Genomic DNA, 144,179 nt, shown 5'->3' with positions numbered 1-144,179 from the left:
AGAGAGAGAGAGAGAGAGAGAGAGAGAGAGAGAGAGAGAGAGAGAGAGAGAGAGAAACTCCCAGGGTTGTGAGGAGTTACGAATGTCATCTTTGGTGTCAGACATAGTGAGTTCAAACCCTGCCTCTGCCTCCTACCAGCTGTGTGCCTTTGGATAATTTACCTCTCCTCTCTGTGCCTCAGCTTCCTCATCTGTGAAATGGAAAGAGTAACACTACCTACCTCCTAGTGTTGTGAGAATTAAATGGCTTAAAACATGCAAAGTGCTTAGAATGGAACCTGGCATGTGGTAAGTGCTGAATCATTGTTTTTGACTGTTGTTTGTTATTGTTCATATTGTTAGTATTACTTTAGAGGTACGTGCAGAGGGCGGACACCCACAGAACTCAATAAAATGTTCTTAATGTCATCTCAGCAATCCCCGACAGGCCCTGGGCAGCAAGGGTTGACCCCTATTGGGGAATGAAGGAACTGTGGTCTTAGTAGGGAAGGTGGATGACTTGTAAAAAGATCACTCAGCCTGGCAGTGATAGACACAGGACAGATATACAGATTCCTAGCTCTCATTGTTGAATCACACCCCCTCACCAAGAATTGAATTATAGACCATTAGAATCAGAGGGAAACATAAGTATGACCTAGTCTAGATTTTTCCAGTCACTCAGACTTTCACTCATCCATTTCATAAATATTATTTTTTAAACACCTACTCCGTGCCAGCCTCTATTCTGGGATATAGAAGCAGACAAGATGGGCAATGTCGCTGAATGCGTAGAACTTTATCCTGTTGGAAAGAGGCAACCAACAGACACATAAAAACATAACATGCTTGTGATATGGACTTTAGAGAAAAAATAAAGCAGGAAAGGGGGTTAAGCTGTGTGAGGCTGGAACTTGAGAAGAGAATGGGGGTGGTCAGGGATGGCCTCATGGGTAAGTTGACAGTTGGGCAGAGGCTTGAAGGAAGGGAGAGGGTGAGTTCATACACATTATCAGGGAAAAGAGCATGGGGGCAGAGGGAACAGAAGTTGCAAAGCCTTGGAGTGGCCAGGTGGAGATTGTGTGTATTAAAGATTAGCAAGAAAGCCTGTGGGCTCAGAAGGATGGACGGAAGATCAGCGTAGGACATGAAGTTAGAAAGACGTGCAGCAGGAGCATAGGGACCCTCATGGCTGTTACACGAATTTGACTTTTACTCCGAGTGTGATGGGAGCCATAGCAGGGTTTTGAGCAGAGGACGGATGTGAAGGGGTTTCTTATTGGGGTGGTGAAAGTATTCTAAAATTGATTGTGATGATAGATGTACAGCTCTGTGAATACACTAAAAGCCATGAATTGTACACCTTATATGGGTGACTTATATGCTATGTGAATTGTATCTCAATAAAGCCATTAAAAATGGCAACCACTAATCTATTTTTTTGTCTCTATAGATTTGCCCATGCTGGACATTTCACATAAATAATAGAATATGTGGCCTTTTTTTCTTGGTCTATCTTCTTTCACTTAGCATAATATTCAAGGTTCATCCATGTTGAAGCCTGTATCATTCCTTTTAGGGCCAAACAATATTCCATTGTATGGATATGCCACATTTTGTTTAGTCAGTCATCAGTTGATGACATGTAGGTTTTCACTTTTTCACTATTATGAATAATCCTGCTATGGACATTGATGTAAAAGTTTGTGTGGATGTATGTTTTCATTTCTCTTGGGGTATACACTAGAAGTGGAATTGCTGGGTCATGATCTTTTGAGAAATTGCCAGATTGTTTTCTATAGTTGATATAACATTTTACATTCTCACCAGTAGTGTATGAAGCTCCGACTTCTCCACATTCCCCCTAATACTTTTTATTTTTTATTTTTTATTTTTTTATTTTTTATTTATTTTTTTAAAAATACTTTTTGTTATCTGTCTTTTCTATCATTGCCCTCCTAGTGGGTGTGAAGTGTTATCTCCCTGTGGTTTTGATTTGCATTTCCCTTATGACTAATAACGTTGAGCATCTTTTCACGTGATTATTGGCTATTTGTATATCTTCTTTGGAAAGACGTCTATTCAGATTCATTGCCTGTTTTTAAATTGGATTATTTGTCTCTTTAGTCTTGAGTTGTAAGAGTTCTATATATTCTAAATACAGTACAAGTTCCTTATTACATATGTGACTTACAATTTTTTTCTCCCATTCTGAGGGTTGCCTTTTTACTTTTTGATTCATTGCATTTATTTTTAGAATTATTCTTTTGTTTTGAGCAAGTGACATTGGTTTTCTGGTTAGAGCAAATGATGTAAATTTCACCTTTTGAATCAATTTACTTAGGTAAAAAAAAGGTGCAGCAGGGACTGATCCCTTTCATTTTACAGATGGGAAGACCGAGGGCCCTGAGAAGCCCAAGACATTGGGACTACCAAACAGATGTCCTGACCACCAACCTCTGCCTCTTTTCAGTCCATCCTAGCCACTTTGCTTGGACAGGACGCAGGTACATTCCAGCCTATCCATCCTTTGTGCTTGTTGAATGCACATGGTAGGAAGCATCTCGTCTGTACCTGACCGCAGGTGTCTGCAAACAGAGCAGCTGTTCACAGTACAGGGCAGTGGGCGTACGATGTATGTCTATGAGCGTTGTCTACAGGTGTGTGACAGAGCTCAGGTTTCCGTGGTGTGTGGGGGTGCGTGCTGGGGGCCCCTGCACTGAGATGTAAATGTGGGCACATGTGCTCACATACATTACATGTGAGCACTCAGCCAGGGAAGGCTGGAATTAAGAACATGTTCTGTGTGGGCCTGGGCCTGAATACAAACATAGGGTATGACCCCATACTTATTTTATGGTTACCTTGCTGTTATCTTTAGCTTCTCTGGGCTCAGTCTTCTCATCTGTAATGCAAAAGAGAACTGAGCTAGAACAACTCTCTCCCTCCACCGCCCCTCCCATTTTTCAAAGTTTATTACAAATGGAAATTATTGCAGTACTGCCTGTGTGTGCACTGAGCCAAGCCAGTTGAGATGTATGTGTGTGCTGGTTGCAATCTGAACAACTGTGGGAGTCAAGACTGGAGCACAAAGAGTCTGTGGGTGTGGGAAAGTCTGTATAGGGACAGGAAGTTGAGCAAAAGGAGGGAGAGAGGTCAGGCCTTGAGCATTAAGGAATGAAGAAAAGACAGAGAAAAAGCCTGGATTTTGCATAATTAAAATACAGGGCAGAGGAGATAAGTCTGACCAAGACTTAATGGGAAGATGGGAGCCAGGAGGAGCCTGGGGCCTCTGCAGGCTCTGGTTGGGGCAGGTCTAGAAGTTTCCCAGCCCGGGCTGGACCAGAGGCTGAGACATCCGTGGCTCCTTCCCAGGGAGAAGGAGGTGCCAGTTCAGGCTGTCCTTTCTCTGGTTAATCCGAGCTTTGAGATCAGATCCCACAGTTTGAGAATGGAGAGGCTCTGAGCAGAAAATATAATGGGAAATGATTAGGGGGAGTTCATGTGTCCCCAGGGTCCACCCAACATTTGAGAAGGTCTAGTGCACAGGCTCCAGCCACAGAGACTTGTATTCCTCACTGGCTGCCTGTTTGACTTCAGACACCATTTACTTAGTCTCTCTAACCCTCAGTAGCCCCATCTCTAAATTGAAAGCAGTAACCATTTAAAAAAAACTAACAGCTACTGTTTTCTTACGAAGTATCTCACAATGTATCAGCTCTGTGTATCATCTGTGTGAACCCATTTAATCCACACAAGAGCCCTGGGAGGTTGATGCTTCTATTATCCTCATTTGACAGCAGAAGAAACTGAGGCACAGAGTGGTTAAGTTGGGATGCTAACTCAGGCAGAGGGACACCAGAGACCCAAATCTTCACTACTTGATCCTTAACAAATATCCGTACCAGTAACTAACTTTCAGCAACTGGGATGCATTCTAAGAAAGAAATGTGTACAGCCATCCAGTCTTTAGGGTTGGGGGCAGGGGCAGGCAGGGAGTCCTTTTACTCTGAGACACTGACAGGCACTAATGCCTGTGTGTTTCTGGTTGCAAAACTCCATTTCTCATGTGGAACGATTGAGGCCTGGTGGTAGGCTGGGAGTGATTCGTTCGCTGTGTGATTTATCTGGCCATGAGTTTTGGCAGGCTGCTCTCTGATAAATGCCCAGAAGGGACCAATCATGGCCTCTTTGAGGTAGACACCTGACTGGCATGGAGAAGCTTTCTTGAGCCAAGGTTTAATCAATTTTAGCAGCACAGCCAGATGAAAGGAAGGTTGTGTCTGTTCCAGGAAATCATGCAGAGGTGATCACAACCTCCCTTCACGAGGAAGCCCCCCAGTCTGTTGTAGCTGGGAGACAGGACTGGCCCTTCCTTCCACCGTCTTCTTGCTCTTTGAATTTCTGTGAATGTTCAAACATGCTGGCATCTGCAGGGGCCTGAGCAGGTGCAATGGCCAGAAGTAAGCACCTTGCAGACCTGCCACCGCAGGATACCTGAGCTGCTGCTTTGAAATCCATGGGCATGTTCACATGAAGGCCACGTTTCCCACTGCTGCTCCCAGACACAGAAAATCTAAGACAAGCCTGTTTCTGGGAGACATGGATGGCTCTGATGGCCGACTCTGGCTGGAGAACTCTATGACAATCTCAAGGAAACTTCCTTAGACCACACGTGGGTCCAGCAGTTCCCACTGAGCCTCACTTCCTCTCTCCTTCACTTAAGGTCAGACCTGATTATAGCCTGACAGCTATCCTAACATTTCCTGCTCCCTCCCAAATTTCTCTCACAGATATTTCCCTTAAAAAGATCCTTGTAGGTTTCATCTCTTTCTGGTGCCTGCATCTTGGAGGACTGTATGCAGCTGACACAGCCAGTGAAGATGAACAAGGTACTGGATGGAGGCTGGTTTCTCTCTGCTCCCAATTCACTGAAAAGCAAATGGAAATCTTGGAGGAGTTTCCCAAAAGGCCACAAGTATACCTGCAAAAAAAGCAGATGATAAATGGTGACATTTGTGAGGATGAAGACTGTGTATTTGGATCATGAGCAGTTTATACAAAAGGACTTTCAAAAACTCCAAAATTTTGCAGTATTCATATGTCAGGCTTAGGTTGGTACATTGGCTGCATCCCTTGCTAGCTGAGCAAGTAAGTTGGGCAAATCACTTACCATGCTAAATCTCAGTTTCTTCATCTATAAAATGGGGCTGGTACAAATTCCTAACTCAATGACATAGCTAATGGGAAGGAATCAGTGACAGTTCATGGGAAGAGTAGCAGTGTGCTTGGTGTATAGTAGGTGCTTAATAAATGTTAGCTCTTCTTATTGTTGCAATGACTGTGAATACTTGCATTTATCATCTTATTTCATTCTCTCATCTAAATGAAGGTAGAGATTCTCTTCTCCATTTTTCAGATGAGAGACTGAGGCTTTAGAGAGTTAAAAACTTGCCTATGGGCCCCAGGAGGGAATACAATAATTTCTAGGTATGAAGATGAGTGGAACTGGACATCCCATTCTTGTAGACCATTTAACCTCCCTATTACTTTCTCTGCCCTTGGCCCACAAAAGATACCCTGACACTGTGGAGGTTCTATTGGCAAATTCTAGCTGAGTCAATTTTCAGTTCATGACTTTCACCATTTCTTTTGGTGAAGGCCATGAATTAATAACTGTCTTTCCCATTGAGCTTCCTAAGAACAGGTATACTCCTGTTGACCTCTGACTCTCCAGCTGAGTAAAGTACCTGCCGAGGGAGTTCAAGGAACGAGTTGGCAAATAATGGAATCCCTTCAAAACTAAGCCCAAGTCCTCTCTCTGGGAGGTCACTGCTGGTGTCCCTTGCCCACCCATTGCACAGACTTTTCTAGGTGGGAATTTCCATGCCAGCAGAAACCTTGCATCTCTCCACCACTGGGTATCTCTGGTGCTTGGCACAGAGCAGGGCATGCTGAATGACTCAGTGGCTGTCTTTTGCATTGAACCAACAATGGGTAGCTCCCAGAAGCTGATTCTAAGCTCATGTGTTAGTCACATATTCCCCAGCCAGACTGTGTGCTCTCCAAGGGCAAGGGCTATGTTGCTTGTATTCACTCATCCCTTCACCTGGCCAGCTGCACTCAGGGTGTTTGGCATAGGCCCAATTGCTATTGAGGCTGGAGGCCAGTGGCAAGGTTATGGGGAGGAGGTTGGAGGTGGCCAGGGGAGGGCCGCTTTTTCAGCAGACGCCTGCCCCAGATCTGCCAGCTCCTTCAGATTCCAGCTTCAACTTGACAAGGGCTTTCTCATAGGCCTCTGGCCTCCACCTGGGATTAGCTTCTAAGTGATCAGAAAGCACTTAAAGATATAAAACACTGTGTAAAGACATAAATAATCTCCAGTAATTTCACAGAGAATTAACTCTTTCCTGAGGCTGTTGGACCTTCCCTGCCCAGATTGCCTGGCTCAGAACTGAGCAATCATGATGTCAGCAAATGTTAGATCAAGAAGGAACTTGGGAAAGGCCCCTATTATGAAGCTGCATTGAAAAGACAGAGGAGATTGATGCACAGAGAAGGGGAGGGACTTGTTGAAACATACACCCCTGAGCCAATATTAAATTTAAAACCAAACCTGAAACATGGGCCTGGGAAGGTTTCTACTTTCTGTTTTAAAGTTTTTTGCTTCAAATAAGATTTCCAAAGCAGTGTGGGTTGTGTCATACTGCAGAGACCAGGCTGCTGAGTGGGAAAGACCTATCTCGGCAATTTACCAATGGGTGATCTTGGATGGATACTTCACTCCTTTAAGACTCAGTTTCCACATCTGTGAAATGGGGTGAGATAAAAATGAAGTCAAACTTACCAAATATGTTTATGTAAGGATTAAGTGAGATGATGTTCATAAAGAGCAGGGCACATGTTAGATGGCCAATTAAATAAGCAATAAATAACTATTGTGATTATTATCATCTTTTCCACTCCTCCCCCAAACCGGTATCTCCCACTGCCTTCTCCATCCAAGTCGATCTCAAATCTATCCTTCTTATTGCTCAGACCCCAAACCTTGGCTCTATCTTTGGCTTCTCTCTTTCTTTCTCTCATACCCCACTGTTGACCTGCTAGGAAGCCCTCTTGGCTGTACCATAAAATATATTCAGAATCTCCTCCCCTCTCAAGTCATGTTCCCATCCTGGTCTCCCCTGGATAACTTCATAGAGCAGGGCTTGGTAAACTACAGCCCCCAGGCCAGATCTAGCTTGCTGTTTTTGGGGTTTTTTTGTTTGTTTGTTTTGTTTTTTGCACAGCCACAAACTAAGAATGGGTTTTATATTTTTCAACAGTTGGGAATGAAAGCAAAAGAAAAATAATATTTCATGACATAAGACAATGATATGAAATACAAATTTCAGTGCCCATAAACTTCTATGAGAACACAGCCGTGCCCATTTATTTATGTTTCAAATGGCTGATTTTGTGCTATAGCAGTAGAGTTGAGCAGGTATCACAGAGACCATATGTCCCATGAGTCCTAAAATATTTAATATTTGGTCTTCTCCAGAATATGTTTGCCAACTCCTGCTGGAGATTCTCCACGGGTATCCCTGCATCCCTGTTTGCCTGTTTACTCTCTGGCCTCAACACAGTTTTCTGAGTGGTCCTTTAACTGTTGTTTGCTCCTCTGTTCACAGCCATTCAGTGGCTCCCCAAATCACTCAGAATAAAAGCCAGCGTCTTCACAATAGCCAAAAAGGCCCTACGTGGTCTATCCTCACTGTCCCCCTTACTTCTGGGGGCCTCCATTCCTTTCTAATCTCTCTCTTGCTTACAGTGCTTCAGCCACACTGGCCTCTTTGCCCCTCTCTGAACATGGCAAATGGATCTCTGCCACAGGGCCTTTGCACTGGCTGTCTCCTTACATGGAAGGCTCTTCTCCTAGAAGAAGAGGACTTACTCCCTCACCTCCTTCAAATCTCTGCTTTTATCTCACCATTTCAATGAGACCTATCCCAATTGCCCAATATGATCCTGTCCCCTACCCACTCCCCTTGGACCTCCTGACCCCTCTTATTCTGCTCTATTTTTTTTTCTTATAACACTTTTTGCCTTTTTACAAACTTTATCATTTATTGACTATCTCCTTCTATTAAAATATGAAGTTCCCTAAAGGCAGACATTTTTGTCCAGGTTTGTTCATTCTCATATCCCAGTGCCCTTGATAGGTCCAGCTTCACAAATGCATGACCTGAGCAGTTGCACGGGGCCCCCATGCTCCGAAGGGTCCCTGCTCAGGAGGATTCTGCCCTTGGCTTAGTGCTCTGTTGTCATCACCTCAGACCCCTGAATAACTTTTGAGCAATAGTATCATGTTTTCATTTTGCACTGAGCCCTATCCATCACGGAGCTGGTGCTGGCTACAGAAGCAAGCCCAGTACATGTGGAGGCCCTGTGAATATTTGTTGAATGAATGAATGAATGATCCATATCACAGTTTAGCTTCATGACTTTCTTCCTGCTTTTCTGGACTCTGCAGCCTCCCCCCCATTCCCCCACCCCCCCAATCCTTCTCTTTTGAAGGAGTGTATATTGATGTAAGTGGACAAGCAGAGGAGTCAGTCCGGGGATCAGGGAGCCAGGGAGAAGATCGCCTGCAGCAACCGAGAAGACACAATTACTCCAGCAACTGTCCACCCGACCGCAGCTCGGAGCCTCCACTTAATGTAATTGAGTGTGAAGGCCGGCTGGAGACACAGGCGCCCCCGCTGCCCCCTCTCCATAATATAGACACTATTGGTTGCTAATTGGCGCCAGTGGGCTGGTGCTAATTGTCCTAATGCACTCGGCTTGATGGAGGACTAGGCTGCTCAGGATGGGGGGTGGGAGGCTCCTTGGGAAATGGTGGGGGTGGTGGGCACCCAGCACCAGCAGACACTGCTACACTGCTCATAAAAGTTGGAACAGGCTTTAATTTTGCATCAAATACTTAAGTGGGTTTGGGGTGGGTATTGAGGGGGAGGTGGGTCATCCAGCTTTGCTTGTGGTAACCCACAAGGGGCCTGGGGAATAGGCCCCCTGCCATCCTTATCAATGGGTTATCCAGACGGCTGTGTCCCCAGCATTGTTTAATTAATTGTGAGAATTTCTAATGGCCCTTTTAGCCCCCTAGGTGCCCCCCCTTCTCCCTCATTCGGGCTGCTCCCTCTTGTTCTAGCTGTTTCTGAACACCGTTTTTCAGAGATGTGACTGTCATCCACAGAGGGAGGGCAATGCAGAGAAGCTGGAAAGGCCTTGAACTCCAAACATAGTCTCAGTAACTTCACTCACCTCCTCTGGGCCTCAGTTTCCCTAACCAATAACTGTTGGGCTATTGAGTGTTAAAATACTGCAGATTCTCCACCTGTGGCACCTAGGATCTTTTTAGAAAGGGTAGGAATATAAATATTTTTAAATTTGTAGCTAAGTTTGTTTTAGTGTGTATCAGGGGAAATATATTTACATTGCATATTATTCTATATGTGTAATATGTATTTAATAATGACACAAGATGTGGTGTGCTGGTAAATGTTTAACAACTAGCTCTCCAAAGGAAGGAAACCCTGATATGTATGTAGCATTTGCCAATTTCCATGGTGTAAATACTCCCACCATGGTTCGTTTCAAGCTGCCAATGTGACATCATCGAATGCAGAGTTGGGAGGGAATGTGTAGTAGCATGCTCTGATACAGTATCTCTGCCACATGGATACAATAGATGAAAATAATGTCGAAAGCAGAGATAATGGTAAAAAGCAGTAAAATAACTAAGAAACACTGGGTTTGAGGACTTATCACCTTTTCTTTAAAATAATTTGATTGTAAGATTATGTAATTTAATTTTTAACAATGGCTGTGTTTAACAACTGGCTAACAAAATTCCTAAAAAATTAACAATGGCCCCAATGGATTTGGGCCAGCCCAGCACACCATTGGGTTTGTGCACATTTGTGTGTGCACGTGCATATGTATATGTAGTACATTACCCATGAGCCCTGTGATTTCTCAGAGGGTATTGCATAGAACAAAACTGGATTAAAAAAGGATTCAACTTAAAATTAACTTAAAGAAAAATATGAAATAAATAACGGCCTAAGTGATTTGCAAAAATCATGAAGTTAGTACTGAAATGGCTGTAATTTGTAACGAGGCTGCCAGGCTCCTTGCAGCTGTCGGCAGCACAGTTTTGCTAGTGACTGAGCGAGGGAGGCAGGAATGGTTAGAGCGGCCAGGGCTCCCTGACCTCTGCCTTGTTTGCTAGAAGGCATGAAATGGCCATTTCACACTCTTTCCTTTTATTGGTGCCTCTGTTCTTTTTCTTCCTTTTTCTAAACCCAAGGCACCTATTCTCATGCGGTGTCTCCACTGCTCTTTCTCCCATTTCCTGCCCTTCCTTCAGCCTCTTCTACCTACTTTTTTCTCTGGACTTGTTTGCATTGTTGGTGACATTCAACTCAGTAGCCCCGTAATCCACCATATCTTCCCTACAATGTGCCTTGGAGAGAAAGAGTGAGATGGGAAAGATACCCTGGGGTACTGAGGGAGCCACCACTCAAACCAGGACCAGCTTACATAATGGGTAAGGAAATCAAGAGTGTTTTACATCCTGGGCACCATTCTCCCCAGTGACAAATCATCCCAATGGGCTTAAATTGGCTTTATAAAGCTGTCATTGTTGCTTTTCCATTATAAATATGGATGGGGGGTTGCAAACTCAAATGTCCATGGGGGCAGGCAGGGATCATCAGTACAGGAAGGCAGGCCAACTGGGTACCAGGGAAAGGTGGCGAGTCTGCACCCCTCAAAAGGGGTTCCATCATCAGTATGCCACCAGCCAATTGGGGTTGTGGGTGGCTACAATTCTTCATAGAAACTGGACTCGAATGTGAACTTTCTTAAGCTTAGACTCGCTGTGGGAGCCAAACACAGTGTTTCTATAGGCTAGACATGGCCGGTGAAAATCTTAGAAAACACAGAAAATGTAGAGATGAAAACAAAACATTGCACTCATCTTCACTGCAACCAAAGAGTATTTTGGTGTTTGAATCAAGCTATGAAATTTTTTGTCCTAGTTTTTTTTTTTTTTCTTAACATCAATCTAGCATAAACATTCTACCCTGTCTTTAAAAGTCTTTTCATTAACATTGCTTTTAATGATGTCATAACATCACATTTAAAGTCTACAGCAAAACTGACTTGGGGTGGTTAAGGTGATTTCTTTTTCTTTCTTTTTTTTTTTTTGTCTTTTTCGTGACCAGCACTCAGCCAGTGAGTGCACTGGCCATTCCCATATAGGATCCGAACCCACGGCGGGAGCGTCACCGCGCTCCCAGCGCCGCACTCTCCCGAGTGTGCCACGGGCTCGGCCCTTGATTTGGGGTGGTTAAAATGGCCACAGATTCTTAGCTACATCTCCCCTCAAGAGGTGGGGTCTATGGCCCCACGCTCTAAATCTAAGCATGTTGTTCTGTGACTTTGATCAATAGAAGAGGGCAGAATTAATGCTGTGCCTATTTCCTGGCCCTTAAGAAACTGACAGATTTGACTTCCTGTCCTTTGGAACACTAGCTCATGGAGTTCTGAGCCACCACTGAAGAAGTCAATCAATTCTACATCTACCACATTGGAAATATCATGTTAAGAGGCCACAGCTCCATGCTGTTACAACCTTTGATTTTGTGAGTCAACCTAATTGAGGACCAAGTCATTGTGAGCCAGAAGGAGATGTTACCATCAAAACCTGTACACATGGCAGATTTATAAATAAAATACAGAACTGTGGTTGTTTTAAATCACTAAGTTGTGGGATTTTATTTTTACACCACAAGAGATAACCATAAGATTGACTTAGCAAGACCCTGATGTTAGCAATTCAATTGTTTCTAATTCTTAACTCTTAAACTTAATACTATAATGTACTTTGTGTAGAATCATCTTTGCCTCCATTTCAGATTTTTTGCTTAGATGAGATTTCTGCAGGCAAAATTGTTGGAGCTAGGAGTCAGAACATTGTTAAGGCTCATGATAACTACTCCACCAAATTATTTTCCCAGAAAATTGGGCCAATCTATTTGTGATAATTACTCTGCCAACTTAATCTCCTCTCAGATTGAACCAATGTACCCTCCGACCAGTAATGAATGAGCACTTTGGACAGTAATATGTATATATTTTAGTTATGAGGGTGTGGCTCATTCTGAGTTATGGAAGGAAGAAGAGGAATTAGAGGAGGGAGCCGTAAGTTCCCTGGTCCTCTGACCAAGAAAACATCAAGTGGTCAGCAGTAAAAAGAGCTTGCTGAGTTAATTTCTTGTGTAAATGTAAGTTTAGTGCCAGACTCTGGTGGATGTCTCTTGCCTTACTTCATAAATTCAGGTATATTCTCATTATGTCTTTTTGTTGTTGTAGTAGTAATTATACAAAAATAACATAAAGCACTGCCAATAGCTTCTTCAGGGCATTTGATGCAAATGTGGGCTGGGTTTTATAAGCCCGGATTTGACTGGTGCAGCCTGAGACTGAAGTGGCCAGACTAGCTGGGGCCAGGAACATATACTGTCCAGAAGAACAAGTAACTTAGAGAATAATACTAAGAACAAAAAAGGTATGAAAGAAAAATAAGAAAGGGCTTGCATCCCTCACAAGCAGAAAAAACAGTTTCCATGTTGAGCCTGGAGAGGAAACGATTGTGATCTGGCCGTAGGATCTGTCTATACAGTTAGTGACATCAGATCTCCTCCCCCTCCTCTTTCTTCCCCTTCTCCCTCTCCTTCTTCCTCTGCTTCCTCCTCCTCCTTCTTATGAGGTAAAGAATAGAAATACCACTTACTGAGTACTTTATACCAGGAACAGCATTAAGCCAAGCACTATCTCACTTAATCCTTTGAGGAGCCTGTGAGGGAGACCTTATCATTATACCCACTATGCAGATGAGAAAACTGAGCCTGAGAGAGGTAAAAGGACTTGCCCAAATGTATATGCAGCGGGACGATGTGGGTGGCAGGATGAGATTTCCTTCCTTCCTCATCACTTTCTCTTATTTTTCTTTTTCTTCCCTACCTTACTCCTGCATGGAAGGGAGAATTTGTCAACACATAGAGGAGAGAGAGAAATTCCATTAGCAAAATCACATGTCAAAGTTACTCTGTACGAGGGGAATGCCGGACCAGCTACATAATTTCCAGGACTCAGTGCAACAAGAAAATACAGGGCTCCTGTTCAAAAAGGAGGGAAGGCAGTGCCACTCAAGGAACCAAAATATGAAGCTGTTTACTCTCTTCCATTGGTTCTCTCTCGATTCATCACAGTGTTCTAAATAAACTCATTCTAAGTAAAGAAAATAGAATGTTACTAGAAAGATTTTCACATTTCATCTATAGGTTGTGCAATGCCAGTTTTAAATGCAGGTATCAGATAGAGCATGTAACTCTTATGCAGTACCACCAAAATCATACAATTTGTGCTTTGTGGCTTCTTCCTGGAGGGTGACCTTGAGCTGACTACAAGAGACAAACATAAGCTACACTTGGGAAAGTAGGAAGGAGAGAGAGAGAGTTCCCAGGCACAGAGCCAGGCCACAGGCATGCATCTCAGGCATAGGTATACTCATGGGGTGGGTGCAGACCCTCACAGGCACCCAGAGACTCTGCCTGCCATGCAGGTATGCAGCACTCATTCAGGTCTGATGGCTGCCCATTTCCCCTCCTGTCATCTGCCTCCACCACCATGGGCTCATTGCCCCAACTCCTGATAGATGGGCAGCCCCCCACAGGTACTGCAGCTTCTGCACCAGGATGTGCTAGATACTGGATGAGCTGTGCATGCGAGGCTTGTCCCTACTGAGTTGCAACCTCTGACACCTCCCGCTGGGCACACCGTGAAACTGCCAGCATAGGGTGGTGATGGTGGTCACCATGATCTGTTCAGACATGCTGCAGGGTGCTCACTCCAACCCTGACTCTTTCCATGCTCAGGCCCCATTGTGGGTGGAGGGTGGCCCTGGCTGCTGGACAGGGTAGGGAGGGGAAGGTGGGGGCAGGGGTCAGAGGAGAGAAAAGGAGGGAGGTGGGAGAGCTCATCAGACAAGGATCCAAGCCCCCCTGCATGCTCCCTTTCCCTGTCGGACTTCATTTACACAGACCATTCAATTCAACATAGACCATAGCACATGAACTTCAAGCTGAACATGCCATCTCGATGCAAGGCCCTGTGCAGCTGCACTGGGAACATGCCCTTGAAGCTGGTGCTGGGTGGGGCGGAGGCATTAGCAAGAGAAAGTTGAGCTGATACGATCCCATCTTCTTATAAGATTTTTTCCTTAGATGATCTTTACTTTCATCATGGCCCAGAAATAAGGATATAATGAAAGAGTTGCCTATGTAAAGTTTAAGATATACTAATATTTGCATTAATATTCATAATACTGTTAATAATGATGTCTCATTTATTGAGCACTTACTATTTGTCAGCCATTGTTCCGAGGCTTTTACGCAACAACGCTTTGCGATGTGTATTATTATGAGTCTGTTTTCAGATGTGGACACAGGTACAGAGAGGCTAATGAACCTGAAAGCAGGTCAGGCAGCTGGTAAGTAGTGGAACTGCCGTGGGGACCCTGAGCAGTCTGGCTCGGGAGCGTACGCTCACCCGCTGGCCTCCCTAAGCACTTGTGGCGTGACTGAATGATGCCCTTCGTCAGGGCTGAGATCAGAAACAGCACGGGAGGCGGAGAAACGCAGAATTCATTGTCAGCACTGGCCTAGTGAACGGAGTGCTGAGGCTGGGCAGGGCTCTCCCAACCGGGACTCTGGGAGATGGTGAGACAATCAGGGAGTTAGATGGGCTGAATATCCTGATTCTCATTGTTTGGGAAGGAACTATTGACGGAAAAGAACGGCATTGCCTCCCAGTCCCCAGAACACCTCGAGGGCCACAAATAGCTGTGGGAAGTGGGAGGAAGCCAGAGGAGCGTTCCTTGGGCTCTGGAGGCTAATGCTGATGCTGAAGCCTCTGAGACAGGATTGAGGGGGTGACACAGATGCCCCCCACCCCCCGCCTGGGCAGCTGGGCAGCCCCACCAGGATATCTGGACACCTGGTACAAGAGATGACAGCAGCTGGGGTGACCTGAAGGTGACACAGGCTCCCCTTCCCCTTGCCTGAGCAGATGCTCAGATTAATCCTTTCTCAAAACACCTTCCTGTCCATTCATTTCCCACAGCACTCCCTCCAGAGTAACCTATTGTTATCTCACTTACAGCAGTGTGGGTGAGCACACAATCTCACCACTACTGGGCATTTGCCCTGTATCCAGCCCTCGCTGAGAACCTTTGAGACAACAAAATGAAGTAGGTTCTTCTTTTCCCATTTTGCAGATAAGAAAAACTAACCTTTAGAGACCTTGTAACTGATACAAAGCAAAGGCTGCACTTGAACCGGAGTCTTGTCCTGGCTTCAGAGCTCACACCCATAATGCTACACCGTGCCGCTTCCCAGAGCAGGTTCAGGAGCTGGTTAAGGGCCCGTCCTTTGGTGCCACACTGGTCAGGGTCTTTCCTGGCTAGGGTGACCAACTGTCCTTGTTTGCCTGGGACTGAGGGATTTTAGTTTTCAGCACTAATACTGGGATGGTTCTGAGCAAGTTGGGACAGTTGGTCACCTAGCTCCTGGCTCTGCCGTTACCTAACTGACTTGGATGAGCTAATTAACATCTTTGTGCCTCAGTTTCCTCATTTGTAAAATGCAGATGGCACTATGTAAAGCATTTTGGACAGTGCCTGGTTTACGGGTTAGCTACTTTTATGGATTTTGTTATTGTTGTGTAGTTACCAAGTCAAATAGAGGCAGTTTGAATGCTGTTGTGAAAAGCTCAGTGTTTGCAGACAGGCAGATCGAGTGAACTCCCTGCTCCTCATTGGACCTGCTATGGCCTTGGGCAGTGCTGCCCAATGGCTTGGCTCTGCCATCAGATGTGGGTGGCTAACAGTCCTGGTGGGAAGATGCAGGTAAAGCCCTGGGCACGGTGCCTGGCACAGACGAGCCCTCTGCAAATCATGGTCGCTTTGACAGTTACTAGCTGCCTTCCTAGGAAAGATCTCCCTGGTCCCCATCCCCTTCCAGCCTATTGCTTTGCCCGATAATCCTCTGAGACCTCAATGCAAAGTCACTAAGGGAAGCAGAAAGTTCGGTCTAAGTCGTGAGTTGCATTGTTTCTCCCAAGGAAGAAGGATTTCAAGAATTCTACCCCAACCCTCTGTCCGTGCCCAGCATTGTGTGCTTTACTGGGGGCAAGGTTGGGTCCAACTTGGTCTGTCCTGCTGTGCAGGAGTTGAGGTCCAAGCTCTCTGTGGCCGAGGGGTCCAGCTGGCTTTCTCCTGGCTGTTTGAGAAAGGGATTAGGATGCTAAATTCTGGGAGAGGCAAGACCCAAAGGCAGAGATTATTTTCCCAAATCTGGCCAAATGGATGTGGATCTCCTTTACGGTTTTGGTTTAAATCTCTTTGACGGGGTGTGTCTTACAGGGAGTGGTCAAACTTTTCTTCATTCATTCATTCACTCACTCATGCACTCATGCACTCATTCATTTTATCCATTACTATCCCACCACGTGCCCGGCCCTGAATAGACTGGAAACAAGGCAGACGAGGCCAGTTACACTCCACCATAATGTGTCCTGCTATTGTCCCAATGAGAAATTACAATTTCTTAAACAACTCAAATGTCTCAGCTTTTAAGGATGTGGAGATGAAATAATCAAATGTCTCATTGTCATATTTGATGTATTAATTATAGAAACAATGTTTTAAATTGCTTACTATGTAAAATTATGCATTAATTTAGAAATATTGCTTCCTCACTGCTCCCCCTGCCATTTCAAAACTGTTTTTTTCAAATTCTTTCCATACATCTTCACCAACTGTGTTATTTTTATCACTGGGGAAAACTTTTTCAGGTATCACACAGTAGGCCCAGAAAGGATCACTTTTATTTCCATCTATGTTGTTTGTGACACAGCCCTTTTTCCGTTCCTGTATTACCCATCACTGGAAATTTTATTCTAAGCTGCAAGTATCCACCCATTCATTTTTTTCATGTGTCCTGTAGATTTATGTTTTCTATGTCTGATCTATAAAGGCTTATCAACAACAATTTCTAATGCTTGCAATTGGTAGATTATATTTTTGTGACTATCTACTCAATCTATGTTAATATTTTTGTCTCCCTCTCTCTTTTCAAATGATTCCATCAAGCGACTTACAACTTTCCACAACTAACATTGATTTAGGTGATTGGGACTAATATGCTGTCCAAAATAAGGTAATCGGGAGTGTATCATCTTTTACATACCCTATGTGTAATAAGAGCAATTTTAAAGGCCTAGAGGTGCAAATTACAGGAACAAATGCTTTATTCTAAGGCTCAGCAGACTGGCTTCAATATCATCATCGCCACCATCATCATTATTATTAGCGGTAGTAATAGCAACGGTCAACTCACCAATGCAAGATCAATAATGAACACAGGGCTGTTTTGGTCATGTCACCAGGAGGTGACACTTTAGGAAGAAGAGAAGGGGCAGGTACAATCTCTTCCCAAAGTCAAAGTTTGCCCTGAGAAGGCCACTTGGGAAGTTTCTAAACTCCAAAGGCCTCCTCCAGGGGTTGCAAACAATTGGAATTCTTTTGTTTTCCCCAGGTGTACAGCACAGACTAGAATGTTCCACAATGTTCTGAGGGCTAAGGAATCTGGGGGGTTGTGTCCAGGATCAGCCAATCTGGAGCAACTTGTCCCTTCTTATAGGCTACTGCAAACAGGCCTTGTGCCACACCCATTGCATAGGAAATCTCATTTCCTGCCCCAGCGATTCAGGGACATGTGATGTGTCCCCTCATTTAAATTGCAGGGAACAGGCTCAGAGAGGTGAAGACTTAGCTCAAGGCCATACAGCTTCCTAAGTCCTCCTTCAATTCCTTGGGCATCACCAAGACTTTCTATCTCTCTCCCTCATTAGTCTCAAGTAGAACACTCTGGTTGTTCTCTTTGTGTCAGGAATCACAGTCCATCATTATGGACTTAAAAACCAAACAAAACCAAACACAAACTTTCTCTAGTTTCTCTCTCCCCCACCAGACTCCACCAGGAAAGGTCTTTTGTCTGTTATGCTCACTATGTGCCCAACATCTTGCACAATGCCCTGCATATAGAAGATGTTCAGTGAATAACTCCTGAAGATATAGAGTAAACATCAGATGCAGATTTCTACTGCAGATTCCAATCCAATGGTGATGTCTCAGAGGGAATGGTGCTCCTCTGAGTTTTGTGACTGGGTCCCTGATGACCTTATCTAGATGAGAGAGTGAGAATGGTTCCCTGATGCCATCACCATTATTAAAATAATAATGATGGGCCGAGCCCGTGGCGCACTTGGTAGAGTGCTGCGCTGGGAGCGCGGCAACGCTCCCGCCGCGGGTTCGGATCCTATATAGGACTGACCAGTGCACTCACTGGCTGAGTGCCGGTCACGAAAAAACGACAAAAAAAAAAAAAAAATAAAAAAAAATAATAATGATGATGATGATAATTCAGTTCTCAGAAAAGAGCCCTCAGGTGCCCCAACAGCAATGCTGAGGCTAAACAGACTAATGTCCCGTCCCCTTTGTCTCTTATTCTCAGTGAGCTGGCCTTCTCCTGAGCTGTTGAATCTCAAGTGGAAGGGTTCAATTTGAGAGGGTTTTGAATGCACCTGGAGGCTTCCACTTGGAAGGCAGGGCTAGCACCTCACATTTCTCTTCACAGGTTCCCGGTTCAGTGTTCTTGGTCAAATGTCAAAGGAAGGGGCAGGGAGGCTTGGGGGGAGGAATGTGTCATTCTCAAGTAAACATAAGAGGCCAGAGATAAAATAGTAGCCTGGTGTCAGGCACTGCAAAGTCCTTGAAAAAAAATTTTTTTTTGAGAACCTATCATTATATTTCCAAACTCCCAAGTCCCACTTGCATACAAAAAAAAATGTAGAAAAGTTTATTTGTGTGTCACTGCTTGGATCTTGGAATATAATTCCACACTGATGTCACTGATTTAAATGATAGTTGTAAATCTATACTAGCCCAGCAAAATCTAATTTGACAGCATTAGCAAAAATGAATCATTTACACATAACACTTTAACTACCTTCTCCAGTTTAGTTTAGCTTCTGATTTCAACCATCCAATGTGGAACTTGTTTAAATACCCTTATTGGTTAAATGTATGCTGCCTGACTCAGAGACCCATAGAGGTGGCCTGCAGGATTGGTGGTCTTTAGTTGGTGTCACAACAAAGGCTTCAGTTTAGTACATGAACCTCAGTTCATGGTGATCTCTCTATCCAGGCAGAGTAACTAAGGACAGCTATGGCATCTCAAAGGAAACAAGAAGGGACATGCAGGACAAAGAGGCAGCGTGACTTACCACTGGGCTGGTTTGCAGCCCTGCATTTTAGCAAGGGTAGGCCAGACCAAATTGCAGATTGCTTGCTTATTTATTTGAGCCAGTGGTATGCTTTTCTTCTGAAAAGTCTTGCCCATGGTGGCATTTCATTGTGCCTAATAAAATTTGAAGAATTTAAAGAAAAAATTTAATTAAAAGAATCCCCCCAATTATCACATTTTTCAGAAGAAACATTGTACTTGATACATTCTGAGACACTGAATTTTTCCTCATCTTTTTTTCCCTCTGAACATGTAGGTGTTTGAATCACTCCTTTCATACCAGTCCTTGGAAGTCTGTGCCTACACCTTGTGTCCTCCTCTGAGAGGGCCCCAACATCTTCATCTGATTTTCCAAAGATCCATCTCTAAGTTTTTACCCAAAAAGATTATAAAATGTGTCCTAAAAGTCCCCAGGCCCAACAGTATTTCTTTATGATGCTAGGCATGTTTGCCTATGTGATTTTTCTCATCCTCTTCCCTCCACTAAAAATGCCTCACCTATTTTCTCTATCCTAGAAAATTTCCATTCACCCTTTGAGGCCCTCATTCAGTTTGAGTCAACTAATTCATTCCAAGCTCTGGCCAGAGGTGGAGAACGTGATAGTGCAAATAACAGACATGGTCATGACCATCCTATTAAGTAGGTTTAATTGCCATCATCTGTTTCAGAGGTGAGGTTCAGACAGGTTAAGTCACTTGGCCCAGACACACAGCCAGAAAGTGGCAGAGCAAAAGTAGGACCTGATATGTTGGTCCCACATAAATGTTGAACTACTTTGACTTTTTTTTTTTTTTCCCATATGACACCCAGCTCTGGGTTATGAACTTTCTAAATACTCCATAAATATTTTCTGAGGGTCTAACACTCCTAGTTAGATGAAGGGATCTGGAAGGAGAGAAAGTGATATATTTGTTGTACATCAAATGAAGCCATGTGAGTGGCTTACATTTCTCACTCTATCCTCTCAACAAACCAAGGAGGTATTATTGTCTCTGTTGAACTAATGGAGAAAGTGAGGTTCAGAGAGGTGAGGTAATATGCCCAAAGAGACACAGCACAAACATGGCATAGCTGGGATGGAAGCCACGTCTTTTGTGCTTAGCCACTTGGCACGTCTGCCTCTCAGACGGCTAGAATCTCCTTGTTTCTGCAGGATGAATTGAAGCCTGGGAAACATACTCAGCTCTTGGCTATCTCAGAGTTGGGAGGAGCCAGAGAAAACAGAGAGCCCCTTTGTTCTATCTCAAAGGCAAATAACATGGAGTTCCCAATTTTGGGCCAATAAAGGCAAATTTGTTATGGCCACTTCAGAGGAGGCACGGTGGTTTGTCTGGGTGGGGGATGCAGGGGCGTGAACCCCCAGAATGGCTAAGAAGAGGCACAATTGCTGTTCTACCATGGGTTCACACTGTTTTGAAAGGCCAACAGGCACTGAGAGGAAACAAGCAAAGGAGCATTACAAATTCATTACAGAAACTAACTGCTTCCATTTGCACATGTGGCCGAGGGCTCTGTCGCCAAGTGAAATGCATAATTTCTTTGTACATAACTCTGCCCTCTGGAAGCCAGGTCCTGGTCAAGCCATACCTCATGGGAGCAGAGAGGCAAGTTGCTTAAGACTAAGGATCTTGTTTGGGGAGGTGGTGGCTACATCGGTGCAGGGGTGGGGGTGGGGTGGGGTTGGTCATGGCCTGCCTGTTCCTAAAGGAAGTGTCTCATACTTTTTATTCCTAGTGCCCTGGGTGGACATATTTTGTGCCATATAATCCCCACCTTGTTATTAGGGCAGGGCCCTGGCTACCTTGATTCACAGAGTGATGAGCAACTGCAACCAGCAATTGGTGGGCTTGATCTGAACAGATGACTATCCCAATCCAATTCCTGTTTGGGTACGTGGGATTTGGGAAAATGAGACACTGGGTCACGGGAGCTGTGAGAGCTGAACTGAAAGACTGGAAAATAGATGCTAGATCAAAGTGGTCATTTTAGGTCACATACAACTGATGTTATGAAAAAATTAACCTCGTAAGAGGAGAGAAAATGGCAGAGGGACACAGACAGAAGTAGAGATGCCGTGACTGAGAGGCCAGGGGAAGAACAAAAGAAGAAAAGGCAGCCAGTGGGTTCCTGGTACCACTTTCTTGCAAAAGAACTTATGTTTCCTGTTTTAAGAAAATGGTGGCCATCTTTTTTTAGCATAGAAATCTCAGCCCCATCGCACAGGGGCCAGCAAATACTGTAAATGTCTGAAACAGGTTGGGCATAGAAGAAATAGGGAGTAAAAACTGCAAATATGGAGATAATGTACCCTGGATAAAGTGGAAGCCCTAATGAGCTCTGGTCAACATTTGCCATGTGAGAGAATGTGGGTCCAGATGTTGGGAATATGGATCTTATGTGACTCCCCTTATATTTAAATATTGATAACTAATTAAAATATATGATGAGGGCTTAACAAGCTTGTTTATGTGTTTGCTGCACACTGTGGCTCACTCTTTGCAATCTTTGGTATACGTTCTAGAATCTTCTCTGCAACTGAGTGGCATTCAGCATAAGGCAGATGTATCTGTGAGCAAGTCACAGGTGTTTAATTATTAAAGAAGCAAAAGTCATTGGTTATAAAGCATTTTCCTCACTGTACAGACTCTGAAATTGGTGTTATTGTGATTTTTCCATTGAATTTTATTTGATTCAGAACTTTGTGGTTTTGAAATGTTACTCACACATGGTGAATAGGATTCTTATGGAGTTAAGAAATAAAAAATAAAAATACAAACTATTGTTTCAAAACTACTCAGAAACGTAAAGCCCAGCCTGGAATCTCATATTTGACATATTGGTCTGGAAAGTAGCCTGTGGTGAATGGTTCTTTTAAAAATTAACCTATTTTGTTTATTAATACTTAATTTTTCCCTCACAATTTACAAACTTGCCAGTATGTATCAAAACTAATTTCTTTCCAAATGCTTTACTTTTTACTGATTTTTTCATGACTTCCCTTTTTCCGGATCTGATTTAATTAAGTTTCATTTTATTTCCTTGATTCTGTTGTCATTCCCCCTTAGAGACTAAAAATTTCATATTGTAGTTTATTTGCTTACCAAGATGCCTGGGTGATGAAGTATGGCCATCAGTCATATATGAAGAAGCAATCTGTTTTTTGTTTTTTTGGGTTTTTTTTTTAGAAAGATTATTTAGTAATTATGGTGTATGTTCATCTGGCATCCTCTTCCTGAGAGCAATTCCAGGCTGAGAGTTTGGAGATTCTCAGGTTTTATACTCAGTTGTCAATGAAACTTACTCAAGTCTTTGCATCTCATTTTTCCCATGCATGAAATGAGGATAATAATGCCCCCAAAGGTTATTGTAAAAGTGAAAAAAGAGAATGAATGAGAAAAGGAGATGTTAAAGCTCAGAGGAAATATCAGATTTGAGTTCAATAACATAACTGCATAAATTAAAAGCATGGCTTCTAGAAATCCAGGGCATAGTCAATGTCCACGTGATATTGAGTCAAGTGCGTGGTGCAAGAAACAAATCCAGGTCAGCAGGGAGAGGGGAAAGCTTTCTATGACATGCGTTCATTCAGGAAATACTTATAACCCATCTTCTGTGACCAGTCCTTTGGTGGAGACAGAATCCAAGGTGAGTCATGGCAGATGGTCTCTGCCCTCACAGAGTCTGATGTGATCAATGCTGTGATGAGGGAAATCAGAGAAGGCTTCCTGCAGGAGGTGTCATCTGACCTGACGTCTGAGAATGGGTTGGAGTTAGATGAAATGGGTCAGCCTTGGAGGAGGGGGAAGAACAATCCAGGAGGTGGGAACAGCATGTTCAGTAGCTCAGAAATAAGAGAATCTATTAAAGTTAATTAGTCATCCACTGCTGCCTAACAAAATGTTGCACTCCAAAATGTAATGGCTCAAAACAACAAACATTTATTGTACCTATACTTATGGGTTAGGGATCAGGTGTGGATTTGCCTGAAGTCTTCACTGACTGTTGGTTGGAAGCATCAATTTCTTGCCACTTGGTCCTCTCCTTATAGCTACTAGCAACATGTCAGCTTGTTTTCACTGAGGTTGAGAGAGAGAGAGAGAGAGAGAGAGAGAGAGAGAGAGAGAGAATACTGTAAATTTCAGAGTCTTTTTGGAACCTAATCTTGGAAATGACATCCCATCACTTTTGCCATATTCTGTTCATTAGAAGTGAGTCTCTAGGTCTAGTCCACACTCAAGGGGAGGGAATTACATACATATGTGAATGCTGGAGGCAGCATCAATCATTGGGGCCTTTTCAGAGGCTGCCTCCCAGAGGCATGTCCAAGAACTGAGAGTTCAGTCTACACGGACTGTACTGCATGAAAGGAAGGGTAGTGTGATGGAAGACTGGAGAGGTGAGTGGGCACCAGATTGTGTAGGCTCATGGGCCATTCTAAGGATTTCGAATTTGATCCAAGAGTAGCAGGAAAACTTTGAAGAAATATAAGGCAAGTTGAGACATGATGAAATTTGCACTTTAGAATAATCACTCTAGTTGCAGCCCGGGAAGCTGATTAAAGGGATGCCAGAGTTGTTGCTAGAAGGTTTTGCAGTTGTCTAAGCATGCAAGATGGTGGCCTGAAGTGGGGAAGAGGTGGAGAGGATGAAGAGAAATGGAAGGATTCCAGGGATATTCAGGGGGTCAAATAAGCAAGACTTAAGAAATAGATGTGAGGATGGTAAATGAGAACAAAGAAGAACATTGAAGGATGATGCCTGCCATTCCGACTTGGGTGGTTGGATACACAATGGCACTGTTCCCTGAGGTGGGGACCAGTAGGGAAGGGGTGAGTTTAGTAAAGGAAATAATGGGGCTGATGTTGAACACGCTGCATTTGAAAGGCCTGTGGAGACAGCCAGTGGGCAGTTGGCTCCTTGATCTTCAGAGCAGGAGGGAGATCTGGGTTAGATAAAGATTTGAGAGTCACCAACATCTGGTAACTAATTGAAGCCATGGGACTGGAGGAGATCTCCCAAGAAGAAGGCTGGTTTGCCTCAAAAAGGACAGGCCTAAGATGCCCAGAGTAGACACAGGGCCCTGGAACAGAAACATGTGGGACGTGGTGCCAAGATGCTGTGTGGATCAGCTGCCTTGTCACCTGTTGGAAGATTGAACTCCATGGCTCTTGGGCATTTTCTTGCCTTTGTAGTTTGCTGTCATGCTTTGTTTTCTGAATTATACTGTTACTGATTATTTGCAGATGCTGAGTGGAGTAAGAATTCTATATCTCTTGGTCACACTTTTGTTTCTGTTCTTTGAACCCATGGCTAGAAGTCAGGCTAATGAGAAGAGATGGGGTGGGATGGGAAGACCAGTTCAGTTACCACTGTAGGCTTGTAGTTTACTTCAGGATCAACACACAACTTTTTAGGGTTGTGAGTGTCCCTTCACCTCGAGTTTTAAAAGTGATTGAGGAGCTGGTAGATAGAGATGATTGTCTCCCTCTACTTAAACTAGAGAGATAATAGAACATAGCAGTTTAAAGCACGAATCCTGGAGTCATACTGCGTGGGTGCAAATCCCAACTTTGCCATTTACCGACTGTGTGACCTTGGTAAAATTACTCTATATCTTTGTGCCCAAGTTTCCTCATCTATAAAAAGGGCTAATAAATAGAGTTTCTGAAGGAAAGACTTAGAATGGCATTTGACACATAAAAGTGCTGTATAAGAGTTTGTTAAATAAAAATAGACCAAATGCAGTAACGGACGACTTTTGGAGTGACTGCACAGCCCATAAACTTTCATTTCTGCCAAGATACCTCTCATCCACCTGTATGGCCATTAGCAGCCATGTTGGTGTCATGTGACCGTCCCTGGCTGCTGCTGATTGGATCAGGCATAAGCTCTACAACCAAGTGGGGCCAATCAGATTCTTAAAGGGCAGAAAGACATTAGCCAGTCTCCGCTGGTGGTTGGACTGAATGGGATGCTAACTTCTGTTATTACACGGGGAGATAGGGAAGCCTAGTGGCTGTGGAGAGAGAAAAGGAAGCAGAGTCTGATGGTTGCAGAGAGAGAAGATTGGGGAGAGGTTGTCTGGGCTCATGATGCTTTTCTAGCTCTTCCTAGGCCATGCTGTTCTTCCTGCCACCGGCTTCTGCGAGACAGCTCTCCTCTCTAACTCCCCCTTAGAGTTTAAGCTAGTTTGGGAGGTTTTGGCTACCAGTTTACAAAATAATTTTCACTAAGGTACTTAAAATCACCAGATCCCAAATTTTAACCAGGAAAGGGCCCTGTTTGGAATCTCTTCCTTTTGGCCTTTCTAGTCTCCTGTCTACCTTTCCCCCCGCTCTGTGTCCCAGGGGCTGCCATTTGTTGACTATATGCAGTCAAGAAAGCCTTCTGGCTTTGGAGTGGCTTCAGCCAATGGCAACAGGGAAAGAGGAGAGGGAGGGTGGGGTATTTAGTCCCCTGGCTTCCTTTCTGAGAAGTATCTCAGGCTGGTCACTGTCTTCAAAAAGAGAAATGCTGCTCCACAACTTTCTCCTTTTGTGTTCGGGTAAGCTCCCTTCTGTTGTCCCTTTGGATCTAGGGATGGAAACAGTTCACCTGGCACTAGCCCCAACTTTCTATACCATGCCTTGGGCTTTCCTTACACCCATACCTTTGTGCTTTTTTTTTTTTTTTTTTTTGTCTTTTTTCGTGACCGGCACTCAGCCAGTGAGTGCACCGGCCATTCCTATATAGGATCCGAACCCGCGGCAGGAGCATCGCCGTGCTCCCAGCGCGGCACTCTCCCGAGTGCACCACGGGCTCGGCCCCCTTTGTGCTTTTAAATGTAGTACTTTCAAAAATAAACCCTTCGTGAATGATCCTACTTTGAGCAAGCCTCTGCTTTCCTATTGAGACTGACGAATTCTGTCTTAAAACAGAAACTGAGGCCCAAACAGTTTCAGTAAAAGGTGTTTTCTCTTGGCATGGAAGTACAGAACCATAAGAATGACCATACAAGCTGAAATCTTGCAAGGCAATCTTAATCAATGGGGAAAATTACAATTATTCTGTGATCTTTAAAGTTTTTTTTGTCAAAACATTAAAAACTCTTTTACTGTTGAACATAAATTGATAGGGAAATGCAAAAAAAAATACTGAAACTGTTATTTTGTACACTGTACTCTAAAACATTAGCAATATTGGAAATTATCATGTTTTATTCCTTTGTTAAAATCTTATCAGGACTGGTTTAAACAATACTTGCCTTCGCATGATCCATAATGAGACCGAATGTCTTTTCAATGCCGTGATCAGTCATGCTCCTTTCTAAGTTTGAATCAGCTTCCAAAACTTTATTCTTTGCATTTTTAATGTTGTGAAACATCTCCAAGAGTTTCTTTAATGGAAAATTTTTTATTGGCATCACTTTTTCCAGGACATCATCTTTTTTTTTTTTTGCCACTTTCCTCATTTATGTGGATAAGTTTGCCTTCACTAAGTCCCTCTAGCTGTCTATCTGGAGTTTATCACATCGTGGCAATGTCCATATTTTCATAGTCACCTGTTTCTTCTGTAACTTTATTTACGTTTGATGCAAATCTAACTTCCAGTGTTATCAGCTTTCTTTGTACCACTTTCATCTTTGTTGGCCAATTCCTCTTTTTGATTATCCAGTTGTATAAAATGTCATGTGGGTTTATCCCTGAGAGACAAGGAGGTAACACGCCAACCTGTTTTGCTGTCCATGTGTGAACTACATAACAGATCCACAGTGACCAGCCACTTACAGACTTTGAGTGGAGTGATATGACTGGTAACTGCTGTGATGCACATCTGTTATTTCCATGGTGACTGAAGAGTTAGCAGCAAAATTTGTACTTTACACTATTACTTGCAATTAATATACTCTGGCAACTGAAATTTGAGCTGTGTCATTGGGTACTGGTGTTATGTAAAATTCACAGTAAGTGAAATTTGTGTGTATCGGGACTGTGCATATGAAACTGTGCATATTGTACTTAAGCAGGGACTTCCTGTGCTGTAACTGACTACTTACCTACATTGTTCCAGTAAATTATAATCTCCTTGAAGGAAGGGACTATGCTCTTTTTTGGTTTTGTATTTCCAGCATTCAGCCCAAATGGTGGCATAGTATTGGTGCCTAAGAAAAATTCATTGGGTGAGATATGTGGAAATATTGATCCTAGACCAGGAATCAGGAGACATGGACTTCCACTAACCAGTGTGTTGTTTAGGGCTAATCCCTTTGCTCCTAGGCTTAGTTTTCTCATCTGTCAAGTGAATAAAAAGAGTTAGATTGAATTTGCATTTCTCACCTAAAATGTTTCTCAGGACAGTCGTCTCGAAAGATGCATCTCAGAAAAAGATCCTGTGCTCAAGTCAGCTTGGAAAACATTGTCTACTCTGTCTCCCTTTTGAAATTCACAATGCACTCTAGACAGTTAAGGCTCTGAAATGTCCTGCAAGAAAGATACATGTTTCACTAAATATGAGGGTACTTCAAAAAGTTTGTGGAAAAACAGAATTAAAAGATAATATGAATCTTTCCATGACCTTTTAGAAGACCCTAAGGAAAAATTTGTCATCTCCCCCACTTTTATACCATTTTACAGGCAATACAACTGGTATTTCCTAAAACACATTTTGGGGCACTCTGATGCTTTCCAATTTTAGCATTTCTAAATCTATTTCTAAGTTTGCAAATCTATGGAGTTACTACTATGTCCTAGCCTCACCACTGGGAAGAAAAACACATCTCAATGCAATTTGGCCAGAGGAGCATCTTCTATATGTTTCTTTGAAGGAGTGCATGCAGACGTGCACACAGTAGCTGGCCAAACAGTCTCCTCCAGCATTTCCCTGCCTTCCTGGACCTGGAACTCTGCTGACAGCACAGCGGGCTGGCACAGGTGTCATGCACATGTATGTGCTGCTTTACTTCTTCTGGTCTGAGACATTTCTTTTCAATTTAAAGCATGTACTCATGAGCCTCTGTGCTTCCATCATGGACTGCAGATGACACCTGCCCCTATCTCTGATATAGCTGGATATTTTGGAGGCAGACATTAAGAAGAAGAACCTAGGATCTTTTACTTCTATTGATGTTTCCCAGGTGGGTTGAGGTTTCTGTGATATATCCTTATTTTTTTCATGTGTCATGTTTCTGTTCTCTATAGATAGATCTATCTGTCCTTGAAGGTGACTTTACTTGAAAGTGTAAATGTTCTCATGCCATTCCTGAGACTCTCTTGATAAACATCTCCCACTCTTGAGGAGCATTAAGGATGGCTGGGGAGGTGGGGAGTGAAGTGGGGAGGTGGTCAAGAATAGGGTGGTTAAAGATGGAATTTACAGTAAAAGGTCAGGGATAGGCTGATGGGTCAAAACTGAGTGTGAGTAAGGAATGGGGGTTCAGGTGAATTATCCTGCTTACCATCCCTAAGAATGGGAGCTAGATGCATTTGTGAGAGTTGTAGCCATCCAGAGAAATGTAGGTCAATGCATGTACTGACTTTTCCGTGATGCTATCTCATGCGTGCACAGAATGTTTCACATTTTGGTTGTATTTTCTCTGTGTGTTTGTGCAGATTCACACATTTGATCCACGGTCCTTTGATCCTTAAACTTAGATTTTAGCTCTTATGATGGTCATGCTTCCATGATAAATTCTTACCAGATTTTTCCAACATGCCCAGTTGTCAGTGGACACAAGTGGCCCAAGTTGCAAGACCTTTTACTTTACATAGCCAGCAGTAAAAGTTAGCGTGGAAATAATGTTGCCCACTGAAACTCACTTTCACCCAGATGGTGGCTTTGAAGGGCAAGTGGATTGGAGAAGAAGGATTTCTTAAGAGGAGACTGGGCCCTTGGACCCAGCGAGAAGCAGAAGCTATGAAGGAAAGTGTCAACATCAAGACCTAGAAGGGCAAAGTCAATGGGAACAGCCTGAGAAGTTGATGAGTCATCAGGAGATCAAGTCAGACATCTACATAAACAAATCATCAGCCACAAGAGCCTCCGCACCTGTCTGTACCTCTAACCTGTAAAATACAGATTCCCAGGGCCCACTCTGGACTTTCTGATTACAGTCTACAGGGCCGGAGCCTGGAATCTGTACTTTAACCACCTACTTCCCCAGGGGCTTTGCAAAGCCAGCCTGGGATCATTATAAAATGAGTCTTTAGGTATCTCCACGTCGTCCAGAGTCCATGTGTAGTTTGAGGTTCTGGTCCATGTCTGAGCTCTTAATTAGAACCAAGAACAAGAAACCCAACCCCCATGACCAGGAATAATTTGGATGTGATTACTGATCTTTGAGGGCTCTGACTGGGTTTCATTTTCTACAGCTGGAGCTTTCAGGGAAAAGCATAAAGGTCTGTCTGTCTTTGTTTTTTCTCCTCTCTTTTATGTCTTTCTGGCTAGGTGACCCAGAGCCACAACCTCAGCTCTTAGAAACTACTCCCCACCTCTAAATGCCCAGTGTCAGTTTGCAGCTGAAGCAATACAGGTGAAAGAGAGTTGGATTCAAGGTTGACTTTGGCCTGAGGCTATTTAGACTGCAAGCCTTAGAAAAGAAGCCTCCATGTTGTGTGACCCAGCCCAGGCGACTCTCAAGCTTTGCTGTAGGATTTGGCACGAAAGCCTCCATTAATAACACAATGCTATTTTGCTTTCCATTTGTCTTGCATTGTTATTTGGTGACACCTCCTCGGGAAAGGATAACTGTCAGGATTTGGTATTTCTGGATCCCTGTCCCAAATAGTTTCTAAATTTGCCCCTAGTTTTTTCAAAATTTCTAATGCAAATATCCTGTAATTACAGGGAAGAAGGAAAAGACATTTGTTTGAAGCCCAGTTATATACCAGACGCGTTATAACCATCACCTCCTCAGACGCTCACAATAACCTTGTAAGGTTAGCATTTTACCACCTTTTTATAGAGATGGAATCTAAAAGATTAGTGACTTTCCTTTCTTGGGGGTTTGGTAAATGGTGGAGGAGGGATTCAAGCCCAGGTCTGGGTCTCCTAAGTACCTATTTTTTCCTGGAAACAACCCATCTTCTTGAGGGCAGCTTAGTCTTGGCGGCCTCAAGTTGGCACACAGCTGAGTGTGAACGGAGAGGAATAAAAGAAAAGACTCGTGTGCTATCTTTAATATCACCGCAGCTGTTACAATGCCTGTGGCAAAGAATCGTTCTCAGTCCCCTAACTCACCAGTGTCTGAAAGTTGGATTAACCAGACCACAAACTGACTCACAGGCTCTGGCCCTTGAGGAATTTTTGCGAGGGTGGAACAATGAGAGTATTTTTGGGTTTTCATCGGGTGTTGTACTTCATACCACAATGTCACCTGGTATTGACAAAATGTCTTCTTGTCATGAATTGGGAAACAAATTTTCTGTGGATAGGCAGTTTGGGTGAGAACTAGGAGGAGTTTGGCACTGCGGGCCTGGCAGGGGTTTTGCTGGATTGGCGTGTGGGGGAACCGGCTAACCACAGTACAGTTTTGAGTGTCTCCAAGTTCAAAGGATACTACTGTATTGTTGCTTTTCTAATTCTTTCGTCTCCAAGTCACTCCCCGGGTTTGAGAAATGCCTTTCAGTTTCTCCCTATTAGGTGGGCTGTTCAGAGGTTTCTCAGGAAAGAGTTAACAGCCTCATACTGTGATAGAGCCTTTTCCTTGGAAGTGGGGTAGAAAGAGGTGGGAATCTTTTTTGCCTTGAAGGTATCGTTTTGGGAACCTCCACAAAGACCACCAGTTCATGGGACGTAAGTCACGTGGAGCCATTTTAGTGGACTGGTTAAGAACTTGGATTCCAGAAAGGAGCTGTTCAATGAAACATTCTGTGATGATGAGACTGTTCTGTATCTGCACTCCCCAGTATGGAAGCTACCAGCCTACATGCTGCTTGCTACTGAGCACTCGAAACGTGGCTAGTGCAACTGGGGAACTGGATTTTTCATCATAAGCACTTTAAAATAAGAGTCACATGTGACTAGGGGCTGCTGTATTGGATGGCACAGCCCTAGAGTCTGCTAATTTCAAGAGTCCAGACTCTACCACTTGTAACTCTGTTGCTTTAGGAAAGTTGCTTCACCATCCTGAGCCACAGTTTCCTCATTGGTAGTTGAGGATAAAAGTGTTGTTTATCTCATATGGTTGATATGAAGATTAAACAAGGTAATGTATTGAAATGCCATGGTTCCTGGCACCAAAGCTTTCAATTTTAGGGAACAAACTATGAGAAGGGAGGAGACCATGAAGGTGGAGATACAAGACACCCTTGGCTGTCTGCTCAACAGCTGCTCCATCCATTCTGCCTTGAAAGTAGAGCTACCATGTTATCCATAAACCACTTATCAGTCATGTGCTTCAGAAGAAGCTGGGTCCTTCCCCAGCTCCCATCTCACAACAAGGTGGGTCCCTGAATCGTGTCTGGTTTAAACCAACCACAGATGCTCCTTCCTGCTTTGCAGCTCAGAACTCATGCAAAAACCACTTTTCTGTGCTGTCTCAAAGTCCTCCCTCCTCTTTGGAAGTCTCCAGAATAGTGTGTTAACTATTCTTCCCATTACCCACACTTGAAAGCCAAGACAGTGACGATGTACAGAGGCCATAGAACAAAGTTTCTATCTGTCTATCTCTGCTTTCTCTCTTTGCCTGAATTCTGGTTCCGTTCCTCCAGATCCTTCATCTTTCTCCTTCTAACTTTTCCTTTTACTTTCCACCAAATGATAATATTGGAAGTCATTGTGCTAAGATGGCTGGTTACCCTGGGATTCCTTGGGTGCCAGGCTATTAGTCTTGGTGGCTAGAAGCAATTACGTGTCACTAGATTATTAGAAGCAGCCAATGGCCCTCTGCCTTCTGCCTGGAGAAGGTGCAGGCTTTGAGGAGAGGAAAGCCTTTTAAATGGCCAAAGGATGGCTGAGTATGTAATTATTAAAGCATCACACACTCATTGCCGAGTAAGTTCCTGATGAGACTAGAAAGACAGGACCCAAGACAGACAATCTGTTATGAGTTTCCTTCTCTTGTTATGAATGTGGGTGGAAAAGGTAAGTATAAGAAGTGAAAATTCTTGAGAAAAGCTTATTGCTTATGAGAGCTGTTTCATGTGCAATTATTTATCTCAAGTTTGTTTATATCTCAGAACCACTTTTCTTCTCTCTACTCCCAAAGGTTTATAAACATTCAGGAGTTCACACTCATTTTGGCATATGTCATTAGTCTGTAGACCTAGAGAGGATTGTCAATGGTACCCTTCTCCAAAGTCTTCACATGAATAGACACTTACCCAATGTCACGTGGTGGGTATGGAAATTAATCCACAACTCCAGACACCTAGGTTCGTACTCTTTTAAGTGAAATTCTTTGACCTGCTCCAGAAAACTTCTAACTTTCATCCTTCCTCCCTAGGAAGCCTTCCCTGACCTCTCCCTGCCTGAGTCAGGGACCCGCCTCCCTGCTCCCATGTTCCTCTGCTTTTTGGTATCTCACAATATTGGCCACTCTCTGCTGTATTTAGCAGTTTACTTCCCCATGACTCTGACTGTTCCTTGAGTATAGAAGCTACTTTGGTTTATCATTGCTGGTGGCATATTGATAAATGTTTAGCAACTAGCTCTCCCCCAAGAAGGATAAGAAAAAAAAAAAGCACCCCAAACTTTGACTTATACTGTTTACCAATTTCTGTGGTGTAAATACTCCCACCATGACCAATTTCAAGCCATGAATGTGACAGCACTGAACACAGAGTTGAGAAGAGATGCATAGTACAATGTTATATCCTACTTCTACTAAACAGATATAATAGATGAAAATAACCTGAAGAGCATAGATAATAGGAAAATGTATAAAATGACAAGGAAGTGATGAGTTTTGAGTATTTTAACTTTGTCTTTAATACAATTTATTTCAACATAAGTATATACAATTTAATTTTTATAATTTTAATTTTTTAATGGTCATGATTAACAACTGTCTTGCAAATTTTCTGCACATGTAACAATGACTCTTGTGAGCCTTTTCAAGCTGGTTCCAGCATATCCCCGGACATTTCCAATTCAGGGCATCTGTTATACACTAGGCACTCACAACATACTTCTTTTTTCCCTCTTCTCTGTCTTCTCCTCTGCCCATCTCCCTATACCCGTTCCCCACCCTTTCATTTACTTCCAGGCAAAAGTCAGATTTGGTACAGAAATTTTACATATGAAATTTTGGCTGTCACAGTTTTGACATACTATTGTACCACCTAGCAGACAGTTACTTCCTTCATCTCCCTGAGTGTCCTTCTCTGTCCAGTGGCTGTGTCAGCACCTCCCTTAGACTTCCAGACCTCACAATGATCTGTCGACTCATGGGGAATCCCTGACACTTCAGGTACCTTTGGGTGCTTATGTCTGATTTGACTCCCTGGAGTCAGAGCCATGTTGATTGTTTTATTAGTTATCTTTTTCTACATAACAAATTCCCTCCATAACTTAGTGGCTTAAAACAACACACATTGTTATCTCACAGTTCCTGTGGGTCAGGAATCTGGACAGGATTTAGCTGGGCTGTCTGTCTCAGGGTCTTTCACAAGACTTTAATTAAGGTGTCATCCAAGGCCATGGTGTCACCCGAAGGCTCACCTGGGGAAAGATCTGCATTCCAGCTCACATGATTGTGGGCAGATTCAGTTTCTTGTGGGCTTTGGGGCCGAGGGTCTCAGTTCTTCTCTGGCTGTTGGATGGAGGCTGTTTTCAGTTCCTGGTCACATGGACCTCTCCCACTTGTCATCTTTCTGCATCAAAAAATACAAATTGAGAAGGTGTGCACACTGAGACAGAGTCTACTAGCATGACAGAAGCCACAACCTACTTTAACCTAATTACAGTACTGACATCTCTTCAACAATGCGGTATTCTATTAGTTAGAATCATTTTACTCAAGGGAAGGGGATTACATGGCATTATGAATCCTCAGAAGCTGGGGATACCTAGGGCCATCTCAGAAGGCTGTCAACTTCAGTTGTTAAATGTCTTGAGCACCACCCCACGTCTTGCCTGCCAGACTCCATCAGGGCAGACATTAGGTTTTTTTTAAGACCGTGTTTCTAACATTTGGTATATGGCACATAGTAGGTACTCCACAACATTGCTGCCATCCCATTGCTTCCATTTTCTGTCTTGTTTCATCCTCCCATTCCACTTTACATGGCAAATTTAGTGTAGAATCAAATATCTTCTATGAATTGTACTTTCCCGAGTCAACCAGAATCTACTTTAGGGTCACCTTGGGTTCTACAGGATCCTCCCTGCTGCTACTATTTGATTAACATAGGAAAGCAAAAGCCAATTATGGAAAGTATTTACCCCCCCCCCCCCAGGTCCTTGGGACAGTCAGCAAACTTTCCCAAACACCTAACTCAAGCCCACAGAGTAATTTACTCACCTGGCACCTGGTTCCCAAAAGACCCCTATAACTGAAATGTAATTTTCCTTAAAGAGTTAGGTGGAAGGGACCCCACTGCTGAAAACCATGATGATCCAGGCACATGTATTTCCCATCACACCTTTCCCTAAATCTCTCTATTTGTGTATTACAATAAAACAGCCTTGAATATCTATTAAATGGTACGAGAGATCATAACCTAGTACTGCAACACAATTTCTCCTGGTACCTTGGGGGGAAATAATTTATTATTATTTTTCTATATAACTCATAAAATGGGGAAATGATTTAACACACAGAGTAGAACTAAATTGTTTCCAAAGTGGCCAATTTTCACAATGTTTAAAACGATGCTGCTCTCCCTAGCATGGTTCCAATATCCTTTTACACTCTGAAAAGATTCTGGGGAATGTCACCGAGTGTGGCTTGGGCTCTGGCTTCTCTGTGTTTCCCTGTCAGGTTTCCGATGCATCTGGGCCCACAAGAGAATTGTCAAGCCGCCACTTGGAGTCATGCCGCGAATACGTACTCTGGTGGTTTTGTGACCTGTGCTGTCTGTCCAAGAAATCGTCTTGCCTTCATTCAGGTGCCAAATTTCACTGAAACCCTTTCATAGTCACAAACATTAAATTTGGTATTGTTTAGCTTTTTGAGCCAATTTGTAAGAGCTATTGGGGAATAAGTGTAACATATAAAATGCCTAGCATGTGGGAGTAGGCAGCACTTACTATTTTCTAAGTGCCTGTTTCCAGCGTTTTTACACATAACAGTTCATTTTCTTCTTACAATAACCTTATGAGATGGGACTATTGCCATCCCTATTTTACAGAAGAGCAAACTGAAGCAACTGGGCTTGTTCTCTCAGTCTGTGCTCTAAACCATGATCCAATACTGCTTCTCTAGAAGGCTCTCAAAGATTAGCAGTGGTTCCTATTTGGATATTCTTTAAGAGTACAGCAAGCTTGTGAAAGAGACCAGCAGGATAATTTCCACAGACTCACTGCAGATCTGTAATTTCTACATTGGATTTTCCACTGTGTTAGATCCATGAGCTACTGAAAAAAAAAATAAATAAATAAATAAAAGCTCTAAGTCTCTATGGTAAGTTTGAGAAATTCTCTGAATTTTGGACCAAAGGCTCTGAGAAGAATTGCAGAAAGGGAACTTGTTTCATTTTATTTCAAGAAACGTTATTCAAACTGAGTCGAGCATGAAATAACTTTGCTTAGTATCTTATCTGCTGCCATACCTTGCTGTGGATGGTGGTTCGCAGACACATTCTGGGAAACATTGCTCCATTTGGCTGGCAAGAGGATTGAGCCTCTGCAGGAAAAGACATAGACTCTCATGCCGCTATGATCTTGCAGAACGAAGATGGATCTTATCAACATTAGGACACTCCAAGGCTAGATTAAGATTCCTAAAACAACAATAGTACAAACAACCAACTTTCTAAGTGACACAAACTATGCCTAGGGCTTTATGCATTTTATTCCCTGGTCCTAAGCAGAATAGGGTGACACCAGCAGGTATTTGCTATATATCCTGTTGATGATTTCTGATGATGCGTAGAAGCAGTGACCCTTGGAGAGAAGGTAATGGTGGAAATGACCCCTAGGAGATCCTCATTGACTGAAAGCTTCAGTAGCCACCTTTTTTGATCCTTCACTGCATTTAGGCTGAGCCCATGTTCCCCTGGGCTGCCTCTAGCCAGTGACTGTGTGGGGGTAGGGGGTGGCAGGGTGGGGCCATTCCTGCAGGCCGTGGGGCTTCTCTGGAAGATGACGTTAGCTTGAGCCTTCCCTATTAGCCTGGTCAAGTTTTGGAACTGCACTGTGATCTAAGGCTCTTCCCTCCCAGTTCTCTTTCTTTTCTCCTCTCCTTTTAGAGGTGTCAAACCTGCATTGTGGTGTGAAGGGTCTCCCTGTCCACTCCTGCTTTTTTCCCTTAATCCTTCAGAGGAGTTTCCCTCAATACATCTCTTGCACATCTAACACTGTCTTGGGGTGTACTTCTTAGAGGATCCTAAAACAAAAGCCAAACATCCTTGGCTTCTGCTGCCTTCTCAGAGCTCGATGGTTGTGTTCCAGGCTGGGATCCTGCTTGTATGGCCTAGAGCAGATGTCGGTCAACTACAGCCCATGGGCCGAGTCCAGCCTTGCTGCCTGTTTTTGCAAATATGATTTTATTGGAGCACAGCCAGGTCCTTTCATGTACGTACTGCCTGTAGCTAGCTGCTCTTGTGCTACAAGAACAGAGTCGAATAGTCACCACAGAGAACATATGGCCCGCAAAGCCTAAAATATCTACTATCTGGCCATCAACAGACTAAGTTTACCACCTTTCAATCTAGAACAACATATATGGTTCTCTCAATAGCATTTGGATAAATAGTCTGACCCCTACCCTTAGTGTCCATCAATTTCTTCAGCAAATAGGGAATCTGAGAATTAAGATGACAGTGGTCATTTGACAAATTCTTACTGAGTGCCCTCAGTGCTCTTCAAGGTACTGGGACAGACATATTCATTTATTCAACAAATGTTTACAGGGCACCTACTAAGTACTAGGTGTTATGGTAGGTGCCACTCCAACAACCCTGGAGCTGCCTCTGATAGGATTCTTGCTACATGAGAAAAATAAACTCTCATTTGTTTAAGCCACCATCAGTCGGGTATTCTCTCCCTTGCGTCCCGAAACAGTGATGTGCTCTCCCAGAGGAGAACACATTTTATTCGAATCCCAGCAGCCAACCACATCTATCTCAACCTTGCCTGAGATAAACTTTCTGAGATGTTCCTTCCTCTCTCTATGTGCTCATTTTAGTCTTGAAGAGTATTCTTTTATTGGCCAAAGCTTGACCCAATAATTCAGAATATAAAAGGCAGACCATCCCAGTAATCTGCATCCTCGGGAAGCTTCAAAAGGAGAGAAATCTGGTTCCCATTTGCACCTCGGCACCTCCCTTGCCGCCAGCAGGCAGCTCACGGGCCGGGCAACCGCTACAAGGAAATATACACACAGCAATCCCTTCACTGCACAATGGAGGCTTTCAGAGATGAGACAGGATGGAATGTGAGGGGTGATTCCAGATCTCTGGGACCACTGGCTGTGGTGGGCATGGGGCGATGGTGAGGGTGGGGACTGGATGAGAGAAATGATGAGTTCTGGGGCTGGTTGGGAACAGAGAAACACACCTGATTCATTCACCCTTTTAGCAAATCACATCACTCAAAGTCACAGGAAAACAACTGATGTGTAGAGAAGTTTTAATTTCATTCTGTTTTGCCATCTCTACAACAATCTAGTGAGGACGATACTGTGATCACCATTTTGTAGATGAGGAAACTGAGGCTCAGGAAGGGGAAATGCCTGGTGCAGAGCTGAGGCTCGGGTTGCCAGTGTTCATGATACGAAAGCCCACACTTACTCCACCTTTTCACACATCTCCTCATATGATTTCAAGGCTTCCAGAGTTTTTCCAGTCTTTTTCTACTTGTCACTTGAATCTTGAACATTGAAACTACCTCTAAACAAGCGAGCTTAATGCTAAAATAACAATAACCAAATAACAGTGATGGTAATAACATGGCTATTATTTATTGAGTGCTTAGCATGTACCAAACACTGTGCTAAGCTCTTTCATTGCATTCTCTGATTTAATTCTCATAACAACCCAACGAAGTGGCAATTAATATTATTATTTTGCATGAGGAACCGAGGTTCGAAGAGAGAAAGGGACTTACCCAAGGTCCCAAGACTTGTAAATGGCAGAGCTGGGACTGTTTCAGGTGTGTCTGATGCTAGATCCAGAGCATGTCAACTCCCCTGGGTGACACTGAGAGAGTCTAAAGAATAGCTGTCCTTTGCCTCCATCTCTCATTATAGTGTTTGGCCACCTTCCGGTGATCCTTTATTTCTTCTACCCCAAATCCCTCCTGCTGCTGCTCATGCTCACGTTTACTTCCTTTGCCCTCAGCATAGATGCCAAATAGGTGTGTGTTCTTGGGGGCATCTGCCCATTCTGTTTTCTGGGTGTTCTGTGCCTGATATGCCTTGGGGATTTTGGAAACAGGAGTGGAGGAAGCAGAGGGTCCTTGGGGATTGGAGAAGGGGATGTTATTAACTACGGGCTTTTCTAGAGGAGTCCGTGTTAACTATTATGAGCCAGCAGGTCAAGTGTCTACGACTGCCACATCTGGTCAGCAGCTCAGCTCTCTGCTTGCAATCTGTGGCGGGGGCTTTTTCCCCTCTTACATGGGAAAGCGATATGATGGCTGAATAGAGTTTGAAAGGGAAAAGTACAGAACAACACACCAGCTGTGACAAACAGGCATGACGTTCGTGGACACCCTGGAAAGTGTACAGGGAGGAAAATATTTAGCTGGTTCCCAAGATCTGCCTGTCCTGTCATCTGGGGGAAGATGGGTCCAGGTCAGGCATGAAACCTTCTAGGTGAGGCATGAAACCTTCTAGGTGAGGCAGGGATTCGTGGTTACAAACTGGGTACTGGGGTCAGACAAATCAATTCAAGGATTCTAATGCTTTTACTGTGCATTTTTGAAAAAGTAGCTTTATGTCCTTAAGCCTCCATTTAGCCCATTGTGAGAGAGAGATAAAAAATGGCAATTCTCTTAGAGTGTAGCTGTGAAGTCTGAATGACATCCAAGAGGTAAAAGATGTTTGCACAATTTTGGCGCATAGAATGCACTCAATTATTGGTAGCAGTCCTATGCTTGTAAATTTATTTATTTTATTTATTGAAACATAGTTGATTGTACATATATGGAGGTATAGCATTGAATATCAATCCCTGTGTGCAATATGTGATATGCAAATCGCGGTAATTAGTATATTCACCATTACACAATGTAATCATTTTTTGTGGCCCTTTACCAATTTCTCACTAACCCTCTCTCCCCCTCTGGTTTTTTCGCCCCTGGTGGCCTCAGTTCTGTTCTCTCCTTTTGAAAGTTCAATGAATTATTGTGATTGTTGTATCTTTCTTTCTTTCTTTATTTGTTTATTTTTTCAGCTCCCACTTATGAGTGAAGACATGCAGTGTTTCTCTTTCTGTGCCTGGCTGTGGTTGTAAATTTTGGAGGAAGAGGATTTTATTGGTATACTTTAGAAATCTGTAACCCCAGAAGAGTGTTTCTACAAATCAGGGGTTTACTATTTGCAGGATTTTCAGTAAGTGGACATGTTTTGATTAGCATCAAGTCATGTAATAGTCATTATTAGGAAAGATAGAAATGACAAGAAATTTTTAGGAATAAAATAAAAAGCCTGTACAATGCAACCATTCCGACAATAAATTCTTTGTTATGTTTCCTTTCTAGTTGACCTTTAGTGCACGGGTTGGCAAACTGTTTCAGTAAAGGCTTAGATAGAAATACAGCCATTTTCTCTCTGTCGTAATGACACAACTTAGCTATTGTAGTTTGAAAGCAGACATTGATAATGCATAAAGGAATGAATGTGGCTGTGTTCCAATAAAACTAGATTTTTGAACACTGAAATTACAATTTCATATAATTTTCGTGTGTCATGAAACATTATTCTCCTTTTGTTTTTTCTTCCCTATTTAAAAATGCAAAAAAGCATTCTTAGCTCATAAGCTATTCAAAAAGGGACAGTGAGCTGGATAATGCCAAGAGGTCACAGTTTTTCAACTATAGGAGTCTGTGCCTAAATATTTACATGCATTGGCATATATATTACAAATTCAGACTCTAACTATATGTACAGTTCTGAGCTCTGCTTATCCTTGTTTATATGAGCATTTTCCCCTGCCACCAAATCTAGAGAACCTTGTTTTTAATGGCTGCCCAGTATGCCTGTATATAAATATTCATGCTATATTTTAATCCCTTTGGTTTACAATGTAGGTTGTTCCCATTTCTTTGGCTATTAAGGACAATGCTGTGATAAAATTGAATCTGTGCCTTCTACATGAAAAAAAGATTCAGTTACAAATTCCAAAGAATTCTACAACATTTTCTCCATCCAAAACCCAGGACCATCCTCACCCATGGACAGTGGGGGAAATGCTGCTCAGGCCATATCCGTCTCTTCAGAGGATTAAGTTAATTTCAGGATAATTCTGGGATGTGTATATACAAGTTTGGATAACTCAGGTCTCCTCCAACAAATATTTTGGTTCCTTAATCCCATCTTCCTTTCTTCTACTCCATTTGGCCTACATAAGCGAAGTCACGACAAGATGCCCTTGTGGGAAACTGAGGCCCATAGAGGTTAAGAAATTTGGCTAAGGTCACTCAGTAAGCCCGTGGTGACATCAGATTTAGAACTCACAGCACCTTAGTTTCTAGGGTGTGTCGATCTAGTATCTTGAACAGAGAAATTTTACTAATAGAAGAATATGAGGAATGGAACAGAGATGATGCCCTCACACACACACACACACACACACACACACACACACACACACACACACACACACACACACACACGAAAGAAGGAAAGAAAGAACATACTCTGGCCATCCAGTCTGTGCTGATTTCCCCTGTTGGGATTTAGCTTAATTCAACCTTTTGGCTTCTTCATGGTGTGCACCAATTTCCTTCTTCCTCAGAAACAAATCGAGGTGTCTCTTAAACTCATGTATACTCTTACTTCCCTCGCCTCCCTGTTTAACATTTTCCATATGTGTATTAACCTAGCAGGACGCCAGCTCCCTTGTTTCCCGAGATATCCGATGCCTGGGTAATGTTCTCGAGTGTTTAAACCTCAGCAGTATGAAAAGTCTCCCTCTTTTCCTTCTGCCCTTTCATAAATGGGGGCATTTCTTGGGAATCTCATTTCCTTTGTGTGTGAGTCCAATTCTTTTATTATTAGTGTACATATGCAGCCAACAACTTGTTTCTGGGCCTCTGAAATCACTTCATTTCTACCATTAAGACTGAGAAAGACCCATGCAATACCGTGATATTCCATTAATTGATTTCAGTTCCATGCAGTACTGTGAGATTCCATTAATTGATTTCAGTCAGGGGCTGAGGATTCCACTTATTCAAGTGCTTGTTTATGGTTCAGAGGAACATTTGAGATGGTTAACAGTTTACAGATTGAGAAACTGAGGCCCTGAGAGGCCACATGGCTTGCCCAAGGTCACACAGCTTATTAGGGGCACATAACAGGGATTCTGAGTCACCCAGATAAATCTAAGTGGGCCACCTGTTAGTAGGAGAACCAGTGAGAAGAGAATGAAAACTCACCCCCAGATTCCTGGGATTAACATGAGCAGCATTGATGATTCATCATCTCCTTAGCTGTCACTTATCATTGTGGTGCCTCTTGTCATGAGTAGCTTATGAAAAAAAAACACACATATATATATTATCATTTGACATATATTTATTTTAAAAATCAAGAGTGAGTCAAAATCTATGAGCATCATTTTTTAACATCTGAAGTTAAAAATAAATTAGTTTTACATTATTAAGTGAACTGGGCCATAGCAAACTAAATATTTACATTATTAGAATTCTCCCTTTTATAGTCTTTGACAGGCATTAAGAGTTTATTTGAAAAATAATAATATTGATAATCAAGATGCGAACTCAAGTTTGCTAAATCCTTATGATGAGTCATCTACACAGGGCTCCATTGTTTCCTCTAACCCTATTCAAGATTTTCTCTGCACATGGCACCCTGTTATGACATGAGTGGGCTGGAGACTCTCTAGGTGGATCCATTCCCACACATGGATTTGTCCATTCCTTTATCTGTTTATTCTTTAACAAATATTTATTGGCCTCCTATTACATGCTAGTCACCGGGCAAGATGGACCATAAGCTGTGGGACCCAGCTTCCCAACCTTTCTGATCAGCTCTTGATTTGAAGCAGTACATCCTCTCCTTAGTCCAGACAGTGACTGTGCCTAAGGTTTAGAACACATAGTTAATGTAGCTGGGCATCTATGTGACAATAGTAATGGAGAGCTCTGGAGTGCAATGCTTAAGACAATCACAAAATTTATAATTCCTTGTTCTTCTTCAACCATCCTTGGGTTATCCCCAGAGTAACCCCTTGATGGGCCTTGGGACTCGGGAGTGACTTTCCTTATGCCCACATTCCAAGGTGAAGGTCTTTGTCCTTCTGTTGTGTGTTCCACTCGCTATGCTGTAGCACTGGGAGAAGAGCAGTGACTGAGTCCAGTGGAGTTTGCAGGCTGGGTGGGCATCAACCATAGTGCCAGGTACTATGGTCTCGGCTCCAGACCCACCGTCTAGACCCTGCCATGTGATGCTGAGACGGGGACTCTGCAAATCTCATTTCTACTTTGCCAGAGGCTCTCTCTTGGGCTTTGCATTTGCCAATGGGGAGCAATAGAGGGAGACTGGGCAGCTGGAGGAGGGGAGGAGTTTGCTCCCTTCCCTTCCCTTCCCTCCTGTCCGTGTGCAGTTCCTGTGATCATCAACCAGCACCATGTCATTGTCCTCTTGCTGAGGCATTGCTTTCTCATATCAACAACTGGATCCTATTTGCATGTCTTCAATGGTTGCAGAACCAGCTTCACCATGTCCCCCTTGAAGACACTAGTACTAGCTAACAGTACCCCTTCCTCAGAAATCAGGGATCCAGCCCCATGGGGAGCCTTTTCTGAGCTCAGAGTCATCAGCCAAGTTCAGTCCCATGGGGTTCATTCTCTAAGTATCTAAGTTTTAATAATTTCAACATTTTCCCTTTAGTCTCCAATCTTAGGGCTGGTGGCAGCTCTCTGCAGTTGCTACTTTGGAGATAACTTAGTGTCATCTTCCCAATTTCCTAGTTGGCAGTTCTTCACATTAAATTCTCTCTGTTAATTGGTGTGATTTCTGTCTCCTGATGGAACTCTGACTGATACATCCTGTAATCATCACATCCCACATATATGTAATTACAAATGAAGATTGGTAGATTAGGGAAAGTCTTAGGGTGCCTTGGGGGTCAGGAAAGGCATTCCTAGAGAAGTAGAATGTGTGGGAATTAATAGAGGAAGGCAGAGAACAGTGTTCTAAGTCAAGGAACAGCATGGACAAGAGCAGCAGAGAAAGGGAGGCATGTTGGCTTTGCAGGTCTGGGGCTCAGGGCAGTGAGCATGAGGTGGTGAGACGGGGTGTGCAGTGAGGGAGCAGCAGTTGGTGCAGATGGGGAGGAAGGCAGCCGCCAGAGCATGGGATGGTTGAAAGACCAGGCTAGTCTTTTGTGGAAGAGAAATGGGTGGGCTCCAGGCATGATCAGTTCTGCATTGAGAGAGTGTGGTACGAGGGTTGAGACTCTAGCCCAGTCCTACAGCCTGGTAGAAATACAGTGAGTCAGGCAGGTAATTTTAAATTTTCTAATAGCCACATTAAAAAAATAGGAAGAAACAGGATGAATTAATTTTAATAATATATTTTGTAAAACCTAATATGTCCAAAGTATTCTCATTTTAACATGTAATCAATATAAAAAAACATAAATGACAAATTTACATCCTCTTTTTCATACTAAGCCTTCAAATCCAGTGTGTGTTTTATGTTCACAGCAAATCTCAATGAGGACTCACCACATTTCAAGAGCTTAATATGACTAGTAGCTATTGTATTGTACAACACAACTCTCGAGTGGCAGCCTAGGTTCAAATTCCAGCTCTGCCACTAATAACAGTCTCTATTTCTTTATCTGCAAAATGGAAATAAAAATAGAGCCCACTTTATAGGGCTCTTGAGAGAATTGAACGATTTAATACATTTAAAGAGCTCAAAGCATACAATAACAATCATAACTATTTTAAAAAACAACTATCAACCTGGTAAAAGTATAGAATCATCTGGAAGGGCCAGGAGTAGGTAGACCATTTAGGCATTTGTTGCTGCCATCCCCACAGCAAGAGACATTTGAGAACAGGAGGAGAGGTTATTTTCCAAAATGTGGCTTGGAACCCAGTATATGAATTCACTCCAGACCTCATAATGTTCATAGGGTCTTAGAATAGTTCTAACATCAGGGATCCACTTCTGTCTCTGTCTTTTTCTCCTCTGGCGTTTCAGGGGACTCTGAAGCTCATAAAATGGGAAAATTCTAATCAAAACATGAGTATATCTTATTCTGGAGCTGGGACTTGGAAGGAAGCATTCTTGACTCTCATAAAAGTGTTGGAGGACCATTCCAGTCCAATGAAATAAAAATTTATTGTTAAATTATAAGGATGCTGCCAATACACCCAGCCTAATCCTAACCCAAGCCGATTTGCTCCTGCGGGTGCCAAAGATTGGCTCCTCCGTTTGAAAGACCAGGCGGTAATGGCAACAAACTCCCTTCCTTCTAATCCAGGGATCTACATACACACCCGAGCCCAGGCCTTTGGGCCTTAATGAAAACACGGAATTCACTGGGATTCAGAGGAAAAATAAACTCACTCCACTCTTGACCCCATCTGGACTCCCTCCTCCCTGCCAAGAGGTGATAATTACTGAAGGCTTAACACCTCTTCAATATCTTTATACACCCAGTCCTGGGTGGGAGAATTCCCAGCACTGCAGAGAACGTTTGCCCTGGGGAGCAGGAAAGGGGACCCACAGGACAGAGGAAATTTCTGAGTTCTGACTTTAGGGGGGCAGACTGAAAGGAGACGGACAAGCACAGGTCACCTGGGTCAGAGGATGGGGTCAAGGCTTCTTCCTGGCCCCGAATCCCTACTGTTGGGGGTGGGGAAGCTGTAGCTTCAGTCTGAGTGGGGCTTCTTAGAGAAGGGGAAGTGGGGCTTTTCTATCCAACCACCCCAAAGGCAAGCCTGTCAGTGGCTCCCATTGCTCTTAGGATGAAGGTGGAACTTTTCACCAGAGCTAATGATGCCCAACACGATCAGTTTGGCTGCCCTGTTCGGATATCATCTGTCACCTTGCTTTGCTCTGGGCAACTGCCACAAACACCTGCCGTGAACACCTTCTTTCCGTTTCATGGACCTCAGGCTCTTGCGCATGCTATTTCCTACATCTTGACTCTATTTTCTTTCCCTTCTCTCTGACCTTCACTTCTCTACCTTATGTGAAGTCTCAGTTCAATTGTCACCTCTTTAAGAATGGAAATAACCTTAGTATCTACCGATATGTACTAGTGAAATAAACTGTTGTACCAGAAGACAGTAAAACACAATGTATTTTATAAAAGAATGAAGAAATTCCATTTGAATAAAAAATGGTGTCCAAGAAAAACTATTTAAAACAAAAGAAAGGCTTAGAATATTATGTATAGAGGCTACCGTTTATGTAAAAACAGAAAAAAATTGTATAACTTGAGTGTCTTTGTGTTTATGTGTATATTTCATAGTATATGCATAGAATATTTTACTGGTTGTCTCCAAGGAAGAAACTGAGGACAAGGAATCCCTGAATATCCTTTTATATTTCCAGTCTATTAAGTGACAAAGCAGGTTACAAAAATGTATTTCAAGTATAATTCCACATTTATGTAAAATCAGACACATGCTCACACAGAATAGGGATGGACAAATATACAATAAAATATTTGAGAGTGGTGCAATTTTGGATGATTTTCTTCTTTTTAAATGTTTTATTTGGGAAAAGTGCTTCGTATGAAAGGGCAGCTGCAAAATACAGAGACCTCTGCAACAATTACTTGATTTTTCTTAAAGTGAAAGAACAGAAATCCAAGGAATCAAAGCCATAGATGGATGTCGGGAGCACCCCCAAGTTATTTTCAGGAAACAAGAGCGACAAAATCCAAATGCAAAAGTTCCCATTAAGCAATTCTCCTAACAATTGAACTCTAGCTTGTCTCATGCATCGCCACCCTCCACCCCTTTAGCAGAAAAGTGTAGCTTATTACTGCAAACCAATTACCCCACCGCAATAAACATTGAATGATATCTTTTTTTTCCAATGTACTTTCTGGTTTTTTTCCCCCAATGAAAATATTTTTTCATAATCTGAAAAGTAAAACAAGATGCAGAGGCAGTGAGAGGTAGTCAGCATAGAGGTTAAACGCACAGATTCCGAGGCATATTCCTTCGGTTTGAATCCTAGTTTGCTGCTCACTGGCTGTGTGTCTTTGGGCTAGTGACTTAACCTCTCTGTGCCTCCATTCTTTCATCAGTGAAATAGATGTGATAATAATAGTATGAGGGTATGTCCAAAAGGTTGGTGTAAAATAGAATTAAAAGATAATACAAATCATTCCATGAACTTTTTGAAGTACTGTCGCATGTAGCCCATAGGGTTGTTTTGAGAACTAAATGAATTTGTGTGTGTGTGTAAAAATACTTAGTACTATGGCAGTTTTTGCTATTACCTTTGTTATTTTTAAAACATTGAAATATGCAAGTATGTTATCTATTTAAAATATGTAAAATAACAGTAAACTACATTTAAAATATTTAAAAATGTACATTATAAAATACATAATTAAAATATAAAATATACATTATATATAAAAAATGCACATTATAACAGTTAAAAATAAATTGCTATATATACTTATATAACATTGTCACCACCTGGTCTCTTCTCACCTGACCTAGTCCCTCAGTGGGATTTTCCACTCCCCAAAGCATGTAATCTTGACCACCCTGGCATGGTGCTGGAGAAACCCTGGGGATAGATGTCAGCCTGCCACTGGACACCTCAGACACCCTGGAGCTGTGAAATGTCAGGTGCCAGGAGCAAGTGCTTTAAATTCACCAGCACGGCTGATGATTTTCGATCGGTTTCTGTGGTGAAAGAGAAGGGAAGGCTCGGGAGAAGTCTGCACTGGCATCCTCCCTTGGAGCCCCAGCCCCTGCCCGGGCAGGCGCATACTGACTCGGTGTGACAACTGGCTGAGCAGCTTTGATTAATTAAATATTTCACCCTGAATTTGCAAAACATCGTCTCCAGCAAGTCCACGTAACGCCTGTAACGCTCGACTAATTAGCTTAGCAGGTCAGCCGGCTGGTGTGCTGATGTCTGCTTAACTCTTAGGCAGGCTGAAAAATGCTGGTTTTAAAAAGGAGGGGAAGGGTTTAGGATCCTACTAGCATGTTACTTTGCCTGGCACTAAATGAAAGATTTCTTTCCAGTCACCTTGAAAATACCAGTAACTCCACGAGTGCAAAGTATGGTAGGACCCTTACTCTTTCATTTAATCATGGAAGTAAGAGGAGCAGTTAGGATTTCAGTCGCAAGGGTTAGAAAACCTAACTCGTGATGGATTGTGCCAAAAAAGGCATAATTAAAAATTATGTAATGGTCAATTATTATTGACCTCTGGATTTGAAAAGTCCTGGGGTAAACTAGCTTCAGGAATGACTGGATCCAGGATTCAGCTGTTGTCCTCAGGGCCTGACTGATTCCATCTCTCCTGTGTTGGCCCTTTCTCACACAGCATCTCTCTTTAAGGACACAGGATGGTTGCAAGGACTCCAATCCTTATTTCCTCTCATCTTTGAACTCCAGAAAGGAAAGCAACAGTCTCTTTCCCAGGAGCATTAGAAAAGTCTTGTATCTCATTGGCTCTCAGAGGATCATCTCCAAGCCAATCACAGTGACCATGGGGATGCATTGCGCTGATTGGTTTAAGCTGATCAGTTCAGTGGGCGAGGCGTGGAGAAGGGTCCCCCTGTTTCTCCAAACACATGAGGGAGAATCGGGAAAGGGATTTTTCCCTAAGAAATTCCGAGTATTGCTTTTTAGAAAGGTGAATGGATATAAAAAAAACTACAGATATATACAAGAGAATTATGATTAAAATTTTCACTCCATAGCTGAGATAACTAAGATATAGAAAGATTACATTACTTGTACAAAATTATATTATGAGTGCATGCTTTGAATTCTGGTTGGCCTTACTTCTAAGCCTGTGCCTTAACTGTGACCCTGCACTGCCTTCTCATCTTACTCTGCAATGCCTATCTGTTTGGTCACCAAATTCTCATCCTTTTGTTTCATCACATTGTCATCCACAGACCTTGATCTTTTGCTTTATACAAAGTTAATTGCTAAGCAGAGGAGAACGCCATTAGGGAGTATTTACATCAGGAATCACTTCCTTACCAGGTGAACTACGTAGATGGTCACTTGTAAATGCTACAAGTTTTTGTATTCATTTTATTGATATGATAAAGCATATAGTAAACACATAATGATTATGCTGACAACACTACAACTACTATTACTATCACTACTGCTACTACCACTAGCTAAGAGTTATCTTGTGCCAGGCACTGTATTATGTATGTCTACACTCAATTCTCAAAACAGTTTTGTAATTTAGCTACTACCATTTTGCCCATTTTACAGTTAAGGAAATAGAGGTATAGAGAGGTTAATCAAGGGAAGTAGCAGAGCTGGATCCAGTCTGCCTCTAGCTCTCTGCATAATCCTGCCTCTCATTACATTAAGCTTGCAATTTTATTGTCATTGTTGCTCAGGATAAGGCTAAGTTTAGAAGGAAAAAAAAGATTTACAGAAAAACAAAAATAAATCTTAGTGCTGGTGCTTGTGCTGTGAGAAATGTTGAGGAGACACATCAAGGAGTGGCAGGTAGATTCAGATTCAAAGATGCTCGCAGTGAGGATGATAACTCCGAGTTCTCCATGCTAGTACATGAGTCCCTTTTGTAGAGTAGCAGAATTCTTTTGGGATATTTTTCCAAGCCACCATAATCGTCTTAGCCCCAGCTAAGCGGCCTGACAGCCATTACAAGTCTGGTAAGTCTCAACTCTTTGGCTATCCTGTTTAGACCACAGTGGTTATCTTACTCAAGATATTTCCTCCCTGATTATTTACAATTGAGAGAGAAGAAATAAAAGACACACACACACACACACACACACACACACGCACACTCATTCACATGCATATTCATTCTCTTTTAGTGATTGAGCCAATAACATGTAAACCTGGGCATTGTGGGGTAGCCCACTATACAGGTTTGAGAAACAACTGGAGTCTGTTTCCACCTAAAGAGAGAGGAATAAAGCCAGTCTGTAACCAAAGACATAGGCAAGGGGTAAAAAAAAAGCATCCTCTTTGGGTCCTGAGAGCCTTTTTTCCTGTTCTAGTCCTTCTACAAGTTCAGCTGCATTTCAACCTTAAGGTTCCTCAAGACTTCCCTAGCCCTTTATAATATATTCTGCCTAAGAAACCCTTGATCAGATTTCTGTCACTTACAACCACATGAGTCTAACCTATCCACCTGGCTTGGCCTCAAATGCCCAACTTCTCTACCCAGAGTTGGGCCATCCTAATGTGGCAAAAGGATGTTCAGGAAGAATTCCATCAGAGCAAGCCTTCCCTCCAAACCTCAGGCTCAGCTGGAACTGTGGTTTCAGACAATAGCCAGCAGCGACCCTTACCATCAGGGCCAGGTAAACCAATGTGGATTTCTTCCCCTAAAGGTCAGCAAAACCTGGCACCGTGATTTTCCTCCGCCAGCAGCCAAATTGATCATTTTCTCAGGCTGCCTGAGTAATGACGATTCCCGAGCTTCAGATGTTCACAGCGGAGACTCTTCTCTTCTCCTGGATGCCCTGGGGCTTTGTTAAACCTCTCTCTTTAGCTCAAGGAGTCAATGTCCACTCTCAGAAATGGCCCCATCTCACAATCCATGCAGGGGGCGGGCAATATTAAAATCCCCGGTGTTACTGCTGGAGTCTCACTGTCTCTCTTTAGGGTGGATGGTTAAAAATTAATGGTTATTTTCAAAGGAGAAAAAATGCTTAAACTGCTTTCCTATTTGCAAATGTTCCCTTTTTGATTTTAAATCAAACTTTTGTCTAGACAGGCAAGGGTTTTTTGCTGACATATCTTGCCAGCTCAGAAAGCTTGAGGTTTTCCAAATGCAACACCCCCACCCTTTCCCGGTGGTGGGGCTCCAGCACCATGTTCCTTCTAAACACATTTTCTGAGCAGCTCAGGGCAGAGCTAACTGGATGGGGAGGCCCTAGATAGACATTGGCAGGTTCTTCCTTTGGCTCCGTCATCTTGCTTAACAAGTTATCTACACTGGCAGCTGCTCTGACTCTCTGGCACAGTTTAGCTTTATTTCAGTGCTTGAAGCAGCTGATAAAAGGCCCCCCATCACCCAACTGCAGCTACTATTTCTTCTTCTCCTCCTTACTTTTTTTTCCTTGCCTTCTCTTCTATTCCAAGTAATATGTGTCCACCAAAAAGGAAAAAAGAAAGAAAGAAAGAAATTGGATAAGCATGAAAAAGAAAATAAATGCCTCCTCCTACAATCTTATCCTTCTAAAAATTTTCCCTGAATATATATATGTATATCCCACAGATGCCTATGTAGGTAACTTAAATATTATTCAAAAACTTTGTTGCTTAAAAAATAAAGTTTATTATCTCATAGTTTTCATGGTTCAGAAATTCAAGAGCAGCTTGTTTGAGCAGTTGTGGCTCAGGATCTTTGATGAAATTGCAGTTAGCTGTTGTTGGGGCTGCAGTCTCACCTGAAGGCTTGATTGGAGGAGGAAGGTCTACCTCTAAGATGGCACACACTAGCATGGCTTCATACTGGTGCAGGCTGTTGATAGGAGACCTCAGTTTCTCTCCAAGTCAAACTTTTCTGCCATAGGCTGCTTGAGTGTCCTCATACTCAAGCTGGCTTTCTCCTAAGTGAGTCACCTAAGAGAAACAAAAGCAGAAACAGCCATGAAATTTTTGATTTAGCCTCAAAGTTATACTCTAGCATTTCTAATATATTGTATTGGTCATACAGATCAGCTCCAATGCAGGGCAAAAATGTGGGAGAAGACTACTTATGGCTTAGGAGGCAAGGATCATCAGGGGCCATGTTGGTGGCTGGCTACCATCTAATAAACATGTAGTCATCATACTTTTTTTTAAACAAAAAAATGACACTGCACATGTGCCAACTTGCCACTCATGTAAAAGACACTAATGTGAAAGACAAAAACCATATGATCACCTCTATAGATGCTGAAAAAGCATTTGACAAAATTCAACATTCATTCATGATAAAGACTCTTTACAAGTTAGGTATAGATGGAAAGTATCTCAACACAATTAAAGTGAAATATGATAAGCCCACTGCCAATATCATTCTGAACAGGAACCAGACAAGGATGCCCACTCTCACCACTCCTATTCAACATAGTGTTGGAAGTACTAGCCAGAGCAATCAGAGAAGAGAAGGATATAAAGGGCATCCAGATTGGAAAAGATGAAGTCAAACCGTCCCTGTTTGTGGATGATATGATCCTATATATTGAATAGCCTAAAGCCTCTCCAAAAATCTCCTAGAGTTGATAAACGATTTCAGCACAGTAGCAGGATACAAAATAAACACACAAAAATTAGTAGCATTTCTATACTCCATCAGTGAACTTGCAGAAAAAGAAATCAAGAAAGTTAGCCCATTTACAATAGCCACCAAAAAAATAAAATGGTTAGGAATAAAGTTAACCAAGGATGTGAAAAATCTCTATGAAGAGAACTACAAACAACTGTTGAGAAAAATTAGAGAGGACACAAGAAGGTGAAAAGATATCCCATGCTCTTGGATTGGAAGAATTAACACTGTGAAAATATCCATATTACCCAAAGTGATCTATAGATTCAATGCAATCCCCATCAAAATTCCAATGACATTTTTCTCAGAAATGGAAAAAACTATCCAGACATTTATATGGAATAACAAAAGACCACACATAGCCAAAGCAATCCTGAGTGAGTAAAAAAAAAGAAAAAAAAAAAAGCTGGTGGCATAACCCTGCAAAGCTATAATAACCAAAACAGCATGGTACTGTCATAAAAACAGATACACAGATCAATGGAATAGAATAGAGAACCCAGAAATCAACCCATACATCTACAACCATCTGATCTTTTACAAAGGCACCAAGTCCACACACCGGGGAAGAGACTGCCTCTTCAACAAATGGTGCTGGGAAAACTGGATATTCATATGTAGGAGAATGAAACTAGACCCGTACCTCTCACCATATACCCAAATCAATTCAAAATGGATGAAAGAATTAAATATACATCCTGAAACAATAAAAATCCTTTAAAAGAAACATAGGGGAAACACTCCAGGAAGTAGGAGTGGGTACAGACTTCATGAATAGGACCCCTAAAGCACAGGCAACTAAAGGTGAAATAAACAAATGGGATTATATCAAACTAAAAAGCTTCTACACAGCAAAAGAAACAATCAACAGAGTGAAAAGACAACCAACAGAGTGGGAGAAAATATTTGCCAAATATACATCAGACAAAGGATTAATATCCAGAATATACAAGGAACTCGAACAACTTTACAGCAAAAAAACAAATAACCCAATTAAAAAATGGGCAAAGGAGCTGAATAGGCTTTTCTCAAAGGAAGATATACAAATGGCCAACAGACACATGAAAAAATGCTCAACATCACTCAGCATCCAGGAAATGCAAATCAAGACCACTTTAAGAAACCATCTTACTCCACGCAGTATGCCTAATATCCTAAAACCAGAGAAGGATAAGTGCTGGAGAGGTTGGGGAGAAAAAGAAACCCTCACACACTGTTGGTGGAACTGCAAAATGGTGCAGCCTTTATGGAAAATGCTATGGAGGTTCCTTAAACAATTACAGATAGAGCTACCATATGACCCAGCTATTCCACTGCTGGGAATATACCTGGAGGAATGGAAATCATGATGCCAAAGGAACACCTGTACTCCAATGTTTATTGCAGCACTATTTACAATAAACAAGAATTGGAACCAGCTCAAATGTCCATCATCAGATGAGTGGATAAGGAAACTGTGGTATATCTACACAATGGAATACTACTCTGCTATAAAGAAAAATGAAATACTACCATTTGCAACAACATGGATGGACTTTGAGAAAACTATATTAAGTGAAACAAGTCAGGCACAGAAAGAGAAATAACACATGTTCTCACTTATTTGTGGGAGCTAAAAATAAATAAATAAATAAACACAAACAAAGGGTGGGGTGGGGGGAAGAAGACACAACAATCACAACAATTCCTTGATCTTTTTAAGACAAGTGAACAGATATGATATAGTGGGGGAAGGGAGTGAGGGTGAGGAGAAGAGGAATGGGTAAGGGGTCATGAAAATCGACTATAATGTATATTGGGAAGTTAAAAAAAAAATGACACTGCATATATGCCAACTTGCCACTCATATGAATGAATCACCTTGGAGAAGATCCTTCAGCCCCAGTCAAACCTTCAGATGACTGCAGCCCCAACAACATCTAAATGCAACTTTATGAGAAATTCTGAGCCAAATCTGCCCTACAAAGCCACTCCTTGACCCACAGAGACTGTGAGATGATAAATTTATTGTTTTAAGCTCTATTTGAGCTGTACTATTTTCAGAATTGGTGTATAGTGATCATTTATTCCTGTAAATGACTAAAGTTTTATAGCATCATTCTTCATGGGTCCCCAGGGGGGCACTGAAAATATGTGTTGTGTGTATGGGGTGTTTTAGGTTTTTACAATAACTGGCAGATATATGGAACCAGGTAAGGGAACTGTGGTAGAAATAATTGTTGCTCACCTATATTTTCAGTTCTTTTCTTTTTAGAACCTATAAGGGGATTACATTTTCCCTCTCACTTGAAATTGGTTATAACCATGAGACTTGCTTGGCCAGTGAAATGAGAAAGGAAGTGATAGATGTCACTTTCAAGTGGAAGCATTTCATCGCCAAGGCTCAGCTCTTCAGCTCTCTCTTCTTTTGCTGGGACATTTGTGGAAACACACATGTCAGCAGTGCCTTTGTCAGCACGGAGCACTGAACAATGACAAACAGAACCCCGTTGACCCACTTCTTACATGTAACATGGACAACTAAGAAACTTTGGTTGTTTCAGGCCACTGAGTTTAGGGATGTCTTTGTTACTGCAGCATACCTTGCTCACACTGACTGATGCAGACTCCCAGGGCAGAAGGACAGCCAGGTCTCCTTAAGAGTTGGTCTAGACCTTTCTGCTGTCAGATCTATTCCTCACCTTTCACTTGCTCTGTCCTGTATCTAAAGGGCTGGATCCTAGTCCCTGCAAGCTGCAGGCCCCAGCCTTTCTATCCCTTTGTTTCCATTGGTGGTGCTCATGACATATTGGTGGGCAGGAGACAGGAAAAGGCCAGGTGTTTCTTCCCCTCCCTTTTTGTCTTAAGAAGCATCTCCAGCAGAAACTGCATCTTCTCTTTGTATTCAGCCATGTCCACAAGGCCCACTGTGATGCCACCTTTCATCATGGGACCCCAGCCTCAGGCTTCAGTCCTGTCACCTCTTTTTGTCCTCCAGCCTCAGAGTGGCAGCAGCCCCCTGCTGTCGCTAATCTCTGCTTTGCTTACCATCCCCTTTGGCTTCTTGGATTTTCCATCCCATGGGGAACCAACTCCCTGTATTCATGTCCCTCAGTTTCAAATACCCAGAATGGTTTCGGTTTTCATGATTGGACCCAGACTGATACCAAGGGCAACTCTGTGTTGGGGCCTTTGGAAGTATGGGGAATATAGCAAAGAATGAGCCAGATCCAGGTCTTCTCCCATGAGAATTTATAGTCCAACGGAGCAGCCAGACTTACAAGGTGATTGGTCCAAGGGGGGCATTACAGAGCTCTGTATACCTGGGAGCTCCAGTGCAGTCTTGAGGGCAGGAAGTTTGCCTTGAGTTAAGTAGCATTTTGAAGCTGAGATACACAGGGGTTAGGCATGGGGAAGTTTCTGGTATTCCCCAGCTGGGAGGCAGGGGTCGGCCCAGGTGAGCTCTTTGGAACCCTTTGCTGATTGACATCGGTGGTGCTGGGTGGGATGGCTCCCTTCCTCCCTGTTTCCTGACACTTGTGCTCAGTTTGTCCCTAGCACTCAACCACCACTTGCACTCAGTCTGGGTGATTTAGATGCAGCCATAGACATTTCTGAGCACCAGTTGGCTCTGTGGCTAACACAACTATGAGTCCAAGGGAAGCATCGCATAACCACATTGGGTTCTTGACTCCTTCAAGAAAATGTCCAGAGAACATGTGGAGTCTGGCCAGAGCATCCACCCATCCACCGTCTATTTCCTCACGTTTTCTGTACACCTGCTCAGAGCCTGGCACTCTGCTAGGCACTGGGGTGCTAGGTGGCTACAAGATCAAGCAAAACGTTCTCTCTTTTCTTGAACCCGTATTCTCATGAGGGACAAAAAGCCATGGAAAAAATAATTACAATGTATTTTGCAAAGCACAGAGGGAATGAAGAGGAGGGAGTGAATGACTTTGCCTGGATCGTCAAAAAAGCTTTCTCACAGGAAGTGACACTAAATAGGATTTTGAGGGATGAGTAGCAGGTGCCAGGTGGAGAAAGATGAAGCATTCTAGGCAATGGAAATAGCATATGCAAAGGTATAGAGTTAGAATTCAAAAAAATAGTTCATATTATATGCAGAGACTAGTGAGCTGAAGTGCAGGATACTCAAAGGACAGGGTGCATGGTGGCAGTGTATGAGAAGAAGGTGGGAGGTTAGGATAGTATCAGATGGTGAATGGCTTTGAATGGCAGGCAAAGAAAATTGGATCTAAATATTTTAGAAGACTAGAACAGGGAAGTGCAATAGCTTGACCTGTATTTTGGAAAGACCTGTGTAGCTGTTTTGTACAGGAAGCGTTTGTTCATTTATTTAACAAACATTTACTGAGTGTCTATATGTGTCAAGCATTCTACTAGGTGCTGGTAATAGCAGTGAACAAAACAAACAACCGCTCCACTTTTTCTGAGTTTTCAGTCTAGTTTTCTATCTATTGTTTAAACAGATAGTAAAGAAGAAAACCAACACACACACACACACACACACACACACACACACACACACACACACACACACACACACACAAATGCTGTGAAGAAAAATAAACAGGGTAATGTGACAGTGACTGCTAAGTGCTACTTAGATAGTCCAGAGCTGGCCCTGGGTGATCTGGGGGCTGGAGGGTGTTCCACAAAATTGTTCCTTTGAGATAAAGTTATTGTCCATTGAAGGAGAGAGATTTGGATTTGAATAAAGGACAGACTAGAATTCATGGGAACAGAGGTGAGTCATGCAGGCAGAAGGGAAGTTTGGGAGACTAGGGAAGGTAATGTACTCGGCAATGGACACGCTGAGTTCAGGTCATCTATAGCAGGACCAACTATGCCTTCACCTGATCCTGGTTTATTTTTCTCCTGGCCATACTACATTTCCCCACCTCCCTTGCAGCTTGGTGGGATCATGTGCCTGAGTTCTGCCCAGTGGAATATAGGCAAAAGTGGCATGTGTCTGTTCTAGGCCTGGCCTCTAAAACTTCCCACACAACTTTCTATGCCTTCTCTTTGTTCACCTGCTAGCCATATGTAAAAGGTCCAGTAGAAGACTCTGATGCCCTGTAACTCAACTACTGATATTGTGGACCAGATACTTCTTTGTTATGGGGGACTGTCCTGTGTTTTATAGGGTATTTAGCAGCATCCCTGACTTTTACTAACTAGACACCAGTTGTCCCTGACTCCAGATAACCAAAAGTATCTCCAGACATTGCCAAATGTTCCTGTTTGAGAACCATTGACCTAGAAGATGGCAGAGCTGTAAGACAGAAGCTTCCTTGATCCCTAAATAATGGTATGGAGAAGAGCACACCTTGCTGATCCTCACTGGACCATGAGAAATAAACCTTTACTGTGTTATGCCACAGAGACATTGGGGTTATTTGTTATGGCAGCTTAATCTACCCTAACACACCATTCACATCTGGAGCTCATCTAAGTCTGGGCTGGAGTTCCAGACTTTGGGATTATCAACCAAAGCTGTGAGAGAGCCTGGAATGGCCAAGAAAGAATGATATGAGAAAGGAGGGGCTGAGGCCTGAATGCTCAGAAATAGGACATGTTAAGATATGTACAAAGGAGGAGGAGGAATCCCCAGAGGAAGCTTGATGGCAAGAGGTCAGAGTTCAGCCAGGAGAAAATGGTGCCATGGGTGCTGATGGGGGAAGTATGGGAGCCCAACTGGGAAAGAGGGTATAACAATTTACTTGAGTTGCTAGCTCTTAAGTGAATGCTAAATCAAAAGATTTAAGAATCTGGAAAATCAGTAACAATCAGCATGGAACAAAGACATTGAAGCTCAGGCAGCTGGTTTCCAGTCTCGGCACATTCCTTGGCTCTGGAGGCAAATCACTCTTCACTCTAAGCTTTGCATCTTTGTCCTTTAAAGACTAGCATTCCCAGATTTGCAGGATAAATGAAGCAAAATCTGTAGAAGGCTTTAATCTGGCTTCCACCTCCTTTCAACCCTGCACTGGCGCCCCAAAGAAAGGTGTTATATAAATAAAAAATACTGTCATTACAATGTGCTGGACAAGTGTTAGATAAAGATCAGAGGAAGGCTGAGACCCTTAATGACCAGTGCAGTTGGGGGGAGGCATGATTCCATCCTTGTGTTTCAAGAAGTTTGTAAAGGAAGCCATGTGGCAGAGACTCACTAGGATGGTTTAAAAAATGAAGGAAATTCCCCATTTCCTGGTTGTAAGAAAATACGGGTGGAACAAGCCTTATATGAGCTGATCATGACTCCGACTTTGATGTCAGATGAATGACAATGATCTCCAAGGCAGGAACACAATGTAATGAACTCACCCTGGCTTTTCCATGAAAAACAAAATCACTGAAGGGGCCTTGTGTTGGAAAACAAAGGCGCTCTGACTTGCAAGGTCTGGAAGAGGAAGGCTTGGGGGATGTTCCTGAGCTGTGGCTAATGGGAAATGAAGGCATGAGGGCTGCTGGGCCAAAGACGTGGGTCCAAGCTGGGTTTTGTGGTGGCATCTACACTGCTGCATTAATGTAGCAAACATTTATGAAAGGCCTACTATGCGTGTGGACTTGTACTTGGGTCTATTAGTATAGAAATCAATAAGAAGGTTCACAATCTAATGGAAAAGTCAGAATCCTTGATTCCTTTTCCCCTTCCTTTCTTCTTTCTTTTCTTCCTTTCTTCCTTTTTTTCCAACAATATTTATTGAGTGCCTACTATGTGCCAGTCATTGTGCTGGACAATGGGGATATGGGGATGAATTTGGTGGATATGGTTCTGTCTTCAGGGAGGCTAAAGTCTAGCTGGGAAGACAAAGCATTATATGAGCCACGTGATAAAGTGCGTTAAGGGCTAGGAAGTACAGAGGACACTGGATGCTCACAGTAGAAGCATGGAAACGGGGAACTGGCCAATAACGAAATAGTCAGAAGAAGCTGGGATGGACCCCAAGGGGAAGGTCAGGTTTCAAAGGTAGAGGAGATGATGTTTCTTAAGCTGGGTTTTGAAGGATGAAGAGGAGCTTCCAGGTGGAAGGAATGGGGAAGGGCATTCCAGGTGGAGGAAATGTCAAGACAGAGAGCCATGGAGGCTTGAAAGAGTGCACTGAGTTTGTGGCAATTACAAATAAATATAGGAGTGCTGGTGCAGAAAGTTCAGGAAAAAATGAGAGGGGAGTCCAGAACAATAAACAGGACTCAGATCATGGAGGATCTTTTATACCAAACTGTGAAGTTGACTCTGAAAACAATAGGGAGCCATTAAAGGATTGTGAGCAGGGAAACAACGTGATCAAGTTTGTGCTTTGGCAAAAGCACTCTGGCTACCAAATAGGTTATGGCCTTGAAGGATGAGACCAGAGAGATGAGTCAGGAGACGACATCCTAGATGGTGTGCACGGTCAACCTTGGCTGCAGCGGAGGATTCTGTGGTCGGAAATAAGGAGTGAGGATCTGAGCCTTTGCTACAAAGCTGCTGACGTCTTGCCTTGACATGGGCTGGTGGCAGAGGCTTGGGATAACTGCCTTTCAATTATCACTATTATTCAGTAAAATATGCAACCATGAGTCAAGTCAGATGGTCAAAGGTACTGCTGGGTGGTTTATTGGAGGATTGGGATTAGAGTGCAGTGAAGAATTAGGAACACTACCCAATTTCTCCAGCATGTGATATGGCTTTGCATGTACATGTAGGTGTGAGGCTGGGTATTGCTGCCTAGAGGCACACTGAGGAGAAAATGACTTCAAAGGTGAAAGTTAGCCTTTATGGTGGGGGGTGGGAAGGAAGGAAGGCGGGGTATCATACAATCTGCACCTTCAAAAAAATGTGAAAGCAAAGTTTATTTATTAGAAATGTAATAACTTTTGTCTTTTAATAGTTGTGCAAATTGTGGAACCCATGTGCTCTTCCTGAACCTCAGTTTCCTTAATCTGTAAAATGGGCACACATGTGGCACCCAATAACTAAGTGCTTATTCAATATTTCCTACTACTATTAGGTATGTGCAGTCCTTTAAAACAAGATGTCATCTGGGATTTTCTTTGCAGTGCTCCGTTGTCTATGTCACCACAAATTTTTCTTTTCTTTTCTTTTTTAATACCAAATCTCTCTGTCAATGAAGTTGTCAGTGATAGCTGGGTACATTTCTCTGTTAACAGAACGAGGTGTTGAGCTGGGCTGGAGACTTTCCAGTCCGTATCATTCAGGGTTCTCCAGACAAAACCAATAGGGAGTGTGCATGTGTGTGTGTATGTGTGTATGTATGAACAAATTTAAGATTTTAAAGAACTGGCTCACGCAGTTGTGTGGGCTGGCAAGCCAATAATCTGTAGGGCAGGATGGAAGGCTGAACTCAGGCAGAAGTGACTGCTTGGGGCAGAATTTCGTAGAATGTACTAGAAAGGAATTTGGAATTTTAAAAAAGAACTGGGAGTCTATACCCAACACCATACCCCATCAAACAGAATTATGTCCATATGTGCAATGAAAGATGCACATAGGATTTTCTTAGCATCATAAACTTGAAACAACCGAAATACCCACCAACAGCACAATGGATACATTAATGACTGTGTATGCTCATGGTGGAATACTATACAGCAGTTAAAAATAAAATGTTGCTACATAAAACAACATAAATCCCACAGACATAATATGGAGAAAAAGAATCTATACACAGAAGAAGAAAGCTATGATTCTATTTCTTTAAAGTGAGAAAGGTAAAAACCAAACTATGGGGAAGTAGCAGTACACCCACCCCTTCTTCTGTTATCCTTGATTTTCCCTCGTGGTACCATCTTTCTCCCCACATTTGGTCTTTGGCCTTTCAGAGGAACAGACCTACTTACTGTTTCCAATTTGGTTGATCAGCACATTCCATTCCTTGGGCCTCAGTGATAGGTTCAGGGTCATGTGACCCGAGGCAGTCTAGTGGGAACCAACAATCCTAGAACTCTGGCTGGAAATAATGGGAAAGAAGAGCTCTCTTCTTCATAGGGTTGCTGTTCTGGTAGGACATCTGCTGGGAACTGCGGGAGGGCATATTGCCACCATGAGCGATGAGCCTGTCTACAAAGGAAGCCAATACAAGCTGGGCTGAGAAATGGAGAGGGATCGGCTCCAGCCAGCCTGAGTTGGTTTCTCTGTCTGGGCTAGGAAGCGTCTGTCTGTTCTAACACCTGCATCAGCACCTGGCTGGGGAAGGGTAAGGAATAAGGATGCTGGAGAAAGGGAGTGATGAGCTTCACTCCACATTTTTTACCACTGCCATTTTTCCTGACTGGTAAGGACCCTGGTAAAAATGACCTGAACTCACCAGGTGCCACAGGACTTAGAAAGTGCACCTCTCTCCTTCACCCTCCATTTCATCTCCCAGACCTCTGTTTCTCCTTCCAGAAAATGGGTATGCCTGTGCAGGGCAGCCATTTTGGTTGGTCAGCATGTTAATTCCCATTATTTACTTGTCTATGCCCGCTCCTAACCTTAATGAAAACTTGACTCTTAAAAGTAAAATAATAGCTAACATGTTGAGCACTCGATGTGCTCTAAGCATCTACCAGCATTGCTACCTCCTTGAATTCTCAGGGCACTCACCCTGTGAAGAAGATGTTGTTGCTATCTTTGTTTTGTACATGGGGACACTAACCTGGGAAGGAAGGGCAAGGGCAAGGTCACACGGGCTGCCATATAGAGGAGCATAGAGTTTTAATGAGATTTTGCTTCCAAATGGGCACCGTTTCACAATTTCCAAATGGCTTTGCTCCTCACCTGATTTCTGGAACTGATTGCTTGTTTCCATCTGACAGATACAGAAACAAAGGTTCAGCAGTAGTAGGAAACTTGCCCAAAGCCACACAGAGCTGGGCTGCTGCTGTTGCTGTTGCTGTTGCTGCTGCTGCTGGTGATGATTGATACCCTGTAGGGAGCCCTTAATTAGGTCGTAGTAACATACAGTGTTATTATCTCCATTTTACAGATGAAGATCCCGAGGCTTACAGAGTTAAGTCACTTAATCCAAATTATATAGCTAATTATGATGGAGTCCGGATTTGAACCCAGGCACTGTCTTATGCTCTGTTTCCAGAAATAGAATCTGAAGCCAGTCCCTGAGCCTCCTGGACCATACACTGTCCCATTATTTGGAAAGAAACTCAGTAAGGGGGGGGGCACGAGGGCAGAGGGAGAATATGTCCAGCATTTCAACTTCATTGTTCCCCACTTGGCAGCCCCCTCTGGTTCAGGTAAATAGAAGGGATTCCGTCATTGTTTGTCCCTGGTCCTAATGACTTTCGTCTTTGTGTCTTCGGAGCCAGACCTCACCCCTGGGAAGCTGGCCTGGGGCCTGGGAGGCACCAGCCGCCTCCACGAACAATGGCTTTTGTTCTTCACACTTTCCCTATCAAAGCCTCGCAGCAGGGATGGCCTTCAGAGGCGCTGGGCGCCTGGAATATTCCTGTGCCAAAGCTTGAGCGGGGGCAGGAAAGGAGGGGTCAGGTGCAACTTTGACCCAGTTAAGTTCCTCTGGGGTCCACTGTCCTGTGTGGGTGAGAATAAACCCTAGCAGAGGCTATGAATAGCTGTTCTCTGGTTATCTTCTGGGAGTCGCAGATCTGGAAATTATATTGGCCAGGGAATATCAATAACTACAATAATGATGATGATGATGATGATAATGATGATGCCTTAGCTATATTTATTGTGCGCTTACTATGTTCTGGGCACTCTGCTAAGTATTACGTATATGGTAACATATAATTCTAACAACACCCAAAGGCAAGAACTGCTAGTGTTATCCATGTTTTTCGGATGAGAAAAATGAGGATGGGGAAGTAAATAACCTGCCCAAGGTCACAGAGCAGGATCTTGAACTCAGGTCTATTTCACTCCAAAGCCAATGATCTTGATCACTGGGTTCAGGTTTGTCTTCATAACAATGAGCAGCCTGAGAGGTGGACAGAGCAGGTGTGTTGGGGGCAGGCACACCTGGGTTCTGCTGCTTCACCAAACCATGCGACCTTGGGCTGGTGCCTCTGATCTCAGCCTGTTTTTCCTCATCTGTGAAATGGATGGGGTGTCTTAATGCTTGCAGACTAGATTCCCTGCAGGAAATAGAGTCCACCCTCGATGGTTCAAACTATGAGAGTTTAATCAAGGGGCTACTTATAGAGGGGAGGGCAGGGTTAAACGAATAAAGAGGGGGTGCTGAGACACCTGGAGTCTAGCAACAGAGAAAGGGAGCTGTTATTGTGTACAGGCTAAAGTGGTAAAGACGGTTTCAGGGGCTCCATTAGGGCTAGGCTCATGATGGATGAGCCACCTGGCAGGAGTCTGGGAGAGACACACCCCTGCCAGAACGTGATTCCGAATCAGGGAGGAAATAGGGAAGAAATACTCCAGCCTCTCTCTCCTTGTCCTGCCAGTGATTCCCACTGAATGATCCCAACTGGACGCCAGAGCACAAGGGGCCCTGGGGGATATTATTCACAGGGGTCAGCTTCTGGGGCACAGGCAGGACAGAGAAGGGGGAGAAGTAGATGGAGAATAACCGGGGCCCTGCCTTCTAGGCAGCCCCTTGTGAAAAGTGAATAGGGTTATTTATGGAAAGTGCCTCATGCATAGGAAATCAGTTTTGTTCTATTAAGTGACTACTCAGTGCCAGACACAGGTTGAGGCCTTGGGGATACTTGTTAGTCATCTCTTCACAAGAGGCAAAACAACATCCTGGTAAAGGGGGCAAATTCTGGAGAAGATTGGCCTAGATCCAAATCCTGCTCTTCTGCCTCCTAACTGTATGACCCCAGAAAATTAATTTAACCTTCTTGTGCCTCAGTTTCCTCATCTGTCATAACACTAGTACCTACACCTCACAGTGGTTTGAGAAGAACTGAATGAATTACAACATGTGAAACTCTCAGAGAATGCCTGGCTCGTGGCCAGTCCTTAGTAAATGCTGGCTATGTTATATTTCAAGATGCTTCCATTTAAGAAGGGCTGCCAGACAACTCAGCTAAGTACAAAGTGTGATATGCTTTCTCAGTCTAAGGAGTAGATATTGATTGGAGAGCAGAGACAGGAAGCCTGCTTTGATCAAGTGGCTCAAGGAAGCCCTCTCTGAGGAGGTGACTTTGAGCTGAGATATGAAGGATGAGTGAGAAGACTCCAGGCCCAGAGAAGAGCAGTCCAGGCAGCAGGAAGAGCAGGTGCAAAGGCCCTGAGGCAGAAGCAACTTGGGATGTTCAAGGAACAGTAAGACCATGAAGCCAGGGGACAAGATTAGTAGTTGCAGACAGAGAGGTGTCATGGGCCTTGGAGGCCAGTGTAAGGAACTTGGATTTTCTTCTGGTAAGACAAGAAGCTCCTAAAAGATTGTTACACTGAAAAGGGACATGACCCAATGTACTAGTCTAGGTCTTCCAAGAAGCAGATGCCAAGATGGGATTCAATGTGTAAGGATTTTATTAGGGGAAACACCTGTTGGATAGAAAATGGAGAGAGAGAGAGCTGGAAAAGGCTGCAGAGCTGTGGGACTGGCATACGGGTCTGATTTCTAGTGAAGGAGAGATGGAGGGAAGGTTGGGTGATCCAAGCCTTCCAGAATATGGTTCTGAATGAAATCTAAGCAAGATTCAGTCTAAGGAAGATTCAGCAAAATCATGGCGAGCCATTGAGCTGTCAAAGGAACTCTGTGTCTCCCAGAAACAAGTCTGTCTTATTATCCTGCCATTTTCAGACATTGGCTGGGGATGGCCCAAAGGAAACACGACCTCCTGTAAATGTGGGAGGCTTTCAGAACCCAACAGCTGGGACCCTCAATCCATTGTGCTCCCCGTAGTTGTTGGTCCGCAAGGTGCATTTTCACGTTGCCCCACCTGACTTGAATTTTAGACATACACTTGGGCTATTCCAAGAAGATTGGCTGGGAAGGAGGGCAAGAGACACACTGATGAATATTGAAGGGTCTAGTTCCAAATGCCCACACAAAAGGCCATTGTGGGAAGCCCCAGATAAAACTCGGCATGGAGGCTAGACAGAGGTGTGAGTCTCCCAGTGAGTCAGGCCCTGCCTGGCTCCATCCCTGCCTGCGCAGCCTCCGACACCCCGCAAATCCCCTGTCTCCCTGGAGGAAGTCAGGCCTGTAGCCGGGCTTCCTGCTATTATGCCATTTTTACAGCCTGGACTTGATTTAGGTGTTACGCTCTTGCTAAGAATATGCCCTGACACTTGAAAGGAACCTTTATTATTGTCCTAATTTGTGAAGAATTAGTTGTTGCTTTTTTTTCTCTCCCTTCTCCCCTTTCTTCTCTGCAGGGTCAGGCTGGAGCCGAGTTATTGTTGTTAAATTTAGATCTGAAACTATATTGGGCCTGGGCTGGTGTCCCTGTGCTTTCACTTCTCAGAACAGGAAGGAAGGCCCCAGCTGGGGAGTTTCAGAAAGCCAAGAAGCTGCTCTGAAGGCCTCGGGGAAATGTGTTTCGGTGGAAACCACTAGATGTGCTTAGGAGGGACCAGATTCAGAGAGTGTCTTTCTGTGGTTTAATCAAATGATTTTTTTCCCAGCCTTCTGGTATACCTGTGGGCCAGGTCTGCCACCATGGTAGGTTAGAGTGTGGGAGGTGGGAGCCATATTGTGTAGCTTCAGATCCTAGCACTGCCCCTTTCTAGCTGTGGGGCTTTAGACAGGGCACTCCTGCTCAGCTTCCTCATTGGCTCAGTTTCTCCATCTATAAAGTGGAGATAATGATACCATCTCTCTGCTTAGGCTGGTGGTGGATCATGCAAGGGGGCACATACAAAGCATTTAGTGAAGTGCCTGGTGCATGCATACTTAATATGTGTTAGCTGTTATTATGTGCTCTAGGTTTCTTGGCCAGTGGGGCTTAAATTTAGAACATATCAAGGGAGGTCTTAGAGATAAAAGGGATCCCATGGTAAAGCATTAAATGACCAACTGAATGAACTTACTAGTTAATTAAGAATTAAGTAAGAGTTATTAAGAAATATCAAAAGTCATTTAATGATACTAGCTAATGTCGACTGAACACTTCCCACATGTCGAGCATTGAGATAAATCCTTTCTATAAAGGATCTAGACAGCATAGTAGTTGAGAGTGGGGGCTCTACACCAGATCACCTGGTGTACAATCCCAGCACTGCTACTTAGCAGCCGTGTGGCCTCGGTGAGCTACCTTACTTCTCTGAGCCTTAGTTTTCTCATCTTTAAAGTTCGGGTAATTTATTAATGCTTCAAAGAATTAATTTACTGAAGGTGCTAGTACTTAGAAAGTAGTGCTTACATGTTTGCTGTTATTTACAAAATTATTTTGTTTAAACACCTCAATATTATTCCCATGTTACAGATGATCAATCTGAGGCTCAAAGAGGTAAAGCAAGTCGTATAAGGTCACAGTATTAGTGTATTAGTTACTATTGCTATATAACAAGTTATTCCAAAAGTTAGCAGCTTAAAAAAGAAAACGTTTATTATCTTATCATTTTGAGTAGCTTACTTGGGTGGCTCTGTCTGAGGGTCTCTCATGAGGTATCAGTCAAGATGTTGGCAGAGCTTGTAGCCAACTGAAGGCCTGACTTGGGGTGGAGGATCTGCTTTCAAGATGGAGCACTCACACAGCTGTTTGGCAGGAGGCCTCAATTTGTTGCCATGTAGGCTGCTCCACAGAGCTGTCTGAGCACCCTTACAATATGGTGGCCAGTTTCCCCTAGAGCAAGTGATCCAAGAAATAGCAGGGCAGAGCTCTTGAGAATACTCGAGAGAGAATACTCATAAAAGAGAATACTCTCTCTTACGTCCTAACCTCTGAAGTGATAAGCTAACACGTCTACCATAGTCTATTGGTCACACTGGTCAACCCTGATACAATGGGAGAAGGAATTAAACAAAAATGAGAAGATGGATGGGATCATTTGGGATCATCTTGGTGACTGCCATCACAGTCACCCTGCTGGTAAATAGTGGAGAAAGAATTTGAGTTCAGACCCTGCATTCTGCCTTGATGGATGTGCCCTGTACCTACCATTTGCCAGGGTCCCAAAGCCCTCAAGGAGCTCACAGGCCAGTAGAAATCTGACAAAAAATGTGGCAATTGCCTTGGGGGCAATTAGGATCAGAACATAAACTGTGGAAGCTCAACAGAGAGTCTTCTTGTTTAGGCAGGGAGATAAAGAGAGTTGGTCTGGCTGAGAAGCTGGAGGAAAACAATTGGGGAACAGGAAACTGCATGTGCAAAGGCCCAGGGGTGAGATAGAGGAGTTCTCTGTGGCTGGGGTGTGGAGTTCCTTCTTTGTAGTTGTGAGAGATGAGAGTTGAGAGTCATCCAAAGGGTCAGTTCTCATAAGGGCATTGTAGGCTATGTTACAGAGATTGCACTTCATCCTCAGGGTGATGGGAGCCATTGAAGGTTTATGATCAAGGAAGAAAAATGATCAAATCTATACCAGCCATAAGAGCACAGGACCTGGATGGAAAATAGTGGATCCTGGCTGAAAGATCTTAGCAAAATCCCTGTCCCTCTCATAGCTCCAGGGTCCTCACCTCTATAAAACAGAGATAGCCACAATATTGATCTCATGGGCTTATTGTGGGGCCAAGGAGATGAGAGGTATGAGGATAGATGGGAAAATGTAAAGGGCCCCATGGATGTGTCCTCCTCTGCAATCATTGTACAGGTGGTGCTGCCGCCAAGTGTAGGCTGAGAGGCTGAAGGAATGAAGAGTGGGAGGATGGGAGATGCACTGGCTTTTCTGCCCAGCTCCCTCTTCAGCTGGACTCTTTTCTCAAGATATTATTTCTATTTGCCCATCAATGGAGTGTGTAAGAGAGAGAAAGGCTCAGAACAGGTCTGAGAACAAGTCCCTGACTCTTAGACTACACTTGTTTGATGAAAAGAGCTCATAGAAGTACAAAACCTGGCACTGACAGAATCCTGGCTTCTCCCCTTGCTAGCTGCATGACCTGGAGCTGCCAGTTAAATTCACCAGCCTGGGGCCACCAGTTAAACTCACTGAGCCTCACTTTGATCCTCTGTAAGATGGGGATGCCCATGACAGTACCATGAAAACAGGGGCCTTTTCTGTCTTATTCACTGTACTAGAGCAATATTGACACATAGTAGGTCCTCATTAAATGTATGCTGAATGAGGACAGGAATTCTCACTGCCTGAGGATCTAGAAATCTAGGTTCTATGGTACCTCTGTCCCTCCCTGTCACTGTTTGTGCTGTTCTCTTGTCCTAGAATGCTCCTCCTCATTTCTCCATTCATCCAAGCAAGCCAAGTCTTCGAGCCCACTATGTTGAAATGACCCCTGCTTCTAAGTCCTCCATGAATACGTGAAAAAGGACCTCAGGGTCCACCACCGACTACATCTGTGACCTCAGGCAAGATCCATGATCTCTTTGTGACTCAGTGTCCTTATCTGCTGAAATGAGGGTAATATTTATACCTATAACCCATAAGGTTATTTGAGGGTAGTGCACAGCACATAGGAAGAGCTCAAAAGTATTAACTCTGGATTTTATTAATTCCCAGTAGAAGCCCAAATCCTTAGTGCTGCTCTCACCCCTCTACCCATCACCCCCACAACCCCCACCACATTGGCTTCCTTGACATTTCTGCAACACACCAACATATCCCTGCCCGTGCAGTTCTCTTCGACAGAAACACTCGTCCCCCAGTTATTCACAAGACTTACTTCCTCACTTCCTCCACATCTTTCCTCAATCCTTCAGTTCAGTGATAATGAACCTCATATGATTTCCACTTCAAATTGCATCACTCCCCCAACTGAAATAGACTCTGTTCCCCAACCTTATTTTCCCATGCAGCATTTGTCTCCATTTGAATACATCTGGTCTACCATGTTGTTCATGTATTCATCTTACTTATTTTGCTTTCCAGCATTAGAATGGGAGCTCCTGAGGACTGAGATTTTGACTCTCATGTACACACTGTGTCCCCAGTACCTGGTAGACAGCAAGCTTTCAGTTAATCCTTTTTCAATGATTTAATGAAAGAATGAAGGATTGAAAAAACCTTTGTGAGAAGGTGAGGTTTGCTTCTCCCACTGTCTTTGCTATATGTAGCTCCCAGAAAGTTAGATCTAGTGGTCTTTTTCAGAGGAGAAATCAAAAGGCTCGGAGAGGTGGAGACACTTCTGAAGGCCACACAGCTAGTAACAGTGAATATTTAAACAGCACCCGCTACATGCCAAGGAGTGTTTATAGGAGATGTATATTAGTTCCCTATGGCTGCTGTAACAGAGTGCCACAAACGAGTTGGCTTAAGCAACAAAAATTTATCATCTCACAGTTCTGGGGGTTACAAGTCCAAGATCAATGTGTTGGCAGGGCCATGCTTCTTTGAAGGCATTTTGAAGGAACTGTTCCAGACCTCTCTCCTAGCTTCTAAAAGTTCCTTGGCTTGTGGCAGCATAACTTCATTCTTCACATGGGGTTCTCCCTGTGTATATGCCTGTGTCCAAATTTCCCCTTTTTATATTGGATTAGGTACCCACCTTATTCCAGTATGACCTTGTCTTAACTAGTTATACATACCTCAAAGATCATATTTCCAAATCAGGTTATATTCTGAGGTACTGGGGCTTTAAACTTCAACATATGAGATTTTGGGGGACACAATTCAGCCTATAACATGGGGAAACTGAGGCACATTGTCATTAAGTGTTTTTCCCCAAATGAGCACAGCTAGTAAGTGGTAGCGCCACTGTTTGAACCCTGGACAGTCTGACTCCATAGTCCATACCCTGCACCATGACACTGAATGCAACAGTGAACTTGAGCATGCAGAACTGGGTCAGAGTACTGTGTTTTTGCTTTAAGGGAATGGGTGATCAAGGAGATTGAAAGAGGGGACTACTATTAAGGCAGGTGGCTAATATACAAAAGCTTGGCTATCTTTCAATATACAAATGAGAAAAGGGCTTCCCCAGAGGAGGCAGCAACAGGAGTGTGCAGAGTTGATGGAGATTGGCAGGTGGCGCTCCCCTCCCCCATTCCATTACCCTCTCTCCTTCTCTGCCCCTGACCTCCAGCCCTCCACCTGGACAGACAGCAGGAGCCAGCTGTCTGCAGAGGGGGAGCTGGATGAGGCTGCTGAGAAGGGCAGGAAAATGGTTCCTTGGAGGACTGTATAGATTTCCCTGCATAGAAAGAACTTCCCACTCCTCTGAAGAGTGGGGGCAAGGCCCAAGCAGAGATAAAAATATCTCTTATCCTTTTTTATAATTCAGGAGGTTGTCAGTCATTGAATGAGACCAAGCCAGGAAGGTCTGGTGATGGATGGGAGAGATGCGGGTGAAGAGTGAAACATAGTGGAAGGGCCTCCTGCAGTACAAACTCCCTGGCCACCCAGCTGACGTCACAAGAAGCTTGGGACACATTGCATTGACACCTCAAACAGAGACAGGCTAAGTGCATTCTAGACATGGTTGGCATATCATGTTTATTTAATGAGATTTACTTTAGTCAAGACACTGCCTCTGAATTATCACATTTAATCCTCACAAAGCCCAAGAGGTAGGTATTATTACACCCCTTTTACAGATGAGGAAACTGAGGCTCAGAGAGAAGAGGCAGTGTCAGCATTTGAACCCAGGCAGACTGGTCTCAAAGCCCACGCATTTCTCTGCTATGAAAATCCATTTTCTAGAGGTAGATAATGTCTAACTCACTCCAGCAATCTCTCTGCTCTTTTCTAAATAGCTTTTCATTAAGTAGAGCCCGAAGTCAACTCATGGGGAAGACTTGATGGGCATTGCAGGTATGGTGACCTTCTCAGTGTGCAGCCGTCTTCCGAGTCCAAGTTTTCATCTCCTTTTGCTCTTAATGGACAACCATAGTAGCCTCTTAATGGGTCTCTCACTCTTGTCCCTGTTTATCTATTCTGCATGGAGTAACCAGAGTGACCTTGAAAAAAGCATGGATCTGGGAAGTTCTTCAAAAAATTAAAAATAGAATTACCATATGATCCAGCAATCCCAGTTCTAGGTATATACCCAAAATAACTGACAGCAGGGATTGGAAGAGATATTTGTACACCCATGTTCATAGCATTATTCACAATAGCCAAAAGGCACAAACAACCCAAGCGTTCATTGATGGATAAATGGACAAACAAAATACGATATATCCATACAATGGAATATTATTCAGCCTTAAAAGGAAGGACATTCTGATACACACTATAACATGGATGAAATTTAAGGACATTATACCAATTGATATAAACCAGTCACAAAAAGACAAATACTCTGTGATTCTACTCATATGAGGTACTTAGAGTAGTCAAAATCACAGAGACAGAAAGTGGAATGGTGGGTGCCAGGGGCTGGGGGCAGAGGGAATGAGGAGTTAGTGTTTAATGGGTAGAGCTTCAGATTTGCAGATGAAGAGCTCTGGAGATGGGTGGTGGTGGCGGTTGCACAACTATGTGAATGTACTTAATGCCACTAAACCATACACTTAAAAATGGCTGAGTGGGAAATTTAATGTTATGTATATTTTACTGCAATTAAAATTAATATTTAAAAATCTGCCACAGATCTGATCATGTCAATTGGCTGCCTCACATCCATCAATAGTGTCCTTTGTTTTAAGATGAAAATGAAAATCTTTTACGTGGCCTCCGAGATCCAAGTGGCCTCTGCCCAACTCTGTCAGCTTGTATCTTAGAGTAAGGGAGTGAGATTTTATACTGTTTTGGTGGCTGAAACAATGGTAGTAATCGTGGTCACATTATTTATGAAGGACAGACTCTTAAGGTGGGCCCATGATCCCAGAGTGGAGGGCGTATTAGGGGACGGTGGGCTCTGGGATCAGTCAGATCTGAGTTTGAATCTCTGTGTTGCAATTGACTAGCTGGGTGGTTGGGGCAACTGACCACCTATCTCTGAGTTTGAATTTTGCTCTCTGTAACATGGGGCGATGATACTTACCTGGACATAAATTCTTAAACTTCATGCCTGGCACATTGCTAGTACTCAACAAATACTATCTGCTATTTGTTAGTAGTATCTATTTCTATTTCTCCATCCTATCTCCCCAGCTTTAGGCCTGGTCTGTGATGAATGGGCCAGCTGTGAGTGAGATTGGTATTTCCAAGAGTGAACGTGTTATTTCTTTCTAGTGGATCGGGGAAGGCTACACAAGGAAGGAGGATGCTGTCGAGGTGGATTTTCACTAGGCAATGCAGTGAGCTACAGAACGAAGGTTGACGAGGCACAAAGTTTATTTTGTCTTTTCCACACTGTTTAGTTCTTCTTTACAGTCACGTTCTTTGCTAAGTTCCAGGTCCTAGCTCCAAAGAATGGCTTCTCCACTTTCGCCATAAGAGACTTAGTCTAGAGAAGATCTCCATAAGTGCCTGGGCACAGTAATGAGGCAGTACTATAGAGTGGTGACTGAGAGCACAGACCCCAGAGGCAGACTCCACGAGTCCCAGCTGTGGCACCTTGAGCCCATCATTCACCCCTCACAGTGTCCTCTGCTGTAAAAGAGAGATAAAGATAGCACCTGCCTCATCAGGGTGTGCCAAGGGCCATGAGGCAAACCACGTAAGGCACTCGCACACAGGAAGCTCTGGAGAGCAGCAGCTGCTGTTGTGATGACGTCTTCCCCAGTTCAGCCACTTGGGAGCTCCCTGCCCTCTTCTGGGTTTGCAGAGCACTCGGTTGCTAAGAATTTTTCAGACCCTGACTCGCATCACCACGGGGTACCCCTTCTTCATCCTCACTCAAACCAGAGCTCCTTGTGAGCTGGGTCGATTCGTCCATGTCTCTCTGGCACCTGGAACGCAGGAGGCGCTCCAGAAATGCCTCCAGAATGGACTTCTCAAGAGTGGCAGGAAGAGAGGTGAAGTCATGAAGAACACCTTGCTTGCTTAGAAGGAAGGGGCAGGTTTAGGATCATTGGGGGAGGTTGTTCTTCTGCAGAACTCTGCACTAGAATGCCATTTCAATGGAGCCGGCAGCATGGGCATCGCCCTGTTTAATCATTTAGAAATGTTATTCTGGGAGAGTGTCTATAGGTGTCACTAGACTGTTAAAGTGGTCCCTGGCACCAGTGTGTATAGGGAAGGGGCTGTTCTGATTGTGGGTGGGGGCTCAGTCTTCCTCTTCCTGTGTCAGCTTCTTCCAGGTGAGATTAGTGAACTTCCAGGAGAAGTTGGATAAGTGGTGAGTGGGCAGGACCCTGGGGGTCTCTTTCCCCCTACACCCCCATTCCCTCATCTCTCTCCCTCTTTGCTCTTCCCCTTCTCTCTGTCTCTCCCTTCCTGCCTTCCCCTCTTCTCTCCTTCTCCCTCTTCCTTTCTCTCTTCCACCCTCTTTCTCTCTGTGTGTAATTCTATGTGAAGCTGATATTGCTTTCTTTACCTGGACAGTTGGCGGTTCCCTCTGTATGCATATATGCCTGGATGGGTCTGTGTACATCTCCATGTTTATGTAGCATTGTATATATTTGTACACCTGGTAGCCAGCCTATTCTCTCTGGGTCCCTGGGAGTTTGCATGTGTCCGTACGCATGAAGGTGTGGGTTTCCGGGTTTCCTATCTCTCTCTCTCTCTCTCCCTCTCCCCCACCCCGTGTGTGTGTGTCTGTGTGTGTGTGTGTGTGTGTGTGTGTGTTTGCCTAGATTCTTGTCTGTCGATGTACACCAGGGCAGTTCCAAGCTCCCAAGTATACACTCTTGGATATTTATCCATATCTCAGTGTTTCCACCTGTTCCCTTAGATGTTTGCTTTTCTCTGTGGGTTCATACCCAGATGTCTATGTGCTCCTCAGTGTCCCTAAGGGGTGATCCTTTGAAGGTATATCCATGAAGGTTTGCATATTTCTCCATTTCTTCCTCCCCCAAGAAGCTGGGGCTTTTCCACCCTTGCACATCCTTGAACTTGCCAAGATGATGCCCACAGACACCACAGTTTGGCACACTTTTCCTTAGAAGGCCAGACAGAAAATACTTGGGCTTTGTGAGTCACATGTTCTTTACCACGGTTACTCATCTCTGCCTTGGTAAAGTCCAAATAGCCTAAGATAGCACGTAAATGAATTTGTGTGATTGTGCTCCACTAAAACTTAATATGTGGACACTAAAATTTGAATTTCATATAACCTTTGTGTGTCATGAAATAGTCTTCTTTTCACTGTTTGCAATTATTTTAAAAGATGAAAACCATTCTTACCTCACGGGATGTGTAAAAACAGGTGGTGAGCCTGATTTGGCCCTCGGGCATTAGTTTGCTGGCCCTAGGTCTATCCACATGTGACTGGCTTCCCTCCTGTCACCACCTGCCTGTGGAGAGCTCTGTGTCAGGGGTGACTGCTGAACCCTTAGTGAAATTAGTACGTGGACCTGGGGCCTGTCCTGGATGATCAGCCCTGGAGGGCAGGAGGCTATGATCACCTATCACCAAGGGTTTACTGAGGATCCTCTTGGTTGGGCATTGAAGCTGGGATCCCTTGTTGAGAGCAGAACAGGCAAACCACCTGCATTTGAGTCCCATCTCTGCTACATCTCCGTCAGCTCAGTTCTTAGAGCAATGGAGTGATATTTTATAACGTTCCAGAGGCTGAAGCAAAGATAATAATCACGGTTATGATCATTACAAAGAACAGACTCTAAGACTGTTTCATGACGCGTAAAGGTTATATGAAATTCAAATTTTACTGTACGCATTTTGTCTGAGGGCCAAATCAAGCTCACCACCTGTTTTTACACATCCTGTGAGGTAAGAATGGTTTTCATCTTTTTAAATAGTTGCAAACAATAAAAAGAAGACTATTTCATGACACATAAAGGTTATATGAAATTCAAATGTTAGTGTCTTAATAATAAGCTTTAGTGGAGCATGATCACACAAATTCATTTATTCATTCATTATGGCCCCCATAATCCCAGCGTAGAGGAGCATGTTTGGGGGTGGTGGGCTCTAATGACTTTGGGAAAGTGCCATTATCTTTCTGAGCCTGTTTCCTCACCTGTAAAATGGGGCTTCTAATTGTACCTTCTTTGTAGGGCCTCAGAGACATGACTTAGCATGATGCACTTAGCATGATTCCTGGTGAATATCAAATGCTCAGTAACTTAGGCCATATTTAGGGTCATTCCCAAGTACAGTGAACCCCTCCAGAGGTGAGAAAAGATTTCTGCCAAACTGGTCTGGGCCTTTGTGATTCTCTTTTGCTGGCTTCTCAGGCTCTTAGGTTACCTAGAATTGTTACCTTGGTATGTCTCTGAGATCCCCCAGATAAAAACCCAGGTAATTACTGCCTTTGTCCCTTTAATGAGCTATTTAGGTGACTGTTGCTTAAGTAGTAGAGCAATTATTTGTTAGAAATACTGGCCTCCAGGGCCCTCCCTAGTCTTGGGGTTTTCATATCCCCACATTTCCAGGGTGACAAATGAGAACATCTCTCTGCTCCCTCCTTCCCAGGGATGAGAGGCAGGGAAGGTCAGAGGTCACTCAGGGGTCAGTCTTGGCAAAGATACAGGCAGGTAGGAGAAAGTTGCCCTCAGAATTTTTAAAGCTGCAAGTATGCCCACAAGGCCTAGAAAAAAGCCTGCTCCTGCAACTATGGCTGTGAACTTGTCTTCCTCTTGTTGGTCCTTCACCTGATGTCTTAAACTGCATGATTTCCCATGCCAAGAGTTTAATGACATTCCCACTTAATTTGTGACTTTTTTACCTTGGACATACCGTTGCCAAGAATATGGCTCAGGTTTGAATCTGATATTGCCACTTCCTAGCTCTGTGACTTGGGCAAACTAATGAAACTCCCTGAGTCTAAGTTTTCTCATCTGTTCAATGGGGCCAATAATAACTTGGAGCATCCATTTTGCACAGCTTGTTCAGACAATGTGTTCCTCAAATCTTCCTCCATTGTGTCACTATCCTGCTCAATAACCTTCCATGGCTCCTTGCTACCTTTGGAATAAAGTCTACCCCAGAATTCAAGAATTCAAAGCTTTCCATTATGTGGTTTGGACCCACTATTCCTGTTCCTATGTTCTCCTGAAAACCACCTGCTCTATCAAGTTTGTTTCCTCCCTGCTGCACTATGCTGTGCCCTTCCAGTCCCCTGGCCTTTGCTCACAAGGTCCCTGGTGCATGGAATGCAGTTTCCATTTCTGCTCATCTATCATAACTTGTCCTATCCGTACCACTTGCTAGCTGGTGTGACCTTGGGAAAGCTACTTTGCTGCTTGAATCAAGCTTTTCATCTGTAAATGGGGGATCACAAGATAACACACCTTGAGTGCTATATCCAGGAGTTAATAAAATATTACATATTATGGGTAGAGTGTAGTACCTTGTGCACAGTGATCGCACAGTTAGCTGTTGTTAACTACAGCTATTGCTGTAGTTAAAGCCCTTCTCCCTCTTTAAGCCCTAGCTCAAATTCCCTTCTGCAATGACTCAAGTTCATTTCCATTCCTCTTCTCTTACAGCTTCAGGAGCACCTGCTTCCTTGAAGCTCCATCCAGCAACCAGGAACCATAGATATTTTCCTGGCCTGCAAAGCAGACCAGCCCTCTCTCCCTCCAAGGAGGTTTCCATCTGAGTGCTACTTGGGGTGTTGATTACAGTGTCTGAAGTCCTTCTCAGTGTGCCTTGTCCCTTGTTCTTGTGATGTGTCTCTACCTGACCCCTGTACCACCATCATAATTCAGAGGTGGTGTCAGAAGTTTCTTAATGCCATCTCTAAGAGCAGCCCCTTAAACAGGAAGGTCATTGTCAGGGTTTTCAGAAGAGAAAGCTAGGAACAATCACTCACAGGAAATTTTCTAACTTTGCCAGGTACTAGAGAATCAATGGAGGAAGGAAAATGTTCTGTGAAATATAATGGTTCTCAGCCCAAATGTCCATCATCAGATGAGTGGATACGGAAAATGTGGTACATCTACACAATGGAATACTACTCAGCTATAAAAACGAATGAAATACTGCCATTTGCAACAACATGGATAGACCTTGAGAGAATTATATTAAGTGAAACAAGTCAGGCACAGAAAGAGAAATACCACATGTTCTCACTTATTGGTGGGAGCTAAAAATTAATATATAAATTCGCGCGCGCGCGCACACACACACACACACACACACACACACACACACACACACACACACACACACACACACACAAAATCCGGGGGGGGGGAAGATATAACAACCACAATTACTTGAAGTTGATACGACAAGCAAACAGAAAGGACATTGTTGGGGGGGAGGGGGGGGAAGGAGGGAGGTTTTGGTGATGGGGAACAATAATCAGCCACAATGTGTATCGACAAAATAAAATTAAAAAAAATAAAAATAAAAAAATAAAATAAAATATACAAAAAAATATATATATATATAATGGTTCTTCCAATGCATACTTGGTGTTAGACTTTGCAAAGCCCTTACATTCCAATTATATTTCTCAGTTAGGACTCCAGCACCACTGCAAAATGAGTACTCTTGGTCCCATTCCACAGGTGAGGAAATTATAGCTCAGAGAGGTTAACTGAATTGCCTAAGCTCACACAGCAGGTAATTGTTAGAGATGGGGCTTGAACTGAAATTTTCTTTCCAAAAATTCCAAGCACTTTCAAATACATTGGACTTCCTCTGGTAGGAACCCCACTTTTTAGCTGAGAACGTGTTCACTTGGCATAAATACCTACATTGTTTAACTTCATTTGCAGCCAGTTGTTGCCATGTGACTAAGCTCTGGCCAATGAAATAAAGCAGAACTGATATGTGGAACTCCCAGGAAGACTGCTTAAAGGGTACTGACCCAGCTGGAAGAAGCCTATTTTGCCCTTCTGACTTTTCTTCTCCTTTGGGCTGCAACTTGAATGTGATGGCTGGAGCTCCAGCAGCCATTTTGAGCCATGAGGCAACCATGACTTAGTTTGTATGCTAGAAATCAGAGCAAAAAATTTAGTCCTGAGTCCCTAATGTGACCACTCACCTGCCATGTCAGCCTTGAACTGCCACCTCCTGTCTTCTGTGAGATGCTAGAGAAATAAACTTCTACTTATTTAAGCCACTGTCATATAGAAACTTTTTGTCACTTGCAGTTGTCTTCCCCTATACTTGCTCTGTCTAAGACTCTTTTTAAAAGTTCTTGTGACATCCTGTATGTTTTCTTCATAACATTCATCACAGTAGAAATGCATTATTTATTTTACAATTGTTATTTAATCTACACTTCTATGAGTGTGCAGTCTATGAAGGCAGGGGCTGTTTCTTTCTTTGTTGTTACTCCCTAGCACATAGCAGAGGGCCAGTGCAGAGGGGGCACTGATGAATATTTATAGAATGAACACATATTCCTTGCTCTGAGCCTCTTCAGCAGGTCCCAGGCAGTTAACCCAGGGAGAGGGGTTTTCCTCTCAATCGCACACACTCATATCTCCTCTCTTTAGTGGGTTCCCTTTGCCTGCAAATGCCAGCCCTGCTAGGATGACCTGGCCCTACTGGGGAGAGGTACACCAAAAACACATATTTTCCTTTGTTTCCAAGTCCATGTCATATGTTTTCTAAGTCACCTCTAAGCTCAGCTACGAGAACAATCTAAGAAAGATGAAAAAAGAAGGGCCCAAAGGGAGCATGTCCATTCTCTGATGCACTTCAGTTCACCAATAAGAAACATGGTGAATTTCAGGCAGAGAGAGTGTAGACCTTACTGAGCTTGTACCATTCGCATCACGATTGAGATGCAAAATCTGAAGTCAATGCAATCTTCATTCATTTCCTAGATCTGCCACTTTCTATCTGTGTGACCACAGACCATTCCGTTGACCTCTTGGAGCCTCACTTTTCTCATCTGCAAAATGGAAATAGTTATAGTTCCCATCTCATAGGTTTGCTCTGAGGGTTAAATGAGGGAATTTGAGTGTAGGGTACTTACTGCAGAGTAAATTCCTTTGAACTGGGAACTATTTATATATTCGTATTTAATATAATCTATTTAGAAAGGCTTGCTGCTGTGACTGTTTTGTAGCTCTGATCCTATTTTGAGGTTCTTGAAACCTTCCAGATGGGCTGAAAATTGACTGTGATGGATGATGGTGCTGAATTGGGAAGAAATAATTCATTTTCTACCAGACGTACAGATGGTGTACAATGCAAAGTACTCATGTCTAGCTTTGCTCCCCCTCACTCCAATAAACTTCTCTTATTCTCCTATTCTTTATTCTCTCACTACACACCCACATAAGCAGGTCTGGCTTTATCAATAGGCAGGGAGAGTGAGGTGCTTGGGCTGGGGTGTGCATACAAGAGTCTTTTAACAGACAGACTGGCTTTCATGTGGCCTTGTAGATGGCAAGTGGCTAATCCTTTAACAGGTTCTAGGTTGAAAGGTCTCTGGTGTAGGACCACAAAATTATTTGCTTAGCAGGTCTCATTGTTTCCAAATAGCTTCTGCTTGCATTTTGCTTGGACTCAAATCCAAGTGTTTCACTAAAACTTTGTAAGTTCTGGGTTATACTCTAAAAGAATACAGAATAAAGGGACCAGGAGACTTTGGTCTCTTAAGGACTCCAGCTCTTTAACTGTGCAGGTTACCCAACAAAATGGTGGACACAGTGGATGCTGGTGAAAGAAAGCTGCATCTAATAAACATGTTAGGTGCTTGTTCCCAACTAAGCAATGGTACCCGGTGGTTATTTGGAAATATTCAATGGCATCTACAATACCTAGTGAGAAAGTGTGGACTAGTCAGGTATAACAGCCAAACAAGCTGGCTTTTTAAAAATTGAGGTGAAATTCATATACCATAAAATTAACCATTTTAAAGTGAACAATTCAGTGGCATTTACTACATTCACTGTGTTGTACAACCACCACCTCTATCTAGTTCCAAAACACTTTCATTATTCCCAAAGAAAACCCTGTACCCATTAAATACTCATTCCCCATTCCCTCTCCGTCCAGCCCTTGGCAACCACCAATCTGCTTTCTGTCTCTATGAATTTGCCTATTCTGGACATTTCATATGAATGGAATTATATATTATATGACCTTTTGTATCTGGCTTCTTTCACTTAGCATGATGTTTTCCAGGTTCACCCACATAGTAGCATGTATCAGAACATCATCTCTTTTCATGGATCTATTGCGTGGATAGATCACATGTTGTTTATCCGTTCTTCAGTTGATGCACCTTTTGGCAGCTGTAAATAATGTTGCTATAGACATTCATGTACAAGCATCTGTCTGAGTATCTGTTCTCAGTTCTTTGGGGTATATATGTGGGAGTGGAATTGTTGGGTTATATGGTAATTGTATGTTTAACTTTTTGAAGAACCAACTGACTTGTTTTTGTGGACATGTGAGACCCTGCTCGTGGACTCTTAGAAAAACTTGGGGCAAGGAGAGCTCAGTATATAGACAGCTAAGCTCTAGGTTGAGCAAGGGGGAAGAGTAGCCAAAAAAAGTAGAGACTATTATTGTTTATGCAACTTTCTTTGATGCCATATGTACTAGGGAAACCCTTACTGAAATGCAGAATTTTCCATTTGATATGAAGCACTTTCTTTATTCTCCTCTGATTTCCCCAGCAATTGATTATGGGCAGAGAACTGGGAAGGATGTTATAATTCTCCAGGGAATCTACAGACCTGGGGAAATGTCCTAAACATTATCTTGTCTGTTGCTATATGAAGCACGTATTTGTGCAAATCTTGAGTGCAGATAGTTGGTGGGGACTCTGGTGCTTTCTGGACCAATGGCTGGAAAAGCTATCAAGTGCAGGGAAGAGCTGCCCTACACCTGACCTCTGTTTGTTGACTGTGGCTCCATACAGGGTGGGGAAGCCACCACTGTGGAACATCAATGTCACCACCTCTAATTGTTGAGCCAGCCAGGAGCTAACTTCCTGACTGGGGAGGGTTTTCTCAGCCAGGAATCAGCACCCTGTCATGTTAGCTGAAGATCGAAGAAGATCCACGACAAGTTCTTCATGGGTTAGGGTTAGGAAGGGACAAGATGAATGTCCAGGGCCTTTTCCATCTTCCCCAATTTCTTCCCCTCAGTTCCCTCACTAGACCATACGCTTCTTAAAGTCATGGAGCATGTTTTCATTGCTTTTATCTCCAGTGCGTAGTACATAGCAGGTGCTTAAAAAATGTATAATGAATGAATGAATGAATGAATGAATGAATGAATGAATGAATGTGTGGATTGACGACTTTTTCTTATTTCTTTTGAAGGTCTTGGATAGTGAAGGAATCAAATAGAATATGGAGAACATCCATATCTATGAAAAAGAGGTTCTGGGTAGACCTGTGCTTCCAAGATTGCTGCTATTACTGATTCCAGGAGCAAACACTCCAGGCATTTGGGGCCTTCACACCTGCAATTCCTGCTCCAGGGCCTCTCTTCCTCCAGGTATGGCTCACCCTTTCATTTCCTTCACATTTCTACTAGACAACACCTCCTCATGGAGGCTTTCCTGGACCACCAAGATAAAATAAGCACCCCTGACCCTCTAAAATGTTTGTCAGTTGTAATTGGACGCATCCAAAAGAACATATGCAGCATCTATGTAAATTATGAAAGCATGATAATAAAATCACAGCTTTGAGCCCACCACTCAGCTTCCTCTGTTTTTTACCCCAATCCCATCCCCCTCCCCAACTCCCAATCTACCCCTGTATACCCATGACTGTAGATTTTCATCCTTTTCTGGGCTTGGTGTATTATGCAGCATTTATCACCACCTGACATGTCTATTTATTTGTGTATCTACTATCTTTTTCCCCAAAATCTAAACTTCACGAGGACAAGGACATTGTCAGTTTTGTTCTTTGCTATAGCCACAGTGCCTGGTACACCGTAAGCCCTGAATAAAAGTTTACTGAGTCAATGGATGAATGGATCAATGAATGAATGAATGTTGGTTATGGAAATCCTTATGTATCATCGTAGAATTGAAGGGGAAAGGTGAGGAGGTACGATCCCTTGTCTTTTCTTTAAGCCCTAAGCTCATTGAAGATGATGGGCCTCACACCTGATTGGAGAATACCCACTGTGGAAGGAGACAGACCAAGTTCAAGGCTTGCTGGGCCTCTTTGTTGCTGTGTGATGTTAGGCAAGTCCATTTGGAACTCCCTCCTCTGTAAAATGAGAGAAGTGTTGACATCTACCAAGTGAGGGATGTATAGTCAGTGCTTGATAAACAGTAGCCAATTTTTATACCCTCTTTCTTTCCTAGAATCTTCACGTGGAATAGTCTATGATGGAGTGTTTTGTGCATCTGTGGCTCACCATTGATGTAATTCTTTCCTGTAGGAAAAAAGTATTAAAAGTATGAACCCTTAGGCTCCCAAAGCTCCCCAGGGTCTGACCCCTCCCTGTCTCCTTGGCCTCCACCCCTCTCACCTTTTCCCTGGCATCTTAGGGGTTGGTCTACATAACTCACGACAGCTTCTGGGATCCCCCTGGCTCCCGGGTATCGGTATTTATTCCGTATTCTTTTTTCCACAATGACTTCAACCTCCTCTGATGCCCCTTTCCCACACATACTCCCATTCTCTGCTTGGCTAGTCTCTCCAGCCTTCAAGACTCAACCTGAATAGCACTTGGATGTGATTTTTCCTCACTGTTTCCAGGCTGGGTTAGGTGCCTCTTCTGGGCTTCTTCCTTCCCCCACAATTTGATCATCTGCATTTTACTGCATTGTATTTATTATTTTGCTTTTACCTCCTGAGACTGCCCTTTATCTCTACATCTCAGTACCCAGACCATAGAGATATTCCAAGAAATGGTGCTTAGGGAATGAATGATCAGATGATTTCTGTTTCATTTCACCACACAAGGAGGACACTGATGAGGATCTTAAGAAATGAAGGTTTCTAGCTTTAATATGAAAAGTAGCTGTTCTTCTGAGCAATTGGCTTGGTGTGTGCGGACATTTGGAATCACACAACTTTCTAATTTCTCTTTTCACATTGGCTGTCAGGAAGCTGAAGGGCAGACATGTGGCCCACCCTAGCTAGCTATTGAACAGAACATGGGAGGGACGTCAGCCTCTTTCTCTGCTGTTTTATGCCCCACTGTTGATGACGTTTTTAGTAAAAGAGAGTATAAATCAGTTTACTTTTGGTTATTTTTTTGGTCCATTTTATGTATCATTGAAAGTGGCCTTAAGACCTTGCTAGAGTAAAGCATTACATGAGCTAACTGTACTAGTTTCATTTTGCTGCTATAACAAATTACTGTAAACTTAGTGGCTTAATACAAACCAAATTTACTATCTTACAGTTCTAGAGATCAGAAGTCTAACTTGGGTCTTATGGGGCTAAAATCAAGGTATTAGGGGATCCGTGTTTCTTCTGGAGGCTTTAGGGAGAAATAAGTTTCTTGTTTTTCCCAATGTCCAGGGGCCACCTGCATGCCTTAGCTCATGACCCCACATCACTCTGTTCTGTGCTTTTGTGGTTGTGTCTCCTTCTCTTCCTGATCCCCTTGCTGCCCTCTTATAAGGACCCTTATGATTACATTGGACCTACCCAGATATGCAGGATAATCTTCCCATCGCAAGATCCTTAACCACAGCTGCAAAGTCCCTTTACTGTGTAAGGTAACATATTTACAGATTCCAGGGATTCTGAGGATTATATGTGAATATCTCTGGGGAGTCATTATTTTGCCAACCACACCAGACAACCAACCACCTAGTTAATGAAGTTATTTCTGATATGAAGGCAATACATGGCGATCTGGGATTTTCATCAGCTAGTGTAGTAATCCTCGTTCAAGAACTATTAACAGGAACAGTGATCTAAAGTGAGATGGAATTTTTATTTTTGAAATTCAATCTTTCCAGGGAAATTGAGGTATAATTCTGAAGGAATTAAGGGGATAAATCTGACCTGAGTCCATGTCACCATGGCTTCCCCCTTCCCATTGCTGAAATCTCCTGGCTCATCCTCTCCTTCTTCGATCCCCTTAACCAGCTTCTTTTACCAGGAAGGGCCTGAGCCCTCAAACAATCCCTTAAGATCAAACCCTGTGAGGCTTCCTCAGTGCAGTGTGTCTGAAGCTTACACCTCTCCTGGTGATTTTGAAGCATTGCTGACATCCAGCTTTAATTAACCAGCTGAAGAAGTGTTGTCTTAGCAGAAAGTGTAAGGCATTTTGAAATGAGTCCTTGACGATTCAGCTCCCAAGGAAAAGCTCAGCTTGCCTTTCTGGTTTGCCATGTTTAGACCTCCTACTGATGACTCTGAAAGTCTGACCTTCCTGGGCACTGACAGGCAGGTTGCTTGGAGAAACTGCTCCTTCTCTTTCACATTGTGCTTTTTTGTGTGTGCTAATTCTCTTTGTTGAATCCCTTCCCTTCCTTGCTCTGTTAAATCTGGTCACTCCAATCGATCAAGCAGATATTTCTGGACGTGACAATCATATTCCAGGCACCCATGGGAGCACAAAGCATTATATATCATCTCTATTCCTGTAGTGCTAATTCCAGACACTGCTGCTAGGGAGAAATCCAGTGGTTCATTCTGAAAACAAAAAGCTTAAAAACTCTGACTTTGTTTCTCTTAAAGGACTGCACTTTTTTGGCCTCTATCTTGCCCTGAAGAGAAGAGTTTAGAAACAGTCTGTCTTGAATCTCTTGCTTTGCTTATTGGCTGTATAAACCTTAGCGAATTACCTGAGCTCGTTGGATTTCAGTTACTTCTTCTGGGGGTGGAGTGGAGGTACACACACACACACACACACACACACACACACACGTGCACACACGTATGCACAAGGACAAATTTTTATGAGAACATAAATATATGCCTGAAACCTGACTCTTACTTTTTTAAAACTTTAGGTTGATGCAAACAGAGAAGTTTAGACAAATGGGGGAAAAGGTACAGTTAGAATTAATGGGTTAAGCTACTATTTACCAGCTGTGAATTAGAACTTAACACTTTCTTTTTATTTTTTATTTTATTTTTTAAAATTTTTTGACTGGTAAGGGGATCGCAACCCTCAGCATGGTGTGGTCTGCACCACGCTCAGCCAGTGAGCGCACCGGCCATCCCTATACAGGATCCGAACCCGAGGCCTCAGCGCTCCCAGCACCGCACTCACCCGAGTGAGCCACAAGGCTGGCCCAGAACTTAACATTATCCCTTCCCAGTTTCCTCTTTAGTAAAATAGCCAAAATATTATCACTTTCAGAGCTAACTGGGTGTTTGAATTAGTTCATACCTGGAAAGTGCTTGAAAGAGCACCTGGCATGTAAGCATTAGCTATTATTATTGTCTTTATTATCACTACATAAGTTGGAGATAATCACCAGTGATTTATACAAAGGGCTAGGTGGTGAAAGGAGTTCATAAATGTTAACTATGATTATCACGGACAATTGTTTTATGCAATTGGGTCTAGATTTAAGAAAGTGGTATCATGGTTTGTGTGGAAGATTGATATAGAAGATTTAAGTTTGTCAGTTCAAAGTGGTAGAAATGTTCAGAGGAGGCAAGAGGAACGAGGATTTTCATATAGGTGGAAACTGACTGGCAGAAGTACTTTGGGAACATGATTGAGGAAGCCAGATCAGCTCCTGTAACAAAGATAAAGAATTACATCCTTGCATCTGAACCCCTGAACTACAGAAGATAAATGATACAAGTAATTAAAGAAAAATTGAGCTGATGTGAACATTTTGCCTGTTAGCTCATCATAAGCTAGTAGCTGCTTTTCGTTGGTCAATATTTACCTCCTGCGCTGAGAAATGGGAGTCAATACTTACTTCCTATTGTTAGTACATCTATTTTCTGTACACTACACGTAAGCGACCTATACACGCAGGCACCAATACATTAATAGCTATATCAATAGAAAATCAACAATAATCATTTATTTTTAATGGTCATCACCACTGAAACACCAAACAGTGCAATATGCTCAATACAAAGAGGAACACTTAGCATGATAGATGTCTGTGGTTAATTGATTTAGGTTAACAACTTCCTTTCCTAATGGTGCTAATTGCGTTAATCAACGGGCTGATTTCATCAGAGGCTTTCAAAGACCCATCCTGGAGGTTGCCAGCTCTTTCTCTGGTTGATGAGTTAGTTCCCCAGGTGAAGACAGCCAGTCTTGATTTATAATCATCAGCAGAACTGTTTTAGTGACGGCTTGCAGTCCAACCAATTAACCTGTTCCACAGTCCCTAGCTCTGTTAGAATTCATGGGCCTGGTTAATTGGGCAGATCAGATCTGGGTCAGTGTACAGTTGGCAGTGGTGCTGGTGGTGTTATTTGGGACTGCCTAGAATTCTTTTCCCCTAATACAGTGCTACTGTTTCTTTTGTAGGCACTCTCTCAGCTTTACCCTGTGTTGTTCTAGTAGATAAATGAGCTCTCCTAAACCAATAGATGCTGTATTGGGAATTTAAATCTTGAGCAGAAGGACCCAAGGATAAGGGGAAAAATATGCTTAGAACACATTAATTTCAGTGAGGTGTGTCCAGACAAACCTGTCAACCCAGTAGGTACCAGCTGTCAAGGACCCCAGAACATTCACTTCAATCTTTCAAGTTCTCCCATATTCTCTCAGTGGAGTTCCTTTTCTCTTATGTTACCAGAGTTGGTTTTTGTTGCTTGCTATCGAACAGTCCCAAATTGTTCAGTTGTTTAACCGGCTTTATCACTCATGACAATTCCAACTTATTGATAATGGCTACATGGAGTATTATGTTGAGAAAGATTCAGAGGATTCATCAAAGAACTGTGGGAGGTGATCCTGAAGCAATGGGTGGGGAGTGAGAATGCAGATGGGAAGTCAGCCAACCCTAGGTGTGTTGTCCAGCATTTAACTTCTGCAAGCAATGGGCTCAGTCCCACCCAGGAATGCTGTAAGGTGTGCAGGGCACACACCACATATAAGAGGTAGCTCCCATCAGTCAATGATGGAGGGCCACTGGGTGGGAGTGTTAATTCAGGCCACTTCCTTCATGCCCTGTGCACAGGCAGAAAACACTCTCAGGACAGGGAGTCCAGGTGCTGAGAGCTCCAAGTCTGAACACTTGTACTGAAATGGCAAAGACCCAAGAAGATGGGGGAGGGTGCCTATGGCATCTCTACACTCAAGGTGGTTAACTTCCTTACTCAAGGTTACACACCTACTACCTGTAGCCAGGTTAAAAAGCCAGGTCAAGTCCTTGCTTGTTTAAATAATCCCAGAGAAAAGTCATGAATTCCCTATTCCCTTGACTTACTTGTTTTCCCCTAGCCATTCCTTATCATTCGCCCAAATCTGTGATCCCCCTTCAGCTTCAGCAATCCACGAAGGCTCAGCTGCCTGAAAAATATCACGAGAGACAACTGCATTACCGTGTTTTGTTTTGTTGTTTTTACCAATTTAGAGGGACTTGTCTGAGACATTGGCTCCTGCTGACTTCTAATTCAAAAATGACTTCAATACAGTTGCCTCATTTCTATTGAAGGATAGTGCATTACTATTAGATAGAGTATTGATTTTTAAAAAGGAGCCTGTTACTGAACCTATTTAACAGCTATTGAACTTCCCATGTTTAAATATTTACTCTGCACGATTCCAACCTGTTGTTTCCTCCTCGCCTCTGACGTTGGATGGATTGTCCTTCCTCAGAACATCCATCTTTGCAGCTTCCCTGGATAGAAAACTTCAAACATTACAATATTAGTTGGTAAATTCAGGGATCTAAGTGTTTGGAGAAGGTGACTTTTATGTGTAACTGAGATTTAACATGAAATTTAGGTGCCCAGCACATCCCAACTCTTATGTGGGTAATCTTGGTATCTGATTTCATTCATTCATTCATTCATTCATTCATTCATTCATTTTGTGCCTACTATGTGCCAAGCACACAGTGGTGAGCTACACCAGCCCAGGGAAAGCTATGAAATTACATATTTCCTTCGTGTTTCTTATGACTCATCATTTGAAATATCTCTTTGCATCCAAGTTCAAAGATTTAAGACAGAATTTCTTATAAATTTGGGGTCACAGATTCCCAGGATTCTGAGAATCAGGGTGAGAACTTGGGGAAGTTATTTCTGAAGCTTTGTTTCTTTGTTTACCAAACTTCTAATAGACAGTCATTTTCCTCCTCATTTGCTTTCTGAAGTTTGAGCAGGGCAGTTAATTGAAAGTTCTAGCTACTTAGGAATTTATATTCTAAGTGTTGGTTCTTTGTGTTATTCAGCTATCTGTAGGTTCACTTTACGTGGACTATAAAAATTCCCCTCTCCACTTTCAAGAAAACAGCTTTACTTTATACTTATAGGACAAACACACAGAGATCCAAATCTTTTCTCATGATTTATGAACATTTCTCTAAAAAGGTAAGAAATGATTGCCATCAGCATTTAAACCTTGCTCAGTTGTTAATCACCACAACTCCTGCTGAGCCCAGTCCATTGATTTACATGAAACTAACTCTATTTTAAAGCCATTTGACACTCAAAATTCTATTTTTAATTGTAAAATTGAAAAAATGTTTAGTATCTGTCTCTTTCTGGTGCAACATATAGTATATTTAAATTGTGCAAGACTTATTAAATTATACACCCACAATATTTTATCTCATATATACACATATAATAGTCTCCATTTATTAATCATTTATTATGTATTATTTACTTGAATCATTTCTCTTAATTCTTACAGCAGCCTTATGAAGCAGGTATTGTTATAAGCCCCATCTTTCAGAAGATGAAAGAAAGGTAGAGAGAGAATATTGATTTGCCCAAAGAAACCCAGTAGGAATTGGGGAAGCCAGGGTTTAAGGATTTGATCTAAAGATCTCTGACACCAAATCTCATTTGTTTGACCATTATGTCCTCCATTACCCAGAGGCAGCTTTTGTTAATATTTTGTGTCTTTTCTTATCTCTGACTTATAAAACTTATTTAAAATTATAAAATTTTATTTTGTATTCTGTCTTTTTTCCTAGCATCAGAAGAATTTATTTTGAATGTCAATAAAAGCTTTCTAAATATCTTTAATTATTATTTAATTGCTACTTACTCATTCTCCTGTTAATGGACCTTTAGGATCTTTCAAATTTCTTGTATTATAAATAATACCATAAGGAACATCTTTAAGCATAAACATTTGTGTAGACTGATTTTGAAAACAAGGCTGTGAATTTGAGTTCTATGTTTGTTTTTGTTTTTGGTAAGTCTTAGGGAGTTGAACATACAAGAGTACTTCAAAAAATTTGTGGAAAAATAGAATTAAAAAATTATATGAATCTTTCCATGAACTTTTTGAAGTATCCGAGTATTTTTCAGGTCAAGAATGAGTCTTTGAACTTAAACTTATCTATGTCCTAAATCAATTTTTCAAAGCTGGACTCTTAAAGACAGTTGTCTCACCTTCTTTTCTACATTGCCAAAGTGGGTTTTTATTTCATAGTGTTCAACAACTCAAATGATACTCTTAAAACACTTGAAGTGTTGGCTATTTCATACCATCAATATGTTTAGAGAACTGATAAACAGGTAATTCCAAGATGCAGAAAGTCCAAACATATTTCGTGATTGGCCTTGGAATGTGTTATATAGATTACAATGGCAATTACACCCTGTAAATCCTTCACCTATTTGGATTCAGCTAATAAGAAAATGATTTTGCATTCTCCAAGAATTGGCTGACTCCAAATAGGTGAAGGATTGCAGAGCTATTTAGTATGTAGCAAAAAAAAAAAAAAAAAAAGCCCATGTGGGAGTTTGTTAAAATCTCACCCGGACTTCTCTCTCATCTAGTAATTTGTCACAGTACATTATAGTAGATTTGTCTTTATCATCCACTAGATCAGGAATTTTTCAGGAAGCCATGAATGTACGTCTGGTACACTGTATTATCCCCAGGGCTTGCAATATACTGTCTGGCGCATGGTGAGCATTCAGAAAATTGGAAAAGGAAGCAAACAAGTGAGAAAGCCAGTCATAGACAGCCTTGCAAAAACAATACTTGGGAAATGACTTGGCTCATTAGGAATCATCATACACTGGAGGACTTTTGAACCCTCCTTTCAAGCATCATAAGGGAGAACGTTTTAGAACCACCAGACTTGTGGGAAATGATGAACCGAGGTGGCCTCTGGGGTTAGGAAGACAACCTTTGATGACATGGCTGGAATGAGATCAGTCACATTTTTTAGGTCACTATATTACAACTGCACTAATTCTAGATCCACTCGAGAAGATGGATTTCAATCTGATTTGGGGGAAACCCCCACCTTGTTAAAAAAATAAATGTCACCTATTTATATCCCATTGGCTCTAAGATAAACCATGTCACACCATGCAGAGCAGGTTGGATAAACCTCTCATGCCCCTTCTCAGAATGCTTTTTTCTTTTCCATGAAGCCTGCCACCAATTCATAGAATGTCACATACCATACGGGATGGTCTGGCTCAAACCCTTTACCTGCTAGGAGGGGACACTTGGATTAGCCTCTGCTCTAACTGAGCAATTGCTGGCCTCTTTTGACGTCCCAGTTTGCTCTTTATCTTCTGCACTCCTCACAGGCTAAGGGGCAAGAATTAATTTATGGTGCTGTGAAATGCACTAGTCTTATCAAGGGTTTTTATGGAATAATATCCACATGCTTCACCTCCCTTACCTTTGGTCCTGGAGATGGTGTTTACAGTGCAAGTTTGAACTTGAGGGAGGGGGTTAGGGGAGGAAGAAGGCAATTAAAAGGCTCCCAGCTGCCTGCTGACCTGTTTGGAGCAGGTAAGACTTGCCCAGGTGTGGGCAGGGGGCCCTTCATCCAGAACCCTATCCCTGCTGGGAGATAAATTCACAGTTAATAAAGATAAGAGCCCCAGAGAAATGCCACGAGCTAGGACTGCACTGCCAGCCCAGCCCAGCTGATCAAAGCCAACAGTGACTAATCTCTCAGTGGGAAATACCGGGGTCAGCGAAGGTTTCATGTCATAGAACCGTTGAGGAAAAGCCAGCTTGGGTAGGAATGGCTTTGAGTGCTGCCTTCATCATTTAACAGTCATGAGATCAAGTGGTACTTGAACACGTGTCTTTACCTCTTAGGGCTCCTGGTAAGATGAATTATAACAATGTATGGAAAGCAACTGAAATGATGCCAGCACAGAGTAGGTGCTCAAGGAATGTGAGTTCCCCCTTTCCTTATTCCTCCTTTGACTGTGCCTTTGAAGGTAAATTACTTTGGTCTGCTTGTATCCATCCATTCATTAATTCATTGAGCCATGCAACAGACATATTAAGCACTAAGTGCCAGAATCTAGGCTCAGCATAGAGCATACAGCAGAGAAAATAATACCAGATGCAAAAGCTGGCCTTCTGAAGCTATGGTCTAAAGAGGGAGAGACATGTTAACAGTACTGATAGCTACCACGTATTGAGCACTTACGACATGTAGTCTTTTTCTTGTGTTTACTCATTGAATTCTCATAACAACTCTTGCAGGTAGCAACCATTATCATCCCATTTTACTGATGGGGAAACTGAGGCACAGGGTCATTACCCCAATGCCACAATTAGTAAGCGTCAGAGTGAAAAGGTATACTCTAGCCTTTGTTCAGGAAACAACTGGCATGTTAGAAGAGGGAAATTATTAACCCTCTGCAATTGGAGATTTACCCTGATGGGGGCTGTCAGTGAAATTTGGCTCATTTGATTGTGAAACCCCTTGCTAATCCAAAGTGTGTGGTTTGTGGACCAGCAGCATTGACATCGCCTGGGAGCTAGTTAGAAGCACAGACTCTCAGGCCCCACCCCAGACCTGCCGAACCAGTCTCATGTTGACAAGGTCCCAGGGGATCTGTGTACCCATTGGAATTTGAGAAGTGTTTGTCTATAAGTCCAAATTATCCTTTCAATGGTGTAATTAAAATAACAACTAGAAAAAACCCATGTAAACCTAAGCCACCCAGGTAGTACCATTGCATAACCTGAAAGTAATAGGGTTGGGGGAACCTGTGATATGCACATATAAGTAGCCTGAGCATGCCTAAGCAGGTTTGGCTCCACATTTCTTCCACCCGCTCAGGACTCTGATCCTACCTTCAGTGTCTTCCCTAAGGTAGTCAGTGGGGTTCAGACCCTTCTTGGCATAGAATCTCCTGTGATGCTTCCTAAGCAGGAAGGTTCAGGGCTTGACTCACAGAGATGCTCATTGCAAAGGACTGGAGGCAGGACCCAGGACTCTGCATGCTTAACAAACATCCCATGGATTCTAATGCTGAGGGTTCTTGGATCACACCATTTGCACAATACTGATCCACAGTGACGGTCCTTGCTCTGTTTCTTTCTATGGCATGCCTGACGAGAGATGTTGATCTGCAAGACACACTCTGTTGTGGGCAAGGGTAGGGTTAAGGTCATTTCTTGATTTAACTCACCTCTTGCTGTCAGGGAATTACCCTGAGTTGCAATCAAGAGTGACATTATTACATGATGACCACAGATCCTTTCAGAACATTGTGTAAGAGATCACCTAGCCCTGTAGAGAGCACTCCAGTGGCTTCCCGTTCACTTGCACTAAAATCCACTCCCAGCGGTGGCCTGTAAGACCTTACGTGATCTGTCCCTAGCTCCCTCTTTAACCTTATTCCCTTCCAGCTTCTCTGGGCTCACTGTTTCAGCCTCACTGGCTGCCTTGCTATTCCTAAGACCTACCAAGGCAGTTCCTCCCTTAGGGTTGTCCATGGGGTCTCCCCTAGGGCTTCCGAGGCTCATCTCAATTCCAATATCACCTCCTCAGAAGACCTTCACTGAGCTTCTTCATGAAGTCCCGTTGTCTTCACGGCCCTCATCACTGTCTTCCATGACATGAGTTGTTTAGTTGTTCACCTGTTCACTGTGTGTCTCTCCACTACCTGTCACTTTCCTGGGGGCAGCATTTTGCCTGGCCCAATCCTAGGTGCATCCCCAGGGCCAGGAAGGGACCTGGCACCTGGGAGGTGTTCAATAAATACTTGTTGAACAAATGAATAAATGCAGGAACCTTCCTAAATATTTAAGTAAATGATTCCCAAACTTTAGTGGTGAAACAATTACTAGAAATAAATTATGTCTGACACCGTACAACTGACCACAGCTTTTCAGCATGCTCTGCAAAGTGAGCATGCATGTCTTAGAGGGCTGAGATTGGAGAACAGCCCGACCTTACCCGTTGTATTAGTTTCTAATTGCTGCTCTAACGAATCACCACAAATGCAGTGGCTTGAAACAACACAAACATACTATCTTACAGCTCTGGAGGCCAGGTATTCTAAAATCAATGTGTTGGAAGGGCTGCATTCCTTTCGGACACTCTAGGTGAGAATCCATTTTCTTGGCTTTTTCAACTTCTGGTGATCACTCACGTTCCTTAGCTCATGGCCTCTTCTATTCTTCAAAGCCAGCAATTGCATTGCTCCCACTTTGGCTTCTCTTCACATCCCCTTCTGTGACTCTGACCCTCTTGCTTTCCTCTTATAAGGACCCTTGTGATGACATTGGGCCCACCTGGGTAATCCAGGGTAATCACCCTACCTCAAGATCCTAACTTAATCACATACACAAAGTCCTTTACAACGTAAGGTCACATGTTTAGGGGTTCTGGGAATTCCAGGGATTAGAATGTGGAGATCTTTGGGTGTGTGCGTGTTTGGGGGGGCATTATTCTGCCTGCCATACTGACTTTACTATTTACTGCTTGCCTCCTCTTCCCCCCAAAAGGTGATTGGAAGTGCTCTTCTTGGGGTTGGTGTCTGCTGTCTGGATCCACTAGTGCTCCTGTAGCCCCAGGCCTTCTCTGCACTATGATTCTCTGTGTCTTCTCTATTTCATTCCCCCAGGATTCCTTCCTCCCTCTTATGCCACCTTTCTTGGTACTTTAGATTCTCAGGAAGTTCATGCTCGACAAATATTTATTTTTATTATCATTTATTTTCTTAGGACAGGGATACCTGATCCTTAGGATGTTAGTATTAGTCACTATCCATTTTGGATTTGCCACCTTGACACCAGTAGATTCCAAAGTACAATGGGATGTGTAATATTTATTCTGTTGTGTAACTTTTGCACCACCCATGGAGACTATTCTCAGGAGGGTCATCAAACAGGACGATGGTCTTGGAACATCCGTGAATAAACATGAAATCAATTTATCACTTCTATTACATGAAGACACTGTTCTTTTTGCCCCAAGCTCACAAGGTGGATCCTGGGGGGTGGGGGGTGGGAGACTGGAAGTGGCTTAAAAAAATAAAACCAGCTCAGTGATCCTGTGAACGGCATCTTCCAGCACCAAGAAATGACAAGCTCGTTTATGCGAAATATGTCTTAGTGGGCAGCATTTTCTCTAGAGTTCAGTGAGGGTAAACTATAATCCTGACTGGATTCAACAAAGAGCCTAGAACTTAGTACTGGCACTAAGACTGTTCACAAAACCCCACTGTTCTAAAGTTCCAGAACTTTCTCTATCTTAGACAGTGCTGTCAGGTAGAGGCTTTTGAAGGGCCAGGTGAGATGCGTGGGCAAGGAGCTAAACCTTATCACTCTTAGGTCATCTCCCCTCACATCTCTTCATAATTTGTGAGATATCTGGTTCCTGAGGACAGTGTCGAAGAAGGTATGGCGCCTGTGTCGGGCCCTCCTGTCTCTAGCTCACGGTGCTATCATGCTGTGATTAGTATTAATAATTGATTTATATAGCACCTTTTACAAGCCTGCAAGTGCTCTCTATAATCAGCCTGTGTGGACACACGCCTCACTGCACCCTCAGATGATCAGCTGCCACCTCAGGGGGAAGGGAGGGCGGTGGCGGGCACCAATCACCTGGGTGGCGCCAACTACGTGACAAGGAGACAGTTTGATGCAGGAAGTAGGGCAGTGCGTTATCTTCTCTGGCTGGGATTGGGGAGTGGATGGAGGCAACCTTGGGCCTGTTATTAATAAGTCGAAGGATTCTATGTCTGAAAAGCCCAGGTCAGGGGAGCATGTTTTGGCCGTGGGGAAGGGTCACTTTCTCTTGGTGTTGAATCACCCCATTACATAGTTGGAAAAAACTTTCGTGCCGGTGGAATAAAAGAATGCCAATGGCAACATGGGATGAAGCCTAGACATTTGTGAGTCACATTGGCATGGGGCGTTGTATGCCCTTGTTTCTCTTGCCAAGGTGAAATTGGTCAAGGTGGTTACCCAAGGCTCAGGTCTTTGGCCACCATATTTCATGGAGCTTCGGACACTCGTTTCATATTTTGAGGCATCCTAGGTTAGTGTTTGGAGGGAGCTGAGATTTTTCAGGGTCCCTGTGTGTGATCATTTTTATGTAGTTCTGCCTGTTGGAGTTCATTTAAGATCTTTAACTATGATTTTCAGAGAATCAGCCTCATGTAGGTTAAGGACATACGAATTCTGGATTAAGTCAATTTTTTTGGTGGTCTCCAGTGAGATCATTCACATAGAGGCCTGTTCTACAACTTACTAGCTGGGCGATCCTGGGAAAGTCACAGACCATCCTATAACCTCAGTTTCCTCATTTATAATAGTGCCCACTTCGAAGGGGCAAAGCGCAGTGCCTGGTATGTGGTGCGCTCTCTGTAAAGATAAGCTATTTATTATTTTATCATCATCATAATGACTGCCGACATGTTCATCGTCTTCATCAAATAGCAATGTTTACCTAGGAGAAATGAAACATCTTGGTTGATCAAAAACAAACCCAGTTACTCAGAAAAGACAGATGAGACACGGAGAGCGTGTGCTATGGTTGTTCAGATCCTACTATCCTGCTCCCAGGGAAGTCAGTGGGGAGATGCCAGACTCAACCAGGAGTAAAGGCCAAGCTCAGGATGAGTTAGAGCTCCCAGAGGCTTAAGTTGAGGAACTCAGAGGCCAGGAATAAAGTACCAATTTCCAAGGAAGCCAGGCAGTGGGGTGGGAACTGAAGTGAGGCAGAACTCAGGACACTGGCAGAAACGTCTAGATCCGGATTGTCCAGCTTCTCCTCCCACCCAACACTAGTTCATTAGCTCATGCTTCATGAACAAAGGACAGTGTGGCCCAGTAACTGGGGGGACTGTAGTATACTCTTCCTCCTTCTTGGAGAGCCACAAACTTATCTATGCAGTAAAAGCTTTGAGAAGTCCTGCAGTAAAGAAACTCAACGAATATGGTTTAGCTGAGTATTTCCCAAACCCATTTAATTCTTGGACCCTCTCTTTTTACTTTATTTCATAAAATAATACACATTTTCCTTGAACATACTTTGGGAGAGATTGATTTAGGTCAAGAGAACTTGGAAGAACTGTCGTTTCCAAGGCCGAAGAAATCATAGAGATCTAAACAAATTGAATCTATGTGTTTTTAACGTATTCTCTACCTGAACATATTCTTTTCTGAGTTTACAAAGAAAGACTCACCACTACTTATAAGACTCACGAGACCCACTACCACTTCTAAGTTATTGCTATTGTGCTTGGAAGTGTTGCTTTGAGATTTTATAGCTATTTTAAATGGCTTACTTACAGGATGAAGAATGGGAGACAGCTGTGTTCCTAATCTGTGACAACGTCAGATTGATATTATTTACAATAATATCAATACTATTCACAATAATGGCAATATAATAGTAATAGTTATTGTCAGTCACATTGGGATACCATTAATGAAGTCCTGACTATGTGCCCTTTCCTACACTGAGTAAGTGGCATATGTTCTTTCATGTAGTCCTCCAAAGAGAAAACTGAGGCTGGAAAGAGGCAGGTAGTTTGCCCAAAGTCATTTCACTAGAAAGTAGCAGAGCCCACATTTGAATCCAGAAACAACCCTCAGGACAAAGCCACGGATTTCATGTCACCACCCACATGGACCTGCTAACTCTTCATTCTCTTCTACATCCTGAATCCTCTCAGAGTGACTCGAGGGTCACACCTACTGTCAGGAGCCGGGGCTGCCCTGAGTAATTGAAAGCTGAGCCCCAGGACTTAGAAGTCGGCTGAGTCATAGAAAGACTGTGGTGTGACTGAGGCACCCCCGTGGGGGGTGGATGCAAACAGGTCCTCATGCCCCTGGGGCTTTGTCACATGGACCTTGTCCTCTGTGAGCTAGGAACAGCTGTTGTCCAGGTGTCGCTTTCGTTTTCCAGAACTCACACTTGTGCACACATGGAGCGACTTTACATGTGCACACACATGTTATATTGTTACATAATGCCTAGAAAAGGGACCAAACATTCCCATTTGCCTAGGACTGTCCTGGTTTTGGCACTGAAAGTCCCATGTCCTGGGAAACCCCTCAGGCCCTAGCAACCTGGGACAGTTGGTCACCCTAAATAGGTGCTTTGGTCCATATACAAATTGATAGGTAGGACTTGTTTAAAGGCAAGGGGAAGCCAAGTTCAGGGCTTTCAAAAATAACTAGTTTTGTAACAGAAAAATGCAGTAGAAGCTAGAAAGGTCCATTCTGACTATTGAAAAAAAAAAAAAAACAAAAAACCCCCAAAACTCTCATTAGGGGAAAAAAGCCCCTCAACAAATCCATTAAATTTCATTCCTTCATTAAATCCAGCATTTTACTAATTTGGTAAAAGTGCTTTTAAAATAATACCCTTTTACTTCTCTGCTACTCACTAAAATAATTGCAATAATAATTGCTATCCTTGCTCAGTTCATGACACACAACACTTCATTGAATTTGTACAACTCCATAAGGTGGGAGCTACTTTTAAGCACAATTTGGCAAATGAGGAAACTGAGGCTCAGGAAAGTTAGGTCACTTGGTCAAGGTCACAGCTAGGAGGTTCCTGATGCAGGTAGCTGGGAATCAGGTGGCCTGAGAGCAGGGCCTAGGCACCACCTACTTAACCATACTGCTCCCTCTATTAGCTAGTAATGGCACTTTGAGGGATGAACATCTTTGGCTCATAATAATGCCAGAGTATCAGCTTCCTGAGAGCAGCTTCTTGCTCATCAGTGTATCCTCAGAGAAACTGGCATGGGGCTGTAAAAAATAGTAGATGCTCAATTAACATTTGCTAAATTAGATTGAAATGAAAAAATCTGTATTTTCTTTTCATATAGCAAAAACTATTTTCCAGAAGGTCTGGTCTGTTTCAACTGGGCTGTTTTCTTTATTTCTCCACCAGAATAAAATCTCCTTTAATGTTTGTCTCTGTTTTGGATTATAAGCTCTGGTGATGCACATATATGAGTATATAATAGATCATACATAATATGTATTTTACACACATATATAATACATACAATATATAACACATATTACATACACACGCACACACACATAAATTTATAAGGACAAACCCACACTGTGTTATTCACATGCCAGCTACAAGCACAGTGCCTGGCACATAAGAGGAGCTCAATAAATATTTGTTGAATGAACATAGGCCGTCCAACAATAAAACACTGAGTAGAGAGAGCTGTGTTGCTCCCATGGCAATTTCCCTACCCATTTTTACAACAACAAATGGGACTTGTCTAAGTCCAGTAATTTCATAGGGTTGGGCTACTTCAGCTATAAGGATATTGTCTTTGGGTTTCTGTTTTACAGCAGGAAAAATGCAAACACACTCTCTACCTTCTCTTTAAGAGAGAGCCATCAGTACCTCTCCAGTCAGGCTCACTGGGAAATGGCGGTTCACAGGGATTCAGGTTTGGGTTACAGGGAATATTTGTAGATGAAAAAAATACCAAATAATAATAGCAAACATGTACACAGCATTCTTCTATGTGCCTGTCATAGTGCTGAAATATTATATATAATTAACTCAGTTATACTTCACAACAACTCTATGAGGTTAATATTATTTAATCCCCTATTTACAGATAAGAAAATAAAGGCATAAGGTTAAATAACTTGCCCAAGGTCACAGATCTTGTAAGCCTGGCTTGAGTCTCTCGTCCTAACCCCTCTAAGGCATTTCCCACAACCTACAAAGCAAAAGATGAAGATTTGCTCAGGTGGCCATTCCCATAAATGCTGATACATAGTATCTATTGTGCCAGGGGCTGATGCTCATAAAGAATAAGAACCCATTTTTCAATAGCACAAAAAATATTAATAACCACCAACACTAATAGCTACCACCTCTGAGCATTCAGTATATGTGAGACACCTTACGGACATTTATTTCTTCATACAACAAGAAGATAGTGCTTTTTTATAATCCCCATTGTATAGACAAGGAAACCAAGACTGAGCAAGAGACAATGACTTATCTAAAGTCAAGCGACAGAAAGGGGTGAAACTGGAATGTAACCCTAGACTTTCTGACTCCCAAGCCCATGCATGAACTCAAACCCCGTGTTATTTTATTCTTTTAGAAATAACAGGAAAAAATGGGCTCAGTAGGTGAGAATTCCAAGAAGTTTCAGCAAGGACTGCACTTCTCCTACCACACAAAAGTAAGGATGGGTAGGTAGCAAGAGAAGGTTAGACACTCTGACAGCATGGAACTCCACCCAGTTTCTCATCTTGTTCTGAAAGAGCCACACAGTCCCCAACCCTGCGTCTTTACTTATGCAGTTTCTTCTGTCTCAAAAGCCCTTTCACTGTTCCCCACTTCCCACTGCTACCCGTTTGACTGATTCTTCATCTTCCAGACAGTTCGAATCATCACTGCCTCTGCCAAATTTACCCAGAACTCCCCAAATGCCATCCTTTCACCTCTAATAGCACACTGTATGCACCCCAATTCTATTTAGTTCTGGTCCCTCTTATTCTAAATTCCTCTAGTGTAGAGGAGAAACACTAGTTTCTCAAGGTCAAATACAGTCCGGGAATGCTGCTACCTCTATCCAACTATAAGAAATTTACAGAGACATTCACAGAGTGAAGGTTCTGGGAAGTCCTGCAGTGAAAAAACCAATATTTTGAATTTGACCTTGGAACACTTCACCTCGCACTCAATCCCAACTTTTCTTTGGCAGCAACATCCTGTTCATGGGGAACGCTGCTGTAATTATTTGCTCATGGATCTGCCTCCTCCACCTGATTGTGAGTTCTCTGCAGAGATTTTTTTTTTTCATGATTTCTAGATCTCCAACATCTGGGTTAGTCAATGTTCATTGAATTGAATGAATTAAGGAGGTTTCCCAGGCAAACCTAAGCAGAGGCAAAGCTACAAAATCCTGTATGCAGATACCACGTAGAAGGAAAGTTTAATCCCCTTTTCCATTTTTACTGCCCCACTGGGCATTTGGCAACCTTCACATGATCAAATAATAAGTTTCCTTGCCATCAATCTCCACGGATGTGGGTGCCCCCAGGATGTGACAGCTCATGAAAATCATCGTCAGACCCGTTTTAGCTTTTCTTTCTAAATTCCCAGACTTTGTCTTTTTGAGCTGTCTCCAGAACCTTCCCAAGGGGGATTTTCCTTGCTCTTGTAAACTAGAGATTTATGTTCTTCATGTGGACTTTTCCCAGCTTAGATGAATTCCTAGTTGTGGGTGTTTTCCTTCAGGCGGAAGTGTGTGAAGCAGAGGACGGTTGGAGAAACTGCTTTGTAGTGAGATTCTTAGACTAGTTCTTACCTGTGAGGGGTAATTTGCTAGGAAATGTGCAGTGGAAAAGATGCTCGTTTCTGGAATCAGGATAACACATGGGTTTGCCTCCTGTAGCCCTATGACTTTGGGCAAGTTACCTACCCATTCTGACCCTCCTCACATCCTTATCTGCAGAGTGGGAAAGATGGTATCTGTCTGTAGGATTCTGAGAAGACAGCTGTTGTTATTATGCATTGCCTTCTCGTTGAATCCTGAGACATGCCTTGTTGTAGTCTGTCTCCACTCTCACACTATTTTCATTTGATTTTGGTGCTTTTTTTTTGGGGGGACCACATCCCTCCTTGCAGCTATTTCAGCTTCTTAACCTTACCTTCCATCTTTCATTCACTTACTTGTCCTGTATCCTACATAACTTGGATCCCCTTATGAGTCTTTTTTTTTCTTCCCCCAAATCTGAAGTTCTGTCTGTTCTTGAAAGAAAGTCTAATTTTGTGCCTGTGGGCACTAATGGATTTAGTTAGAACATAGTGAGTTGAATTGATCCAGCTGTTGGAGTCCAGACTTTTGCTGGAAAATGGGTCATGATGTATGTTTCATCCATGTTTTCTTCCTATTTGGTATGACTTTGAAAGTTAAAATAATGCTGGGCCAATACTGTTTCAGTGTGTGTCACTGAATGCCAGCTGTAAATGGGTCTTGTTGATTTGCACCTAATAGCTTTCAACTAAAGATGTTAGAAAAAGAATATCAGAACAAACTAAACAAAAGCAGAAGAAAATCATGGTTAATATAAAATCAGAAAATAAGGCCCCCCCAAGGGCTGGCCTGTGGCTCACTTGGGAGAGTGTGGTGCTAATAACACCAAGGCCACAGGTTCAGATCCCTGTATAGGGATGGGCCGGCTAGCTCACTTCAGAGAGTGTGGTGCTGACAACACCAAGTCAGGGTTAAGATCCCCTTACTGGTCATCTTAAAAAAAAAAAAAAAAAGAAAGAAAGAAAATAAGGCCCCCCAAAATGACCAAAATTTGATAAGTAAACTTAAGAGATTGTTCTCTGAGGAACATATTTTAAAAGGACAAATTGTTGAAAGGCTTAACAAAGAAAAAAAAATGAAGAAACTTAAATACCCAAAGTTAGTAGTATGAAGAGGATGTGAGCTTATAAAGGGGATATTTGAAGTTATAAGAGAGTGCTATATATAATTCTGTATTAGGGTTTCTCAACCTCAGCACTATTAATATTTTGGGTTGGATTATTCTATGTTGTGGTGGGCTGTTCTGTGCATTGTAGGATTTTAGTAGCATCCCTGGTCTCTACCTACTAGTTGCCAGTAGCATCCCCTCCTTCCCCCCACTTGCCTTTAAGTTGTGACAGCCAAAAATGTCTCTAGATATTGCCAAATGTCCTCTGGGAGGCAACATCACTCCCTATCAAGAACCACTGTTCTATATTAATCACTTTGAAAAATCTTACCAATATGACAAATTTTCTAGGGAAATATTAATGAAATTCACTGAAAAGTGAATATACATATGTAACTATATATGTGCATGTATGTATGGTCTCTACACATGCATAAAAACAAAAAATTGCAGACTTGTCAATATGTCATTTTTAAAAACAATATCCTGGGCCAAAAGGAATTTATCAGTAAGTTGTTTTCCATGCTCAAGAGATAATGCATTATTATTCTCTATAAATTGCCAAGGTGACCAACTATTCTGGTTTCCCTAGAACTGAGTAATTTCCTGGGATATAGAAATCTCAGTGCTAACACCTCGAAAGACTTGGGCAATCCAGGACAGTTAGTCACTCTAAAACTTTTTAGTCACTCTAAAACTTTCCCATAAGTAATGGGAAAGAGTACACCAATGCAGCACTGAAATGAGAAACCACAGGTCACACCCACTTATGAACATAAATGAGAACATAGTAAACAAACACTGAAGTTAATTCATGTAATATGTAAATTTGGTATCTTCATGTGCATGGTTAAGAAGCTTTGTTCAAAAAAATCATTTGTGATGTCTCAATTTGTTGCAACATGGGTGCTGTGGGTGGCTCTTCCTTCTCAGTCTCTTTCCTTCAAAACCCCAACCTCTCCTTTTTCCCCTACTTCTTTCCTAAACCCACTTCCACATATTCCCTGAGGGGCTTCATGGAACCCCTAGTGCCCTCTGAAGCACAGTTGGAAATCCTGCATTAGAAGAATAACCACCATGGTGAAGCGGGGTCTATACAAGGAATATAAGATGGTCCAACAGGGTTATTTTGATGTAGGTCAGAAAGGTATTTGGTTAACTTGAAATCCAAGTGATTTAAAAAAAGAACAATTACCAAGCTTTCATTAAATTAGAAGTATGTTCCTCTAACATAATGCTGATTAACTTTTTCAAATCAATATCAATATCATTCATAGCAGAGGTCTTCCCATTAAAATCAAGAATAAGGATTCTCATGACTAGGCTTTGATAATTTTTTAGAAGTTTACACTAATTTAATAAGGCAGGAAGAAAAAAAAAACAAGATGAAGGTAAAGTATAAAGACAGAGATAAAAATATAATTATTTACAGATGATCTGATGGAATCAATGGAAAATTTTAAGAAGTAGTAAGAGAGTCAAAACAAAAAACCAAAACCTTTTCTAGTTTTAAAAGTTAACATAATATAATTTAAAAAAATTAAAGAACTCATCCAAATTGAGTGAAAATGATCTTAAAATTAAAATTACATCAGAGTAGCCATAAACTTTTATGTGAAAAATGACAGGACTTACACTTCCAAATTCAAAACATATTACCAAGCTACAATGACTAAAACAGTATGGGCCTAATGCAAAATAGAAAACTAGACACATGAAATTAAATATAAAATTCCATGAAGATTCTCAAGCACAAATAAGGACATAATCTATGATAAAGGTGACAGTTCAAATCAATGAAGTAATGACCATTAGGTGAAAAATAATGCTATGACTAATGATAAATTATTTGATAAACTTGAGATAATCTTATGCCATGTGGTAAAATGAAATAGATTGAGTCACATGTAAATAGTAAAATCACAAAAGAATGAGAAAGAAATATAGATAAACTTTTATCTGAGGGCTGGGCTGTGGCTCACTTGGGAGAGTGTGGTACTAATAACAGCAAGGCCAAGGGTTTAGATCCCTATATAAGGATGGCCAGTTAGCTCACCTGGGAGGGCCTGCTGCTGACAACACCAAGTCAAAGGTTAAGATCCCCTTACTGGTCATCTTTAAAAAAAAATAATTAAAAAAAAAAAAAACAAAGAAAACTTTTATCTGAACTTTGAGTGGAGGAGGTTTTTTAATCATAAAAAGAAAGGCAAAACTACAAGTTTTATTTATTAAAGCACATAGAAAATTAAAAGCCAAAAAAAAAAAAAACCCATAAAAATCAAAAGGAAGATCACTATAGTGGAAAATATTTACATTATGGAAAGTAAAATAATTACTTGTTTTATTATGTGCATAGTTAGCACAAATTAATGAGAAGATTAATGTATAAATAGAAAAAAAAACCCCAAAACAGGCTGAGGATATGCCTGGTCAATTTCCAAAGGAGAAATAAGAATAGCTAATTAAGTAATAGCTGATTATAACTAAAAAAATACTCAACAGCATTATAATAAAATCAATGCAAATTAAAACAAGATATTGGTTTTTTCTTTTTTTTTTGCATATCAAATGGGAAAACAATGTAGAGGAATAATTACTGAAGTGGTAGGGAATAGTAACCAGATAATCAGAGATGCTCACCAAGTTTTATATATATATATATATATATATATATATATATATATATATACACACCCACACACAAAGATAGTCATAAAAAATATGATTTTCAAAAGAAAGGAAATTAGCTACCTAGCAGTGGATTCCTACAAAAAAAAATGTGGTAATGCTATATAGGGACAATTATATATAGTGATGAAAACAAAACCATGGTCCTAAAAAATAGGAGAAAGTATTAGTGATAGAGAAGATGAAATACTTAGGCTATAGAAGAATCATATACATGCTATCGTGCTGCAGAGTATGATACCACTTTTGTCAAAAGCAAAATTATATGTATCTACACATCAAACAAGAGTGTACAGACAAGTACATATAATGACAATGGTTTTCTGACTGGTGACTTTTATTTTCTTCTTGGCACATTTCTATACTTCCCAAATTCTTAACTGGTACTTGTTTAGTCATAAGAAAAATGTTAAATATTATAAATATAAGTATTTTTAATCTGGCTGATCAAGAAGTTGACTATCTTTTGAGCTGAATTCTTCATTTTTAACACATTAGCATCTACCTATTTTCAATCAAGACTTGTCAAATCTGAAGGTCAGGGATAAACAGAACGTTTAGTGGGATGATGAGGGCCCCCAAAAGGTTTCAAACTATAAGTATTTTCCTATAGGGGCTTGCCAGGGCATTTGAAATGAGTTGGTTTGGATTAAGTATTGTTCTTTCCTCTTAAAATTCAGATACCTCGAGAAGGGGTAACAGTGTCCGAGACCTCAAAAGTGCTCAATGAACATTGATTTGAATCAAAGAAAGAGGCTTCAATTTCGCTTATGACACCAGAGTATATGACTTCGCTTTGTGACATCAGTTTCGTCTCACAGGTGCAATTGATTTTATTTCTGGGGTTACCATGTAACTGGGGAATGAAGGACAAGGACAAGGAACACCTTGTATAAAGGCGTAGCCACTGAAAAATGAAACATGGGATGCATAAAGCACATTTCTTTAAGTATATAGTTTTTCTCAGATTCATCCTTATCCATAATTTTGGTAGACAGACTTGACTGGCTGTTGATCCTAATAAGACATCCATGTATTTATTGATTCACTCACTTATAACCCTAATGTGCCCATGAGCCATGTGGTTCAACCTCAGGTCTCCATTACTTAATGAAACATAGTTAGACAATCAAAAAGTAATTTCCCAATAACCTCAATTTCTTTGTTTATACTTACTGAACATTGTGAAAAGGAAATAAAACCTATGGGCCATGGGCCATTTTCCTTAGTCCTATTCTCTCTTCTCATGATTCTGTATAATAAAATCTGAAGACTCAGCAGGGCAACAGCTGAAGCCTCTAAGAGAGTAAGGGAAATAAACTAAATAGACAAGAATTCTCTGTAGAATGCAGGGAGAACAGATCCCTACTGTGTGCTAAGCACTGCTGGAGGTGCTCTACATCCCTTCTTGTTTAATTCTCTACAAACAGTACAAATTAGGCAATTTCATCCCCATTTTGCAGATGAGGAAATTGAACTTTATATCCAACATGCATATAAATGTGTATACCAATTTGTATATATCTAATTTAGGATTAAGGTGAACATATTTCCCACTTTGCTTGGTTCAGTCCCAGTTTACCTCTGTTGTCACTTGTTAATAGTTGTTGTGCAATTATTAATAGCATTTGCTTGCATTCTCAAAAGTGTTACTGCTTGGATGATAAATTACATTGTCACCTATCAGAATGCTGTTGGCTTCAAGTGACAAGAAGCAAAGATTTGGGAGGATTAGAATTTAGGGACTTTATAATCTCACAGACCAGGAAACGCAATCAAGATAGTTCCAGAGTTGAGTAATCCAGTAGCTCAACAACATCATTGATGATAGAGGTTCCTTCTGTCTTCTCCTTTGCCAGCCTGTCTAGGTTGGTTCTGCCCATGTTGGCTCTGCTGTTTCAGGTGTCACTTTCTCACACGCCAAGGGCTAAAGTCAGAACGAGGTCCATTTCTTCTGTGTCTATAGAGCAAAAAAGTCTTTCTAAGTAACCCTTAGCAGATGCCTACCCATGGTGTCACATGTTCTCTCTTCAGCCACTCACTGGCAAGGGAATAAGGTCACATGATTAGTTTTAACCAATAGAGATTTTTTTTTCAGGCAATATAGGCACAATGAAAGAAAAATTGGGCTCTTCAACTACGGAAGTGGAAAGTGACTGTTGGGTAGTCCAAGCATAGGAACTGCTACAAACCAGCAGGTAAAGAGAGGCCAGCCAGTTCTGAAGGACCACAGAGACTACTTTTACTCCCCCAGCCTCCCTCCTTCCCTCCAAGACTGTGCCCTGCAACGGGTTATGTCTGCAGGTTGTGGGTGAGGATGGGACTTACTATTGAGAGAAAATGTAAACTAATATCTGTGGCAATAGAGAAGGAATCTAATACAGCTAATCCTTTGAAGGCACTGAAGGCAGTTGAGAAAGCTTTCAAGAAATAGTGGCTTTTGAGCTGAATGTGAAAGGTTAAAGAGGAATTCGCTCTGCAACTATTGGCGGGGGCTAGTGAAGGTCATTCGAGCTTGAGAGAACTGCACATACAAATTGCCTGGGGATGAGAAAGAACCTAGTGTGTTCAGCAGCCTGCAAGCAGCAGTGTGGTAGTGATGGAAGAGGACGTTAGAGGGGTGAGCACAACCACCTCCTGAAGGGCTGGCATGGCTTTCCAAAAAGAGGAGACTTATTCTTGGTGAGTCATGATAGGTTTTAAACTTGGAAGTGGTCAGACTTCCTATTGTTGCCCTGAAGTTCTATTAGTAGGGAGTCAAGACTTCTAGAACAGATATTTTTATTTCTATTTTTATCCAACGGCTAGAAATCCCAGCTGGTGTGTTGTAGAGGGGTTACTTAGGGCCAGGGTGAGGTGCATGGCTCTGAAAATGTTTAACCCAGAACTTGCTGCAGAAGAATGATGTCTCTTTGCTCCATCTATGTATTCCTGATACTTTGTGGCAGAGCCTGCTGTGTTCACCAAAATTATTTTCTTTTTCCTCCTAGGCACAAGCTATGTTACTTTTCCCAGTACCTCTGGAAGTTGGGTAAGACCGTATGACCAAGGTGTGGCCAAGAGATTGTCAGCATTAGTGATATTCCCACTATCTAGGCCCGGCCCCTGAACACCTCTCACACCAGCCTCCAAGCTCTCTTTTCCCATCCATTTGTCAAATGAGGACATACAGGAAGGCAGAGCTACTGAATGGAGTAAGCCTGGGTGCCTGAATGACTGTATGGAACAGAGCCCTCTGCTGATTTGCATCCAACTTAGTGTTGTAGAGAAATCAACTTTATCATGATAAACCACGGAAGCTTTAGAGTTTCATCTGCTGCAGCAGCTAGTGTACCCTAATACATGCCTCACAGATACCACTGCACTCTTGAAATACTAGGGGAACTGACAAAACAGCTTCTTGATAAAGTCAGAGAAAATGTACTGAAGTATGAGGAAGGGTAGTAGCACTGATGAAGTCTGAGGCAGATTATATGTGAAGCAAGGACAAGGAAGTTCTATCCCACCTGGCCTGGTGGGGGCTCCATGACATCCTGTATGTGAAGCACCTAGCATGAGCTGCATCATAATGGAATGAGTTGGAAGAGTTTCTTGGAGTTGGTAGCTACGGGTCTTATGAATGCCTGCACACAGGGGATAGTAAGAGCATCTACCACAGAGAGTTTTTGTGAGGACTAAATGAGACTGTGCTTTTATAGCACTTAGCACTAGACCTATCAAATAATATGGAGGCTGCTATAATAGTGATTACTGGTTCTTACGGACATTACTACTGTAAGAAATGACTGGGCCAACAGAGCAGTTGGTTTTAGAGGAGGAGGGCATTTCAAGCTGGGGAAATATCGTGAGCAAAAGTGTGGAGGCTGGAATGATGAGAATCTTCCAGAGACAATATGGTAATGGGGACAGCCTGTTGGTAGTAATATGGGGGGGGTGAGGAGCAGATGGTGGGGCAAGGTGAGGTGGGCGGGCAAGGTGAGGTGGGCAGGCAAGGTGGGCAAGCGAGAGGAGATGAGCTGAATGACAGGTGGAACAGTGGGAAAGTTCCCTTTATAACCCGAAGACCACTTCGGCCCTGACTGAACCTGGATCACTGTAATTGCCACTGGGTACACGGCTCTCCAGCTTGCTGGCGCCTAATCATATCTCGAGAGCTATTTCCAAGAAGCTCAAAGGGCTTTCTGGAAGTTATCTGCTTGCTTGACCCAACAGCCCCGTGTTATCACTCCCATCTCACAGATGGAAAAACAGGACAGCCTGTGGTAAACTCACTTACCCAAGATCAGAGTGTGAGTCAGTGGCCCATGTATGTGATCAGATTCTAGATTTCTTCACTGCAGGCCCCTTCTGCAGTTCCTCTAGGCCAGCTTCAGCCCAGTCGGAGCCGCCAAGCAGACTGCATTTCTTTTTCCTTAAAGAGAGCCACTAAGCATCCTGATTCCTCATGCAATTTGGTTATTAGTTAGATCCTGATCTTTGATGACAAGAAGTTTGATTTACAGACTAAATATTCTCTTACGTGCTGGCAGACATTCTGTACTTTTGTTCCTAGCATTTATCATAAAAATGTTCAAACAGAAAAGTTGAAAGAATTTTAGTCAATGCCTATATACCCAGCAGCTAGATTCTACAATGGACACCTTGTTTTATTTTACTGTATTAGCTGAAGTACTGCTAAGCAGGGAGGCGAAATTCTTTTTAATGATAGTCAAAGTAAGTGATGCTATTAAAAGTCTTTAAAAATATCTACAAGTGATAAAAAAGTTAGAAAAAAATCTTTAAATCTTTCAGCTCCTCACTAGTAGACCATAGTATTTGTTATTAGTGAGATTACAGTAGATTTCAAGAATGTTTTCATGTTGAGACTACATCCTAGCATAAATCTTTAAAATGTGATATTTCACTAGCTTTGTCTATTTTTAAAAATAGAAGACACCTCCCTCCCACAAACAGAACAACAGCAACAACAAAAACCAACCAAGCAACCAAACAAAAACCCTGGGGATTCAGGACAGGGAATTATGGCCTGCAATCTTGAAATAAAGATATAATTATTTTATGTCGCTCCTATGGAAAAATTTTCATGAGGTCAGGAGATAGAAACTGCATGGCCAGAGGCTTGAAGGAACCAAAGGAATCTTTAGGTCAAGTACTTTATAGATCAAGTACCTAATTTATAGATCAAGTCTCTTATTTTATGAATAGGACCTAGGGTGGCCAAGTGACTTGCTCATGGCATCACGGCAAAGGCCTTTTAGTGACAGTATTAGACCCATAATTTCTTATGCTGGAGGCAAAATTGCTGGAAAAGTACTCAAATGGCCACAGTATTTCCCCCCCGCAATCTGACCATCCTGGAAGTTTTCACACATATGCTGTCTTTATTTATGAGGTATATGCTCAAACAATGAGTGTTAGTTGTGACTTCTGCCACCAGAGTAGGTGTTAGAAATATCTCTTTTGGGGAGTCTGGGGGAAGAAAAGTTGGCTGGGAAAATTGGCTTGAATGTGGATCTGAACTGCCTTCATAAGAAAAAGCCTCTGCTGCCCGATGAACATGCTTTTGGCATGACCTTCTCTGCCCAATGGCTTTGCCCCCATGCAGTTGCTGAGGTGCTCAAGTACAGCAGCTTCTGAGGCTCCTAGCTGTTTAACTACCGGTATTATCGATAATATCAGGATGAACCACCTGATTAGAAGAATGAATGCACAAATAAAGCCTCTGGTGCGCTCCATGCCACTCCTTCTGAATTTATTCATAAGCAAAGAGGCTGCGTTCCCACTGAGATCCCTGCTTGCACATTCGGTACAAAGCAGACTACTGGGCCAGGACCCATCCTGAGAAATCGGCTCCATCTCCTGATCCCTGGAGCAATCTCAGAAAGGGGAGTTTCCAAGCTCCTGGCAGAGGCCTGCACGGTAGGAAGGAAGCAGCAGAAACTCGTGTCCCTGCTCTATCAGTTTGTCATCTTTGGCCCGTGCAACCCTGAGAGACCTTAATCTCTTGGGCGTCAGTCGGGATTCCGTCCCCTGCACTAAACTCATTTAAGGGAGAGGGGGGTGCATATTAATAATGAAGATAACCAAACAGTCCATGCTGCCTTATTCCCTGACCTGCCCCCCGGCGGGCCTTAATGACTGTTTGTGAAGTGCCTGGAGAGCCTCAGATGAAAGGCGCCCAGGTGAGGACAGCCCTGCCCACTGACGTCACCACACCTGCCGAGCCTCTCCCGACTGGCGGTGTGGGCTGTCCAGCTGTTCAACCCCAGCTGGCTCTGAACGCCTTGCTCCTGCTGGCAGGGGGCAATGTGGAAAGCGCCACAGGACTCTGATACTTGGCGAAGGGAACAGGCAGGGGTATGGGGAGATGGGGAGGACGGCAGGGGGAGAGACAGGTGAAGGAGAGAAAGAGAGAGGGAAGTGAGAGGGAGAGGGGGGCAGAGAGAAAGAGGGACAGAGGGAGCAGGGGAGCAGGGAATGACTCCCAGAGACAGGTAAAGGAGAGAGGGGGTCAGAGCCAGAGGGAAACGGAGTACTGACTCAGAGGGCAAGGTGAGGGAGACAGAAAGGAACAGGCAACAGGGAGGGACAGAGAGGGAAAGCGAAGCGAGTGACTCAGAAAATGCTGAGAGAAAACAAAAGGGAGAGAGAGAAAGCAGAGCGACTAAGACTCAGGCAGCAAGAGAAACAGAGAGAGGGGAGCGGGAGACAAACAGGCGGGGAATACCCAGAGGTGGGTAGAGGAGAAGGTTAGAGACTGGGAAACGCACGCGCGCCCGCAAGTTAGGGGGTGGGGGCAGAGAACTGAAAAGAGGCGCAGACCAGAGACACCCTGGCAAGTCAGAGACGTTAAGGAGAGACACCTCGGTGAGAGCTCGAGAAAGGGCTGCGGAGGGGAGCCGAGGCCCGTTGCACCTGACCCCGGCACCCTCCCCCGCAGCCCGCGCCCCCTCCCACTCCCGGCACCCACCCCCGCAGCCCGCGCCCCCTCCCACTCCCGGCACCCTCCCCCGCAGCCCGAGCCCCCTCCCACTCCCGGCACCCACCCCCGCAGCCCGCGCCCCCTCCCACCCCCGGCACCCTCCCCCGCAGCCCGCGCCCCTCCCTCCCGCCTCTTATCAGCGCGGCGCACGGCGCGCGGCGGCCTTGGGCGCGAGGCGGCGGCGGGCCCTTATTGCAGGTGCGCTGGCGCCGCCGAGTCTGCGGCGGTGGCTCCGTGGCCGGCCGGGCGGCCGGGCGGGAGGCGGCGGCAGGCACGGCGCGAGCAGGGGCGCGGGGCCACGGCCTCGCCTTCGCACGCGGGGCGGTGAACGCCGCACGCCCGCGCGCCGCCTGCACCAGGCCCGCCAGCCGTGAACTTGCCCCAGCCACCTGCAGGGAGAGGAGGCCGGGCTGGATTTGCCACCCGTCCTCCATGGGGCAGGGGACTGTGCTAGCAACTGGCATCGTCATGAAGCTACTGCTTTTGAACATCTTGATATAGATCAATACAAGCAGCACCATTGTCCAAAGATGCCGTTGTTCACACTTGACATTCACTGTCTTTTTTATTTGCATTGCTGCAGTAAGCCTAGCTCTTAATAACAGGACCTAGCTGGCTTGCATCTCAGCCTTGCCATTTACAAGCTGTGGCCTTGGCCGAGTGTCTTCACCTCTCCGTGCCTTTATCTTCTTCTCTGTGAAACGGGGATAGTAAAGGTGCCTGCATCACAGCGCTACAGAGAGAGTGAAAGGAGCGCAAAGATTTAAGGGCTTCAACAGTCCCGGCCCAAAGGAGCAGTTACTTAGGCATTGGCTGGTGTTATCATCGTTATTGGGGGGTGAGGAGGAGTAGACAAAAGAGCTGGTGGAAATCCACCTCCTGCTAACCCCCCGGATTGGTGCCTCCTAGTCTCCTTCCTCTGGGCTGCGGGGAGAGTCCTGGGCGTGCCTGCTGGCCTAGCTCCTGAATGGCCAAGTCAGCTCCTGGCTCAGGGGCTCCTATTTCTTCTCAGTAAAATGGGCCTTTGGCCATTGGCCTCCCTTCCCAAGGCGTCACTGTGTTTCACTGGTGTTGCTGAAGATCCCTGGGGTAAGGTGGCTACACGCACAGCACTGGGAGCCAGCCTAATCTGGCATTGAAATCTGTTCTATCTTTGTGAGCTCTGTGACTTTGGGCCAAGTCTTCCCACTTTGCCAAGGCTTGGTTTGCTCGTTGGGAGTTATGAATATGAACTGGGTGCTGCAGCCATGGGGCTGGGTCGCTCAGACCTCCCTGCTGGAGGACTAGGTGGCTGACAGCCTCGGCTGACCCACTTTGAGATCCCCCAAAATGGCGTTTAGGCCCAGGACATGCACTCCCGGGCTGTCCCCAAGCCAGTGGTCAAGTGGAGGTCCTAGAGCTCAGCCATCCCTGCCCAGTTTGGAACTTCTGGACGGGCAGTCTTTGTTGAACGCTAACCATCACCCTGGCAGAGACTTTCTCAGACCTGTAGTTTCAGGCTCTTCGTGCCCAATCCTCCCTCTTCCCCATTCCTTCCCGTGTGTGTAGTCTCTGAATCCTGATGGGAAGGTTCTCCCTGCCTCCTGCCGTTCCTTCCCTTTATCCTTCAGACCTCTCCCCCAAAACATCTTTTGACTTTGTTATTCCACCTAGGGGCCTGCTTCTCATAGGACCTGAAACCAACCCAATGAATTAATATGTAAAAGACTCACATACAAAGCCCCCAGTAGGTGTTAGGTACTGTTATTATTATCGTGCATTCATGCTGTCAGCACTCAGACTGACTTTGGAGCCCTTTTTTCCTTCCTTTTTTCCCCATTCTCTCTTTATTCTGCAAACACTTCCTGAGAGACCCTCCTGGTGCCAAGCTGCCTGCTTCATGCTTTACTTCATGCTTCTCAGGAGAAGCCCCTGCCCTCATAGAGCTCACTGCCCAGCGGGGGAGACAGAGAAGAAACAGACATTACAATCCAGGATAGTAAGAGCAAGGATGGGAGACGAAGACTTACAGGCAATAGGCAGGAGAGGTAGGAGGGGGGAGTAATCAGGGAAGGCTTCATGGTGGCAGTGCCATCTATGCTGAGTCAGGAGGGTTGAACGGAGTTATTCAGGTCACCCAGACAGAGGGGAAGACCTATGCCCAAATGAGTCAGGCAAAGGAAACACAAACTTACGGTAGGGCCGGGTGAGAATTTTTCGGGGGGGGGGGGGGGGTTGAGAGTCTGTGGGAAGGGTGACTTTTGATTTGCTCTTGTAGTATAAATAAGAACACTGTGTTGCTGAAGGGTTAGATGAAGTGTGGAGGGGTGGGGGAATCTCACACTAAATAGCTCACCAGAGCCAGGCAGGTCAGACACGTGAGTGAAGTGGGCAAGGACTGGCATCCCCATCTACCAAGGGGTGGCTGCTCTCCATCTTCAGCCAACAGTGAAAATGTAGGCCCAGTGGGCCACGTTTTCTGATTGTTCAAGAAGAACTGGATATTTTCATGTGAAATTTCCCATTTTCTTTATCTTGACTACTCAGCAAAAAAAGCATTAAGAAAAATATAAAACCAACCAACACTGGACAGATTGAAGAAAACACATGTGGTGGTGGTGGTGGCAAATTTGACCCTGGAACTCTGGGATGGAGCCTGGATGGTAGAAGAGAGGACAGACACAGATGTCACATAAAACAGGACCTCCATGCCTGATTGACAGGCAAGCACTTTATTCTTCAAGTATCGACAGGACCTCGACCACCCACCCTCCCTTGAGTTTGAGCTCTCAGCATTTAAGAATTTAGCCTTGAACTTTAACCCTTCTCTTAAAGTCAGCCCCTCCCGAGACAGCCTTGTGCAATGGCCATTATAGTTTACGTTTACGGTTCAAACAGGGAGGCCCAGAAGTTTCCGTGGCTGCAAATCCCAGGTCTGACCACTTCCCTCCAGCTCTCAGTGTCTCCCACAGGGCAGAAGAATGCGGAGCCTTCTAGAACCACAGGCTTGGCTCCCACTTCTCTCTTGCTAAAATGATGACTCTTTTCTTAATCCTTTCTTGGGGCTGCTCCATCTTTTCCAGTTTTCATCATCATTAGGACTGGGGCATGCTGACCCACACACTGAAATGAAGCAAATCAAATAAAATTTAAAGAGACCTGTCGAAGTCCTTTCAAGACAGCCAAAGGGAAGGTCCCCCAAATTAAGGCAGCGCCTGTGAGCACAGCAGTCAGAAAGAAAGCCTTTTAGCTGAAACCAAGAACATTCCCAGCTGAGGTATTTCATTATAATAATGGTCTATCTTGGATGGGCCAATTTAGGAGAAAGGTTAGTGGCTGAATGCAGCTCTTACCCTAGGAACGCTGGAAGGCTACAGCAGGAGACTGCCCTTGCTTCAATTTCAGGCAGGGAGTTTGATTCAATACATGGAGCTTTAAGGTTTATTTTCCTGGTTTTGAGGCCTGTGCATTGTAGATAATCTTTGTTTTCAGACTTCAAAGGAGGCTCAGCTGTTAGACTCGGGTAGGAGTCTATGATTACTCTCAACCACCCATTAGTTAATTGCTCAGAGGTGAGTAGCTTACAGGGTAGGGCCCCGATGATCCCCAGGGTACCCCAGTAGCAGTGGAGTTAAGTCAGTGAGATGGGGCAGACACAGCCTCCAGGTTCTTTTAAATTTACACAGCCGTCACTGTGTGTCCCAGTGAGAGAAGAATACAGCTAAACAGGCCCCGGCCATGGCTGTGTGGTTCTGAAGCCTTCATAAGGGGTGACAGTCCTTGATTACACTCAACTAACATGGAGGGGGTGGGGGACTTCCATTTATATCTGCATACAAGGGCTATTTTTTGAGAGTTGACTCTCTGCTCCCTGAGGGTGTGGTAGCAGGCAAAATAGGAGGGAATGCTCTCATGGGGTTGACATTTTCCTGACAAATGGCCAATAAAGAAACACACAAATGATTTAATTCTAGCTGTGACATATACAAGAAAGTAGGATAGGGTGTGTATTCATTTCCTATTGCCGCTGTGACAAAGTACCACAAATTGGGTGTCTTCAAACAACATTAATTGATTCTCTCACAGTTCTGGAGGCCCAAAGTCCAAGATGAAGGTGTGGGCAGGGCCGTGCTCCCTAGGAAGGCTGTAGGGAGGATCACTCCATGTCTCTTCCAGCTTCTGGTGCAGTGCTTGGCTGCATCACTTCAAGCTTTGCCTTTGCTGTCACATGGGTTCTCCGTGTATGTCTCATCTCCAGTCCTCACAAGGACATATTGGACCAGGGCCCACTTTATGACCTCATCTTAACTTGATTCCATCTGCAAAGACCCTATTTCCAAGTAAGGTCACATTCACAGGTACTAGGGGTTGGAACTTTAACCTATCTTTGTAAGGGACACAATTCAACTCATAATGGCATTTGGGGAAACTGATTTAGTGTTGAAGAGGGGTGTGGTAGACGAGGGGTGTTGTAAGGCCTCTCTGAAAAGCTGAGGCTTGAATGTGTAAGAATGTGATGTCCGTTTCTGAGGAGTGGGAAAACATTGTGGTTGGAAAGGGTTTGGACCAAGCAATGAAGGCAAATGAAGAACCAAGAGAAGACCCAATGATTCCTTCCAAAGTCTTCGTGACTTGTGTCAATACCTTGAGACTCAAGTCTCTTTCTCTATCAAACCTAAAATGTTAACCAAGTACACTTTTATTTATTCCTAAGAAATTCCTTTATGCTAAGCTTATGTCTGGTGTTGTACCCAGGACCCAGGTAAAGACATGTAAACCAAATCAAGGAGAGAAATTAAAATCAGATTGACAGTGTTCTTGAGTGTCCTGAGTGAGATGATGGAAAGAACGCAGACAAAAGAGATTGATCAACACAGGACATAAGAGATGGGACCTTGGACTATAAAGAAATGGGTCTGGATTCTATCTTTGTTGCTTCTGAGCCTGTGTGAACTTGGCCATGTAAGGTAACCTATATGGGCCTTAGTTTCTTATTAGCAAAATGAGTTACTAATAATCCCTGTGTTTCCAGCTTATTGTCCAGAATAGGTGAGTCACTGTCAGCAAAGGACCAAGTGCTGTGGCTATCACATCATCATGAAGATGTGGCCAGGGAACTAAGGAGACAAAGTATCCACACGTGAGAAATGAAGTCCTAAAAGATGCAAACTAAATTGGAAGATAAAGATAGAAGAGATATCACAAGACAGAGAATAATTAATTGCCCACTGAATTGTACAAACAACAACTGGCATAAGAAAAAGACTGAGCATGTGAGGAGATAGATTCTATGGATAAGATGGGCTTACAGGGTCTGCAGGATTTGGTTGCACAAATAGTTATAAGGGGCAGGTGATGGCATGCCTTACAGAGATAATGGGGTGAACCAAGTCATAGACTGGGCAAGTTTTGGGTGTGTTTTTAAAATAATGAGTAGAGTAGTTTGACTGGAAGCAGATGGTCCACTTGAGAAATGAAATCCTGGCTAGTATGTTTAAAAAGGAGTTTGGAGTTTGTGGCAGTTTTAAAAATGGGTCCACAAATTCTTTGATACTTCTATCAAGAGGTAGATGCTAATTCTTTCCCCTTGAATATAGATGATCTTTGTGATGTGCAGTGGAAATAATGCTGTATGGCTTCTAAGGCTAGGTTATAAGGTCGTAAGTAGATGCAGTTTCTGCCTGGCCCTCTGTCTTGGGACATTCACCTTAGGGCTTTCAGACCCCAGGTAAAATCTCTATGTACTCTGAAGCCACCATGGTGGAGCAAACATTTGCAGAGATCAAAGAGAATGGAGATGTCCAAGGAGCCTGGGCTGTTTCAGCTCCAGTTGTTTAAGTCTTCTCAGCCCAGGTGCCACATATGTAAATGAAGATGACTGCAGATGGTGCCACTATCTGACTCCAACCACCTGAGAGACTTTAAGCGCAAACTGCCCTGCTGAGCTCAGTTGCTTCCCAAAACTGTGAGAGATAATAATGCATGATAATTGTTGTTTTGCTTAACTAAGTTTAGGGTGGTGTGTTATGCAGCAGTGATAACCAGAGCAGGGCTGTACTAGGAAAGTCAGTTTAAAGGGTATGTATTTTAAACCGTAGCCAGTGGGGGCCATGAAAGATGTTTGAGCTATGAGCAACACGATCAAAGTGGTGCTTTAGGAAGATTAATCTGGAGGCTTCCACCAGGTAAGACTAAAGAGATGTTAAAACACCTGTTAATAGATGGTTAGAAGGTTGAATCCCTTGTCTATTTTCTTTCTCCTGATTGCTCTTTAACCCATCCCTAGGGGTTAATGATGTGGCCAGAGCATTTGTCTGCAAGTAGGGCCCTGCCAGCTACAGGGAAAGGAGTGTCAGAATTGCCCAAGGACAGATGACAAGGGAAAACCTGAGGTGGAGTCAGGGATGTGGAGGCATTGTGTGAGGTCCCCAGGCCTATCTGTACCTCTCTTACAGCCGTGCCAGGTCAGGGGTGTGGACTAGTATCTTAAGTGAGTTTAGGATTAGAAGATAAATCTTGGTGAAATCTCAAGTGTGTAATTAACCACATGAATCACCTGGTAGAGCATTAACATGAAATTTACAGCCTGGGGTGGCAATCAGTGTAATTAAGCAGCCTAAGTTGCTTTGGAGTTGGAGGCACCTTTGTACATAGGTGACCTAGCAGATAAATTGGGGGAAACTGGGGAAAAGGCCCTCACAGGTAATTCACAGGATGGATTCCTTGGGAACAGCCACAGGAAATCCATGAACCTTTACAAAAACGTAGGATCGTTTTTGGGGGAGGTGGTGGATCTCTGGTGTTAAGGGCTTTCCTCTCAAAATCTGCAGTAATTGGCAGAAGCCAATCGAAGGCATTGATTAGGACAGTGTTTCATCTAAATGTGGTCCAGTTCAACCTGTGTTAGACTCATCTGGGGGCATGTCCTGTACATGCAGAGTCCCAGGCATCACCCCAGACCTATTGCCATAAGAGTGTCTGGGGTTGAGCCTGGGAATGGCATTTTTAACAAGTGCCCAAGTGCCTCTCTGACGTTTGAGAAAACTTGTCAAGTGTTTGAGGAAAGTTCTAGGTTTTCTATCCTAGTTTGCACATAAAAGGAGTTTTTTTTTTTTTTTTTTAAATTTTTTAATTATAAAAGTAACACATGTTCCCTGTAACCAATTAGGAAAATCTGGTCTGCTTTCAATAAGTAATTAAAGCTGGAACATTCACAGAATGATTCATGTGGAAACGTTCACTGTTTTGTAGTCTCCAATTTACATCTCTGGATAGGGATTAACAGCGAGGTTAGCTGAGAGAGAGGGAAGAACATTTCTAGCTGGTCTCAGCGGCCAAGCACAGAGTGAGGGCTAAGCAGGAGGGTTCCAGCTCGAACCCTTTTCAGAGTTCCTGGGACATGCCAGGCTGACACAGTAAAACTATAGTTGAATGGGTGAAAAAAAACCTGCCCAGGATGTTTTGGGTTACAGCCAGAAGCTCAGCAGATTCATTCATTTAACATTTGTTTATGGAACCCCTATCACAAACCGGGCATTTCCGAGACACTGGAGATACAGCAGTGAGCAGATCTCGTGATGCTCTTTCATTCTGGATTCTGGTGGGTGAGGTGCACACATTGTTTTCAACCTGGCCCAGAAAACGTAGGTCATGAGAAGGTACAAAGCCACATCTATTCATCTTTTCAGCAAAAACTTCCCCTTAAGAAAGACTTCCTTTCTACCTTGGACAAAAAGACAATTCCACGAAATGCTGATAGAGAGATTTGAGGATCTCACATGTGTTGTAAAGCAGGTTTGACAAACTAGGACCCAGAGGCTACCTTGAGACCATCTTCTGTTTTGCTGGAACACAGTCCCACGCAGTCATTCGTTGACATACTGTCTACCACTGCTCTTGTGCTTGGTTGAGACAAAGACCCTCTGCTCTACAAAGCCAGAAATATTTACTCTCTGACTCTTTCCAGAAACACTTTGCTGATCCTGCTGTAGAGAGCGCCATGTGCCCCAGACATTTAGGTTTTCTAAGTTGTCCATAGGCTTGGGTGAGAGAGTGAACATCAACTAAGGTCATCCTGGTGCTCTGGAATCCAGGAAGAGGGACCTCTTTCTTCCTGTGCACTTTTGCATGCAGCTCGCTCTCTAGGTGGTGATCTTTGGCCTTGTCGAGGTCAGATGACAGCTTTATCAAAGGTCACACACCTTCTCTGCCTTGTGGACTTCCCTTCAGGCCCCCAAGTGGTGTCTGAGAGTCTCGTCTTAATCCACCAACAAGTAGTGGGTGGGCATTTAAGCCTTGTTTGCTTCTTTAGTCCTGTGCTGCAGATCTGCAGATAACACAGAAGGCCAGCTGCCCATGGAGCCAGGGTTGATAGGGATCAGGCAACAGGTTATTTGGGAAGGTTCAGGGTAGGCCATAAACCATCTTGACAAGACCCGTATGCCAGTTACTGGTCAGGTTCCTCCTTATCCTCCATCTGCAAGGGTTCTTCTTTGTTGGGGGTTGTAATTACAGGTAGCAGAGATGCTAAGAGGCCCTTAATCCCCAAGTTTACTGGATGGATTTATGCTCCTAGGTGCTTTTACTCTTTTATTCTCTAGTAAATTGGCTAGCTCCACAAGAAGTCCAAATCCTTGTTGTACTCTGCCTCCTGGGAAGTTAATGCCACTTTGTGAAAGCTGCCAGCTTCCATGGGGATGATTGAACTGCCCCAGAATTGAATTCCCAACAGTTCCCAAGCTGGTGACTCAAAGGGCTCTGACCAAGAGCATGGAGAGGGGAAGGGAGCTGAGTAGACCATGTGTGGAAAATTATTTAATTTTTTAATTTTAATTTTTTTATTTATTATGAATATTCATGAGATACAAAGCTAATTGTCACCCCTTGTGCCCATGATGTGAGGGCCAGATTCATATTGGGGGTATACCCATCACCAGAAATTACTTTTGTACCCAATGTCCCCACCCAATTATCCTCCAACCTCCCTCCCCCTCTCCCCCCCACTCTGCTTTGTAGCCCAAGGAATATTCCCTCTTTCTGTAAGATCACCGCACTACTGTGGTCTTTCTTTCCTTCCTTCCTTTCTTTCTTAGCTCCCACATATGAGTGAGTGCATGCAGTATTTATCCCTCTGGGCTTTGCTTATTTCACTCAATATAAGTATCTCCAGGTTCATCCATGTTGTTGCAAGTGGGAGAATTTCATTCTTTTTTATGGCAGAGTAGTATTCCATGGTGTATATATACCACAGTTTCCTTATCCAATCATCCATAGATGGACATTTAGGTTGGTTCCATATTTTGGCTATTGTAAACAGAGCTGTGATGAACATGGGAGTGCAGGTATCCCTTCAACATGATGATTTCCATTCCTCTGGGTATATACCCAGAAGAGGGATTGTTGGATCGTATGGAAGGTCTATCTGTAGTTGTTTGAGAAACTTCCATACTGTTTTCCATAGTGGTTGTACTAATTTACATTCCCACCAACAGTGCAGTAGTGTTCCCTTCTCTCCACACCCTTGCCAGCATTTGTTATTCATCGTCTTTTTGATTATAGCCAGTCTAAGTGGGGTGAGGTGGTATCTCAATGTGGTTTTAATTTGCATTTCCCTGATGACTAGTGATGTTGAGCATTTTTTCAATTAAAAAATGGGCAAAGGAGCTGAATAGACATTTTTTCAAAGGAAGACATACAAATGGCCAACAGATATACACGTGCAGAGGTTTAAATCTCACCTCCGCCCTCGGACACTGGCTGGCCTGGGATAAGGACAGTGCCTCTTTATGCCTCAGTCTTCTCTTCTATAAAAAAGTCTAACAGGATGGTTGAGAGCATTGAATTAAATGCCATATGCTGCCAGACCATTGTGGGTACTCAATAAAAGTGAGTTCCTTCTCTTGTGCACTCCCGGGCTCTGAGACCTCACACGGCTCCCTTCTACCACCCTTATCAAAGCTAAGGAGGAGGTGGGGCCAGTAGAGAAGGGGAAGAACAATGTTTCAGCAGAGAGAACAGTAAGTACAGAGGCCCTCAGACAGGTGGGGTGTTTGTGGAGCAGCAGGGATGCCGAGTGGTCAGCAAGGGAAAGAGGAGCAGGAATTTTGCCTTGGCCTAGGCAGCAGGCACTGCGTAAGGAATTTGGATCTGATGAAAAAACTCGGAGGATTTAAGCAGGGGGGGCAATTTGATCTTGCAACAGTTCGAGGTGATGGCTCTGGCAGCTGCAAGAGGAATCCTGGCACATCTTTCTTGAAAGGGCTTGGTGAGTGCCTTTGTCTGAGTGACCTTCCTTGATGCCTGAGTTTTCAGAAGAGTTGCAGGTCTGAAAGGGTTGGAGAAAAGCCTGTTCCTATTGAGAGTTCCCAAGGCCAAGTTGAGAGCCCGGGATCCTTGCCTGATGCTGCATAAAAGCTCTGTTATTCTCCAGGAAAGAAAGGCATTGGGCACAGGTGTTGCTGTCTTACCCACATCCGTTCTGCTGGTTGCAAATGTCAGGGCTGCTTCAGACCAAGGAGAAAGAAGCCCATGGCATGAGCAGTGACTAAAAACCGTGCTGTGTCCTCTGAGGGCTTTGAAGTCAGGCAGACCTCGCTTTGAATTGCGGCTTCTGCCATTTCCTAGCAGGAAGCATCTCTGAGCCTCTCTGAGTCTTGATTATCTTATCTGTAAAATGGAAACAATAATAATACTGACTTCATAGCCTGGGTCTGAGCCTTGAGAGAGGTAGAGTATGAAATATACGAGCACATCATGGCCCTTCAATAACTGGTATGTATTGCTATTGTTTTTATTAGCTGCAAAACTGCTGCCTCCAATTTTTTTTTTTTTTTTGAGAAATTTGAAAAGTCAAGTACAAAGATAATGACAGTTACTGATAATTCTAACACCAGAATTTTAAAAAGTGTGAATACCTGTAGTCTTAAATGTTGGTTTGTGAAGTCTCATGGGCTTTCAAAAGGCTGGGCAGTGATAGAGTGGAGAAGCTCAGATTTTCTACTTAGGTAGATTAAATTGGAGTCCCCTGCTCGCAATCCATTTCCTTCCTCTGAGCCTGTGTCTTCATCTGTAAGGTGGCAATACCTCCTTCAGAACAGTGAGAATATCTACAAGGAACATCATGGAAATTAAGTTTAAAATAGTTTAGTGTTAAAAGCATTTTATTCTAATTGCTTGAAAAATGATCTTTCATGCATAGTAGATAATGTGACAAGATGGCATTTTATATGCTTAAATATGGGGTCCTATAGGCCATGTGTCAGGCGTGACCCTCCTGGGCACATTGGAGGCTGCTGGTGTGAAGTCTCTTTCCTTTGGCTGCTGTGGACTCACCCAAAAGAACTCTCAAGGTGCCTTGGTTCTGATGTGAAGGCTCGATGTTCTCTCTTTGACACCTAATCCTCCTTGAAAACTGGGCTATAGTTAATCTGTCCAGAAAGGGAAAGGCCCTTTGCTCTGAGTCACAGGGTGGCGGGGACATCAACATTGTCCCCTGGAGCCAGCAGACCTGGGAGAGGAACTCCTCCCTGGCTCAGCGCCTGGACCACTGCCCGGGAGGATGTGTCAGTTTGGGAACCCAGGCCTGATTGGGGAGGGGCTCCTCTCTGCAGCCCTGGTGCCGACACAGGTTCACTGTGGTCACTAGTGGGCCCCAGACTGATTCTCTGGGGAAGACCTTTCTTCTGGTCTCCCTGTGCCACCCTTGCTACTCCTATCAATTCACTGAGAAGCTGTTGAAAGGCAAGACCAGATCATGCCACTCACCTGCTTTCAGCCTTTCATTGGCTTTATAGGTCCTGGAATAAAAATCAAACTCCTACCATGGCCTATGCAGCACAAGACACATAGCATAGTGGTCCAGAGCTTTCTGTTGCTCTGCCTTCCAGGGTACCTTTTGCACCTCTGTCTAGACCACTGGTTCTCACTGAGGGGAGGACAATTTTGCTCCCTAGGGGACAATTTGGCAATGTCTGGTTGTCACAACTTGGGAGAAGGGAGTACTACTGACATCTAATGGGATGTTGCTAAACATCCTACAATCTGCAGGACAGAATTATTCAGTCCAAAATGTCAAGTGTCAAGGTTGAGAAACTGAAATAGACCTCACTTCCTCCAGGAAGGACTTCCTGAACTCCCTGGATTGAGTAGATACATCCCTCAGCTCTACACACTCCTGATCGTTCCCATTGCAGCCTCCATCACTACCTGTGATCTTTGGATTCCAGAAGAAGAGCCTGTACACTTTCCTTCCTCTTTGGCTTGTGAACCCTGCCCCCCACCCCTGGAGGTTCAGGGACCACATCTTGCCCACAGTTGTGTCTCTAAGATCTGTCGTAGAACCCGACACATTGTGGGTGCCCTATAAATATTTGTTGCATGAATGAATGAATGAATGAATGAATGAATGAATGAATGGAACAATAGGCTGAGACTCAAGAAAATGTGTTTTCTTCATTGTCCCCATTGTGCTTGCTCTCAGTCCCAACCTCTCCTTCCAATTTGGCTTAATAAGTTTTCCTATAGCCTGATCCTTACACAGTGACATGGGCTAGTTTGATGGAAGTGTGCTGAGCTCTTTGTAGGAGAGAAGATCTAGCCTTCTCAACCAAGATATCATTATTTTCATATGTTACTTTGATAATATGTTAGCCCTGGATAAAGGCTTTGTGCTCTGAATAGAAGACCAACAGTCTCATTTATCTTAATCTCTTATCTATGACTTTATTTTGGAAAACTGTGCTTCTAGCTCCACCCTTTCCCCCAATCCATGCTAATACTTTCAACAAAGATCCCTGGAAGGGGAAATAGGATTGAGTCGGTCCTGGCCAGGAATCCGCCCCTCCTTCTCCAGGAGTGGGTGGAGGGGCAAGTGGGTCCCACCCCTCATTCAGTCTCGTACTATCAGTTCTGCACACACCCTCGAGAATCACCAAGTAGAATTTTTAAAAAATGGGAGTTTGAAGTGAAAAAAAATCCCAATAGATTTGGGGCTGTTCCCCTAAACAAAGTCTTTTCAACCTTGGCACTATTGCCATTTGAGGCAGGATAATTCTTTGTGGTGGGGTATGTTCTGTGTTACAGGATGTTTAGCAGGATCTCTTTATTTCACAGTGGCAACTGTTGGCATTTGGAGTTGAGCTGGGGGAGGGCATCGACCGAGATTTTCTTCTGTGTTAATAACTTAGGAAGGATTAACCTTGGGATAGTAAGATGGGTTCTGAAGTCTAACTTCAAGTTCTTCACAGTCCAGCTGAGTGGCCTTGGGCAAGCTAATGGATGTTCCTGAGTCCTAGTGTCCTGATGGGTGAACGAGATGCCCGTTCAATCTCCACTGCCTCATTCACCTGCTCACTCACTCACTCACCCGTGGGTTCACCATCTAAAACCTGCTCTTGTGCACCTATTCTGTTTGTGGCTTATACAGTAATTTAATCCTGAGGACCACTCTACAGAGTTATCTCTCTGACCTCCTCTCCCACTCCCCACCCTCTCACCCACTTCTGGCTTCCTTGCTGTCCTTCTAACACACCAGGAAATCTCCTACCTCAGGGCCTTTGCACATGCTGTCCTTCTGCCTGGATCACTCTTCTCTAGGTGTCTGCAGGGTTTACTCTCTCATCTCCTATAGATCTTGTCTCAAATGTCCTCAGTGAGGCCTTTATGGGCCACTTTATCTAATTCCCTCCCCCCACCATCTGTCACACACACATTCTCTTTCTTTCCTTCCCTCTTTCCTGCTCTAGTTTTTCTCCATCTAACTTGCTGTGTGATTTTCTTAGTTAGTTTTGTATATGGTCTGTTGTCCTATACAAGAATGAGGGTGGGATCTGTGACTGTTGTGTTTACTGCTGTATCTCCAGTGCCTAGAACACTGTCTGGCCCAAAGCTAACACTCAAAAAATACTTGAATAAGTGAAAGGATGAATGAATGAAAATGATTCCTACTGTCTTTTGTTTTACAGAAACTAAGGCTCCAAAAGATTACATCATTTGTCACAGTAGTAAAAGGCAGAGCCCAAATTTGATTCCTCTCCTGTCTGCCTCATGAGCTCAAAGGCCCTGTGGAGGTAACTGGCACCCTCTACCTGGCCAGAGGAAGGCATGGCCTAAACATGTAATTATATGCAGAAAGAACTAATCATGATTTTACTAGAACTGCTGAGAACACGTGCACGTGCTTATAGAGACTCCATCGGGAGCTGACTCGGATATTCAGGATCTCTTTTAACGTCTCTTTATCTTTTTAACAAATAAAGGGGAAAAATGCCTCTCTCCACAATGGGTTATCTGCGTCCATCCGTTGTCATTTTAGATTTGAGTCTCAACAAAAGCTCAAACGAATGAAGGGAAAAACATCACCAGCAGTGTCTGTTTATCTTCATTGTTTCAACCCCAACCAGTCACGGCATTCTGTTTTTTAAATAGACTTTCTGAAAAACAACAATATCCTCTGGCCGCCCCCACCCTCCCTGACTCCTCCAAAACAAAACGGCCATAAATAGGACTTGGGAAGCAATCCCTCGCTGGTGCTGACTCAAATATGAACAGCAGAAAGTCCAGATTGCATGGCACAATGGCAGGTTCCTGGTGGCAGTGTGTGTGTGTGTGTGCGGGTGCATTGGCAGGGCTGGGGGGTGTTGCTGGAGCCTTTGCAGTTTGAGAAAGAGATCCACCTCCCTTGTTTCTTGAATGCTCCCATGCACATGGAGTGAGACATCAGATTCTGGAGTATGAGACAGGAGGAGCTGAGGCCATGACACCTGCAGCTATTGATGTCAGCATAGAAGCTGGCACACTTGGCCTTCCCACTGAGGGTGTCTATGCACCCTGTCTGGCTGTCCTTGGAGAACACTCATGTTGTATGCTCTTGAGGTCTGGGGATGGGGGTACTCTTGGCCTCACACCTTACAATAAATCCAGTGAATCCTCACAGTGAGCTTCCGCCATGCCAGGTCCGGTACCAGGCACTTTATGCAGCATCTTGATTCATTCAATCCTCAGGACCCTTGGAGACAGGTTCTGTTTCCATCCCCTTTCTACATATGGAAAGTGAGGGTCCAAGAGCAAAGTGACCTATCTCTAAGCGCAGAGCTAGGAAGTGGGTGGGATTTGTACCCAGAGAATCGTGTCCAAAGGTGACATTCCAAATCTCCATGATATTCTTGCTCATATCCGTGGGTCTTGCCTGAATTTCACCTTATGTTTCAAAGGCCCTTGCCCCAAAAGGAAATAATGCCACACCCCGCACATACCCCAATTTAAATATTTATTGACTCCCTGCTTAGACAACTCTGATTTCTGGAAACCTTCGTCTCAACCCTCTGAGAATCTAACTAACCGTTTCCAGCTCTATTTTTTTGGCATAGAAACTGGGATCAGGAAAGTTAAGGAACTTGGATAGGGTTCCATAGCCAGGGCATGGCTGGAGTCATGATTTCAACCCCAAAATTTCTAGATTCGGTCTACAAATGTCTAGATTTATAGCCCTTGCTCTTGTGCTCTCTAGCAATTTTGTTACTGTATTGCCTTCTGCTACTCCTGATCCCTCTGGCTGATCTTGGCTTCTCCCAGTTTTAATTTGTAATCTGGGACAAATTATGTAATCTCACTGTACTTCAGTTTTCTCATCTGTAAAATGAAGGCAACAATATCATGTACTTCAAAGGATCATTATGAGGACTAAATGAACCCATATAAGCTTCAGAATAATACTTGGTGTGTGAACAATTATGGTTGTTATAGTTATTATCATTATTTCCTCTTAGAATTGTTTCTCCTTTAGTCCAGCACAAGCCTTTTTACTGAGTCACTTTCTCAGTTCTATCTACCCATCTTTACTTACTCAGGACCTTCCTGCTTCAAACACCTCAATCCCACCATCATTCAACAGCCATCACCTCCATGAAGCCTTCCCTGGTTTCTTTAGGTCTCATGGACTTCTCTCCCCTCTTAAGTCACTTCAGCCCATACCAGCCACCTCATACTATGAGTAAGCTCTGTTTCCACATATTTTCCGCATGTTTTGTTTTGTGTCCACACAAAATCCTCTACATAAATGTTTATAACAACATTATTCATAATAACCAAAAGGTACAAGCAATCCAAATATCCATCAACAGATAAATGAACAAACAAAATGTAGTATATCATTACTATGGAATATTATTCTGCCATAAAAAGGAATAATGTAATGATGCACGCTACAATATGAATAAACTTTGCAAACATTATGCTAAGTTGAAAGAAGCCAGTCACAAAAGATCACATATTATATGAACTCATTCATTTGGAATGTCCAGAACAGGGAAATCTATACAGACAAAAGGAGATTAGTGGTTGCTTAGGGCTAAGAGGAGAGTTGGGTGGATAGGGAGGTGATAGCTAAAGGGTATGGAGGTTTTCTTGGGGGAGGGGTGATAAAAATGTTCTAAAATTGACTGTGATGATGGTTGAGTGTATCTGTGACTATAGTAAAAACCATGAAATCACGCACTTTAAATGGGTGAATTGTATGGCACGCAAATTCTATCTCAATAAAGCTATTATAAAAACACTTATTTGAGGGCCGAGCCCGTGGCGCACTCGGGAGAGTGCGGCGCTGGGAGCGCGGCGACGCTCCCGCCGCGGGTTCGGATCCTATATAGGACTGACCGGTGCACTCACTGGCTGAGTGCCGGTCACGAAAAAGACAAAAAAAAACAAAAAAAAAACAAACAAAAAAACACTTATTTGATGTTAGTGCTCTAAGAAACTAAATTAGAAGGGACACTGTTGTCAAACATAAGGAAGAACTCCTCAACTCTTGGGGAAGAAAATGCCAAAATGAGCACCCAGATGGTGTGTATTAGTTTCTTATCACTGCTGTAACAAACTACTATGAACTTAGAAGCTTAACACAATGCAAATTTAGTATTTTTTATTTCTGCAGGTTAGGGGTCCAAATCAGTGCCACTGGGGCACAATCAAGATGTTGGCAGGGTTATTTTCGTTTTGCAGGCTCTAGGGGGGATTCCATTTCCGTGATTTTCTCCAGCTTCTAGAGGCTGCCTGCATTGCTTGGTGCATGGCTCCTACACCTCTCTCTTTCTTCAAATCTCCTTCTCTGGCTCTGACCCTCCTGCTTCCCTCTTGCGATTACATTGGACCCACCTAAATGATCTAAGATCATCTCCCCATCTCAAAGTCCTTAACTTAATCATATTGCAAATTCTTTTTGCCATGTAAGGTTACTTATTCATAGGTTCCAGGGATTAGGACATGGACATCTTTGAGGGGATCATTATTATACCTTTCATGAGATGTTAGAGTCTCCATTCCTTTAAAAAGGCAATAGTATATTACGTGTTCCCTGCAATATCCTTTATCTGCCAAGACAGGGTGTCTCTAAAAGTCCCTTTAGGCTTCTGACTTTGTCTGTTTTTATTCCTGCTTCTTCCCTTGTAATGGGTGAATCTGGGATGAAGGGCTCAGGCTTTAAGACAAGGTTGTGAGAGTTTTAGCTGTACTACTTACCTGTTGTGTGATGGTGGGAGAATTCATTAGCTTCTTTAAGCCTCAGTTTCCTCATCATAAAAAGGAGGGTAATAATATTCAGCTCATAAAACTGGTATGAAGCATAACATATGAATCAGATACATAGGAATGGTTTATTAGTTGATAGCTATGATTATGAACTTATATTTTACCCCATTCTCATCACTGTTTCCTTACTTTCTATCACAGGAGTTTGTACACTGCATTGAAGACATTTATTCTCTTGCCTGAGTATGACTACATAGTGAACTCCTTAAAGGTGTGGTGAGGGTCTTCACTCTCTGCATCCCAGTGCTTTGCAAAGAGCAGGTGGGTGGATGAATGGATGATGGTGCATCACTGAATAGATGGATGAATAAATGAGTGGATACATGGATAAATGATGCATGGGAGGCTGTATGTATTGTATGTATGTATGTGGGTAGGCAGGTGTGCATATATGGATTCATGGATGGATGGATGAGTGCATGAATGGATGGATGAATATTTTCATGGATGCATGGATGGATAAATGGATGGATGGATGGTTATATGAATGCATGCATGAGTGGATGGGTACATGTGTGCATGTATGAATGAATAAGTTAATGAACAGATAGATGTTTGGATAATTGGGTGAATTAATGGATGCACGGATGGACACCCACATGTATATGTATATATATGCATTTATGAATGGGCATATGTATGGGAACAGGCATACAGGGATAAATTGGTGAATGGATTGATTAAGAGATGGATGATGGACACATCATAGATGGAGGGATGATTCGATAGTTTTATGGATGAGTGGGTGGATGGGTGATCATTTAAGCAACTGCTTTCTACTACTCAGAATAATGTTCCCATTTTGTATCTTCATCACCGAGGGGTCTAATCTCTTCTCTGAACCTTAGCATGAGAAAAGAATATAACAGAACAATCTATTCTGAGCCCCATGGAAGGAGGCCTGTTGAAAGATGGCACCATGTTGAATGGATGTGGATTAACATCACTGCAGAAGCATTCACTACATTCATCTCTAAATGCCTTCTCCATGTAATGCCCCAGGGTCTGTTTCAAAACTTGACCTAACATACTCAGCAGAAAACGGTAGGACCGGAAGGGAGCCTAAACATCGTTTGTTTTTTCCCTTTAATTTTTCAGATATTGAAACCAAAGCCTAGAGAAGGGAAGGGGCTTGCCCAAGATCACGGAACAGGTGAGTGGCAGATCCAAGACAACATATCAGGCTGCCAGATCAAGGCTTCTGCTACTAAGTGCTACTGGGCGTCGTTTGTCCTGTCCAACCTCCCTCTCTTCAGATGCCTCTCATACCAACCTCTTAGAACATCCCAGAGCACATGCCTTCTCTCTCTGTCTGGCTCTGACACCTACAGGTCCTGGGAGCCAACCTGAACTTGTTCATCTCCAGTGTGACAGTCGTTCATTTAGCCGCCAACAGCTGGCCCCTGAATTCTTGGAAGGATTTGGAGAGATGAGAACTTTGCCTTGTGTGGGTAGATGCCAAAGGTGCCCTCTGGGGATTCAGCATTTAATGTTTTCCCCTTGTCTACTGATTTTCTAAAGAGAAATCTTTCTTCTTTTTCTCTTTCATTAGTGGAATAAAGGGGAGGAAGACAGACACACAGAGAGAGTTTGCCCTGGTTGCTCAACAAAGGTGCACCACAAAGATTCTGTTTGTTCATCCCCAAGGCCTTGGGGCCCTATTAGTCTTCCTGTAATCTTCAGAGTGGCATTGATGAACTTAGGGCCCTTCCTGCTAGCCAGTTTTGCCCTCCCTTCTCCCTCCCACCTTGCCTTCTAAGCCTCCCTGGGCTGCCAGGTGACCTGGTATTGGCAGAGCCCTGTTGCAGTGGTTTTGCAAACCAGCCCCGCCTATCTCTGGATTTCTGAACTTTCCAGTTTTGAAAGAATCTAAATTCCTGTAGGAGGAGCCCTCTTACCTGCTGAGGTCACCTCATCTGCTCTCAGGGCACCGTCTGGGAATTATAGCAACACCAGTAATAACGGCTACTTCCTACTGAGAGCTGACCATGTGCCAGTCACTGCTATTAACTCAGTTCTCACAACGGCTCTGTGGGGGGTGTGCCGTTGTCAGCCTCATTTTACAGATAGGGAAACAGAGTCACAGAGACGTCACCTGTCTTGTGTTTCAGCTCTACTGTGTTTAATTACACATTATACCATGCGCCGTACCGAATGCTTTACACGGATTAACTCAATTAATCCTCTTTATGGCCTAACCAGGTAGGTATCATCATTAACCTTATTTACAAAGATGAGGATATTGGGGGACAGAGAGGTTTAGTGACTTGCCCAAGGACACACAGCTAGTAGGTGGCAGAGCTCTACGTTGTCTCCCCAGTGGCAGTGACCCATGTAAATCCCTTATGGAATTATGAAGTCATAAATATTTAGGGTTGGATGGAGCTCTAAGGGGCATCTAGCTGAAATATTGTAGGTCAGGAAACAAAGCCAGAGAGGCAAAGCAACTCATCGAAGGTTATATAGCTGGTTATCTGGGGATTCCCTGGTGGAGTTGTACAATAATAATAATAATTGCTATTATTACAATAAATATTATTATTATCCTAAGAATTGAAATGGACCTTGAGGATTTTTTTGTAGATTCATATTCCATTCTGTGCAGATCAAATTGAAAAGTCATTAAAATAATAACTAATAATAACTACTGGTTAAGCAGACTGGAAAGGGCATTTGAGAACAACCCCCCTCCTCCCCTCAACACAACACACATGGCCCTCCCTTCTTTGGGTGGCACTCTGGGGTTTTGATGTGTGTGTGTTTCTTGTTTCCCCTTAGATGGTCCTCGGAGGGGAGATAGATGGTCCTGGGGATCTACATACTGGAGCAAAACATCTTTGCTATGCCCTGAGTTCCAGTCTCCTGGAACAAAGGGTGGCAAGAACAAAGGACAGGGAAGAGGTGGAGAAAAGGACATTGGAGCAGATTAATGGGGGGCAGCCCAGAGAAATGAGCAGGGGTGAGCCTGCCTGGGAAAACTCTGGGGAATTGTTTCCTAGTTTTCCAGCTAAGACTGGGAAGGCCTCAAGGCCCTGCAAGCTTGCCAGGGCTGGTAGAGGCAGGACAGGGTAAGCTGAGGGTGAAAAAAAACATGCCAAAGACCCTCCATATGTTGCTGATTCTCAGCATGTATTCAGGACCTATAAACTGACGACATTTCATCTTAGTGATCTTCCAGAACAAAGTTTCTGTATGTGGGAGAAGCTTCTGAGGGGTGCAGGACAATATGTTGTATAACATTAAACTGCACAGTGAAAAATGTATTCCCTTTTCTATTCCTACTCATTACTTTAGATTTGTTCAGGTAGTAGCTCTCAGTCGGGTGGTAATACTTCCTTTACCTCCCCTCTAACACTTGCTAACTTCTCTTAAACAGAAAGATAGCACCCTTCAGACCCTGGGCCCTTGTCAGAGTAACCGGAACAGAATTCACCAACAATGTTTTGTATTTGATTATTTTAAAGGTGACTTTCTATTTAGAGTAAAGGATCCTGGATTTCCAATTCCTGTTTGAATATGAGGTTTACTGTAGCCTTTTGAAGTAAATGCATTTAGTAACAAAGTGAGTTGGCATAAAGAAAATCATTAAGTATAACAGTATAAGTACCACATGGATGTTGCAAAAACCATGAAAATAGTACAAGAATGACTGAAGTTTTCAGAAATATCACTCTAGGTGAAAAATGGAGAGATGGAAGATGGTGTTAGTGGGGAAGGAGGGGTGTCTTTTTCTGATTCACATGAAGGGGCCATATGTGCTAGCTGTGTCCTGAAGTCAGCAATTGGTAGGGAGTGCTTGGGTGATATAAGAAAGGATAAGCTTGCTGCTGTAACAAAACTACCCTATTGAAGTTTCCCCATCTCACACTAAAGGACAATCAAGTGCTCCTCATTGGTGAGATGTCTTTTATGTGGTCATTCAGAGACCCCAGGGTCCTTCCATCTTGTGGCTTGTCTTCTCCTGAGCCCTCAGTTTCTCTATTTAGCTGGCAGAGAGTCTCATGGGCAGTTTTTATGGGCCAAGCCTGGATGTGGCACTTATCATTTCTACCATATCCCATTGTCCAGAACTCCAACACATGGCCGCACCTAACTGTAAGGGAAGCTGGGAAGTATCGTTTAGCTGTCTGCCCAAGAGGAAAAAGAAGTGGGTTGGGCTAGCTGCTAATCAGTGTCTGCCCTAGATGGTTAGTTCGTTTATTCATTAAATATTTATTGAGTACCTACCATGTGCTGAACAATTTTGTATCTCAATTTTATCTACATAGAATGATGACTTTCCCCTTTTCATATGTAATTGGAGATCATTTATGAGATAATGTCTGAAAAATTAATTGCACTTACTGCCTTTTCAGCTAAATAGAGTGGTGACTCTACTCTTTTTATGTGTTTGGAGATAATTTGTGAGATAATGTCTGAAAAATGAATCTTATTTACTATATGCTATATTTAAATGATCTTTTCAGAAATAATTGCCCATCTTCAGCAGAGGTCCTTGAGGGCAAGGGCCATATCTTAGACATTGTTCCCAAATACCTAGCATTGAGCCAGGCACATAAATGTGTTGTGGAAAAGAATGTAGAAAAGAAGTTTCTAGAGACAATGACTATCTCAGACTTGTATTGGACTAGCAAGTTGGGTTGCCCACTAGCAACCAAGGTCTTCACCCACATCATAGTCTCCCCAGCCCAGGACAGAGCCTTGAGGCTAAAAGGAAGGATGCCCTTGGCTTGGCTCCTCCATCTGCCCTGTTGTCATGGAAACAGGCTTCCTGGCAGCTGAGGCTGGGGACCCTAGAAGTCCTTCAAGGCCTCCTAGCAATGAGCCCTGATCTTTCTTCTTTTATCCAAAGCACAGATAGTATTTTCTGCTTAATAAGATCTCTATAAACTGGCCTGTTAAACTCCTCCATGGGTGAATTCCTCCAGAGAGTAGGGTTCATAGAGCTTCCCAGGAGAGTAGGGTTCATATTCACGTCCCAGGTGAGTATGGTTAGCTCTTTGTAAAATGTTGAGCAGACCCTGTCACTATCTGGCTTAAAATAGTTTATTCACCACTCACTCATTCATTCACTCATTTATTCATTCATCCATCTAATATGTATTGAATATCAATTCAGCACATTCAAATTATTTATTGTCCTTGTATAAATTGTATCTTTTTTTTTTTTTTTTTGGCAGCTGGCCAGTAAGGGGATCCAAACGCTTGACCTTGGTGTTATCAACATTGTGCTCTAATCAACTGAGCTAACTGGACAGCCCTGTAAGTTCTATCTTTGGACATCTACTTTGGGGACGGTTTCTGGTCTGGGCATTCCCACTTCCTGAACCCCTATGACATTACACACAACCACTCATAATGCTCTAGGATATTTCTGTCCTCTTGCTCATATTATTCTCATAGTTTACATTATTAAAATGTGTTTCCTTAAATATATATCCTAAACCATTTTCCCATGTCATTAAACATTATTTGTAAGTATCTTTTTCATACTTCCACAGTAGAATTTTTAAATAGGGGAGGACATAATCAGATTAGATTTTTTTTATACTTTACAGTGCTAGTTCTGGAGCAGTACAGAGGATTGGGGGATGGGGACAGAAGCAGATGGAAATGAAGGAAAGGCAAGAGGCTAGAAGAAAAGTCCAGGAAAGACCATGAGAACTAAAAGGAACCAAGTGTGCTGGCTGGGTTTAGGCCCTGGAACTAGACTCTCTGCATTAACATAGAAGTTTTCACACTTACTAGCTGTATGGCTTTGGGTGGGTTACTTAATATACCCCAGCCGCAGTTTTCTCATCTCTAAAATAGGTCTAATGATGCTACTCACATTTTTGAGTTGTTTGAGGGCTAACTGAGATAATTCATGGAAAACACTGTATGTATATGTAATGTATTCTAGTTTATGATTTTTATAATTTATAATTCATGAAACAATGCTCTGAAGCAGTGCCTGGTGTGTGGTAAGTGCTCAGATACAGTTAGCTGGTGTTCTTATGGCTCTGGTAGCAGGACAGACAGATTTTAATGTCTTCCAAGTACAGGCCACATGACCAGTTGGTGGAGGATGGGAAGCAGAATCAAAATGATTTTGTGACTTGGCAGGTGATGGTTCATCTGGCCCAGATACGAAGGATCGGGCAGATTGAAGAAAGGATGGAGAGTTGGGTGTGAGCCTTGTTGACTGCTTGGGACCTCCTGGCTTCATGTCCTCCACAGTGGGCAAGGGACTTCCCTTGGCTTGACAAGTCCAGGACTGATATGGCTGGGCTTGGAGTGTAGATGGTCTTAAGCTTTACTTAGAACCAGGAGGTGTGCAGCCTCTGCCACTTCTGTCTTTCATGTGCCTACTTGGGGAAGTGTAGAGTGCCTGATTGTGGGAGACCTGGGGACAATAGAAGGGAAGCATCCATTTCCACACTGGAAAATGCATTTCCACATTGGATCGCATCCCCCTCCCCTTACAAACCTCCCTTGGGGTCTTGTTGCTCTTGCGATAGAAGCCAAGCTCCTTAGCATAGCTGTTGCATGAAAAGCTCCCCTGAGAGCAGAGTCTGACATGGAGTCTGGTGTACAGGACAATGTTTCAGGTGTGCCCTTGGGATCAACACTTTTGGAAAGGAGGGGACAGGAGCAGGAGTGGCAAAGGGAGAAATTGAGCTGGGACAGGCCTCAATGACAGCCTTTGACAGCCCCATGGAGAACCCCGGAGCTAGGCTGGCCCTTCAGAGTCGTTGGGATGGCCAGACCTTTATGTCCCACATGGATCAGCCACTGGATGTGGGTTCCCCTGAAAAGGGTGTTACCTTGGGTTAGGCCACTGTCTGCTACTGGGGGCTTGAAGGGGCTGATGGCTGAAGGTCAACTGCTGTCAGTTTTTCCTTAAAGAGAGATCTGGATAGTGTTCTCTGTGTCCATCTCAATGGACTGCTAGGCCCTACATAATCTAGGCTTAAAGATCTCTCAGTCATTTCTTACTTAACTGCCCTTTTAATCTCTGTGCTCCAGCCATACAGATCTCCTCTCATAGCCTCAAGCGTCATGTAATGTTTTGTGCCACAGGGCCTTTACACATCCTCTACCTAAAATAATCTGCTTGTTTTTGTCTGACCAATACCTACTTGTGTTTTTAATTTCCATTCAAATGTCACTTCCTCCTTGAAACCTGGGTGCATTCTGGATACCCTGTTGTATAGCAGCAGTGTCCCCCTTCCCCTTCTTTTCAGTGTTTGCAATTTCAGATTTATTTGTGTGAGTCTTTGCTCAATAGCTCTTTTCCTTTCTGGATTGAAAGTTCCATGAGGACCGGGCCTCAGTGGCCATGGGTCCCCCATTGTGACCACCTGGCCCATAGGGGCACTCAAATATGATCAGTTTCCCCTTTTTACTTCTCACTGGGCTATGGGAGACCTCCTTTGACACATTTTCTATTTTGATTAAAAAAATGCATTCATAGGTCCTGATATTTAGGATTTTTCATCATGAGGACACCAAATGGGTGGATAGGTTTTATTTTTTACCCTTTTGGCCTTGTAGTATATTTTTTAAAATGGCTTTGGAAAAAGGCAGACAACCTCAAATCTTCTTTCTGTCACTTGCTAGCTGTGTGATCTCGGGTAAACCACTTCACCTCTCTGAGCCTCAGTTTTCTCATCTGAAGATGGTTCCCTTCCTCGTAGGATAAAATGGGGCATTGCAGAGAGCCCAGCATAATTCTTGGCACAAGGTAGGTGCTTGCTGAATACTGCTTGCTCCTCTCTTCTCAAACACAGGTTAGATTCCTGCCCTAACTGCCAGCTGTCAAGAGCAGCAGCAGGAGACAAGCTGCAGACAAAGACACTGGTTTAATCACCTCACCCTTCTTGCTGCTTACCTCACTGGGGCCAGGCTTATTTGCCTTGGAAGATGCACTGATGGCTCCCAAGATGGTTTGTTTAACTGATGGCCTGTGAGGGCTGAGGCAAGAGATCAGGAGACCCAGAGGCTCCTGGTCAGGTCAAAGGGGTCTGACAGACAAGTTGGGACAGAAGTCTGGTGATGCATTGATCCAAAGTGGAGTGACTTGTTAATCTCTGTTGCTTTTGGAAAGATGGCTCTGTGTGCCACCTGTAAAGACAGCGGGATCTTTTCATTCCTTGGTGATGGCTTGGGCAGTTAAATGCTCTGGACAGGAGGAAGTGTATTTATGAAGGTGGCAGTTTTAGGTGGTGATTTTCCAGGCCCAAACCGTTCCTGGCACAACATCCCCTCTGTTCTAGATGTTGGATGGCAGATGTTGGTAATGGGGCATCCCGCCTGGCCCCTGTAGCCATGTAACCTCCTCCTTCTTATTTACCACCTTCATTAATTAGTATCTGTTGGATTCCCATGGTGCACTAAGCATCAAGATCGGGAATGAGTTCAGTTGGGTTCACTTATCACACTTGTTTTGCTCCTCGCAAGCAGTGTGCAAATTGAATTATAATGTTGAATGTATCTAAGGTACTTACTATATTAAAAGGAGTCTTATGGGAAATTCATCAATAACCACTTAATTATTTTGCAAAGGAAGCATGTTTATAACCTTCTAACTGTGTAAATTTGAAAGTTGGTCACTATCTATGTAGCCATCCATTATTTTACTCATTCACTTATCCATGCAGCACTCGCTCATATGTTTATCCATCCATTGATTGATTGACTGATTCATTCATTCATTCATCTGTCTAGTCATTCATCCCTTCCTCCATATTGTATGTATCTATCCACCTGCCCATATATCTATCCACCTTTCCGTCCGTCCATCCATCCATCCATCCATCCATCCATCCATGCATTTATACATACATATATCCTTCCATCCACCTACCCATTTTTCTATTCATCCACCCAACATCTGTCCATTCATTCACTCCTTTCTCCAGTATTCTTTAGTTAAGCATTCCTTCAGCAGGCTTTTATGAAGGACTTATTCTGTCCCTAGTCCTATTCTAGGTACTGGACAAATAAGAAGACCCTGGCTTTTCAGAAGCACACAGTCTCATAGCAGAAACCAACATATAACTAGGTAATAACCACTCAGTAAGGCAGGTGAAAATTAGGGGTTTTTAAGGTTTGGCATAGCTTGATGTCAAGTAAATGTCAATGAAGTCCCCAACTTGCTGAGTATCTTAGGACAAGTTCCTTTAATTTTAAGGTGAGATGGGAGAAGTTTGTGAGCCAGAGAGAAGATGCCAAGTTATCCTTTCATTTCCCCAAATCTTTAGCTCCTTTTGCAATATTTTTCAGATTTACAACTCTTTCTTTTTTCGAGCAATCTCACTTCTAGAAATCAGCTTGCAGATAACCCAAATATCCAACAACAGAGAACTTTGAATACATTAAGGTACATATATAGACAATGTGACACAGTGCAACTTTTGAAGCACGTAAGATAAAAGTTTATGAGCTGATATGGAAAACAGTCCAAGATATAATTTTAAATATAGAAAATTAAGCCACAGAATAGCATGTCTAGGATGATCACTCTATAAGGGTCTTGTGAAATGATGCAGATGTGACCATTCTCTGCCCTACTCATAGCAGACAATTCTTTTATTTTTGGCTGCAGAGAGAAACTTTCTAGAAGAAGGAGGGTCTGCCTAAAACCTAGAACAGCATCTGGCAAATAGTAGGTGCTCAATAATTATTTAGTGAATGAACAAATGGATGCATGATAAGAAAAAAACAAACTGCCATTTTTTTTGAAGTATGGAATTAAAGATTTTATTAGGGATGTTTGGCTTTCATTTTATTATAAAGATACATGCATGTTTTACTGTAAAACTTTTAAAATTTAAAAACAAAGTAAAAAAAAAAAAAAATTCCTCAAAGCCTTTGGCCTTCCTGCTCTCCCAGGAAGGGATTACACAGTTGGGGTGATATGTCTCTGTTTATCCAAACTGTTTTTCATGTCCAATTAGGGAAGGGGCCTCTGTGTTTCAAGCTTCCCCCCTCCCATGGGGGAAATGCCAGACCTGTCAGCGAAAACAAACAGCAGCTTGTGTGTGTGTGTTCCCGCCAGGCGCTGAGGCCCGTAAAACCCAGACCCCCTTTCTGGGGTAAGAGCCTACATTAGGAAGCTGTTGACAGTCCCTCTGTGTGACCTCTTACACAATGCCGGGGACAGCTCAGCAGCTTAGAAAAAGGAAGAAAACAAACAGAAAAGTCGACTGAGACTGTTTGTTCTGAGGAAACTCAAAGAGGTGTGTGACAGTCAGTAGATGCCAGCTTGGCTGTTGCTTTTAATCTATAACATGGAAGGTGGGAGGCCAGGGTGGAGGTGGGGGGAAGAGGGAAGAAGGTGATCCAGAGAGAAATATGCAGAAAGAAAGGGCACTGCTGGGGTGGGAGCATCCTCAAAGAGCACGGGCAAGGTGGGTTGAGTTTGTGGGATCGGTGACCGACCTTGTGAGCTCTTAAACGGCAGGGACTGAGTCTCAATCATTTATTAATTCACTTGTTTATTCATGCACTCACCCGTCCCTTCCTCTCCTCTCTCTCTTTACGACTACTTATTGAGGGTCTGCTACATGAAAAGCACTGTTCTGGGTGCTGGGGGATACCGTAGTAAATAAATCAATTAAAGACCCCACTCTCATGATGCTTCCATTCAAGTTGTGGAGACATAAACAATTCTGTCTAGTGGCTGTACACACTGAAATGAAAAATAAAGCTGGAGAAGGACAAGGAAGGAGCCCTGATAGCAGGCTGTTTCAGTAAAGCTGGTCAGGGAAGACCTTTCTGTGGAGGCTGGAAGAGAGATGTGCTGGAAATGAAGGAACTGTACAATTAGGTAGGGAACAGCATTCAAGAGAGAGGGAGGAGAAAATGTAAAGGGCCAGAGGTGAGAGGTACCTGTGAGTTTGGGGAACAGCAAGTTGGCCAGTGTGGCTGGAGCAGAGAGTGCAAAGGGGAGAGCCGGGGAGGTGGGGTGGTGAGTAGAAGACGGGTCACGCCAGGCTTTGCAAGCCATGGTGTGGGTTTTATTGCAATATGACAACAGGTCATGGGAGATGTTAAGCAGGGCAGGCATATAACGTGGTTCATGTCCTAACAGGGCTTTCTGGTTGCCATGTAAAGGACAGTGCAGCAAGGCAAGGGTAGAAGCGGAGAGACCGTTTAGGAGGCTGGTATAATTGTCCAGGCACCAAGGGCCAGACTGGTCGCGGTCCAGGTGACAGGACATGGGAGGTGCTGGATATACTTGTATCCTGAAGGGAGAATCAACAGGATTTGCCAATGGTTTGGCTGTGCATTGGGAGAGAAAGAGAGAGTCAAAGATGAAAGCAAGGATTTGCACCCAAGCATCTAAGTCAATGGCTTCCCTATAAGCCAGGATGAGAAATACATATTTTTGACTCTGTGTATCTACCTGATATTTTCTTAATTAATGTTTGCTGATGGGAGAATAAATGAAATAAATGAAAGGTAGTTTTTATTATTATTTCTTAGGATCTCTGATACATTCAGCAAACATTCATTGATTGCCTGTTACGTGCAGGATTCTGTGCTCAGTGATATGGAATACATAAATTCATTCAACAGACACTCAGTGAGCTTTCTAGTGCATCCTGGGGTAGGCACCATGTGAGTAGCTGGAGGAACATGTAAGTGAATAAGACAGACATGACCTGGCCCTTATAGAACTCCCCATCTAAATGGGGAGGCAGAGGTAAAACATGGAAACAAACTCCTGAAATAATTCCCAGTTGTGATAAGTATGAAAAAGAAGTTAATAAAATAACAAGTGAGCATAAAGAAAAGTACAGTGTCCAGGGGAGGCATTTAATCTGAAACTAGAGGATGAGAAGAGGTATAGAAAAGAGAAGAAAGAACAGAAAGCCCAAAGGCCTGGGGCAGAAAAAAAGCTTAAATAGTCCCCACAGCAGAAAGAATTCCAGTGTGACTTGAGGTTAGTGAAAGGGCACAGAATGACTGCAGGTGAGGCTGTGGATGAAGGTATGAGACAGATATAAAGATGAGCAGGACAGAGACCTTGCCCTCAAAAACCCATCGGCTGGTGGAGAAGCCAAGGGGTGGACACAGATGGTGACTAAATGGAAGAACATGCTAAGGAACTGAAAGATGCCTGTGACAAGAGGGCTGGGTCTATGCATAAGCTCTTGGTCAGCACAAAGGTACAGAAAACACATTCAGCTTCTTCCAATCTTCTCACTCAGCACCATGATAATACTTCGAAAATCAGAGCAGGTCTATCCAGCACAGAAAGAAGAGGCATTCCAGAATGGACAGCCTGAAGCAACAACAAGGTGTTTCAGACCCAATCCCCTAAACTATAAGAAGCCTCAGTAATAATTCCTAGTTGTGATAAGTATTAAAAAGAAAATAATAAAATAATAAGTGAGAGCAAATAAAAGCATAGTGTCCAGGGAAGGCCTCAGGAAATGCACACCAGGCTGCACAGGGTCCTACATAATGTCCTAAATGCAAATCCTCTATGTGGATGACTGATAGATTACTGGCCTTTAACCTAGTCCTAAATATCTTATTGCTACTGCAAGTAGAGGTATTTATTTCTTCTTTCCTCTTTTTTTTTTTTTTCCAATTGTGAGACCATGGGTTTCCAGAAAATGTTATTTATTAATTCAAGAAATATTCACTGAGGGCCAGCTCTCTCCCAGGTACTTGGCCAGGTACTGTGGATCCAACTTTGTGGAAGGAAGACTCAGTCTTCCCTGTGGAGTATGCACTCTAGTAAGGGCAAAAAGACATTAAAGAGGTTGAGTAAAATAAGCTGCATAAAGGGGCATGGCAAGGAGAAGTATAGGGTCAAAGGAGGCACCCAGCTGTGGAAAATCAGGGAAGGCTTCTTAGGGGCAGTGGCATGTATTCTGGGATCTGAAGTAGGCAAATAGAGTTAACCAGGTGAAGTGGGGTGAGCAGTGTGAAAAGCTACCCAAGCAGAGGAGATGGATGTTAAACATGGCACTCATTCAACAGACTGAAAAATGTTCAATCTGTGGGTGAACATTCTGATATGTGATGATTCAACTCTACCCCAAACCATATCATGCTCCCAACAGGAGATGCCATAATATGGCACAGTGGTGAGTATTAGCTTTAGGGCCAATTACATCTTGGGTCATATCTCAGTTCCTTCAGTTACTTTTTGTGTGATCTTGGCCAGATAACTTCATCTCTTTGGGGCTTAGTTTCCTCATCTGAAAAATGGGCGTAATGATACCATTCTGCTCTCAGACTTGCTGGAATTACATTGAGATGATATGAGATGATATATGTAATGTGTCCAGCACAATGTTGGACACATAGTAAGTGCTCAAAACATTATAGCTATTTTGTTTGCAGAAGTGGAAATTGGTAAAACCATTAAGGGAAACTGTCTGAATCTGTTAAAGCTGAATGCATATCTCCCTCTCTTGCAACAGGTTTACTCCAAGGTGGAGAATCTAACAGAAATGTGTTCATATGGTCATCAGAAACACATATCAGAATGTTCATAGCAGCACTATTTATAATAGTGAAAGCTGGAAGCCACCTTGATGCCCATCTACAGTAGAATGGAAAAACTGTGGTAGATTTACACACAGAGATACTATGTAGCAGTGACCATGAATTAACTGCGATTTCACACAGCAGCATAGGTGAATATCACAACAGTGTTGAGCAAACAAAATCAAAGGCAAAAGATGACATACTGCATAATTCCATTCCATAAAGTATAAAAACAGGTAAAATCAATTCATGATGTCAGAAGTCAGGATAGTGGGTACTTCATGGGGGGAGGAGTTAATAGTTGAAGGGAGGCATGAGAGGAAGTTTTGTGGGGGCTGTTCTTTTTTGGTAATCTGTTTGTTCTATGCTGTGTTCATTCTGGGAAATTCATCAAACTGTAAACTTATGATCTGTTCATTTTTTCCCTGTATGATATTATACTTCAATTACAAACTTTAAAATATGTCTATTCAAATAGGTATTCATCATCAGTGAAAGCTACCCTGATTCTAATATTTCAGACTGGACTTTTACTCTACTGGATGGCAATGTTGCTTCTTAGCATTTTTAGTCACATTTTCCACCATCATGTTAGGTGCCCAATCGTGGGTGAATACTTTTCCCACTCACCAGTCTAAAAACAGTGCCTTTTCTAATGGCTTGCCCTTCCTTCTGGATTCTTTCTTGGATTTGGTGTCTTTGGCCAGAATATAATTGACTTACTGGAGTCTCATTTGGCTGTGTGGCTTTAAGAAGCTCCAAGTTCTCATTTGGGTATCTGAAGGTGGATTCTCTGGAGATGGGCTTTGTCAACTGAATCTCAACATTTTCTCCTGCTCCGTTGAGTGACTTAAACCATGATCTAGTATCGTTATTGCCTAAGCCAAAACCACTTGGGGGAAAATTATGCAAAAGCAAGAACTCCCCAAAATATGCAATTTTCTCCTAGCATCTTTGGACATCTCATAGACAGTCTAGAGAAACAGGTTAAAGTCAGTAAGATGGCTCTTTAGGCACATCCCAATGTTTCCATTTCATGTTTCTGAAGATTGGATGTGTTTTTCATGAGTAGGGATATGATTTTTTTTCTTTGCAAAAATTGACCTCAGCTTCATTTGTGAATTTTTTCACCCAACACAACTGAGTGGACTGAGGGTGGATGAACAATTCTGTGTGACTGAGCAGAAACAGTCACAGCTCTCATTAACTGTATGCCAGGCACTTTTTACAAGCTGGTAGCAAGAATCCCAGGACAGAAGAATAATCATTATCTGTATGTAACAGATGAGGAAACAGAGGTTTAGGCAATTTTAGCAAATGAGATTCCTAGTAAATTCTGATTATTAAACCCTTGATCATAACCACAACACAGTTCAGTCTTTTCCAAATTCACCCAACCTCTAGGCACCTCATTTTCCTCATCTGAAGAATGGGGCTGTTGAGGCTCCACTCTGAGGGTTATCGTCAGGAACAAATGGAACAAGGCACTTGACAAAGGTAAATGGTTCTTGCTGTTCCTGCAGAGCTTAATTATAAAATGGTGCCTCCCATCAATTACTGACCTGTGTGAGCCAAATCCTTACTCC

The sequence above is a fragment of the Cynocephalus volans genome, chromosome 2 (genome assembly GCF_027409185.1).
Source record: "Cynocephalus volans isolate mCynVol1 chromosome 2, mCynVol1.pri, whole genome shotgun sequence".
Lineage (NCBI taxonomy): Eukaryota > Metazoa > Chordata > Mammalia > Dermoptera > Cynocephalidae > Cynocephalus > Cynocephalus volans.
This window is presented reverse-complemented; position numbering follows the sequence as displayed.